This window comes from Argiope bruennichi, chromosome 8 (assembly GCF_947563725.1).
Source record: "Argiope bruennichi chromosome 8, qqArgBrue1.1, whole genome shotgun sequence".
Classification (NCBI taxonomy): Eukaryota; Metazoa; Arthropoda; class Arachnida; order Araneae; family Araneidae; genus Argiope; species Argiope bruennichi.
Window position 1 is genome coordinate 53276672 of NC_079158.1, and position 144179 is coordinate 53420850.

Consider the following 144179-nt stretch of genomic DNA (forward strand, 5'->3'; position numbering starts at 1 on the left):
AATTCAATTCTTCATCATGTAACATTAAAGAGGTTAAAAAGGGCAGAGATAGAAATCTTTATCCACTTAGTTATATTGTTTTTATTCATAAATTCAGATATTCATCATGGATGATGATGAATATCTGACACAAGTGTCAATGTTCAAAGAGGGTACAGATAGAAACGTTTATCATCTTATTTACATTTTGTTTATTCAATTTCCCATCATAAGGGTCTGTCCCAAAAAGTTATGAAACATAGAAATATTATTTTTGTACTTTATTCGTATAAATGCCTAAGCACAATTTGTGTCAATAGTGTCTCGGGTGAGTTACGTAGAAGTATTCGAATTTTACTTTTTTCTATACTGTAAATCGGAATCTCGTATACGGTATCGACGTATGTAATTGTCAAAAAAAAAAAAAATCAAACGGGAGATTTCAACGAATCTTCCTGTGTCCGAAAAATATATTTTTGGAATCATGTCTGTCTATCAGTCTTTCTATCTGTGAACACGATAACTCAACAAATTTTGGTGTCAATCGGTCGACAAAAAAGTGTCAAAAGTACATGTATTCATTATAGATTCAGTAAACATGCTAGATTCACTCCAAAAATATATTATATATCGTAACTATCAAGGTCCACAATTTCATTCGGGGCAAAGGGGATAAAAAAATTTATAGGAGAATATGCGAGAAAGTTTTTAGAAGACTATTCCCTTTTGGGTTTTTTTTTTTAAATTTTTTTTATTGTAATGGTGTATTAAAGTAAAATAATAAACAACGTTTTTAGTTCCGAAAAGGCAAAAATTTCGTCTCTTTTACAATTGAAGCATTAAAGTGTACATAACAGCAATCCCAGTTTTTATTTTATTTTATTTTTATTTTACATGATTTGACTCTATAGCAGACGTTTCGCAAAATAGAGAAAAAAAAATGTATGATAATTGTGATTCACAATTAAATGAAACAAAATATAAATAAATATTACTGATATTAAATTTTTTTTTGATTTTTTATCTAATTTAATATGTGGATGAGGGTATATATATATATATATATATATATATATATATATATATATATATATATATATATATATATATATATATATATATATATATATATATATAATATTCCATTAAAATATTTTCGCTTAAAAAGAGAAAACTCCAAGTGTGCTATCATTTATTTTCGAGATTTTTCAATACTTTCGTTTTTATGCGTTTCTTCGTAGCACTGATTGCAAAAAATGCAAGTGGATATTTTCTCACAGTTATCATAGCGGGAGATTAAAGACACAATCACGAGGAAGGTTATTTGTTCTTAGATTAATGTCTTTCATACCTGAATAATGATCCTTTCAATATCTCTAACTATCCTGTTGGCTGAATTATGTTATTCAGCTTTGCATTCTCATGGATCATTTCATCCATTGGAAAACTGTAAGTATTTGTTATGCTACTTATTTTCAATTTCATTTTCAATATTTCTAATTGGCACTACATTGCTTCATTAACAGTTAAATAGAAAAAATTTATTTCAGCATCATTTATATATCTAGTCATCACTATTTATTAAAAAAAAATTTCGTGAAAATTTCGTTCTTGAGTATTGAGAATTATCTGTATTTATATAAATGGAAGTGTGTGCGAGTGTTTATGTGCATATATGTCTGCGGTATCCAGAAAAATTTATCTCTATTGCAGTTATGAAATTTGACACACATGTAGTCATAATGGGGATTCAATGTACCTTGAAGTCTGAATTTTAAAATTTAATTTGCTAAAATTCTTACTTTATACATTGTGTTGTTCTAAAAGATTTCACAAGTGTATTTGCTGTAATATCGTTTGTACTGATTTCGGTTAAGGAAATTGAACAATTGAAAAAGAAAATAAGGAAATGTCATTTAAAAAAATAATTTAAAGATTTTTAAGAAATTTTTGAAAATAAATAATTGTTTTGAAAATTTTTAAGAATTGAAATTAAAATTCTTGAATACAATATTATAATTCCGTTATCTTTTAAAAATATTTTACGATGATTATTCAGACATTTATCTCTATTTTTAAAACAAGAATTATTAATTTAGTATATCCTTATTAATTAATTTTGTCGTTTGTATAAATAATTGTTTTCTTCATGGATTCAAACATTTTTTTTCACCAATCCGCGGATTATCTGCTAGGGAAGTTTCATTTCTTCCACATGCTAAATAAAAAAAAATAATAATAAAGAATCATAAAAATTACTTTAACATAATTTAAATTCAGAGATGGATTATCGTTTGCACGATATTTTTTAATTTCATTATTACTTGCTCTTTTTTCCGCACTTCTTCGTTTTAATTATTAGTTTTGATTTTTATCGTCTGTAGTTCAAGAGTCACTTGTAATAGCAATTATATAAATAAAAAAATAAGAATAAATAAATCCGCAAAATTAATCATAGTTTTTTTATTTCGTTCACATAGCTTTATTTTAGCCTTTTGTGATTTTGATTTCGCCGACTTCATCTTATTACATGCAAAGCTGGGCATGTTCTACTAACTTTATTATAAAGTAAATAGAGTTTATTTTGGTTTCTGCCATTGGTTTTTTTTTAATTAGAAGGATAAAAATTGATGAGAAATAATTAATAATAAATAAACAATAGCTGTTTGTACTTAATAAGTTCAGATAATCTTTAATAAGAGAAAAACGATCTTATACTGTTTTGTCCAAAAAAACAGCAAATAAATGTATATTTTATTTTATAGTTTTAAAAAAGAAACAGTTCTTTTTTTCAGATGTGTATTTAATCCATCTAGTTTTACTTAAATATTATTAGTTTAATATAAAAGGTTTTGTTTAATTTCGTTTTAAGGAATTTGTCATTAGCAATTTATGTGATAATAAGGTTTCTTTACATAATAATATAAACATTAAATAGTTGGCATCTTTTACATTTTTATTATTTCGTACAATTTTGGATGAGGAAAGAATGAATGTTTTAATAATTATTAACAAGTTTTAATATAAACATTAAGCAACGAGGTCTTTTTTTTTCATTTTTAATTACTTCATACTGTTTTGGGGAATATTAATAAACTAACAGAAGTCAAAATATAGAAATAACCATTGAAATAAATATAAAATTTAAATCTGGACAAACTAAATTAAAAACTATTTAATTTATAGATTGTTATTTTGGTATAAATGAATATTACACTGAATAAACCAATTCAATTATTTATGCATAATTTCATACTTACTGGTTTATGGTTATATTTCATAAGGTAAGGAACAGAAAAAAGGCTAATTATTTTATGTTTAAATATAAAGTAAAAAAATTTTTAAAGAGAATTTTTAAATTCTAATAAAAGTATGAATTAGTATTACAAAAGATCTGAAGATTAATATAAATCTTTCTTGGAGTCTATTCTTTTTCGAATCATAAAAGTAAAATGATGAGAAATTAATTCAGTTACCAAATAGTATATTCTTGTCTAACATAAATTAACCTCTGAATTTATTTTGTATAAGTAAAATGAATGCAGTTATTTACAAATAAACAGAGTCAAAAACAAAATAAAAGCATTTTCTTCTGTCCTATTTGTTGGTGGATACAAATAGATTCTCAGATTACATGAAATTGGTTTTAGTTTAATACAAAAATAAAAAAAAATTATTTACAGTACAAAGTATGAAAAAACATGAAACTGACTATTCTTAAGGAATAATGCAGAAATTCCAAGCGTTTTTGATTCGCACATGAATTGAAGCGGTAACTGAAACGTTGCCAGCTATGGAAAGAGGAACTCTTCTCCGCATTATAAATAGGAGAAAAAATTAAAGGGCGACAATGGATAAATGCACTGATAAAAATATGTGCAACATTTCTTTCTTACTTATTTAGCAATAAAAATTCTTTTATGCAGATAATTCAGATCTTTTTGAAGGAGACATTCTGCTACGAAATGGAACTTTCGGTAAGGTAAGACATTAAAACTTTTTTTAAAAAAAATTTGTAGTTTTTAGTTCCAAGATAAAATAGTTATTGTACCATTTTATATTTCTTGAGTTTTAGATATATAGTTTTGTTACAATGTCAGAAAATTATTATTGTAGTGAAAAATGTGAAGAACGATTTTTCGTATATTGATATTATAATTATAAAAATCATCCTTACCAAAAGGTTTATTTATTAAAAAAAAAGCTTTAAACTGTTTTTTAACAAAACAAGTAAAATTAACATTCTATTTAAATTTTATGTTTAAATTTATTCCAATTTTCATATTTTTTTATTCGTTTTATTTTATATTTTCAAAGAAAAATTATTAAATTATATAAAAAGTGTCTGAATTAAAAAAAAAATTGAAGTTAGCCCAAATATTAATGAAAATTTAGATAGTAATTTGAATTTTATTAATTTAAACATGGTCATATAGATATTTTCAAAATAAAAAAGACATTAAAGAAAGAAATGTATTTATAACTAATTCACTTGGCCAACTATTTAAAACTATTCATTTATAAAACTTATTTTTTCGAAGTTAAAGCTGAATTTTGAAATTAATAGCCGTCTTCTCTTTCTTTTAACTCTTTACAATTTATCTTCACATTCTTTTTGATTCTTATGAGTAAACATTGTTCAGCTGTTTAATATACCTATGATCATAAAGTGTATTTTTTTTTAGTATTTTGTTATTTATAATTTTTTTTACTGTTTAGCAATTTGGATTTCGCATTAGTTCCTTTGTTTACGAATATATTCACTCCTATAAAGAAAATATATTTATAATAAAGCATTTTGATATTTTAAATCTTTTGTTTTTACTTATTTTTTAAAATTTCTTAGGATAGGTATGCAACCACACACAAAGGGTTAAGATGGCCGAATGGAATTGTCCCCTACATACTGGATGAAATATATTGTAAGTAGCAGATCCTTGTATTTTATGAACAGTATATTCCATTTGAAGAACAAAATTTCCTGGTCATTTCTCATAATTGCTGAAATCAATAATACACATCATAAAAAAAAATAGATTTTACTTAAGAATAAATAACCATTCACTTGTGTAAGAGAATATTTTGATGTTAAAATTTGAGAAAATTAAAGGTGGGTTCACACACAGCCAGTTATCAGATTCAAGTCCCGCATGGGCAAAAAGACAATTGTACAGGCGGATAACAGCCAAGTTCTTGTCTTGACGGGCCAAATACTTGCTACTGTATAGTTCCTGCACATGCGTGGTCTTACTGGATAGATTGCAGCTGGGTGAATTTAAACCCTACTTAACTTTAATACCAAATTTTGCTCTCCAACTCAGATAATTATATAGTCACATTTAAATAAATAAGCAAAAACATTATGAAATAAGTACTAGAAATTCCAACTTCGAAAATGGCTAAATGCCCAACACAATTTAATATCTCGAAGGGAAATAAATAGTTTAATAAATAAAATCAAAAAAGCAGAAGCAATGTTAATAACGGCATGAGAAAAACTCATCAAAAAATTCTAGAAATTGCACGTACTCTAGTTTTTTATTTATTTATTTGTATGTGTAATCCACAGAGAAAGAGCTTTCGCGGATTTTGCTTAGTTCCAGTACAAGCAAATTAAATGAGATGGCGCTGCAGTCGTTTACCAAATATCAGAGTGAAGCCTCAGATTCTCTTTCTCTGGGATTTAATCTTTATTTTGGATGCGATGTTATAAGCGTTTCTTTTTCTTTCTTTCTTTTTTCTTTTCATTTTCTTCTCTTTTTTTCCTTTATTTATTTATTTATTATTTTATTTTTTTTGTCTTTAAAGATAAATTGAATTATTTTCGAAAACTACATTTCCTCAAATTTTATTTTATTTGCGACATTATATTAGATATGTTATAACGAATCTGCTGTGGAAACGTTGCTGATAAATAGTAATTATAAAATTGAGATCACGTAACATAAAATGGTTCTGGGTTTTAATGTTTTTAGATATAATCAAATATTTTTTTAGATTGCAGCAATACTGGAACAAAAATTAAATTTGCATGTTGATTTTGAAACTTTTACACGATAATATTCATAGTCTGTATATTATCTGTAATTGAATCATGTGTTATATATGATTTAAAAATCATACGAAAGGCAATGTATAATAGTTGAAAAAGGATTTTTCTGAATTTGAATTAGATTTTTGATTAAAATTAATCGAATTGCTAATTATTTATTACCGATTTTATTATTATTATTTATTGCTAATTATTATTTACCGATTTTATTTATATTATTTACTGATTTTATTACTACATTATTTACCGATGATTTCAAACCATATTTGTGCATAAAAATCTTTTTTACATCATTTTAAATTTAAAAAAAACAACTTTTTAGTGATAACAATTTTATAACCATAAATTTTTCTCTAATTTTAATAAATGCTTCAAAATATTTTAAAGCAATTTTAAACAATACTTTTTATCAATTCAATAATTTCGTTTGTATTTATGCGTTTTAAACTGATATTGCATTGTTTATTTGTTTTTTGCGTTTTTCTGTTGTTAATGGTAAATTTTAAAAAATAATATTAAGCTCACAGAAAGAAAATAAATAAATATACATTACTGAAGAAAGAAGTTTTAAATTTTAACAAAGTGAAATATGCTTTTTTGACATATTTTTGACAGAAATATGCTTTTTTGACATATTTTTCCTGTAAATTGCTTAATACAATCATTCATTATTTTCAAAATGCTACAGCAGATGAAGACAAGAAAAACAACCCGAAATCGGTGCATTATAAAGTTACTATGTTTCGAGCTAAACATTCGAAATCCTTTAAATTTTAACACAATTTATTGGTTTTTAACTATACTTTTTAAATATATAAATCATGTGTATAAAAAATGTTTATTATCTTGGATCTTGTCACCCACTTTGTTGAGATATGCAAGCCGTTTCATCAACAACACGATGCCAAAGAGAGAGACACAAAACTAATAGTAATTATATTGACGATGCAGCTGTTTTTCCGTACTTTTGAGCATAATGTGTACAAAATTTAACAAAAATAAATTTGCTGTAATATTTTTACTAAACTTAAATTATTTTTTGTGCCATTTTCGTAAAATTTTATTATTAGATTTAAAAAAAACGAGGGGAAATCGAAGCATAAAAGAAACCATATAAAACATTCTAAAAGGTTTTCCTCTGAAATTTTATGCTTGACATTAAAAGCTAATTATGGCAAAAATAAAATGATATGTGACAGCTTTTCTGAACTCTAATGTTTAATAATTATACTTATATAAAGATAAATTAGTAATATGCCTGTAAACATTTATGTTGTGATTAATTCCAAAAGAATTTTTTTTATTTATTACTTCAACAAACTATTATTCTAATTTTAGAAAAAAAAAGTATTTTTATATCTTTATTTTTATATCTTATCTTTATGTATGAATGATTATTTATGATGTAAAGCCATATTTAGGGCAGCTTGTTAAGAATAATATCTAGAAAAAAAAATTGAAGACTTTACTAGAAAAAAGGTGTTTTTGGTATGTTTGGTATGTTTTATTTGCGTTTTTTTATTTTGTTATAACATAAGTCAAAATAGTATTTCATAATTTATTTCTATTATTTTTGTTAATAAAATGTATGACATTAAAATAGCACTTTGTTTTTTTAAATTTATTTTAACCAATACATGCTTACTTTGAACTAATAAAAACTCTTGGCAAATATTAAAATTCTATTTCGAAACAGCAATGAGAATTTTCTGTAGCCGTTTCGTCTTCATTTTTATATTAGAAAATTAACGTAGCAGATAATAATTAGAAAATTAAAAGACATAGCAGTATTTACAATGCTTATAATTTCAAATAATTTAATTATATTTCCAATATAATAAATTATACTATTCAGTTTCATTACCAGTTACTTCTTTTAAATAATTTTATTTTATTACATTCATATACATATATAGACAAAAGAAAAATATTTACATCAATTTCTACCAATTAACAAAGATTTTCTTATCTTGAACGTGGACTCATGCTCATTTTTTTGCGTCGTAGCTTTTTTTGAATTTTCAATGGCTCGCTCCTTCCTACAAAATATCGCGATTTCTATTGTACTTTCGCATTCAAATTAATTCTTTAAAATTTAACACACCACACAATTAAAGCTTTTAAAGGAATTTATTTGAATTGTTGTAGATACACCCGATTTTATGAAGTACATATAATGCATTACTTTTTTTTTACAGCTGAGAGTGACATAGAACTGATTCGATCTACCATGGATAAGTTCGAAAAACACACTTGCATCAAATGGGTAGAAAGAACAGATGAAGACGATTACGTAGAAATATACAGTGATATGGGGTATTCGTACTGTGCTGTTGAATTTTTAAAATTACTTCGTTTTAAATAATATTCAATATCACTTATAGATTTTTATCTCTTTTAGATTTTTTAAAATAAAAATTGCAGTCTTAATTTGTCTATAAAAGATATTTTTATTTATATAATCATTGACTTCTAATTTAAACAAACTTTTTAAAAATATTAAAACTACACAAAGCAAGAAAATAAAACCATATTTTGTATTTTCAAATGAAAACAAAAATATATAATCATTTCAGTACAAAATAGTTATTATGGCTTGTTGATCACGATTTAAAATGTTGATTCTAAAGACATATGGAAGAGGGGGCAAGCGGTTTATAAATGTTGCATGTGTCACCTTCAGGCTTCTTTGTGTGTCCTTTATAAAGCCAATTAGGAAAAATAAAACAAATGCCGGGCGACATTCACACTTTCTAAGTCACTACTGATGACGACTGGGGAGAAGGGGGGATGGCTGTTATGTTCTGTGCTCTTTTTGCTTTCGCTACACACTATGATGTCTATCCAAATTTGCGGTCATGTTGCTTCAAAATCGGGCGTTCATATGACTAAACTAAATTAAAGAAGAAAATCCTGCAAAATTTTCAAAACTTTTTCTATTGATTTTACATATCGAATAAATTATACATAACGTTACAGAAAGCTACAACAGCCATTAACTTTTTTTTTTACTTACATAAGTTAAAATAATAAACTCAAAATTTGACACAATTGAAGTGGACATAAAGAGAATGAACTTTAAATTTACATTGCGTCTTTATATCAACAAAACACAAAAAAAGTACTTTTGCGAGATTTTTTTTATCTGTTTAGTTTATTATCTGTGGAAGTAATATAAAAGCGCGTGCTAGCCATAATATATCAATTTTTCATTTGTTTTTGGAATCATAAACATATTTATCTAAATATAATTTGCTAAAATTCATGGATGTTATCATGATTTGTTTTACAGATATTTTTGCAGTTGATTTTGCTTTCAGGGAGTAAAAATTTCAGATATGAATTTATTAAGGAATTCTTTATCGCTTACTTTTCGTATATGCAGACTTTCGTATATGAACTAATTAATGTGCATATAAAAATTATCTCAAGAATTTTACAAGTTTTTTAAGTAACTATTAATACTCTTATATGTGCATAGAATTAAAAATTTGATGTAATATAGAAACAAATTTAATAAATAACAAGTCCTGAGTTGAATGTACAGTTACACATTAATTTTTTTAAATATGTAAAATCACAATTCTATGTAGAATTTAAAAAATAATTAAATCAAGTCTAACAAAGATCAACATAAAATCTAAACAAAGATACTTGTGCAAATAATTCTTAAATTCCAAAGTGTGAGCTCGAGTACTTTGTTACAACAACCCTATTCTGTTATCAAAAATATTTACTTAAAAATATTAATAAAGTAAATTAATTAAGTCAAAATATAGTATAGTCTTGTTTAGGATTGAGCATTTCAAATTTTATATTCTTATGTATGGAAATGTACATATACAATTGTATAACGAAAACTGGAGTATTGCTTTTTTTATTATAAATGCTATTATTTATTATAGATGCTTTTCTGAGTTAGGGAAAGTTGGTGGAGTGCAATCTTTATCGTTGGAATCTGATACCTGCATGAAAAAGGGCGTTATCTTGCATGAAATGATGCATTCACTGGGGTTTTTGCACGAGCAAACTCGCTATGACAGAGATGACCATGTTCGTGTTTTGTGGGATAATATAGTACCTGGTATGCATATTTTTTCTCTCACTTCAACTTTTAAAATGACAATTATATTTTATATATTTTTAAAAGATAATTTAGCTTTTTCCAAATAACAGAAATTATCTAAAGCATATTTTAATTTTATCCTAGCTACTCTTCTTTCGAATGATTTGCAATTTGTTTTGTTAATTGTATGAAATGTATGTCACCGGTGCATGGTTAACTGAAGATAAAGCATTTTTTAGATTTCTTGATGGTATGCAGTTGTTTCGAAAGAGCCAAAATTTACGTCAACAAAATTTAATCATTTAAATGTTATTTATTAAGTCATTGTGTGAAATTACAGTAAATTTCAGTTGATACTCTAATAATTTGTTAAATAAAAATATTTAAAATAAAAATTCACTAAAAGGTGACGCTATTTCACATTAGTAAAAATTAAGTAAGATTATCTGTTTTGCAATATCATTATGATATTTTTATAGTATTAAAATGGCATTCAGAACATCAAACGATGTCTTGGAAATATCGATCAATATCTCTTGCTAAGAAACATATATTAAGTCACAGTAATACCAGCACATAAATATTTTATATACTTATTTGGAAAGTCTGCTCCTAGAATGAGCAAAGTTGCTTTAGTGGTAACTTCGCTCACACTTGCTTCAGTAATCTCTCTCTCTCTCACTCTTTTTTTTTTTTTTTGTTACTGAATCTGTTTAAATCCAGAACACGAAGATGAATCCTGTCTTCCGCGGTTGACTCAGATATATCTCAGGTGTCTTTCTAATAAACATTCTCCTTTGGAAATACTTGTAAACAAAAATCTCCCCGGATATTACGCAGAAAAGAAGGTTGGATTTTTGAAAAATAACGGTTCATCATCAGTGAATTTGTGAAATGCTACTAAGAGAGTTGTTATACAAAACAAGTAGTGTGGGTATGTGGGTCATTCTGCATGATAAGGATGTTCTATAAGCACTGATGTTGTTGTAGTTCTAGGAATAAGGATGTTGTTAAGGTTTTCAGAATATCATGATACTGACGTTCAGCAAATTTGAATTTCAGTTGCAGTGATTTCTTCAAAAAAAGCAGCCCAATGATGAACGTGGTTTTAACAACACAACAAACTTTTACTTTTTCAGGATTCAAAGTTGATTTCAAAAATTTCCGACGACCAAAATCGATAATCGAGAATTTTAATTTGTCCATTGAAGCAGAAAGATGATTTCTTCAATCCCTTACATCAAATATCATGCGAATAAGTAATTGAAGCTTTAAAATTTAGCAAATCTTTGAATCTACTTTAAGAAATGGATAAAAATGATTTCTTCTGTGAGATTAAACCGGCAAAATTCATTATATCGTTATTCGTATAGCTGAACATTTCATATCTCCAGCACAGGGTAAAATTGATACATTCATATTATCAAACGATCTTTTCACGATCTTTATTACAAATTTCACGATCTTTATTACAAATCTTTCTAGCAAGTAGATTTGACTCCCAGACGAATAATTTGTTCAGTCTTTTAAAATTATTTCATCATGTTGTATAAAATAGATTTGGCCCCTCGTAAATGTTTTTCTATGTCTGAATTTTTAAATAGGTACAGCAGAACTTCTTTGGTTCTTATAGAACAATTTTATTGGTAAAGAATTAAAATCATTAAATTATATTTACACAAGATCTAACTTCTTTTTTTTTATCTAACGAATAATGCCAATGCGAAGGTTGTCTATATGGTTGTTCCCCGTGATCTGGGCGTCCCGGGTTCGAATCCCGGTTCGGGCAAGGTTGTTCTTCATCTGTGTTCTATCTGTGAGGTGTGTGAATGTGCCCCCCCCCCCTGTAAAAAGCGATAGTGCAAGCGAATGTGTGTGTGTCGTCTTCATATGAGCTAGAAGTCAGATTTCTGTCCTCGGGTGGTCAGGGATCTTTACCCTCAGAAGCTACTGCATCCCCTTTCTGTGGTAACGCGGACACGACATCATCATCATCAACAACAACATTCGTGTTACAACACTATTAATGTAATTTAATAAATAATTTGATTAATTTATATTAAATAAAAGTCAAGCCCAGGTTTTGAGCTCTGTTCAAATTTTGTTTCATTTGGGGCAGTAAAATGCATTCTATAGCCCAATTGAATTTGTGAAAATTTTCTCTCTAACTCTACATCTCAAGATTCAAACTGTGATTTAATATTTTTAGGTATGGAACCAAATTTTTCAAAGATGCGTCCTTCAGAAATTGACCTCTTGGATCTTGGCTATGATTATGAATCTATAATGCATTATGGGGCCTATATGTTTGCTCTAGATCGATCTTTGCCTACATTGAAACCTTCGAATGAACATGTACCGCTGAGGCAACTTGGTTACGGGCAGGCCCAAGGTGTTTTCTCAGAATTGGATATCCAAAAAATAAACAAGTTTTATGAATGTGATTTGCAAACTAATGTTTCGTCTTAATATGATCTTAGTTATATTTTCTTGTATATTTGTATCATAAAATAAAAACCAAATTTGAATTATGGTTTTGGAATTAAATTGTTAGTGTATAGCTTGTTAAATATCAGAGATTTTTTTTTTTTTTTTTGTTGAAAAGCATCTTTGTACAAATATATAAACTGTAATATTTTGCACACGTTGTGAAATACCCTTTCCACAAAAAATTATTAAAAAAAATTGGAACATTTTCATATGTTTCCATCATAATCACTTAAAAAAACTTTACTATCTTAACTTAATTCTCTTCTCAGTTGCTCATAATTAAAATTGATTTTTAATTTCCCGTTTATATTGGTCTCAGGATAATTAAATCTTAAAAACGTTTTAAGGGATGTGTGATTTTTCATATCATTAATATTCATTATATTACATCTAAATGTATATTTTCGTAGCTATAATTAAAAAAAAACATTGGAAGTGTCTCCCCAAACTCATCTTTTTAATAAATTTGTTGTGCCAGAGAACGCTTTACATAGTATTGTCGTACAATAGTTACGAAATGTTAACTTTTGACATGAATTTAGCATTTTTACGGAATCTATCGTGTCATCCTTAGCCATTTGTTTGGCAGTTAATTTCTGGCATGCGTTTGAAGTATCTAAAAATCAAATTTTTGTTTTAGACACGTTTTGAAACAGAAATTTGATACACAACTGCAATTGTAGTCACAAACCCCCAAACCAAATTTGATATATTTAAGACCTTGCGTTTTTGAATTATCAAGTTTACATGCTTTTGAAAGTACAAATCGCCATACATGCAACGTCTTGTTGGGTTTAGCTCAAAATTTGACAGATGTTTACTCTAAAGATGTTAAATTTATTTGCTGAATCTTATCTATCTAGCTCTCTTCATTTTGTAGTTATCGTGTGAACTTATATTCGAAATGCCATACAGACGGACTTCCTTTGAATATATTTTATTCAGAATTTAAATGAAAGCTGCTGAAAAAATTTGGTGAAAAGACCGTGTTCCGAACTTCAACCATTTTGTTGAAACCGTTTTTGAGTTATCTTTGCCACAGACAAACAGACAGACGCAAGGCCCTTTTTCAAAAATGTGTTTTTCGAACTCAAGAAGGTTTAAAACATGGAGATTCGTCAAAATCTCGAATTCGAATTTTTTGACGATTTCTGTGCTTTCTCTATATTACGTATACACGAAAATAATTTAAAAATATTAGTTTTTTTTTTTTTTTTTTTTTTTTTTTAAAGAAAACTTTTTAAAAATATTTAGAATATTTTTAATGTCATTCCTGAGAAAATGCATTGAGTAATTTATCATAGTTTATATCAAAAACCTAAATGACCTCGTGAATAATTGAATTTCTGTGAAAGATACATGATTCGATTTGCAGAAAAGAGTGGCTTATTAAATCATTGATCTGTCGGACGAACATTTTTGATACAATTTTTGTTAAAGTATCTTAAAGAGTTATGATATATTGCTTAAATGAAATATTTTGTTCTTGTACTAAAATTAATAACTACAAAAGATTTAAAATAGTATAATTTATTTACAATTGATTAACATATAAACTTCATCATTTGATATTATCACATTCATATAACGCTTTTAATTTCTCTCTATCAGTATTCGTTAGTACACCTATCGCCTTGGCCTTACCCAAATCTCTCAATCGCACATTTGGCTTCTTTGGCTTCATCGTAGGCAACTTTGGCGCCTTGGAGAAGGCATATGCGTCATAGTGCATCACTGACCAATAATCGTAAGGAAATTTTACAAAGTTTTCAGCCTCAGGAAGATGCATTTCGAAGTTTGCCTTTTTTTCTGTAGAGAAAAAAAAATTATCAAACGTGAATCATTCTTTTAGCAGAAAACTTTTCAGTCTTATAAAGAATGTGCTGAAGATTGGTTTATTGTCAGAAGAAAGAAAAATATTAATAAAACAGTTTTTTTATTAATTATTTCTTCCTAATTTACCTTTTCATTTCGATTTAAAGGAAAGGACAAAGTGAGATTTGGTAAAATGTCTTCTAATGTATTTAGTAATAAAAATTTGCGATTTCAAAAATAAAATTGCGCCCCACTCTCTATTTTCTAATAAAAAAATAGCAAACTAAGCGACAATGTTTAATATTGTTTTTTTATTTTTCGAATGCGTTTGACTCTGCTAAGATATCTTTTCCTAGAAGAAGTTGGAACCTCAAATATCCGGAAAAGAAACAGAAAGAAAAGAATAGGGAGAGAAATTATTATTTGATTCGATCATCTCTCGCATTTGATTTTGTTTTCTTGTTTTTCGAACTCAGTTACAACTTCTTACTCTGAAAGAAGAGGAGGGGATGGATGCCCCATGAGTACGTGGATGAGAATTCGCCGGATAAATAATCTGTTTCTCGCTCCTAATAATGATGTGGGGTTGGATTATTTCATTCTGACAACGGAACACATCTCCAGTGGAAGAGAATGGGCAATATTAGAACTTCACCTTCAATATTTGAGTGTTTTTACAACAATAATCATTCATTTAAACCTTGGATGACTCGGCAGGACCGTTGTCGTTGTCCTGCTCAGGGAGTACTTTTTGGTCGGTTCGAAATACAACGAATAATTAGGCGACCAGAGGAATTAATTCTTTCTGGTTACAGGTATTTTTGTAATGATACTTGTATAAACAACAAGAAATATTAGAATAAATGAAGTGATGAAAATTGAAATAATACTGTTATCGATTTTATATGGCCAACGCCATTCAGGATCATTTTCCAATTTGGAAATGATGCCATAGACATATCATTGTTATTCAATTATTAAACTTGATATGTAATAAAACTCGATGAATTTGTTTTCATATGTTTCTAAAAGAATAAATAACAGGTTAGGTAATTTTTTGAAAATTTTTAATCTTTAATTTTGAAAGAAAAATTTGGGACATCTATCTTCTAAAACTGGACGAAGAGAGTAATAATTAATATATTTCATGTATATGTTCTCTGTGTTAATTATTATATTTTTTGCTCCAACCATTACTAAATTTAAACATCATATATTTGAAATAAATTTATTTACATCCAGAATATCACCTATTGAAAATTTTAAAGTTGAAATTGAAAACGATTTTTCAAATAAAGATAACCAAAGAGTATAAAATGAATCCTTTTTTTACACATAAAATAGACAAAAAATATATCTCAATTCCTTACTTCCAAAGGGCAACATATATCTTAGGAAAAGAAAACGGGCCTTAAAACGCTATTTTTTCCAGATAAAGAATTTCAAACTTACACCATTAGATCTCTCAATAAGTCCAATGCTCTATTTATTAGAATTTTAATTAATTAAAAATTAAGTTGAAATCTGATGTTTCTTCGCTGTCTTGTCAGAAAATATTAATTAGCACAAAAATGATTTTTACATGTTTCAAAATCCAAAAAGAATATCTATCTTTTTAACGATACCAATTTTATCTTGCAAATTTAATTCGCCAAATTTTCAACAGCGTGATTTTCATTCCATTGTTGGAAGCTAAAGAAGAAGAATTCGATTTAATATCTTAATACTTTACAAAATGAATAAATAAATCAAGTTACAATAGCGATACAATTATAAGAATAGCACAATTTTAATATCTAATCTGAAAGAATTATGAAATTATATCTAACTGGTTTACTGAAATTAAATATAACCAATATCCTCGTCGAAACAGCTGATCGCTAAAGCTACTGGTATTTCGTATTTATACAGTACCCGTAATAGGTATAGAAAAAACGGCAAAGAAAACAAATTTATGCAGTTCTCACCTTCATTCATGACGTTTTCCCACAAGATCTCGATATATTCATCTCTGTCGGAGCGGGAATGCTCATGCCAAAATCCTAAAGCGTGCAAAAATTCATGAAGGATAGTTCCTTTATTGATGCATTGTGGAACGGAGAGTGACAATGTCTGTTGTGCACCTTGCCGCCCAATGTAAGACCAGCATCTACGCTTTGAAGAGAAGAAGAAAAAACTTATTAGAAAACACAAACGCCATATTGAAATAATTAATAATAATAATACTTAATATTGAAGGTAAATTGAGAAAGCAAAAAATAATTATTTAAATAGAAATTGTTTTAAAATGGATTAAAAAGTATAAATTATTTCTCTTAGCCCCATACAGATTTATAATCCTGTACAGAATACTCACCCCATATATATTGTCTTGAAAATTTAGGATTGTGAATTTTTAAAATCCATATTGAGTATAAATTTGTATGAAGTTATTATCTATTATCGAAATTGTTTTAACTTTTGATCTTTTTTAAGAATGTGATATATTAATTTTTTTATTCAAATAATTCTTTTTGTTTTTTTAATCTTGCATTTATGAAATTTTGCAATTGATTTTAAACTAACTTCCCGATGAGCTAATGATTTGGCATGGCGCCATCTGTCGGCAATGAATATTGTTAATTGATTGTAAAATTTGTACCAAACAGGCAGACAAAGAAGCGAGTTAATATCGCATTGCCTCTGAGTTCTAAACTATGTTTAAAGTTTCAAGTATCTAGTTCATTTAGAAGTTAGTTTAAAATCGATTCAAAGATTTATACCGAAACAGAGAAACAGAACAGAAAGCGAATTAAGGAAAACTTGTTAAAAAAAAGTTCATTATTCCAATTAAATATAATTTATCACTGAAATCAACAGTGCAAACAAAAAAGACTAAGAAGAGAATCTTCGCGTTCTATTATTAAAGACTTCATTAAAATAAATATATTTTTCATTTAATTAAGTATATTTCAGTTCTGTTCACATTTCTTCTGATTAAAGCAGAACTGAAAGTTTTAAGTGATGTTCTGATTTTCATTTTATTCTCACATTTGACAATGCAAGTGCTGTAGTCATTTGATCGCGTTATCTATTACTTACCCGCCGAAAGGGGTAATATAAATATAATCCTTTTCATGTTTCCTCCGCACAAACTTAATGCAGGTTCCTCTTTCAATTTCCAGTATGGCTTCCCGAATTACATATAAATCCCACACACCTGAAATAAGTTAAAGAGAGTTTTCAAAAATCATTCGCGTTTGTTAATGATAATTGAAAATCTTAAAGAATATATTTTGGACAAGCGAACGAATGAAGTGAGTGAACATATATGGATGATATCATTTTTAAATTGGGAAAATTTAACTATTTTTATGGCTTCGGTTTTTCATTTTATTGAAATGTGCACTTTTTTTGTAGTTAGAATAGTTAAAATTTATTCATTAAAATTTTTGTTCAAGGATTTCGAATCAGAAAATATTTAAAGATACAATTTAAGAAAAAAGTATGCAATAGTTTATATATGGGCAAACTATGCAAAAGTATATAGTTTTTAACAAATTTTGATTTACACTTCAACATGGGGTTATACATATATATATATATATATATATATATATATATATATATATGTGTGTGTGTGTGTGTGTGTGTGTGTGTGTGTGTGTGTGTGTTTGTTTGTGTGTGTGTGTGTGTGTTTGTGTGTGTGTGTGTGTGTGTGTATGTGTGTGTGTGTGTGTGTGTGTGTGTGTGTGTGTGTGTGTGTGTGTGTGTGTGTGTGTGTGTGTGTGTGTGTGTGTGTGTGTGTGTGTGTGTGTGTGTGTGCATTGGTGTTCTATAGGGAAAAGCGTTTGGATTACAGACACCAAATTTGATACAAATATACTTTAGAGCCTCTGAATGCAACTGCTAACAATCTTTCAAAAAATTTAATTACTGATTTAAGTAATTAAAAACTGGATATTTTTTCCTCTTTAATTTCCAAAGGAATTTTTAAACAAAAATTATACTACACCATTTTATAAATCAAGAGCTCTTCTTTTCAATTATACTAATATTTCTGTACAATTTTCTCTAATTTTAATAAATTTTTAAAGATATTTTTTATGCATAATTTGCAACCATACTTTTCTGTTTAACAATGAATTTTAAATATTTTCATTGTTTTAGAAGATATTTAATCTTCTATTTTCTTTCATTGCTGAAAGTTAAGAAAGATTCAATTTTTTTTATCTGCACAATTTACATGAAGAATTAAAAAGTGAAGTTACAATACTGCAAAATAAAACATGCAATTAGAAAATAGATACCTGAGGTTTATTTTTTAATGATATTATGGAATTTATTTTGCGTAGATACACTGTATCATGTTGATACAAGTATCATCTTGATACTTTATATCATTATCACTCAATCCTAGCGGAAACTAATTGCTGATAGTGATACGAATATAATTTCAAATTGGCATTTCGCTTCTAGAGATGGACAATAATGTATCGACCTTGCTACTTTGTATCAGTCCCGCAAAAGTATCAGGTATACAAAACTGATGCAGAAGAGAAGTATCAGGTACTCGGTATCAATTTTTGGTTTCAATTGATAATCTGCTTGTATTATTTAGTTTCGATCGGATGATACCAATTCAATCTGATACAAATATTATATCAGCTTTAAACAGCTTTAAAATTTAGCTCATCGTTGTATATTACTGTTTCAGAGTGTCAAAGGTCAAAATTTCTGAAATTTCAGTATAATTTTGAACAAAAATAACACATTTTTTCTATTTTAATAATCTATCAGTTACCAGAACCAATTTTCGGAAGAAATATGTGGAGAATAGAATGGAATAAGTTTTTTTAATCATTTTTTTTTCTTCTAAAACGTAGCTTAACCCACATACTTACTATAAATAGTTTCGTTTAAGTCATAGAGAACCACAGCACGAGGCCATCTTTTCTCCCGCATATCTACAAGTGGGCCATCACGACGGTCCTGTAAATAATAGAAAAAAAAGTGAGATGATGATACAAAAAAAAAATGTTCTAAATTGAATATTCAGCTATTTTGTTGAATGATCCATAATGAAAATTTCACAGAGGTATTGCATGCAAAAAGTATACTTTTCTAAAGTTCACCCTGATAAAAAAAGATGTATACGAGGTTATATAATAAAGTAGGATTTCTAATTTTCATTAAACAAAATGTAAAAGACTCAGTAAATACTTTTAATCTCTACTAATAATGAAGAAGTACGCGAGTCTGTTAGTTTGTTCGTGTTCCACAGGGAAGACCATTTCACTTAGAGTTATTAAATTTAGTATCGATATATTTTGATGAGCGGTAATGTGATTTTTTCAAAAATTGTAAATAGCATTTTAGTTAATGAAAAATTAAACGAAAAGCTAGCGTTTTTTTTAATGATTTCCCTAAGCATGTAATTGCAGAAATCTGATTTCAACACCATTTAAAAATTTAAATTTTTTGATAAAATAGATTTAATTGAGCCAATGTTTCCTGAATTGTGGTAATTTTTTTAAAAAAATATTTTTACACATTGTTTTTTACTCAATTCTATTATAAAATTTCATATACACAATAAACAAAGCAGTTACAAGGCTAGTAAAATAACATCACTAGATATCTATTACAATTTGATGATTAAAAATATTTTAGTGAGAGAATACGTAAAAAAGTTAATTGAAATTATACAAGCCTGTTTTCCTGGCAGACAAATTGGTCACCAGGAATGAATCTCGAATTCATGTATATTATGATGTATTTTTATGCATTGCATAGTAATAAAAAAACTTTAATGTTAACTTCTAGATCATTACATGACATTACTTTGAATTAGGATATATAAATGGGCAAATAATGCTGTTTTTATTTAATTAAATTACATAGTCTTGCTTATTTGTAAGAATATTGCATATCCTCATCATTAACTTGAATTTAAATTCAAAATTTTAACTTGACGTTATTGACAAAAACTTTCTTGAATGACTATAGAATGGAAATGTAAAGTCTGAATGACTTTATCCTTAGTTCCAACTACAGCTCATTTCTTAAGGTGCAGTCCCCTTTTTCGAACTGTGCTATCTTCAAAAAAGACCATCAAATAAACCATCTGTGTAGGTAAGTCTTTAGTTCAGCAGATAATTTTTTAAGCCCTAATAATCAAATTGATCCCACATATGAGTCAAACTAATCACATGACCTTGGAAAAGTTCAGGTACATCATGCGAAAAATCAGCTATGTTTTGTTAGAATAAAACTGAAGCAATAAAGTCAAACAAGAATTATAACTGGCATGCGAGTTCCTCGTTAATTAACTAATTGCATCTGAATAATAGACATTTTTACCAAATTAAGATTTAAATTTATGTATAAAAGGGTATTTTTGCATCGCTTGTTTGTATTTTAATTAACAAATAACTTCTTATCTAATATTTTGATTCATAAAATATTGCAATCCTTTCAACATAGATGAATCACCGAGAGTGACTCAATTCACGCCAATTTCTATTGAAGTATCATTGAAGTGAAGTTTCCACTTGAGGATTATCAGCTTACGATTGAAGTTTCAATTTTTACAAGTTATTTTGTTCTGTACCTTAATATGACTCAAGATGAAACTGGCCGAAAAATGTTATCTAAATTAACATTCTACAACGCTGTGCTATATGAATGAGCCAATATTCCTCCTACAGGATGATCAATAATTTCCGAAATAAAATTTGCGGATTAAATTACGTGCATTTAACGCATTTCAATTAAATATGAATTAATCTCTTCCTCCGAAAAAACTATTATGACGAAATCTAATTATTAAATCTAATTAAAATTCTACGGCAGGACGCTAAACCGTGTTGTTGTGGTATATTTATACGTGGAATTCGGAGGGTAAGGTGAACTATCCTAATTGATGAATTTTTGAAAAATGGCCTCCGTATGTACAACATAAGCATTTTAAGTGCATGAATGGAACTAAGAATATAATTATTGGTCAAGATTTGAAATGGCAATTAAAAATTCTAAATACTACAGATATCAATAAAATAAGTTTAGATGCTTAATTTTCTAATAATTCTTAATTTTTCGAAACAAAAAATTGCGTCTTGCTTTGTTAATTTAATCTGAAAAATTGTTCATATTTTAATAAAAAGTTTTTCCCTGGCTATATGAAACATTCCAAAATATAAGACTATATAAGACATTTTTATTATAATTCCGAAAGTGTAATGACTCAAACACTGAATATATTTTTTCCTATTAGAATGATAGATATATAATAACTTTGCTTGTAATAATAATTAAAAAAAACTTCTTATATTCTTATTCCCATATTTATATCTTAATCGTGATGAAGTGATGAATTGCTAAGAATATATTCACAATATTTGTAAATTGGAGCGATTGTATAGAGAATGTAAACTACTTATCTTATGATTTCTATCTAATTTAAAGAACTTTACAGATTTATCTAATAAAAGATAAATAAATAAATCGAACTGATTGCACTTTAGAAACACTCTTTGACATTCGCGATTATTTAGTTTGCAATCTATGGCGTACTATTGAATCATTCAAATGCTCAGATAAGCTTTTTATTATCATTTGCTTACCTCAGAAGTCTCAGTGTTGTTACGATTATCAAAGCAATAACATTGATTCAAGGTTATTCAATGGCTCTTGAAAAAGTTACACAAAATGATAATTCTATTATATGCCATTATGGTATCGAAAATTGACTGCCTGTAACCGATGGAAAAATGGTCTGGATTTATTTCGAATTTTAATTTCATTTCATTTGTATAAACCTTTAAAATTTTTTAAAAGTTTACAATTACATTTAATGTAAGGAGTAAAATAAACGTGAATTCTCTCTCCATTCCAAATTTGATTATATTTACATAATGGCCAGATATCCTTGATTAGCTTGTACTGTCTTGATTTTAAAATCTTTTTGATGGATTGAAAAAAAAACAACTATCTTTCTATTTTCTCACAAAATATTATAATATAATTATTACATTTCCCATTATAATATATAACTGTAATTTGTATTTTTATTATGTAATTTTTAGAAAATAATATTAAAATAAACTAATTGTTTTTAAAAAAGTCAGTTTTGGTGAAATTCTACTTTTTCCCAACTTCTATTAAAGTTAACATACCGAGATATAATCAAAGTGAAATAATTATCCTTACGGCAAAGTAGAAAAAAGAATTATCAAATTACATTGAATATTCATGCTTCTGTATCTATTCTTGCATTCCCCCCCCTAAAAACGCTTTATTAATTACCCTATCATTTCCCCTATTTTCTGTACTTTTCCTAAATTTGTTAATTTTTCTAAATTTCCTTTTCCTAATTTTTTAAGATTTTATCCAATACCTTTACAATTCCTTCTAAACTATTTCCTGGCTTACACATCCTGGCTTTAGATCGACTCGGATTTACTTTCAGAACATTTGGCTAATATAAATTAATAAACAGCACAAATCATGAATTTACCAATTCATAAATTGTACTCACCCATGGATCTTCATTTTCACCTATCATAATATCGCCATCAATGATAGCTGAAATGAAAGGCATATTTCAATATCAGAACGAAACGTTTTTTGATTTTGTATTCAAGGTTTTACTTTAATAAAAAAATCAAAAGCTAATTTCTAAACAATTAATGGATAGCATTATTTTCTAACTGGGAAAAAGCTTTTAAATAACGTAAAGAATTAGTTAAATTCGCAAAACCCAGAGCTATAAACTAAACCAGGCATAAATAAATCACTGTGTATTTTTTATATTGATTTGATTTTTTATTAAATGCAAGTTAATGTAAACTAGTATTATAAATCGTAAACCAATGAGTGGAATTTTCGATATTTTCTATAATACATATAAGTTATGTAGTGTAATATATTATAATTTATGATTACAGAAAACATAAGTCTTGATGTATATTATATTTAGTTGCGATGAAATGTTTCCTTTTATCAAAATATAAATTAAAAAGTAGAATTTGATATCGTTCTGTATTTTATAATACGAAAAATTCTTAATGAAGAAAATAGAGCTATATGTATATTTCATATGCAGTTTCATCACGTATTCATCACGTACACGTATTCATTTACCTCATTTCTGTCAGATTCGAGACATTTTTTAAAAATTAGTTTATAGAAGTACCTGAAGAACATAGAATCCGAATATTCCTATTTAGTTGAGTAACAGATAGCTGAACGAATAAATTCTTTTTATTATATCAGATTAATGTTCTAGATCGAACGTTGTAAATTTAAACTAGAGAAAACAGGTAATTTCCAAAAACCAATTATTTACAAAAAAAAAAAAAAAAACATAAATAAAATAATTCTCAAAAAAGGTTAAAAATTAACCTCCAATAAAAATTTCTAAAATCGAACATTTTGAAAAAGAGAACAATATAACTATCACTAAATAAATCATTTTTTGGAACGAAAAAAATGAAAAAATTTAAAAATTCAGTGTAAAACAAAAAATTAATCATTGTCTCTCTTTAATAATACTTACTGCCCGGTAATAAATCATTTTCAGAAGCAAGCAATCCAGAAAACGTGATCCCAGAAAATATTATCCAAAAGAAAAAAGTGTTTATTTTCATTGTCTTCTATTTATGTTTCTTCCCTTAAACCATTCCAATTACTATGCGTTGAACTAGCTCCCAACACAATATCTGTCATTTTTCAGGCAATTTTTCTGATTTATCAGCAGCTGAAAGAAGTGTGCATGATAAACTAGTCAGGTGCAGCAACGTAAAAGAAAACCTCAATTATTCATATTGATAAATAAAAGTAATCTCAGTTTGATAAATTATTCTTGCCTTGCTTGTTGTTGCATTAGAAACTGTTTTGCCTTTGCATCCGGTATCAAAATCCTGAAATGTGTTTCGGATTTACCCAAAAAAATCGAAGATTGATTGTTTTGCTAACAACAAACAAATAAAAAAAATAAGATAATGCTGCTACTCTTTATATCAAAGGAAATCTTCAAACTTGTTTAAAAATATTCTTTATATCAGCAGAACTCATATCTTATCAATAAGCTTTGGATTTTTTAATTGTTTAATAACGTAGAATGATTTAGCTTATGGCTTATGGAAGCATTTTAAAAAACTGTTATTCAAAATAGAAAAATGTATTGAAAATATAAAAACTCAGTCTGGACAAAACGAGTGAAAACGAAACATAATTTATTGGTTGCAAAATTTATATTTAAATCCAATGACTTTTTACCACAGAAACGAGCAATGTTGCAAAAAATATTTCTCAATACAGTACAACAAAAATTCAATTTGAAGAAACAATAATTTTGTTTCTGGATAACTCAAAATTTTTTATGATGATTATCCAAGGTGAGTAACGTCATGAAAGGTTCTTAAAAAGTGCTTAAATTTGAAAAAAATTTTAAGCACCTTAGAAGTGCTTAATTTTCAGAAAAGGTCCTTAAAAAGTGCTTAAATTTGAAAACCATTTTTAAGCACCTTAAAAGTGCTTCATTTTTAGAAAAGGGTTCTTAAAACTTGCTTAATTGTCTCGTGAAGAGCGAATAAAGCTTTTTGTTTTGCTTTGTTTCTTCATAAATTGAATATGAAAATTCGAAATGATGAGACTTGTTTATCGGAAGACTTGTAAAGACATAAAGACTTGTTTACCGGATGTATCAAAAAAAAAAAAAACCACAAAAAGGAAAAATTCGAAGGAATCCAGGGGCTGCAGTACATATTAAGATAACGCTTGATTCATTTTTTTTTTCCATTTTTGCTCTATTTTTTTTCTTCAACAATGTGCATTGCCATTTATTAAAATACTGGAATAGTCATCCGGAAGGGGTAGTAAGAAGTACATACTGTGTCATACTTAATGTGAATTGAAAGGCGTTTGAACTCGAATGTTCTAGATGCTGAAAAATTTATTTAAATTATGACTGGTAAGTATATATTTAAATTTTAATATATTATTAAAGAAGAATATGCGATTGGTCTGATCAATGGAATATAAAATAGCAGGATAAATTTGGTGCGACAAAAAGATATATCGAACATAAGAAAAATTGCTCTAAAAACAGTAACATATTCGATCATCATTCTTATTAATATGTCGTAATCACTTGAACGACCTATTACAGGTATTCAACTGCATTTTATTGAATTGTAATTAATTCAATTAGTCATTACGTTATGTAATGACGTTAATTACGTTAGTCAATCGCGTAAAATCTTGCATGATGAAATTTAACTTAAAGTCTTGGATTTTCAATTGTCCTGATTTCTTTCATGGTATTTATTGAATATCCCATCCATTTGAAATTTTTTATGTCTTGGACAAATCTTGCCAAATTTGTTTTGGTTAAGGAAAAGAAAACTGCTGCGTTCGGTACTTAAAATTTTTAAACAAAAAAATAAAAAGATTTTTTTAAATTTTTATTTTTTAGATATTCTATCATTTTATACCGATTTTCTTTTCTTCAGAATTTGATGCCGGTAAAGGGTGGAGGATTTAAGACCAGACAGACGTAGATCCTTACAGCTTATGGGCTGAACGAAATCCGTAATCAGATCAATAAATGATATTACCAGACAAGTAGTCAAACAAATAAATTTGTAAAAAAATATGAATTCAACCAATTATATAATATTGAAATAATATTAATACTTTGTGAGGTATCCTATCTATTCCTATACTATCTGGGTACGTTTCTACCTGATTTCATTATGTTTATGGGGGTATAAAGTTAAATGTAAAGTTATTATAATCACATGGTTACATTGATAGCAATGTCTGTTTAAATTATATTGCATGCAAGCATTTACATAAAAATCTAAAACGGATAAAGTGAAGAATAGTGTGCCTCCGAGTTTGTCGCCAATATGGCAACCCATCGGAACTCTCTTCTAGCAATCCTAATGCTGTTTTGTTTACTACTTTTTACAATAGTTGAATTGTGCATGAACTACAACTATATTATGAAAAATGTTAAATTAAAAATATTAAAAAAAATATCGATTAAAGATTTTAATTTTGTTCTTTTATATAATTAAAAGTTTATTAAATAAAGAAAGTTAAACTTATAATTAAAAGTTATTTTCTTCTTTCTTTTTTTTAAATGTGAATACGAACAGAAAATATTTATTCTTTTTCAATTTTTAATCGTCCAGTATGCGCTTTAAAAAAATCGTCTGAATTCTTAATTTATGAAATCGTCTGCATTCTCACTTTAAAAGACAGCTGCGATGGAATTTTTCGCAGTTCTCATAATTCTTTTGGTATTCTAACGGTTGGTTCCCTTCATCATAATTTATTATGTCGGTAATTGTGCAAGAATGGATGTCTGGTAAATGGGATGAAAGACAGTATTTCGAACCTGCAGAATGGATGAAGGGTGAGTGAAATATGTATATATATATATATATATATATATATATATATATATATTTTACGAGTTGATGAAGTTAGGAAAGGATGCTTGTTTGAAATTTTGTATGGGGAATGGTTTGATATCGAACCGGCAGAATGGCTGGAGGTTGAGTGGAATATATATTTTTTTACGCGTTGAGGTTGGGAAAAGGATATTTTGTTTGAAATTTTGTATGGAGAATGCTCCGATTGCTTCTTTCTCCGTTCTCTCTTTTCTTTTGGTTATGTACTGTTCCTGTTATCCACAGGATGTCCACCTTATGTTCAATGTTCTAGCGAAGTTACTAGGTTTCCGCTCCCGCTGCTAGCGAAGTCGTAGGATGTTTTTTTTAAGTTAAAAAATTCTGCCCGGTGCCATCGGCATCTGTAGAAGGCACCGGGCAGCCTGGGAAAAAAAAACAATACTTATCAGTTAAAAGTCTTATTTATATGGCGGGAAATGGTAACCGTAACTGTTCTGGGGAAGTATTTATTTTGTCCGCCATCTTTATTGGCGACTTGGCATTGTTGGCGCAGCAAGGGGCATACTAACATTCACTTTTACCATCTAAAACTCATAATAAATAAAAATAATAAAATCTAAAATAAATAAAACTTGGAGGAAAAAATTAATCTAAAATTTGTTTTTATTATGTTGTTAGGTTAAAAATGGACTGAAATATGAAACTAAATTGACCAACTAATTAAGAAGAGAGCCCTCTTAATGGATATTTTCTGAATCCGTCCGCTTTACCAGATTCCAAATTACTTTAGTATGCCAATAATTCTACAACCTTTGCTGCATGCCATTTTACATATAGATAATTCTACGCGAAAAATGCTGATATATTGGTGAAATATCATATCTCATATATATTCGTTTGTCCCATCAAGATTCAATAAAAAAATTTTATATACAACAAACGTTTTTCTATTATTACGTTTCATAATTCGCGAAATAGCTTCTAAATATTTTGGAATATTTTATAGATTATTTTAGATGCTATAATCTAAGAAATCAAAAATCTATCTAAATTTTTTTAAACAATGTATAATTTTGTTTTAAAAATATGAACCTCGTATTTTTAAGTCTGTGGTAAAAGCCTGTGGTATGTATTTTACGTCCCAACAGAAATGAGAAACAACTGTAATAGAAATTTCCGAAATAAATCCGCACACAAAAGCAATTGCAGATAATTTTATTATTTTTCTTGAATTGCATAAACAAATGAGAAAATTTATGTTTTTTCTGCAATAATTGGAGTTTTACATTAACAGTTTTACATTTACATTAAAACATTTCTTAGCACACCAATTACGAATAGCAAGGCAGCTTTATATTTAGACCCACCAAACAAGTACCCAAAATTTGAAACAAAGATAAACGACCTGTGATCCGTTCCTCATGAAATGCTAGAAAAGGTTGGATCACGCTTTCAAAAGGTCAAGCCTCCACACACACACACACACACACACACACAAAAAAAAAAAGATGTCAGCCTTAGCGAGAAAGTTTGTTGCAGGGAAAAGGTTTTCCATTTTCATAAAGAAAAAAAAGGGTCATCATCGTCTTAATACCTTTTAAGGAGTCAGTCGGTTATGGAAACGAATCTGAACAATGAACCACATTGGTTCAGGCTAAATAACCGTAGTAAGAATATAAGCTATAAATAACAAGATTATGAAAGTTTGAATTAAAAGGAGGATTGTTATGTCGTCCTCAAACCACCTGCTGGATGGATAACTTCCTGTGGTTTCTATTTTTAGAAATATTTTGAAAATCGTTGCTTTCGAAATGGTGCATCGACACGAATAGGTAATTCGTATTAATCAATATGTTTTACATAAGCAATGATATCGGAAAAATATGCTTTAGCAGTTTTTTTTTTTTTTTTTTTGTGATTATGAATAATGCATTTTTCGATCGAGGAAAGTAATAAAAAAATAAGTTATGCCATCTACTCTTTATCTCTAGTTACATACGATAATTTTAATAATGTATTTTTGTATTTAAATTAATCGTTTTATTTATTATATTTAGATGAGTCATGTACCATAATTTGTTCTTAGAAAAGCGTGGTCAGTATTTGAATTTATGAATGAAACCAGAAATACATACATGAAATATATTTATAAAGATGCTGAATTGCTTTTCTTGGCAATATTTAAAATCGAAAAGAAAGTTAGTCATGTTATTTTCAAATATTGCATTTTTTTTTTCAAACTATAAATTGGCGTCCAACTCGAAGTTAGAAAATAAATTTGAAGAAATCTTTTCCGATAACAAGATTTTTTTTATTTACTTCAAGAAGATTAGATATTATATAGATATTATATACGGATTATCTGAATCTGATGAAGTTAACCATTTTGCAGAACTTTCAGTTATATAAATAACTTTTAGCCAACTATTACCGTGATTATATTCAAGTTGACTGAATAGTTAAATTAACTAAATGAATTTATAATAATGGCAAACCAGTGCTAAATTGAAAAGTAAGTACAAACTTTTATATTGAAGTTCTTTATTTTATATGATGTGCGTTTGTATGCTTATATATTTTAATCGTTATTTTAAGTGTAATTTTAAAATGGCTTTATCGTACTAAAAGGAAAACAAGATTTTCTAAAATTAAAGTATATTATAACTATAGGTGACGATTTCAAAATTATAGAAATAAAAAATATAATTTAAAGAAATACATGTTATGATTATTTGCGAAAAAAATATTTATAACTGTAATTAATGAAAGGAAAAAGAAGAAAGCACAGAAAATTAAAAGAATTGATGCTGAATATGAGAGAGAAAAAGTCACGAACAAAAGAAAAAAAGAATTATAGAAAAAAATGATAATAAATGCCCTGCAACAAACACTGCACAAAAGACTGGAATCCAATATCTGCGATATGTTACGACGCAGTATTTACATTTGCAACTATTCTTAATCCAGAAATGAGTCGGTTGCTGGCTTTTGGCTATTAAAATGCAAAAGTTAAAGATGATTTCGTAATAAAAAGGTTATTTAAATTTCAAAAATCTATTTTTGTGGACTATAAAAATTTAGATTCAAATCTGAGAAATGTGTCCCTTTAAGCATAAATTTTTAACACCTATAAAATAATGGATAAAAGGGAATTGATGGATGCATATATGGAAAAACGTCAATATAATGTAATATTGATACTTTCAATCATGCTGGAGAATGGATTTAAACTGAAAACGATTCTAACAAATTACCTACTAAACTGATTTCACTTTCAACCAAACAAAAAGTTTTAAAATTATATTTGAAACATTTATATATTTAGCCTAAAGTTCTTTTTATGAAAAAAATTTGAAAGTTTTCTTTGCATTATGTGCATTGCATGTCGTGTCGCACAATTTACTGAGAATTTACGGCCTATTAATATTATCATGTTCAAAAAATAAAAGCAAGAAAGTTGCATAATATAACAACGTAAAGTTTTAAGTCCTGTTCTACAAGAAAAGAACTAGAAACGAATTAAAGCATTTTGTGACCCAAGGCAATGTACATTATGAGGCCCCTCTTTTAATAAACATGTCTGTTTGATTTCCCGTTTCAGTGCACTTTAAACTTAATCAACATGTTAATGATTTATTTTAAATTCGTTTTTTTTTTTAAATTTTGTAAAAAAATATTTTTTTAAATTTTTTTTTATGATTTATTATTGCAAGGCATCAACATTCACAAATAATATTAGCTCATTGCTTACAAATACTGTAATAATAAAATAAATTTAATGATATAGATAGGAATCTAGCCAATTATAATTGAGAATGTTTTCATTTTATCTTAATATTTTGAAATTCCTATTTAAAAAGCGCAGATCTTATTCTACTATTTTACAATTCATAAAATTTGAATGTTTCGCAAATTTATCACGAATTTAGTCTAATGTTATTTTTAAACAACTTTTTATGGCCTGCTCTCAACATAGCGGCCTTAAGCAGTTTGGAAATACGACTAAGCTAGACAGTTACCTATGTCTTCAAAGTATCCTGCAACAAACCAAATATGATGCAACACTTCTCGGTAAAATGTTTTCTTCAAAATTAGTATATGTATAAAATTTTATTCTTTGTTTATACAAATATCGTACTATAAATTAACATACTATTGAATCATCAATTACCTTTATCATAACGAAATATAAAGTAACTTCCTTCACTTTTTTTTATTTTGGTTAGTGAAACTTTTCTAACTACCTAGCTGTTTAGAAGTATCTTTTCCTGGCTGATTAGAAGTAACTACATGGCCAATTAGAAATATCTTTAAAAAGTTTCATACCTCTTTTTACAACTTTTACTATATTTTAATTTGTGTTTTTAGATTAGTGCACTGTCTATAAATTGCATGATTTATAATTGTTCAAAACGCTATTAAAGAATAAAGCTCAAATTAATAGAGTTATTACTACTAACGTTAATCGATATTTTAACGTTTTATCTCAATAAATCTGAATATATAATTGCACGAAACCATTTTTGTACCATTTTAAAATTATATATATATATATATTCCTTTTATTGATTTCAAATTTTATTTCCCCACATAATTTTCTTCTATTTTAATACATTTTGAAAAATAATTTTTATTATTTTAGCTGCTGAATTTTTATTCGTAAATATTGTGATGATATTTAATACATCTGTTACATGAGTTTTATCGTAATAATAATAAAGAGTAAATTTTTAAAAATAATGAAATAATAAACGAATTAAACATGAAATATAACCATGTTACGATATTTCGGACTAGAATTGTGAATCTAGTTAGAACTTTTTATAATAGTCATCCTTTTGAATCTTTTGAATGAGAATAAATTTACCAATAAATCGATGTAGCTGATGTGAATTTAATCGATAATGAATTCAGCAGATAGTAAAATATCATAGTTTTGGCTCAATTTTTAAAATTTTTTAATATTTTTAAGAAGTTTATTTTGTCATGGCTGATGCAAAAGATTTTTTTAAAAAAAATTCACTATTCGAATGTTTAGTAGTTTGTTCACTTTTTGAGTAAATTCTTACACAATATAACTGCAAGAAATTAATAAATTTTAAATTAAATAAAATTTAAAATATTTAATTTTTAAGATTTGCTTCTGTACTTTAGTTTAAAATTTGACGGAATTATCTCGTTTTTATAAACAAGTCGACATAAGAATAAATCAATGCTTTTAAACATGATTAAACATGTTACGATGCTTTGGACAAAAGTTCTGAATATAATTTTTTTATATCAAAATAAAGACTTAGCATTTTGCTTTAAGATGTTATGTAATGTCTAGTCTATAGAAAAAAATCAAAATGCACAAAACCTGCTTTAAAGCCTAATTATATTTAATGGAAACTTATTAGGCAAATTAAAGAATTTAGGTAAAAAAACAAGTACAGAAACCAATAGTTGAAATAAGTAACTATTGAAATCAGTAACATTCTACAAATATTTTGAAATTAGAAATTTCAGAATATTTTAGAAATTTTAATTTTTCTTTTTCGATTTTAGTTCCAATCTGTATCTATCTATAATTTATGACAGCATTTCAAAATTATGAGTTTCCCTTCTGTTTCTTAGAGCATTATATTATTTTGAAAAGTAAATGATCAGATAAAATAATAATCAGATTCAACGCAATCATACAAAACTTTGAAAGTTTATTATACAATTGAATCATAAAAAAGAGAGAAGAATCATTACTGAAATTTTCAAATTTTGGTAATTTACAATTTTCGTACTTTTTGCTAAATATCATTTACAAAAATCACAAAATAGTAGAATATGAAATGATACAAAAAGAGTTGAATGGAAAAAAATACACAATCACAGAAGATTTATTTTCATAATATTTACATTTCGAAAAAAAATTTCATTTTTAATAAAAGAATTAATGAAAAACATTAATTTATTTGAGATCAACCCAAATTCAGAAATAACTTATTTACAACACAGGCCATTACTGAAATGCAAATTCAAAATTTATTCTCAAATTACTTGACATTTTCTTACAAATTTTTCTTTGTGCGTAATTATAAATATTAATCTCAGTTGTTTAAAAACTTCTACAGAGAAAGTGTTGAAACATGATTGCCTAGTTACAATTGTACAATACAATTAGTTATGTCCCAAAACCCGGTTAGTTCCATGCATTTTCACAATTCGCGTAACCACACCCGATCTTTATTCTTAAAAGGCATGAAAATGATTCGCGCTTATGGTTGAACGCAAGATTTATTTCCATTTGTCTAGAAGTCATTTATCTAGGGTATTTAGGAAGCTTTTACTTCTTCACGTGCAGAGATTGCAGCCAATAATAAGCCATTTTGACACGCCTCAAGTCAGCTTAAATATCCGATTTGGCAGGTGTTTTTGATTTATTTCATCAGCTGTCAATGCGTGTGTTTTATATCCTTTGTTTCGATATCAATTTATCTTACTGAATTTTCAATCCTTTTATCCAACATTTACTTAGATAATTTTTTACGTTTAATTTATCGCTTATTTGTAAGATGACTTAAGTAGATCTCTAAGAATTTTCTATACATCCCCCCCCAGGAAATTATTAAATGGATTGCTTTTGATGCAATTCTTTTTGTTGAATTTTGTTACAAATAGAACAATCTGTATTTAGATTTTTTTTGTGTATTTTTTAATAAATTTTGTGCAATTTCCTTTCGTACTGAATTTGTTAATAGAAAGGAATTTCTTGCTATTTCATTTAAATAAATATTAAAAATGATTAATATATTATAATAAAGTGTTAATCGACCCCCATTTGAAAAACAAATGCTTTCCAAATGGAGGTAATACTTTACAAACGTTTTTCAAGTTTTAGAGCAAATTAAAGAAATGATATGTTTCTTTTATAAATTTACTCAGAGAAAACAATAATTTTATTTCTAAATATGAATATGAATTTCCGTTTTAGAATTGTTTTCTCTTATTATCATTTACAAATTTTATACATGAGTTATGGGTAATAAAGCATTAAATTACTTTTAGAAAAACAGTTTAGAATAGAATGATTTACTTAATCTCATGCGGAATAGATACGCTGATTTGGCAAATGGAATAAAAACAACAAAAAAAAATTACATCACTTAAGAAAAACAATTAACAAAAAAACAAATTCCAGAAATAATGGAAACTTCTCTTGCATATTTACAAAGTAAGGGAACAACAATACTCTTAAAAAAAAGATGTGCATGAAATGCTTCGATTTTACAATGAAATCTCTGCATAAGGAACACAGTAAGCATCACAGGGGCTGTTTGTTCATTACCCAGAGACCTCAGATTTGGCAGATTTTGCGAAAACGTTCATTTTTATGTGTCCATTGGTCATTGAACATTGTCCACTCGACGATGCTTAAGATTTAATGACCGATCGTTTTCTGATTTTCCTCTGTTCGATGTCGTTTTTCCTGACTGGGTCCACCCTACACGAGCATCCAGCAGGGAACTTGAAGAGGGCCACCACGGGGCTGCGGTTTGGATCGTGAGGATAGACAGCGAGTAATCGGTGCAAGCTGTATCGCTGCTGGCAAGTGGAATCATAGTATGGCGAGATGAAAGAGCAAGGTTCGTTGGGACGCCTAAAATTGGATATAAAAACATTAAATAAAGCCATATACACTTTCTTACATATCATTGATAAAGTATAATTATTTCAAAAATCCGGATAATTTGATGCTTAAGGTATGCGTATATGTTTAAAATGATTTTTTTTAATATATATATATATATATACAGTGGCTCAAAAAATTGAGAATACACCTTACTTTTACTTATAAATGCGACTTTCAATATAAATAATACATTATCGGAAAGTGCAAACATGCTTTAATTTTTACACATAACAAATAGTTTAATTTAGAGTAAAAATAAAGTAAAGTCAACGAAAAACTTCTAAATAGAAAAATTTCAGAAGCATTTTAAATAAACATACGCAGAATTTTGCCTCAAAAAATTGAGAATACACCAATGAAATTTTTGCAATAGCACGCATAGAAACAAAATGTCGCTGTTAAGCTGCATGACTTTTGGCTCTTATAATGGTCTCTAAACGTCATGGTTCTGATTCGACCAATTTTCGGTGGTGTCTGAAGATATTTTACCCCATTCTTCTTCCACCACTTTTTGTAAATGGGTTTTGCTTATAATTTTGTATTTTGCAACCACTGCTTCGAGCGTGGCCCACAAATATGCAATGGCATTGATATCGGGGTACTGTGGTGGTGTGTGTAACTGCTGTTTACAATGAAAAATCCACCGTATTTTGAAGTTACGTGTATTCTGTTTGGAGTCGTTGTCCTACTGGAAAATGGAATTTCCATCTAAACCCAAATTTTTAACACTTTCCTTTAGATTGCTGCGACCATACGGTTCATCCAACTTGTTGCAGAAACTTTTCAAATCATAGGCAGAAGTGTAAGTGCTGAAAATGTGCTAAATGCCATTAGATAAGCTGGATATAAAAGTCACATTGTTAGAGAGAAACCATTCATCAGCTTGCAAATTCAGAAAAAGCATTTGAAGTTTGCAAAAATTCATCAATTGAAAACCAAAAACCTTTGGAAGAAAGCCATATTTAGTAATGAAAGAAAACTCAACATTTTTGCAGTGACACCCATCGTAATGTATGGAGAAAGCCAAATACTGCTTTGGATCCAAAAAATTTACGTCCTACAGTTAAACATGATGGTGATACCGTCATGATTTGAGGTTGGATGGCTTCATCCGTGGTAGGAAATTTGATTTTTATAGATGGCATTACAAACGATATGGTTTACTTGGATATACTTCGCAGCAATCTAAATGAAAGTGCTAAAATTTGGGCTTAGATGGAAATTCCATTTTCCAGTAGGACAACGACCCCAAACAGAATATACGTAACTTCAAAATATGGTGTCTTTTTCATTGTAAATAGCAATTACACACACCACCACAGTACCCCGACATCAATACCATTGAATATTCGTGGGCCACACTCGAAGCAGTGGTCCCAAAATACAAAATTAGATACAAAACCCGTTTAAAAAAGGGGCAAGAAGAATGAGGCAAAATATCTTCAGATACCACCAAAAATTGGTCGAATCGGAACCATGACGTTTAGAGGCCATTATAAGAGCCAAAACACATGCAATTTAATAGTGACACTTTGTTTTTATGCGTAATATTGCAAAAATTTCATTGGTGTATTCTCAATTTTTTGAGGCAAAATTCTGCGCATGTTTATTTAAAATGTTTCTAAAACTTTTCAATTTAGAAGTTTTTCTTTGATTTTTCTTTATTTTTATTCTAAATCAAACCATTTGTTATGTGTAAAAATAAAAACATGTTTGCACTTCCCGGTAATGTGTTATTTATATTGAAAGTCGGATTTATCAAGTAAAAGTAAGGTGTACTCTCAATTTTTTGAGCCACTGTATATATATTACAAAATAATATATTTATGAATTTTTTGCATTGAAATAATTAATTATAAAGGATATGAAAAAATGTAAATATAAAAGTCAAAATTGAAATAAATTAATGGCATTTTTGGAGGCTAAAAAAAGGAATAAAACAAAAATCTTCTAATTTAAATGTTTAGAAATGTTTTGTTCAAAATCCAAGAAATAATTTAAGAAATCTATTATATTGTTCCTGAACTAAGTAATAGATCGTATTTCTATCCTATCTTTAAATATTGATGTTAAAAAAAAAACAGGAATTTTTAAAAAAATTTTCCACATTAAGATGCATTAAAAGAGCTGGAAATCCATTTAAATGAATGGATTATTTAATCTTTAGCTCTGAATCTACAGAGAATATTGAATTATTATTATTTCTTATTTGAAAAAAATATGTAATTAGTTTTAATTCATAAAGTTTTTTCCATGATATTTTGAAAAATTTAGATTGTGATAAAATGGCATTTAAAGATGCCAATACTGTATTATAATGTAAGTTTTGCAAATATAAAAGTTAAAATAATTTTCCAAAGAATTAACGTAAAAACAAAATTCGAAGGCTTTTAAAAAATTATTTATTAATAAAAGAGAATATTAAATAAAAAATATCCTATCTTTTTACCAAAAATCGACTTTTCAACATGTTTGCTTATTTCAATTTTTAAAAATAGTTCAGAATGTGAATCGTTCACCAATAAGGACAGTACAAATTAGTGAGAGGTTTTTCCAGTTATTAATTATGTTGTGCTACAGTAGTTGAAAGTAAGAAATAAGTAATAGCAAGTCATTAGATCTTAACACATTGACTGCCTCAAACGCGCCTGCGCGTTACAGATAATATGTAATTGTACCAAACCATCTGTCTTATTAGATGACACCTTCTCTACTTTAGTTAAGAGATAGCAAAGTAGGGGTCATCTAATTAGATAGACGGCCCGGATTGCAGGCGTGAATCGTGGCAGTGAAAGTGTTAAAATAATTATTACTTGAATATTCAGTAAGCCATTGAGCTATTGTATGAGTGGTAAAATTCAATAATTTACATTTAATAATTAAATATAAATCTTTGAATAAATTATATTAATTTAAAATATATTATATTTTAATATTTATGTCATCTATAAAATTTTTTTTTAGAAATACTTAAATTCATACAAGTACTGTTAAAATTGCAAAAGTGTGGTTATATAGTATACAAAAAGTCGTTAAAATAAATTACATAAGTTACATATTACAAGAATGCGATAATTAAGAGGAAAAGACGAGTTCAAAAAAACCAAACGATATTCTCGCAACTCTTTGCAGCGTAATATTAATTATTTAAAAAAAAAAAAAAAAAAAAAAAAAAAAAAAGATAAACAGTAGCGTTATTTGAAGGTGACGTCACTTCACGGAAATGCCGAACACCAGTTAATTCAAAATGTGAGAAAAAATAACTTACTTGCAACTCTCTGTTCTGACTTTCTGTGGGAAGAGATCTGTGTTAATGATGACCATCCAGTCTCCGGACACACTTTCTTGCGCCCATCCTGGTCTCAGGAGATTAGCTTCCGTTTCGCAGGCGAAGCTTCCTCGTGCTGCTGGACTATCACCATATTGGTTCTTGAAAAGTTCTGGATCGCCAACGGTCTGCAGCTCCTCATACATGATGCGGACTTTAGTCATGCTTTTGTCCACCACTCGATTTACGAAGTCACTGCATGAAAGATTGATTGTATTTTATATATGATGTCTTCTAATTAGCGCAATATATTCCATGTTATTTCCACGATGTTTTTCGATATTCTGAAGGTCTTAAAATATTGTGAAGATATCATAGCAATATTTCTGGACATTTTGGGTCCAAAGACATTTCTTAACGGTTTTTTTAACAGGTAAAGATGCTATACCACAATTCAAACCCATGCATCCTTTTTAGATAAGAAAGTTTAGTATAAGAAATTAATATAGATATTAAATTGTACGAGTCATGAAAGTACTTAGATAAATATTTTTCTTTTTTGCTTTATCATCCTGGTATTTATATGATTTCATTCAAGTTAACGTCTTCTATATTTGTAATGAAATTTTACAATCTATTTTTATTCACTTCCCCATATGATTTATTAAATAATTTCCATAAAATTAATTAAGTATATATTATAAATTCACAAAAGTACGATTTAGATTAGACTAATATACGAATAATGCTGACGAATACGAATAATTTTCATTTAACTAGAAAACGGTATTAAATAAATTAAAGAAAGATTAAGAATAAAAAAATAAAGAATAAATTAAAATTTTAATAAAATAACAAATAAATGATAAAGCAGATAAATAAAAAACAAATAAATTAAAATTCTAATACAAGTACCCTAATGTATCTTAGAAAACTTAATTTTGAAAATAAGTTGCAAAAAAAAAATCGTGTCTTACGTTTCGATCGGAAAATGCAAGATGAGTAAATTAACAGTAGGTATTAAGCGTAAGTCATTCAATCATGAATTTTGCATTAATATAGTTGAATTGTATTTATTTTAAGAATTCGTTTATTTTAAATCAATACGAAATAAATTTCCCGAACACTCTATTTAAAGATAAGAATTAATTATATCTGCCGAATATAAAAGATGCAATACATGGTAAATTTTTGCATTTAGTGCATGATTTAGTACATTGGTAAAAATCCAAGCTCAATTAAGTACTAAATTAGTGCTGATAAAATTAATTGTTATTACTTGAGGAGTCCAATCGTTTTAATATTTATTTAATTAGTATGTTGTTAATCAGTAATAAAGTACACATATTTTTATATTAATATGTATATAAAGACTTCAAAATGTATATCGTTACATTCTAAAGAAACTCTTGAATATTTCTAAAGAAAAATTAAGCTAACTAATCAGAGCTGTTTAAATAATGAGGATCAAGGGGTCGAATTACGCGATATCACTTAACAAACTTAATTGCGCACGTCTTCTGACATCTAATGTCACTTTATTTTATGATATGCTGTGGCGATACTTTTTTTCCTACATTGTGGATCCCGATATTAAGTTTGTATGGTGAATTGATATATATTAACTTTGAATGAATTAGCCATTTTAAGACGATTTGGGACGTTTAAGGTACCAAAATGTTTTCCAAGTAGAGAGGAAAAAAAATCTCGATCTGTTATGACTTGGCTGGTTTAGAAAGAAGGGGAAATTTAAAGAAAGATACGATGATCTCTTATATCGGGATTGATTACTTCAGTGGGTAATATTGTATCTGGAAACGAAAGCAGATTCTGTTGTATTTATTAGAAGATCTATGCTGTGTATCACAAGACAATTACATTGATCTCTAACATTTATTGCTTCTAAAAGTGAGAAATTACAGTTCAGAAACACTGAGTTCATTTTACGTCTCATGCTTTCTTTCTCTCATCAAATAATTGAATTCGTTACATATCTTTAAATTTAATACAATAAAGAATGGCATACTTACGCAGGATAATCGTCGGTAAGAATGCAGAAATTTCTTCCACTCAGAGCACATGGGGGCATAGAACCATCCGGTTGTGGACGATCAGGTCTTGGCACTTTTACGGGTGGACCTTCAGAAACACAGTCATCTCCTGAATCTCCAATTGGAGGCCTTGATGGGGGTCGAGGTGGAGGAGGTGGTCGCACTGGTGGTCGTGTTGGTGGGGGCTGAACTGGCGGTCTTGAAGGTGGTGGTGTTGGTCTTACAGGTGGTCTGGTCGGTGGGGGCGGTCTAACAGGTGGTTGTGTGGGTGGAGGTGGTCTAACTGGTGGTCTTGTAGGTGGTGGTGGTGGTCTTGATGTAGGTGGTGGGTACGTTGGTGGTCTAGTAGGTGGTGGGGGTGGTCTTGCAGTTGGAGGTGGTCTAATTGGTGGTCTTGTAGGTGGTGGGTACGTCGGTGGTCTTGTAGGTGGTGGTGGTGGTCTTGAGGTAGGTGGTGGATACACAGGAGGTCTTGTTGGTGGAGGTGGTGGCCTTTGAGTTGGAGGTGGTCTAACAGGCGGCCTTGTTGGTGGTGGATATACTGGTGGTCTTGTTGGTGGAGGTGGTGGTCTTTGAGTTGGAGGTGGTCTAACAGGAGGCCTTGTTGGTGGTGGATATACTGGTGGTCTTGTTGGTGGAGGCGGTGGTGGTCTAACTGGGGGTCTTGGTGGAGGTGGTTGTACAGGTGGTCTTGGCGGTGGTGGAGGTGGTCTGACAGGAGGTCTTGGGGGTGGTGGGGGAGGTGGTTGAACAGGTGGTCTAGGCGGTGGTGGTGGAGGTCTAACCGGTGGCCTTGGTGGAGGTGGAGGAGGTGGTTGAACTGGAGGCCTAGGTGGAGGAGGAGGTGGTCTGACTGGAGGTCTTGGGGGTGGAGGTGGTGGGGGTTGAACAGGTGGCCTCGGAGGCGGCTGAACAGGAGGTCTTGGAGGAGGTTGAACTGGAGGCCTAGGTGGAGGTGGAGGTGGTCTAACTGGAGGTCTTGGAGGAGGGGGAGGAGGTGGCTGCACAGGAGGTCTTGGTGGGGGTGGGGGTGGCCTGACAGGAGGTCTAGGTGGAGGTGGGGGAGGTGGCTGAACGGGTGGTCTGGGTGGAGGTGGTCTGACAGGTGGTTTAGGAGGCGGTGGTGGGGGTGGCTGTACTGGAGGTCTAGGTGGTGGTTGTACAGGCGGCCTAGGCGGCGGCTGAACAGGAGGTCTTGGAGGTGGCCTTACGGGCGGCCTCGGTGGAGGCGGGGGTGGGGGTTGTACGGGGGGTCTAGGTGGAGGCTGAACTGGTGGCCTTGGTGGTGGTGGGGGTGGGGGTTGCACTGGAGGTCTGGGTGGAGGTTGGACTGGTGGCCTTGGCGGGGGTTTTACCGGAGGCCTTGGTGGTGGGGGAGGAGGAGGTTGTACAGGAGGCCTTGGTGGCGGCTGTACAGGTGGTCTTGGGGGAGGTTGTACAGGAGGCCTTGGTGGCGGCTGTACAGGAGGTCTTGGGGGAGGTTGTACAGGAGGCCTTGGAGGCGGCTGTACAGGAGGTCTTGGGGGAGGTTGTACAGGAGGCCTAGGAGGCGGCTGCACAGGAGGTCTAGGGGGTGGTTGTACAGGAGGCCTTGGAGGCGGCTGCACAGGAGGTCTTGGGGGTGGTTGTACCGGAGGCCTAGGAGGCGGCTGCACAGGTGGTCTAGGTGGAGGTGGGGGTGGGGGTTGCACTGGAGGCCTGGGGGGTGGAGGTGGGGGTCGAACAGGTGGTCTAGGTGGAGGTGGAGGTGGGGGTTGCACTGGAGGTCTCGGGGGAGGAGGTGGGGGTCGAACAGGGGGTCTAGGTGGAGGTGGAGGTGGGGGTTGTACTGGTGGCCTCGGGGGAGGAGGTGGGGGTCGAACAGGAGGCCTGGGTGGGGGAGGTGGGGGTTGAACTGGAGGTCTTGGGGGTGGGGGTGGCGGTCTCACAGGGGGTGATGTCGGCGGTGGAGGTGGCCTAGGTGGTATTTGTGTCGTTCCTGGTAAAAGACATGGACAAGGAACTCTATTTCCATATTCGTCCGTTGGGAAAATTAGTGGACGAACAGTCGGATCAGTTACTTCACCTATATACTTAAGCCACCATTCTTTCCACCATTCACTTTTATGTCCCTCATGCCCTCCTCCGAAGTGATTAGTGCCTGTGCCAATGTTAGTAGATCCGGAAGTCTTCCTTCCTCCTTTGACAGCCCTCTTGTCTCTTTCAACCTGCCTTCCTTGGATCACTTCTGTACAGCACAGAACAGAGACCAGGAAGACTAGAGTGGTCCATTTCTAAAAAATAGTATAAAAATGTCTAAGACGTAATTTATTGATTGAAATTTATTTAAGGATATATTAGAGTATTTAAAGACTTATTCCAGTTCGTTCTCTGTTAAATGCAGATGAAATATTTTATAAAATACTGGCCACTTTTAAATGACCAGCTAAATTCGTCAGGAGTATTGTTATGTTTAATAGCAGCAAATTCCCTTATATATAGCTTAATGTTCGTGATTCCCCCCCCCCAGCAAAATATTTTAAGTTTCAAATGGTGTTAGACATTTAAGTCATTTTATTTTAAAGATCTTACACTTGCTATTCTTATTGTGAAAATAAATCGTCCTAATGAAATCAATTTCCTGATATCATAGAGCCATTAAAAACAAAATTAACCAGATAATTTATCTTCCAATTTAACATTGTCTTTTACTCTACTTCAATTTCTCATGTGAACTGTATAGTTTATTTAGGAAAAAAAAATAATCGAGGAATTAAACATTTGGCGAAACGCTGAAGACGTTTTGAATTTCATTGTAATAATGAAATGTATTGTTAATAATTATTTAAAAAATATTCTTCGGAAATTGTCAAAATTCTGGAGAAAAAAAAATAATGTATGGTAACAAAAGTGCAACATCAAATAAAAATGTTCATTTTTAAAATGATGTAAAAATAACCTTTGTGCAATGAATGTATGTATGTATTTTTAATGTATTTTTGTAAATTATCTTTAAAAAAGGCTACAAAACCTACCTTAGTGTGCATTCTCACTCTCCATATATATTTGTACCAAAATCAATAGTTCAAAGTAAAAAAATTTGTTCTATAGAACGCCAACACAAATATACATTTCTTCTTTATTATAAGAAGAAATAAAAGCAAATCTTTTAAGAACCTGTTATATCTAACATATTGGTAAATATGTTTTGCTGCTTCACTTGTTTAAAAAAAATTATGTAAATATAAAAAAAATATGCATAGTAATTCAAGGTGATTCAAAATTCATTCAAAGCTGAAAAATAAATAAGAAAATACCATAGTTTGCTAAATATAACATATACCTATCAATAGAAAAGGATCTATGAGATTTATCATTCTAGCAAATATTGATTTTCATAAAAATATATGCAGACTTAAACACGAAGAAAGCTAATATTGCAATAGTAAAGTGATTAAAATGGTATAAATATTTAAGTATCTCAATAAAATTATTTTAAAATGCTCATTTAGTTTAGTAATTGTATATATAAACGTGTTTTCAAACTTTTCAGGTTTAATATCGACTCAACTTTGGTTATTTGTCAAAAAGAACAATCCCATAGTAAAATTGTGATGAATTTTATTTTTTATCATAAATAAGTAACTTTTTTTTTCACATTTCTGGTGATGCAAATCGATAGCGTTGGTTATTATAATAATTTACTCGGATCTATTTGTAAACGATAACTGGGAGTCAAAAAAAAAAAAAAAATGATGGTTTCATATCTTATATATTAAAAACACGTTGCAACTTCTGGAAAGCTTTTCTATAAAATTTCAGGTTATAGTTTTATTTAATAAATTTAAAGCGATCTTTTCAGTTGCAAAGTATTCGTCTTTAAAAATAAAATTAAAAAAATATTTACTTTTTAAAATCTAAAATTATATAGAAATAATTAAAAGATTTAAAATTCAATGACTTAGTCGAATTCTTTGTTCAGTTACGTGAATTTTAAGCATAACGTGTGAATTAATAAATAATAATTGATAATTTTTTTGATATTAAATAATAATTGATAATTTTGAACTTAATAACTGTAAATTCGATGAAAAGTATTTCTGTTTTTTTTCTGTAATTCATATATTGATTTATACAAATAAATTTTGATCTTTTGAGGAAGAAGAAAAAAACCTCCATAACTTGTGGAGGGCAAATAAAAACTATGTTTCTACATAAACAATCTGTGAACAACATTATCTGTAAGAAGAATAAGAAGGGGGGTAACGAAATAGATTTTATTTTACTTGAATATAGAACTCGAATATTTTAATAAAAATAACAGTAAATACATTAGTTGCGTTTATATTACTATTTCAATTCTTTTTTTGTGTGTGACATAAATTCGTGAATCGAATCTTTTGTCAGACAAAAATTCTTTCACTTATTATATTTTATATCTTATTATCTCTATGTTCCATTGAAAAATTTGTCTTGAAAAGTTTTGTTTGATAGCAAGCTACTCAAATATCCGAAATAATTTTTCAATTTCTTGCCATTATCTTACTATATGATATTATTGTTCTGTAGGTGGAGAACGAAAGTTCTCCGTTATGCGCATGTGCAGAATCCATCTTGCTTGTTTTGTCAAGTGTAAGGAAAGCAACTGATTATGAATTTTTTTCATTATTTAGTTCTTTATTATTGCAAGGAGAAATTGCAAATGAATTGCTTAGAATGTAGTAAGTATATATTACAAAAGAATGTATTTAATTTTTTAAAACTTATTTTGAAAAATACCAATAGAATAATTTTCATAAATCGGCTCCAGAAAGAGAATAGAAGTTATATACGCTCATTAACTCAATGAGATTTTATGCAGACAAATGAAAAAAGATACAAAATAAAGTATAAAGAATAACAAAATAAAGACATGAAAATATCTATTCTTCATAACATAATTTAAAAGCCAAATTAAAGAGTATGCCACTGAAATATGAATTCAAAAGTTAAAGTTATTTAACCCCAGAAACAAAGACAGAAAAGAAAGAAATGTTGTCAGTATATGTTAATTTAATAAATTGATTTTGAAATAGTCTTTGAAAGCTCTTGGTCTTTACGCAAAGCGAACACATTTGAGTAATTCAGGACAGTTAATTTAGTAATTAAGTAATTAATTTAGTCAATTAATTAGCCAATTTAGTTAATTAATTAGTTAATTATTTTAGTTAGTTAGTAATTTTTTGGAAAATTAGTATGTAACCAATATTTCTAAGGAATTTTAAACTATGAATACATCAAGTAAGATGTATCTGTAGACAAGATATTAATCGAACAAAAAAGTAATACAAGAATTTACTTTATAGTTATTCAAGATCTAAAATAAGGTTGCAATATTAGATATTTGAGAGAACAAAACAGAAAAACAAAATATATTTTCTTTTCTTTTTAATACTTTTATAACTTTCTCCTTAGAAAAATCATCGTTCAATTTAATTAATATCTGAGCATGCCGAGAATGCAAAGTGAAGTTTGTTTCTCCCATCATTACCGTTGCCAAGTGTTAAGTAGGATATTTAAGTCTAGTCAAGGCCAAATTATTTCATGATTGAATTTAATGATAGATTTGATTAAATAATAATGTAACAACAAGAATATCAAAAAGGTCTTTTTTAAAAAAAAAAGTGCTTCCATTTAAATAAGAATAAGAAATTAGAGTAAAAAAATAAACTTTTATAAAATTCTGGACATTAAATTACAGATCCTAAACTGAAGTACTAATATAAAGCCTAAAAATAAATTATAATTTCAATCACATTTATAATTATATTATATTTTTTAATGAGTATTACGAAATCCTCTTTTTTAGTGTTATTTCAATGAAGCTTACTATCGTTAGCATCGTTTCACGCTTTTAAAATGTTTGATTTGCTATCTAGATATTTGAAAAAAAAAATTATTTTCTATCCTTTTGTACTTTTATAAAAGAACGTTTTTTTTAAAAAACATTTTCGTTAATGTTTAAAGTTTTTTTTAAATTTTTAATGCACATCACAATTTATAAGTATAATTATTGAAAATATTATCATCAATTTTTTATAATCGCATCAGATAGCGCCACGTATATGGAACTGAATTTAAATTAAAAAATCAGTTCATAAATTATTAATTAAGTATGAAAATATTTAAATATTAAGTTGCAATTATGACAAATAATTGCAGAAAATTGCAGAAAACTAACATTTCTAGATTGAGTGCAGAAACAATTAAGAAATTGGCTTTTTTACAAAATAAAATTTTCATATTAGAAACACGCCAAATTAAATAAAAGTGCATTTTAGAAAGAACAGACATTACAATTAAACTATGTTCTCATACATTCAGAGCTTTCCTAACTTGATTTTTCAACTTTTAGAGAATTGTTGATAAGGTCTCTGCAATCCCAATTTTTCTCATGGAAGACAGGTTGTATGATCGAGATCAGATTACTTTTTCTAAAGATTAATAATCGAATAATCCTCCCCTTTTTTCATCCATAATGAAGATAAATACCAAATCTCACCAAAGATCTCGTATCTGCCTACAAAGAATGAAAAATTTCATAGAGATAGCACTCCCTTCTTTCTCACAAACAACAACTCAACAAATACTGCATAGAAAACATGAAACTTCAAGGTTAAGTTAAACAGTAAGTAATTTTTTGTTTTATCCCCTTACATCAACGGTGATTATAAAATGAACTTAAAATGGATCCGTAAATCAATGGAACTAGTTGGTAGCTTTAGAAAAGTGTGGAGATAATGATTTTGCTCGTATATCCTATCCGCCTACGTTTCCTAACGGACTGAAATATAAAAACATCACAAGGGAGAAGATAGTATGTCTCTAAGGGACGTCTCCTGATAATTATGCCAGAAAAAAACATGATTAATTGACGGATATATCACATTATCTCATTCGCCAATAACCACAAGACTTGGGGCAAGATATTTATTTACAAACCAGTAGGCCTTGGCCTATTTGCAAGGATCTGCTAACATAATATCAAGGCTCATACAGGAATGATGCCCATGTACCAATCATGTGAAAAATCGCCGAAGGACGTTCAAGGAACATTTCAATTTTAATGATAATTGGGGTTAGCAGAGTCAACGGAGATGTAGGTGGGGGGATCCTGATGAAGCAGCTGTGGCTGTGGAAGATGAGGTTTGTTGAGGATTGAGGTGTTGCACCTCGATGAAAGGAAAAGCTTTCAAAGAGGAACAGTTTTCGATGGCTCAACAAGTGTTTGAAGAAGATTTTTTCAAGTGATTAGGTGGTGTTGAAATCAATTACAAGATAATGCTTCAAAATTAACAATTTAATGAATAGAGGCAGATTATTGCTTAGAGAGGTTTAGTGGCATATGAACTTTTCAAGTTTATAATTATATTGATATAGCAGGAATAATGGAAGATTTTCCTTATGCTAAATAGCATCCGCTATTGCTGGTGTTGATGACATACTGACTTATTGAGTTCATAGTTAGGAAGGAATGAGAGTTTAAAGTTTGGGATATTAACTTCAACATTTTCGAAGAGATAATTTTTTTATAGTCTTTGAAGAAATCCATGATATCTTCATATTAGATGTTCAAACTTAAATTAGTTCAAAAAATCTTATCTTTCTTATTAAAACTTTCTTACTACAGCAAAGAGAGGCTGGTTGTTTCATAATGTACAGCGAAGCACATAATTTTCCGTTTTGCGATACAATGCATGCTTACATAGAGTTGGTGTACCTAGTTATTCGATTACATCTCTCATATACGCAGTTGATATTTGCTGGAATCAGATCTCTATCTCTAGAATCCGGAAGCCTGAATTCGGTCTCAGGTCACTTAAGTCCATTTATTTAACAAGAAGCTATCACATCAATGCAATATTGAATTCTTAAACTGAGTGATTAAATATTATTGCTTTTATTTCTATTGACAAATTAAAATGTCATAAAATATAGTACTATAGATATTTTTGATTTTTTTGTCATTTATATATTAGAGGATCTAAATAACAATTGCCAATATGAGTTCTAAATTCTGTCTTCTGTATTATCCAAACTTTTTTTCTGCATTTTTTCAATGGATGCTCCAAACTCTGTTTTTCAGGTAATCGATTCGCGTGAATTTGTAAAAATGAACATGGAAAAACTTTATTAGTAATAAAATAAGCTATATGGTGAAAATTATTAAGAAATTTTTTTTACTAATTTAAATTTCGAGTTTCTTGGTTATTTAATACTTTTTATATGAATAAAATAACAGCAACAATAACAAAAAAAAAACGTTTTGAGCTGAATAATACTTGTAATTTAACTGACAGGCTTTTTCTGGGAATAATATTCTTAAAAAAAGAACTTATTATTTTTGCTCAAAATAATTGCAGAAATGAACAAGGAGAACTCTTTTTTCGTGACAAAACAAATAATATTTAGTGGTTACACAAGACAGAGCTCAAAAATTAATTTTCATAAATTTCAATTCAAGCAGAGCCTGACTATTTCAGGGGCATACGGGGCAGTTGCTCCGGGCCTCCACATCAGAGGGGGCCCTCAAATCGAATAGAAAGTTTATTTTACGTTTCCTTCTTTAACAGAGGGGGGTCCGAAAGAACTTTTCCTCCCGGGCCTCAATTAGGTTATGTCGGCCCCTGAATTCAAGCTTACGAATTTCTCAATTATTTAATACTTTTTGATATGAATTAAAATTTAAAAATTGCATTAAGCTGCCACAATATTTGGGATTTCATAGCTAACAAGCATTTATTCTGAATAACATCAAAGATCTTTTTTTTTATTGTAAAGAGCTAATTTATTATGCTCAGTTTGTCAAAATAACACTAGCAAAAATTTTCTTATAAGTATTTTGAGTTAGTTGTACGTTTTCAAGTATTTGAGATTTATCTTTAAAAATGAAACTTTTTCTATAAAATCAATGCAGTACAAAAAATTGTTTTTTTCTAATCGCTATATTCAATTTAATTTGTCATTGCATTCTTTTATTATATATTTTAATGAGTGATATTTTTTAAATTTCAATTAATTTAATTTCCTGACACAGTTTTACTATAGTCTAATCCGATTCTTATCAGGTTAACCCCTTTTTGTGCCGATCGAAAGTATTATACCTATGCGAAGAATATCGGACGAATTTGACAAATTTTCTAGGTTTTAGGATAATTTTATAAATCAAAATAAAAATGATGTTTATACAGTTTTTAAAAAAATCATATTAAGTAATAACGAGAGAATAAAGGATAGCCAACTGTATTTCACAAGTTTTAGAAAATAATGTGCCATCGCTTACGCAACGATATATCGTCATTGGCACGTTTCTCTAGTGTTCAGAACGACAATATATCACCGTTTGATTTTGGGCCTATATTAATAATATCTTTGAGATTTTTATCGTCACTAGGCTCATAGTGTACAGTCTTAAAATACGAAACTAGCTTTCTGCAGCATTATAAATCTCATATAATTATTCATTTCTCTAGTTTGCTCCACGAATCATTTTATCAGGATAAGTTCGCGATGTACTTCATTCTTTCACATTCTTTACATTTTTCAGAGATCGTATTAATTGATCGGATCATTTATCTTAACTCTTTCAGTATCGAACGACATATATCGTTCTTATACCCGAACTGTTGGCAGAGTATTCAATGCTGTGTCTATGAGGTTCTAATCTCTACGAGTAAAAATCGTCAACTAATGCATTTTATTATATGTACTTGTTGCCTGTTATCATCCATAAATATTACTTCCAGCACGTGAATGAGAACTCGAAGATTCAATACTGAATCCTTGGCCAACAGTTGCACAGTAAGGGACATTTCATGGCTTAGTCTTAGTCATGGCTACATGAAGGAAGGTCAATAAGGCTTATTTTGAATATTGACCAGAAATATATCGAATTTATCCTGGTGATATAATCCTTGTCATACTGAGTGAAAAATAGTTTGAACAAAATCTGAATGGGATTCTAATATTTGGCTTTAATTCCTTAACCGTTTTAGGGTTTTTCTTTTTCTTCATTATCTAATTAAATGACACCTTCTGTTTCGGAACTGTAACTGTGCTCTTACTATTTCAATTACAATCCTTAAAATATTTGTAAAATAAATTTAATTTTAATTTTTTAAAATTTTTGAACGATAGTGTCTTTGAATGATTTAATTTTAATTCATAAGTTTGAGAAGCGATATTTTTATCTCCATATAACGCACTGGTAGGGGATTAAGGGATTGATGCAAAAGATGTTTCACTTTTAGATGTTTCTTTTACAGATTTAATAACTAATAATAAGACAACATCAAGCCGATATTATTTGAGGTTTAGGAATTTTCACATCAAAAAAGTTTCCAATCAAGAAAGAGAAATAAATTTTATCCTCCAGGGAAAATTAAACTTAGTTATATTTTTGACTCTCTCAGCATTGAAATGCCCCAAAAGCCTATTCAATGAAATTATAGAGGATGCCCCAATTACCTGAATATTACTTGCTTTTCTTAAGCGTTATGCTTGATTTAATACTTAAAGCGCATATTTTGTTCGTTAAAGATGCTTGCTCAGACGGATTTGGGAGATAGAAAGGGTTTTTTAGAACACTCAAAGACGTACAAGCATATATTTTAATTGACAACCATCACCATCCAAGCAGGATCCTCTTTTGAATATTCATTCTTTTAGAATTGCGATTTTTAAGGTGAAAGTAGGAAATTCTTTGTATTTTTGAACGAGAAACTCGGACATTCCAGTATTTTGCCATACCTAAACTCGAATAATCTTTGGAATGATAGGGGTAAAGAGAAAAGCTTCATAAATAAAGCGTTTCTATTCATCCTTATCAATATTTCAGGATTAAAAGCATAGTTATTTATTCATGATGCTTTTTCAGCGGATCTAAATTAAATTCATAAGCATCTTTGAAGCCTAAAGTTTATTTTTAGCTTCTAAATACTTCTTACCAACAAGACAAGTCGGCGAATTGTCGTCAAACAAACAATGTTAACAATAGAATTCACAGCTCTCCGCTTGTAATACGGAACAGACACTCTAAGATGGAGGAATGGAGGTCTCCAGGTCTTCGACACGACATTCACGGTCGAAAGAAAAGTCGGTTTGCGCTGCTAATAGCATCTTTCAGTAAAGTTCACCGACTGTTGCGAAAAGGTTACAAGGTCTTTCTTCAGCCAACATGAGTTTCGACTTTCTTCTCACAATTTCGCAAAAGCAAACATCGTATATCTATTGAAAAAAGAAAGATGCGACGTTGTGCAATCTTCATTTCCCTCGGCAGAAAAACGGTGACGTCTATATAATTTGCATTTTAATAAGTACTTAGCGACTAACTAATGGTTTGGATATAGGTGACTGAACGATAGAATCATCAATTCATCATTTAATTTCTCTTGCATGACACAATTTGACTCTTCACCCTACTGATGGGTAGCTTTCGATTTTTAATATTCCGGTTCAGAAGTTCATCAGCTTGAGTTAGTCAACAAGGTAAAATAGTTAATAATCAGTAAAAAGGACAAATTAATTATAGAATTAGTAATATATAAGGGTCATGGTCGCTGGAACGGATAGACGGATGAGTGTTTTTCTAAATTATACAATAAACCTTGGGTCGAATTTTAGATTTTATAACAAGTTGTTAAAATTTTTCTCACTTATTTAATATTATTTCCTTCACGGTATTTAGAATGTTTTGTATTTTATTCCATCTAAAGCTTTTTCTATGGAAAATATTCGAATGCCTTGTCGTTATTTGATAATTTAAAGTATAAGAAAATACCTCGAAATGAAACCTTTATTCGATTTTACCTAGTTTAGCGTATATGCTTCTGTATTGAGAAGAAACACAGACGCTTAACAAAGGAATGAAATATTGAGACGGACTCCGCACATATGAATAACGTTTAGTTGACTTGTACCCAGTGATGAATTTCCGAATAAGCAGACTGGATAGATTCTATGATCACTGCATACGGCATGCAATTTTAGTCGCCAAATTAATCAATATGCAAAAAATATTAATTTTATGAATTATAAAATATTATGATAATGTTAAAACTTTTGTATATATAATAGGCTAGGTTCCTATCTGTTTCCTTACATTCACTTAGTTATTATAGTATTTATAATAAGTAATATAGAATTTATAATAACATTTCCTTTAATATAATTGCATACAAGCATAAATGATGAGAAGTCATGAGTGAAAGTAATTAAATAAAAACATATGCATTTTCACATTATTATCCACATTAATGTTCATATTACTATTAAAATACATAGTTAAATTAAAATAAATCATCGATATATTGATTAAGTTTAAAATATGTTGTAATGGGGAATTATATTGATCAGTTTATGCATTAGTCTTATAATATGAACTGCCTAAGAGCGCAAATTCTTTAAATTTACTCACTTCTTATGGCTGAATATCAAAGAATTGTCAAGACTTATTGTGTATACATTACCCTTTACAAACTAACTTTTCTCTATACATCCCATTTTCAATTGTTAATTATAATAAAAACTCAGAATCAAATTTTAAAATGTACATGAAGATACGAACTTATTATATAATTTGAGTCATTTATCCGTTTTATTGTGGGTATCATGATTGTAATAAGTTAATACTTCAGTCCGAGGTATCTAATAATTTGAACGTTATTCATTAATTTATACTACAAGCAGCATAAGAAGATATATGCGGAAATAAAAATTAAAATAGGGAAGAACAAAACGATTGTAAAGAGCAGAAAAATGATATTAAACTAACTGTATCAATGAATTAATTTTATCATAGAATACATTAAGGACAGTTATCTGCAGTCATTTACTGAGATCCTTTATACAGTGTTTTTAAGTATACCATAGCATTTTTAGTACCTGTTGAATTTCGAATACATCATTTTTACCAGTTATATTGTCTAATAAATTATAAAAGAATTTATTTTCTTCTTGGAGATTTTAAACAATTAAAAAGTAGCTTCTACACTAATCTACTACCAGAGTGATCTGAATGACCATTCTGAGGGAGGTATGTTCCGTCAGCGGAGTAGTGGATCACGTCATAACTGTATCCATTAGAGAATCGAGAACCTACTTACTTTTATAGCAGCTTTTAATTCACGTACTTCGTAATGGGAAGAGCCTATTCCTTAATTAAACCGTATTAATTAATTACACCATGGGTCCTTTAATATTCAAGTTGAAAATTGCCATTAGTTTTTAAAGCATTGAAACTTTAAACTGATTTCTTTTAAAATAAAATCAATATTTTATCGTGACTATTTTATTTCTATCGTAAATTATTCGTTTCAATGAACAAAAATTAAGTATTTATTGGACTTTTAAGAATCAGATGAATTCCTTGGAAGATCTGGCATAAAATCACTTATTTCATTCACTTAAAAATATATTATCAAGTAATTCATTGATTTATCAAACGAATTTGGAAGTTTTTTAATAAATTATTTTAATTTATGGTTGAAGTTTGCACTGCATCCGTCCATTATATTTTTGGAATATCTATCTAAAAATATATTCGCATTTTATTGAATTTTATTTGGCTTATTAAAAATCCGTTTGAAATTCTCTCAAGAAACAAATGAAAATGTGGACATATCTTCCAGCCCTAGTATTTACGTACTTAAACTTTCAAATTAAGGGCCTTCGAGGAAAGCGCCAGGAGTACGTAGATGGAAAGTCAATATGTTGAGTGCTTCAATACCGATCAATCTGATGTTTAGTATGATTGAATTGATAAAAGAGGGTTACTTTTGATCGGGGGCTCACGTGGAATATTGGAGTGCACATTGCTTGGGATAATCTTTAATGGACCACATTATATGTACACGACATTATTTGCAATAAGCAAAGAATTAAATGCTATAGTGATCTGTTTTCTAAAAGGTATGAAATTCCCTTATGGAATAAAAACTGCATTAGTATTATTAATATTAAATTCTAAATGACTATTTATTGCAAGGGCTGAAAGCTTATGAATATATTTCCTTTACTTATCAAAAATAAGGGAAAATATAATAAAACCTCTTCTAGGGAAAAATACGTTCTTTAAAGAAACACACTTAACAATATACATCACGTTTTGCTTCCTACAGTGTTGCCATCTGATATATATATTTAGCTTATTAACAAAAACATCCGTCCGAAAGTAGTAGAAGATGATAAGATATTGCTTTTTTTTGCTACTTCTCCTCAGTAACCTCAACCGCCAAAGGGAAAATGAAGTCTCAGGTGCGAATAAATGCAAATAATGCAAGATTTAAGGAAATAATCTCCTGCTAATTCGACAACTAAAAACTGAAAACACGTGAGCTCGAATACATGCAACTTCGTGTTGACATGAATCTGAGAGTGAAGTAGGCAGGAAGGAAATGGTGAAAGCAGCTCTTTTCCTTGCCTCTGAGGAAGCATGCCGTGGAATCATTATATGGAATTTCTACACTTCGCCAGGAAAAGAAAGTACTTTTGCATTCAGTGCCTTGTTTATTTGTTGGTGGAATTAGAATATTAATGAAGGGATTTAGCTTCAAACTATAGTTCTGTAAAAGCCGGAAGGATGAGTTAATATAACAGGTGGTTGGAGATAAAATACTCCTTATACAGCAATGTAGAGAAAAAAAAACAATAGTTCTAAGAACAGTAAATTCGTGATTCACGTCTTAGAGAATGAGTTGATAAATAACATGAAAAAAGAAGACTTATTAAAATAATATACATTCAGTAAAAAATTTCTTTTTTTTCTTTTTACTTTATAATTATTTATCTAAATTAATTAGATTTATATTATGGATACGTTCGACTATTACATGCCTCATACATTGTATACCAACTATAATTCGTCATTAATGTGACTCAGGGTTAAGATTTAATTATTATGCTTTATTATTGTATATTATTATTATTATTAGAATTATAGTTGTTGGAAATTAATAATTATTCCGAAATGATTATTATTGTTATTTAAAATGAATAAAAATTTGCATAATACCAAAAAGCTGTTCGACGTTCTTCAAGATGACTTAAGTATTAAAGGACTTTAAAATAACGTGCGAAAAGAGAGCTAATTTTTAAAAATTTATTTATTCTTACTTTAAGCCTGCAATTTATGCCCAGAATTAGTTGATTGCAAGTTTGAACGTAAAGAATTTATAAAAACAATGTAAAATTCAATATCTTGTTTATTTAGAATGCAGGTTTCTTTAATTATGAAAATCAAATTTGCCTTTAAAATTTTCTCTTCCTTAAACAGATGTAATTAATTATATTATTCTGCAATTATATGGAATAGTTATTCGACTATTTTCTTTCATATCATTTATGTTTGAATAAATATTATATCATTTTTTTCTTCTCTCAATCGACAATAAAATATTGTTTGTAGAATTTTGGTAAGAAATAATTTTATTTTTAACAAGAATATTTTTTAAAAATCCTGAAAAAATTAATCGGTATTTACTGGCAACACGCGAAATAAAAAGTAGGATAAAATATCGTCTGCAAAAAAAGAATGTTTGAATGTTGTTTGCTTTTGAGTCAGACATAAAAAAATGAATTTATAATCAAGCCGTGTTTCTAACTTTACATACAAAATAGCAATGCAAAATTTGAGTTTATTTTGAGGGAAAAGGAACTTTCTTGGAATGTTGTGCAAATTAAAGGTAATTATAATGTTTTATTAAAAATATTAAAATTTCAAATGATTATTAAATATTATTCGATATTAATACCTCAATTGTTTAAAAATTTTATTGGAAATTTGTCCCTTGGAATGTTTTTCAAATGAAAGAAAATTATAAATTTCGATTAAAATATATATAAATTCAAATAGGCATGAAATGTTTTCCGATGCTTTTTAATGCCTCTGTTGTATAGAGATTTTTTTAAAATATTTAAACTGTCAAAAAATAAAAATTCCGAAATCGAATTCATTTTATTGGAAGACACTAATCACCTGATGTAACATTTGAGATGTGTTTGAGCTATTTAGACATAATTCCTTTTTTTTCATTTAAAAGTAAGCCATTGAAAAGCCAGAATAAGGTGAAATACCAAATGTTAATTGTTTACAAGACTTTTTTTTTAAGTTTCCACTTAACATTTATAATTAAATATTTTGAAAAAATTTCTATGCTTGAATGTTAATAAATACCATTCGGCCTGTTTTGCAATTTTCATCACTTTCTAGAGAAAAATATTTTATTTGATCGTAAAAATAATTTTATAATCTCATTTAATTTTATAAACTTTTATTTAATTCTAATTAACATTTATATTTAATTTTTAAGTACTGATTTTAATATATATATATAATAAATGTCATAATTTAATTTTTAAAACATTTTTGTAAAAAGAGTAATTGCTAATTCACTTTTACAACCACTTTTTAAATTCTGTATTGTGTTATACTACAAAAATATTCGATATATACAGAATCATTCGATAGCACAAAAAACATCTAAGAATAGGAAATAAAACGTATTCTCGCTTCGTAGTCATTCAACAGTTTTTTTTTTAATTTAATAATATTTATTTTATAATTCAAATAAGGTAATTATGTGAAAAATTAATTGAATATTGACAATAAATTATCATTAAAATAACCTAATAATTTCAATTTCTCCTCTTTCATTAATATGGCAGTCTGTATTTTTAATGCACAGATCAAGTATATATTAATCAAATAAAAATAATTTTTACCATTTTCATTACAAATGAACATAATATAACATAAACATTTTCATAATTCATTTAAAAAACAAATGATATATTATAAATTATAAAACAATTTTCCAAAAATAAAATAAATAATTATTATCGCTTCAATTAACCCAGCAAATGTAGTGTTTTATGATTCTGAATAAGTACATTGTTCTAATTTTAATATTAGATTTCAACAAATTTTGAGCTTTTATATCATTTCTGAAAAGTTGAGGTTGTTATAATATCTAGTCTGTGGCAACTCAACTTGATAATGTGCGAAAAGCTACGAGGCATCGAATCAGAAGTTATAGTTTTATAATAGATATATAATTATTCGATTTCATTTAAGATAAAATGTTATAGCAAAAATTCGACCAATATATTATTTCTCAATTCTGATATATAATATTGCCAGTATGCATCTAAAATTGGCTCAGACAAAAGCAAAATAAGAAACGGAATTTTTGCAGTTTTAAAATACAATTTCTTTAACAAAAAAATTGTATACATATAACGTATTATACATGCAGCATATAGTATATATTGACAGCATATCGATATATGTGATCTTTCTTATAATAGAAATGTCATTTTAAAACAAGAATTCATTTTTCTTTTTCACTTCGTCACTTTTAGTTGTACATCGATGATATCAAGAAACAGAGTTTGTTGCGCGAAAATTTTCAAAGAAAAAAATTGTAATAGAAAAGTAACTACATAAAATCATTAGCTTTGAAATTTCGTTAAAGGATTATAATAAATTTAAGGTTAAAAAATGTGTAATTATAAAAAAAATCTGTAATTTTGATATAAAATCTATAATTTCATTTAAAAAATCTTGCATTAAACCTACAACAAAAAAATAATCAGTGTTTTCTCTAGGGTGCCATATTTGGTTCAAAATACGGAATTATAATGCATTAACATTTACATATTTATTCTTTTAAAATTTGAAGCATTTTATTTGTAAGAAATAAACACAGAAAAGGAACACGGTAAGTTAAAATATTAAAAATTGTTTATCAAATTTAAATAAGCCAATTTTAAGCATTTTGCAATTTTAAGAATAATTATCAATACTAATTTTTAAGAAATTGATCAAAGGTTTCAGTACTCAAGGGTCTCATATCAAAATTTTCATATATCCACAGACATAGACAGGCAAAATTTTTATATAAAAAATATTACAAAAAATAAAAAAAGTTATAATATAAGAATACTTCTTGATGTATTCGTAGAAAAATGAAAAATATGATGACTTCTTGATGTTTTCTTCGAAAAAGAAAAACATTTTCTTTGGGCAAATAAAATATATTAAGTTAGAATACTGAATTTTTCTAGTCAAGTTTAAGTGCCTTATTCCATAAGAAAATAACCAAAAGTTTTTTTTGGAAAAAATAGAAAACAGTTTTCATAAACTGAGGCACTCTGAACAGTCTTACATTTGAGATTCCAATATACTATAACATCACTCAGCAAAATCAGACAAAATTTTTATAGATAAAATATCGAAAATAGTCCATGGGGAAATACCCAATGTATAATTTTAAGGTGCTTAAAGAAACATATCAAAACTCACATTCATATTAATTCCGTGCGTTCCACTGATACGAAAAGGGACCAGTTGATACGACCGGGGGATGAAACAGCTCAAGACTGCTCATCCATATCAAAATGTCCGTGCACTAGCAGGAAAGAAGGCGAACACGCTTGCTTGGACAATGCGACAGACAATAAGAAAGTGAAATCCCACAACAGGCCAGCAGAGAGAGACAGAGAACACGGCTCGATTCGGTGTGTATGGAAATTGTTTTAGTTCTCCGCACGCGAGGGGATGCCTTTTAATACTTAAGGTAAGGGGTCAGAGGTGAGGATGTTCGATGAGAGTAGTGGACAGGAAAGAACAGGTCATCCCCTTCTGAGGTGGCCTATCGCTGCCTTAGGAAATAGGCCACCGTGCTTTTTCCCCGTTACTTTCTTCACTTGAAATACGGCCACTTTTTCTTTCTGGCTCTTGGAGGAGGAGGGATTAAATAATGGTGAAAGAGAAGATAAAAAAAGAATAATAAAAGTTTTGGGGGGATGGATGGATGCGGGTTTCACTTTTGTTGCCAGATTCGGTCTACACTTTCTCTTTCTTTCTCATCTGGAGATAAAAATCAGATGGGCGTGATCAGAGTTGAAGATTCACCTCTATGAAATTAAAAAAGATAGAGAGAAGATAATAATTTTTTTCTGTAAGGTTGAGAAGTAAATATATCAAGCATGGTGTTTGCAAAGCGCCGCCTTTAGTAAAGGATTGAGTGAGATTTGACATCGTATCTTTTATTTTTTGATCGCTCCAGGGCTCGGATGACCGTTAGGGTTGACCTTAGGTAGAGTTTAGGGTTTGGAGAGAAATAATAATGGGCCGTGAACGGTAGGCAACAATTCATCACAAGATTTTATGAGCTGTTATCAAATACCCGGCTGGGCGATACTTGCATGATAATGAGATTAAACGGGTCCTAAAAAGCCCTTTTGCATTTTGGCGCTTGTCTTCATCGCTATTTTTCTCTCTCGTAGACAGTTAAGAAATTGAAGCAATCAGTCAGTGCTATAATAACCAAGGAGGAGTTTCTGAAAAAAGAACTCTTGATTTTATTTTATTATCTTTAGCACAATCAATAACTGGTTAGAACATTAATTATTGGTGAAGGTGAATAGTATGCAAGCATGCTTTCATATTATAGACTCAATGTTTTACGTGTATGTTAAATAAAATAAAAAAATCACTGAAAATTTATTGTAAACTTTTATTGCAGTGCCTTCTTTTTTTTTTCTTAAATTCACGTGCACAATATTTATGAATGCTAGTATTTAAAATACAACCCTCTTTATATCCTTTGAATAAAATGATGAATTAAAATCATATGCATGATAAATGCATGAGTTTGCCTGTATTCGAATAATTTTAAAGAACATTTTCTAGAATTTTTTTTACTGTAGTGGCCAAGCATTCTTAATTCATTAAAGCACATTTAATTCGTTATTGTAATATAAAAAGATTATTATTTTTCATTTACATTTCAAGCATATAATTCACGGCTCAGTTTTTTTAAAAAAAAGTGTCCTAAAATTAAATTTGATATAATTTTCTATCTGTTCATAAAAATTATTTATCATTTTATGAATAAAGATTTCATTATCAATGATCAAAATTATATAAATTAATATTCAATAGTTTAAATTTATAACCTTGTTGCACAGATCTATGTCATATTTATCAAAAAGAATATTTCAATTTTTTCTTCTTAAGAAACGGATTTTTGAACAAAATCACCAGTTTTAAAGATTAAATGCGCAAATGATATTAAATTTTAAAAAGGATCTGATTTCCTTCTGTTAGAATTATCGTTTGAGCTTATTCTAAATTGTTTGATAAAAATATTTGGTTTCCTTTATTTCTTTTGGGTATTCTTTTGAAAAAAGTAAAACCAAGCTGTAAAATTTTACTCAAAAATCTTTTACAGTAAAATAAAAGAAAGAGATTATATGATTAAAAATTTCATTTAAGTGTTTTGGAACTTACATGGCCAAACATAAAAAGATAAAAGAATTCATTTGTATGAAATGTTTCAAAGACATTTTCATTTTAATGATAATATTCTTGTCTTCTGATGAAGAAATAGGGCGGTTATATGAAATACTGAGCTATTTCTAAAATTCATATAGTTGCGCGACAAATAGCTGATTTTTCAAATATTACACAAATAATTCTAACATTGCATATTTTCGGAATCAATTAATAATAAGGAACTCGATAAGGCAATTCATAATAAGGAACTCAAAATTCAAAAAAAAAAAAAAATATTTCCAATTACATAATTAATAAAATGCAATAAATCTCATCACAATATATGACTACTTCTCTATGTGGATATTTTTATATTGGTCAGAGAAATTGCATTGACTGCTAAATTACTGCTGCAATAATGATATTTCATGACAAACTGTTATTCTAAAGTTAACAAATATTTTTTTTGCATCGTAATGCATTTTATCTTTGATTTATCTTCAAAAATTCATTAATGACATTTTGAAACATGTTACTAATCATGCCTAAAAATGTCCCTAATTTCGTTGAAACCTCTCTCTATAAAGAACTAGTTTTTTTATGTGTAAGGAAAGTTATGTCATTACAGCTTCATTAAACGTTTAAAGAATGAAGAAAATGAAGAAGAAAATTTCTATTTGAGTTATTCCAAAATGTCATTTGTACTCTTCTGGAAGTCAAAGCAATGCAATGACAAATCTGGAACGGATGCTACTATGAAGAACTGATTTGTCACCATGTTATTACCCTTATTCAGTGAGAAATGCGAAGCTCCAGTGCCACATTCTTGAAGCGTTTCTGTTAAAATGGTATATTTTTTTTGACAATGTCATATTCTTTACCTGAATGGATTTCATAAGTTTCACGCTTACTTAAATTACCGCTATAAAGAATTGTCGCCAATCCAGACAAAAAGGCGTTTTGTTGTTTTGGTTTGGGATTTTGTAGTGTCGGTTTGATACCACGTGAACTAAAAAAAAAAATAATGTCCTCACAGATAACTTGAAATTTGCGATGGCAGATTTCCATTTTTTAATTCATCAGATTTTTTTTACCGAAATTTACAATTGGATGCTATCATTGGTATTTTTTTCAAATACTTCTTTTTTTATTAAAGTGAATGTTTTATTATATAACGAACCAATAAACGTGGTTAAATATTTATTACCACATTTAATATCATTCATGGATAAATTATTTTAACCCATTAAAGGGCCATTTTTTTCTAGTCATATTATGTTAAAATATTTTTAAGCTTGAAATTAGAATAAGTAAAGGGATTCATTTAGCTTATTAGATAAATTTAATTTGATTAATTAATTAATTTGGTTAATTAATAATTAAGTAACGAATCAAGACACATCATTTTGTCTGAGATAAAGAACTGAAGCATCTAAGTTTCTGACTTACTAAAAATATTTGTCAGAACTTATGCCAACCTACATAATGTCATGCAAAGATTGATAAATTTGGTGGGAAGCATACTTCCCACGGCCCTAGAAAGGATTAAGTAATCAGATTTACTTCTGTTGAATTGAATACAGATATGCTAACTAAATAAAAGTTATTTTGATCTTCAAAGTAAAAAGTTCCAAAAACTACCAGTAAATCATAATAAAGCCAAATTTATGATATTTTTAATAAATTATTTGATACGAGAAAACGATTCGGTGAAAATATGACGTGTACAGCAAAGTAGATTTGTAGTAAGTATCTGTATTATTTCCTAGAATTCGTTATGCAACCCTCCGTTTTTCCTTGAATTTTCCACACTGCGGTGGCGTAATATCAGCTTAATGACTGGATAGCAAAGGATTGAGATTTGATTCCAATTTTAAAATGCTCATCGTCTAGGTTATAAGTAATTTAGAAAGTACGAAATGGGAATACCGATTCACGAGTCGTCCTTTCATGTGATTTACTCAGCCATTATCTCCATCTACAAAAATGGGTAATGTAATATAATTTCCGTATACTATTCTAATCGTATCCAAATAGTTAATTCGTAAATATTTTGAATTCAACATATAATTCCAGTTGGAAAATGTTTTAACTTATCTAAAGAAGTCATATTTAGTAAAATATGACTTAAAATGCTTTTATTTTAAATAATTTTTTTTCTACTCCTTGTGACTAGAATTAGCCGATTTATGAAGTTTTGAAAAGCGATGCTCGATGTGGTTTTGAAGTTCAATCTTTGGAATTCAATCAGATTTTAGTCGCAGACTTTTTTTTGTTAAAAATAGTAGTGTATATAGAATATTTTACTAAACAAAATCAGCAAGATAGGGGGATTGCATAAAATTATTGATTTCGTAGTTTTCTCGGATGTGCATTTAATGACTTAAACAATATAGAATATAATTCTTTAAGTCCTTTAAAAGATTTTTCCAACTAGAATTATATGCTCATTAACTATTTGGAAATTAGTTGCATATTGTATAAAAACTTTATGATAGATAAGTATAAAATTTTAGATCATTGATATTTGATTTTCTTAGAAGAATAGAGAAAATAAGCCTAAATTTATAAAGACTATTTAGAATTTCATCAAATGAAAATGCCATGTGCATTTTTAATTACTGCATCAATTTGCCTGCATTTTGCTATTTGCATTTAGGGAAAAATAATACATACTTTTACCGCACTTATTTATATACTCATTGCGACTCACAATGAAAATATTATGCAATTTATTTCTATATTCAATACTATGGTTATAGTTAAAATTTATTTTTTTTAAAATTCAAAAAAAGCGTAACTATGAAAATTGCTTCATAATAAATATAATTACATTGAATTTTAAATAAACCAAAATAATTTTTTCCTTTCAAATTCCTGAATTACCGCAAGGTAGCTTCAAAATTACGTAAAGAAAAATGTGAATTGCCACACCTTAACCCTTAGCACTCGGAAAAGTAATTCGATGCATAATTATTCACCTAATACATATATTTGTTTATTGTTCTGAAAAATAAATATAAATAATTGTTTTAAATCGAATTTCTTTGAAAAATTAATCTACATTTTACCATTATGTAGGCGTTTTCAAAAAGCAAAATTGAAAAATAAATAAATAAAACGTCAAAATGATGCACCGTCTTGAATGGTGAGAGCCCCCTCCTAGTGCAAAGGCTTAGTGATAAAAATATTTTTTGGATATTCTTATGAATTTATAAGCTCTTTATCGAAAAACATAACCTAAGTAAATTAATTTTGTTTGATCAAAAATTATAAATGATATCCTAATATTAAGCTGTAATACTGAGTAAAAATCGCTTTCGAGTTTTATAATTTAAAGATTTTTCAGAAACTTTTCCAAAGAATGCTTGTTAATGAATTCCATAAAATTCAAAAAGCAAAATGGCAATCTCGAACTTCATAGCAAATCAAAGTATCTTTTTTTCTTGGATTCGTTTTTAATGCATTTTCTTTATTTACCGTATATATTAGCACATACTTTCCACCCTTCTATTGAAATGCATCTTCATTTGAGTCGAGGAATTGCATCATATTAACTTGCCTGTATTTAAATCTTAACAAGCTGTTTGATGATTCAAATGCCAAAACAAAAACATAACAACCTCAAACTTAACTGTCTTAAGAGTGTTTTCATCATAAAATGAATGAATTCGTTTTATTTGAATTTGGTGATAGCTTGCTCACTGTGTTCAAAGAAAGCAATTTTAAAAGATCACATTTTACTTTGAGAAATTACATTAAGAGTATAATGAAATGCATTAATTCTAATTCTCAGGTCAACTGTTAATCATTTTTGCTAAGATGGAATAATTTGACAGCAATAATAGAAACTGCACATCAGAGACCAAAAAAGAAAATAAATAAATAAAAATCATTTTTTTTTCTTTTTTGTGAGTATTATAATGCACTTTATGATTAAAAACTACAAATTCCTTTATGCCTCTCTTCTGCTTTCGCAACATAAAAAAAGAGAAACCCGTCACACATGTTGAAGAAATGATTGAAGACCGTAACGAATTTATTAAATGAATTCTTTATCGAATTCTCTGAAGCCAATTTAATATAATTTCATTTCAAATTCCCTTTTACTTTCCCTTTGCGAAATATGCTTAACCTCTCTTATGAGGTTCAGGGCAGCAAATAAGGATTTAATATAAAAACGAAGAAAAATCTTATTGTGTTGAAGAACATTCTTTCTCCCTATTCGGACATAAAACTTTCACCAATGTAGCTATTGACCGTTTATTTATCATCTACCATTTGCAATGCCATGAGATTCTTTAAACTGCGTTTTATTAGTAGTGGATAAAAAATAGAAGAAAATGTTTCATTGTTTTAAATTAAAAAAAGGGAATCTCTTTACACAAAAAAGTAAGATCTTATATTTATTTTAAGATCTTTTAAGTTTGCAAAAACAAATCTAGCTCTATTAAAATGATCATGTTTATAAGCTGTATGCTAGCTGTAAATTTTTTTATGCGATGCAAACAGTTTCTGGGTAGACAATTATTCTGTCGATTCTAGACTATTAATTCTGTCAAATAGTCATTTTTAAGAAAGATAGATATTCAAGATTTTTAATAAAAAATTAATTGAAATTTAAATATTTTCCCTCAGTTACTTCTGAAAGTGTTATTGCGCAAAAACCATTTTACATCACTTTGAAATTCAAAAATTTAGCTTTTCAATGATATTTTGTATTTCACGTAATTTTTTATTCTGATTTTAATAAATTTATTTAAAAAAATTGCAAGTTTATTGTATCGAAATGCTTTTCATTGTTTTAGTTATTGAATTTATGCTCTAGACATAGTTACAATTTTAAGTAATTTTCTTCTGCATAGATTATCATTGTTATGGATTTGAAAGTAGATTTTTGAAAATAAAGACAGACAAATCAAACCTAAAATATTATTATGAAATGATGTTTCATGCAAGTGGTTCTAATCTTCTTTAAATATTCTTAATAGATGCATCTTAATGCCACTTAATATCCCATAAATACTATTCAGTAAACTTCAGTATTTTTTATTTCGAGGTTATTCGAGAGATATTAAAATTAAGAAAAAGATTTAATGCTACAAAAAAGCTTTTCTAGAAAATTCATGAAATGGTTTGGTTATATCTATTGCACAAATGCAATCTTCAAGTTTGGTCGTGGCACAAAGCACCACATATAAGCGATCTAATTCCTAATCATAAATTTGAAAAATCGCACTATTTAGCTGCCAATAGAAAAATAATACAATCGAAAGCACCGGAAATAAAAGCGAGAAAGATATTCTCTTTTCTTTTACGCTGTGTTTCGGTTGGTTTTGGCGAATGATGATATGGTTCCATCATTGTCATCCACGGGGATTCATTAAAATAGGCATTACATCAAAAAATATATCATATATTACTTGTTTTCTTTATGTATTGTGGACTAATCATATGTACGAAATATACAAGAGGAATTGCAATAAGTTTTGAATATTCTAGAATCGATCTTAACCACAATATTCCATTTGACACAAGTCTGTAATTTTATAGAACAAATCATATGCTAAAATTAGTACAAATATGCTAAAAATAGTACAAATCATATGCTAAAAATTCTATTCATATCTACAGTTTTGATATAACAGTAATTAACCAAATTTCATTAATTTATTCTTTTTTGTTTTAGCACGCACAGACAGACATGTTCCAAACAAAAAATATTTTTTAGGGGTAGAAAAGAAGTCTAAAATACATTATTCACTGAAATTTCGAAACGTTAGTTTTAGATGTTTGCAATATATTATCTATCTTTAATTTGTATGTGAGGAAGAATATGAATTTATTTATATATGAGCTAAACATTCCCATTTTTTCCATATATTTCGTATATGAAAAAGAAGTGAGTCAATGAGAGAAAAATTAAAAACTCTAAAATATGATATTAATCTAAGCCATTTTAAAAATCAGAAAAGAATTGGAGCAAACTTTTTAAGAAAATGATGGGAAATTAAGCCTAAATTCTATTTGCCCTTATTTATTATGATCAATTTAATGATTCATAGTTGGATGATGGAGAGTTTTGTGAAAGTATTTAAAGTGAACACCATTGCAATTTATTTATTTAGTGTGAGTCGAATAAAAGGAAAATTGCTTTCCTCGTTTTTTTTAATGTATTTTAATTTATGTGTATCTTTATAACATAATGAGGGGGGGGAAATGCATATTATATCTCCTTCGTTTCTCAAGGAACCAGTTTCACATTTGATTCAGATCTCAAGTTTCTGTATTAAGACCCAAAAACAAATTTTATTTTCTTTTTGTTTACTGTATTTCTTTAATCCATCATGCATACGAATAGGCAAACGGGCAAACTGTTGGACAGCTTAATCCCAATTTAGATACAATGTGACAATTCTGGTGATAAAGGTCATATTCTAGAATTCATTTATCAAGTTGGATGCATATTTGTGCTGTCACGTTCACTCGCAAAAAGACAGATGAAATGACAGGCAGATTTCTTTTTGAGGGGCTTAGCTTGAGATTAAATATGGATCTTCAATTTTCTGGAAAATACTACTAAATTTCATTTTCCAGGTTTGTTCCGTTTTATAGTTATCATGTTTGTTGACGATAAATAGATATTATTCTAACACGAACTCAGTGAGGTCTGAAACATGGAAATTCATCAAAATAACAATAATTATATTTTCTCTCTGTGTACAACTTATATGAAAAAGTTAAAAGCATACTTTTTACGACGGTTTAAAATCTAATGCTGGCAACCATGTAATTGCAACGTAACCACTCGCTTGAAGTACTTATAGATATTTGCTATAGCCACTATTGTTATGTGCAACCTGCTACAAATATTATGGAAGCCCTAGAGAATAGCAGTGATCTGGTTATGTTAATGACTCTGATGACGAGGAATGTCACTTTAATAATATCTGGTGCATTTCGAGGGAGAATTCTGTGCAATGGTTATGTTAATGATTCTGATGACGAGGAATGTCACTTTAATAATATCTGGTGCATTTCGAGGGCGAATTCTGTGCAATGGTTATGTTAATGATTCTGATAACGAGGAATGTCACTTTAATAATATCTGGTGCATCTCGAGGGCGAATTCTGTGCAATGTTTATGTTAATGATTCTGATGACGAGGAATGTCACTTTAATAATATCTGGTGCATTTCGAGAGCGAATTCTGTGCAATGGCTGTTCTTTTTAAGAATCAAATCTCCTCTGTCATTTGATTAAATAGTACGACATCCACTGCCATGATTATTTTTTCCTTCCTTCAAAATGTGTGGTCCATTGATATGGTATTTCATGACCGCTCAAGATTTAAACCACAATAGCATAAAACGTCTTATCACACAGTAAAACACAGACGAATAGATTTCGATGGACAAATATATTTATTGAAAGATAGAGTAATATTAAAACCAAATGTATTATAATTTAAAAGCTCTTCTTCCATTTTATGTCAGGGATACAGTTAGACTTGTTACTATTGAATTTCAAATCTTTGTACCTTTTGTGTCTAGGTTGCTGAGATCTTAAGATGGAAATTAATATTTTTAATGATAGCTTACAAATTACAGAAGCGCGCGTCTAATAAGCACTTTGTTATATTCAGTCCACTCTGCCATCTATCAAAGAATTGAAAGATGATTACTGATTACCTAGATGTCTGCTCAAAGACCTTTCTTGCCCTATCGTTAGCAAGGTTAATCGATGCTAATGATCTAAGGAATGATTGCCCGATAAAGACTTTGCTTGGTATTTTTAATCTTAGATTTCCATGTAATTATCATACTATGGAAAATTCAATCTTTTTCTTTTTTAAATGCAATCCTGAAAGTAGCAAGATTTTCGAAAATTTAATTAATACTTTATTGCATTCTTTATTAATATCCATTGAAATTGAATTCTTTTTTTTTTCGAAAACGAAACGCCATTCGAGTAATGGAATTTTATTTTATGGAAAAAAATGGAGATTTCTTTTTATCTTTCTTTTAGGTTCCTTTGCAATTGTTTTCTGGATTTTTTCCCCTCAAGTTAGAGGGAAAAGTAGTCTTTTGATGAAGGACTTCAGTTTCAGAAGGAGATATAATTAATTATAAGAGATTATATCTGGTTTGAACAGGTGGTATTTGACCCCATAAACCTGTTTTGTGGTCAGAGGTGGCTCCATTTACTAAATATTATGCATATTCATTTTCACACAGAAATAATTATTGATAGATTTTATTCCCAAATTGCTTATTACTTGTTAAGTTTGTTTTAAAAACTAAAAGAAAAATATATAAAACGTTTTTAATCTTCCTTGGACAATTTTTTAATATGTTAACTGTTAAATCAGTTTGAAGAAGTCAGGAGTTATTCCGTGTTAGATAATCCGCATTCTAATATTAATAATTTGTTTGTGGCTTCAATTTTGTGATTTTTTTTAAATAAATTTCTACATATAAATATCTTTTATAGCACTATAAAATCTTTTCGATCTCCTTAAGAAGCGAAACAAGTATATTAATTATATTCTGATTGAGAAATTTTTTATCTTTTTAAATTTTATATATAAATTTAATTTTTTCCATATGTCATTTCAATGACAATTTTGTATCAGAAGCGAAAGCAAGATGAACTTATGAAGTTTAAGTAACATCAAACATATGAAGTACAATGCAGCATAAAACAAACTTATTAATTAAATTTTATTATTCATATAAATATCATTTCAAATATTTTTTTTTCTTTATTGTCACACGAATAGTTTTTTAATGGAGTATGCTAACATGATACATGTCACAATGAACTAGTTATGTTAAAATTCGTTGATAATCTTATTCGAGGATAAAAAGACGCGATGTTACAGCTCAAAAGAATGTGCTATTCTTATTCGTTCTAATTCTTAGAAGACATGTGCCTTTATGTTAGCATGGAATCGTGTATTCCTATGAATTAATCCGATTTACACATTATACCATTGAAACATGAGCCCTGGGTTTTAAAGTCACAGGATAAATCCCCAGGAAAGTGAAATTTTTTAAACAAAAGTACAAATTCAAATTACATAATCTGGTATTCAGAATAATTCCATAATACAGTAATCGGCAATAAAATGAAAACATATTTTTTTAGTATGGGGCGAATGTTAAAACAAGGAGGAAACGTTGAAATTTTGAAATATTGGTAACGAAAAACTAAATTGATTAGAAGAAAATTTAAATGTAAATTAATATTATTGGAAAATATAAATTATTATAAATATAAATGCATATAACTTAATCAACAATTCTGGGGGAAAGAAACTTTAAATTAAGTTCACTGAAAGTCTTCATGAAATTCTGGTTTGCCTATTTAAGTATTGGAGAGAGGTGCGTATAAGAAAATTTCCATTTGACACATGCCTGATTTAGTACGTACTTTCCCATTAATGGATCTCGATAGCCACTAAGCAGAAATGTTGGCATTATTCTGTTTCGGCACCACTACTTATCACTATGAAAGTTATTGCTAGCATCTGGAAATCTGTCTTTAAGATTTGATGGGTTCTTCTTTTAGTCTGGTGTTCAGTTAATGGACTATTTAGTATTCTGTTTGGTCTTTTTAAAAAGTTTTCTTGCATTAATTGCCTTTATGCGTATAAATATTTTTTCAGATCTTATAATTATTCCGCTGGCAAAACGATAAGTACAGTCATTTTAAGAATGTATGCTTCAAGTCTATTAATACTAGTGAAAACATTTTGTATTCAGCAATATCAATAACAAAAAAATGAGCATGGATATCTTTTTTAACGATTACTTTTGAATATTCTTGAATATTTATTGAAAATTCCTTTAAATCACGTTGCTTTATTTCGAGAAGAATGAAAGTTTTTTAATATTTCAATGTAATGCCTGCATAGTGGAATACTAAGATGTATTTGATCTGATTTATACTAGCAAGTTGCTTGCAATTCTTCTGCAAGAATAAGTATTTCGTTACCTTCAATAAGATAAAGATGTGAAAAACAAAACTGATATTGAACTGTGTTTGTTTAAGAGTTTAAAAGGATAATAAAAAAAACACAGAGATTTAAAATAATTAAAATTATCAAATAATATAAGAATCTATGAAGCTACTAAAACTGAATTTTGAAATGAAACTTAGATTGGTAAAATATCTTAGGATTGCTATTAATTAACAATTTAACAAAATTATATTTCATAGAAAAATAAAGTGAAAACGTAATTTCTCACAATTTCAAAATTTCCAACTGTAATTTCAAGATATTGAAATTACGAGGAAAGAAAAAAAGAATGGAAGAGAAGGAAACGGATGAATGTATTCCAACATGAGTAGTTAAGTAAATAAGCACGCGGAGTATTACTATTTTATACAATTTTAGAATATTTTCAGGAACAAATTGAGGAAAAACACACGCAAAAATTAGCGTTAATTTCTTTCTTTAGCTGTCACTGTCATTAATTATTTCAAAACATGTCATTCTTATCTTCAAAACTTTACAGGTTATATTCTCAAATGAATAGATTTTTTTTGTATTTAAGATGATTAGTGGACCAAGAACATTTTAATAAATATAACTAATAGAACCGGAGTACGTTAAAAAAATGTTGACTTTGTAAACTGTTCATTACTATGTTTATTAGCTCAAATAAACATAGTTGTTAAAATTATTATTTAAGTTATTTAGAGAATTTTTCCAACTTGGGGGATATACCTAGTAATTTAGGAAGCAGGTATTGAGCGAGTTAGCAGGTAATGAGTCCATACAATTCTAATACCAACTAAAATTTAATGAAGTCTGAACATGAGATTGTTTATCTAATATAATATAATAAGGTAGAATGTCATTGCGTTTCTTTATGGTATATGAGAAGAGATAATGAAAAAGACTTTAGTTTTAAATTATTTTAAGTGAAAAAAGAAAAAGAGAAACAAATAAATAACAAGAACATCTAATTTTTTTTAATTTAAAAAAAATCCAAGAGAATGATGGCTGAAGTTTGAATATTTGGTCTGAATTCTAGTTTAGTTTGAGAGAAACATTCCTTAAAAGACAACTAGTTCTCAAAATTTTTTGAGATTGTTTCATCTGAAGATTTAGAATGGTTTGAAAAGAAGATGGAATTTTTTTTTATAGAATGTAAAGATTTACTCTTTTGTGTACTGAAAATGAAGAATAATTGTTTAATTATCAGATTATGAATCGATTTACGAAATTAAGAAAAAGATTCTTTGGAAGTTTTTTCATATGGTCTTCAGTTGATTCAATTTTTGAGAATTGAATCTGATTTGAGCTGAGATCTGAAATTCTTGATATGCTGAAACATGTTATTTTTCATATTCCATTTTGAATTTTCTAATTGTTTATTGCATCAAGAAATACCTAGATTGAAGATGCATAAATAAAAAGGCTCAGAGATATTTAGATGTCTGCATGTAAATGTCACATTGACTTTAATCCGAAATATATTTTAATTTGTTGGATAAGCTGAAGAAAAGACAGTTGACTATTTATGCTATTTATTCACACACTCAGTAGATTAATCAAAGACTTAAAGAGATGTAAAAGAGGCGTTGAAATATCCTTTCTTGAAGATGATAGCTTGGAAATTCTCTGTATTCATACTCCATTTTGAATATTGTAACACCCATCTAATTAATCAATTTTCAAGGATGTCAAGAATGTTTGCAGTTTTCTTGCAACATAATTGATGTTAGTTCCATGAGCTAACTACAGTGGAATAAGCTATTGCTGATTCTAAGATCTCTTGGGAAATCTGCTGTGAACATTGAATGAAGGATATGACTTTATGCACTTTCTTGCAGTGCATCATCATCTTTTTTACGTCTTTACACACGTTAGTCATTAGAATTTTTTTATTTTAAGATATTGAGGCAAATTGTATCTGATGAAATTATAAAGCAACTTAACTTTCAAAATCAGATCAAAAGCCCTCCGGAAACCAGAAAAAAATATTTCCCGTGCAGAATTTGTTACTACATCCTTTAACAGTGATGACAGCCAGACTAAATAGTTAATGAGAGGGTGAATGAGGGGTTCTGACCCCGAACTGCTCAGAAGGAACGGTATCATTATTTTCTTTTGGAGGGTTTTCTCGAATATTCTTCCCAGTGACCTAATGAGGCTGATGGGTCTTTAATTCTGAGAAAATGTTCTGTCTTTTCCTGGTTGTGGTAACATATTACTTTTTTGTCTTTCGAAATTTCAAGAAGGGGCGGTAGATGAAGCATCTATTAAAGACTTTCGTCAGTAATGTGTGTACTTTAAGATGGAAAGGAAATTAAAGACTTTGCTCGAAATAGTTTCCAGATAAGATTTTTGAAATATTTTAAGTTTGGGTAAGATGTGAAAAATATCATTTGAACAAATAAGCTAGGTGTATATGCATTTGAACAAATAAGCTAGGTGTATATGCATTTGAACAAAAGCAGCTATCATTTCTATCTTCAAGAATGCAATATAATCGCCATTTTCTTGGATTGAGATTTCTAGGTGTTTTCTTATTTTATTTTCATTTCAGACTGAATAGCACGTTATTTCGTAATCTGTTAAACAAACTTCCGTGTACTACAAACATAACACTTCTTCACACTCTGAAGTGCATCTTGAATTTCTTAATATATGCTCGAATGATACATAACGAACACGTGCTTTGTGGATTCAGGCGAAAACAGCACTTCCTTCAGAAAATAAACGTGTGTTGGGTGTCTTCTTCTCAATAGAGCAAGCAGCATTAGATATTGTAATAGATTTGTGAGCAGAATTTGTAATTTTGTTAATGAGAAGCATATTCAGTTCTTCTTTATGGAAAGGAGATGAAGAAGTTTTTTACAGAGAAAACGAAGTACCTTTTGTAAATAATTATGGTCATTAATAAAACTTGCGGAAGTGAATTTTTTATGCATATTTCAGAATATCTCATTTTTCATAACTGTTTCAAGTTTTGCATGAAAATTTTGCATGCAAATGAAAAAAATGTGTCCTAAATGAATAATAAAAGCCTTAGTGCAAAAAAATCGCAATTGATTATTGTATAATCAAAAAAATAACAATGCGTAATTGGAAATTTCTGACTATTTTGTTAATTAATGATATATAACTTTATTATTCTTCAATCCGTATTTAAAATATTTTATTCAAAATTCACTAAATGAATATTTTTAAGCTAGGTAAATATCTTTTCTTTAATTTCTTTCTTTTTAATTAATATACAGTCATATTTGATTTGATTATCTGATTTTAATTAATAATTTTTAATTTATCTTTGCAACGTTCTTTATTTAAAATGTAATGTTATGATTTTCTTCTGAAATGCCTATTCTTTTTAAAATAAATCGACAAAATTTTATTGAAATCAGCAATTTTAATTGAGATAATGTTTTTTTATTTATTCACTTGGGTATAACATGTACAACAGGCATAAATAAAGAAATTAGAGTAATTTCTTAGCAAAAATTTATTATTTCCATAGAACCACTGAAATTGCTATTAAAAGTTTTTGAAAAATATTATTTTTATTTAAAATTTATCAATGAATTTTATTAAGTATACTTTATATAAGGAGTGTAAACAAATCAATAAAAAATTATATCGAAAAAATTATATATTGTAAAAAAATTGACATAAAATGCAAAAGAGACATAAAAAAGAAATAAGGGCGTCTATTCACTTTATTTTATATATATAATGATTAAAATTAATATCAGAATTTTTTTCCAAGAAATATTTTTATTGAAAGTATATCATAGAATTTTTTTTATACAAATGTGTCCATTTTGTCAATAAAAAAATAAATAATAAACCAATGGTTTTATTTGAGAAAATTATTTTTCGTGAACAAATTTTGAAGAAACATATAAAAGGCTAATAAAAAAATGTAGAAAAACTAAACTGCCAAGCCATCATTTTTTATATGCTTTAAAAAAAACGGATGATCTTTGATTTCACAGCATGTTTTTACTTCAAAACAAAAGGAAAATAAACTCAAGCTACCTAATCCCATTTTGCAATTAACAAGCTCAAACACCATCTGTGAAAGAAAGTCACACGAAAGAAACGAAAAGTAATCAAGAAAATGACCTTTGCTTGACTGGGTTGTCGATATTTTACACGAGCCGAGTTATCAATATAATTTTGTAATTTAGAACAGAATTTTTCCTGTAATATTTCGTCCTTGCCATCTTAGGACACTTCCTTTAGAAATACTTTATATCACTAAGTTTGAGATAAGGAAAATCAAAACTTTGGGGGCCTCTTAGTGCTCTTGGAATCCTCTGGTAGGTCTTTATTTCCCCCAAAAAAGAACATTATCATCTATATTACTCTCTCAACTACCTTTTGTTGCTCAAGTGTCTCAACGTCTTATCAGAAATTGACGCCTCTAGAACTTCAGTCTTTCAAAATCCCTCTAATGGAGCTATTTCCGAAATTAATGGACAAAGCAATAATGTGGAAGCTGAAAGAAGGAATTAACGCTTTGTCTTTCCTGTAGAATAAAATTGAGTTTCCTTAATATAAGAAATGTTTCACAATTTTCTTCAAAGCAGGTGAAAGAACTTTTATATCAAATTATTGAGCTTCCAATTCTATTTTATACAATTATCCTTCATAAATAAGTATTATCTTAAATTACTAATCTAACATCTGGATTTAAATAGATAAAAGAAACCGTCTTTTTATACCATAATACTTTTTTCTTCACTGAAATAATGAAAAAATATATAATTGAAATTTGCAAGCAAGTATTAAATGCTTTAAGGAGAAAAAAAACTGTCATACGGATTATATTTCAGCATTTTACTTTATTGCTAAACTTTTTATTTATTTCCGCATTTTATTTTAGTTCCCATGAATTATTGTATTTAACTGGAGGAATGGTATTGTTAATTATTCAACTAAATTCATTTTTTAATGAAAACCAAAAGCATGAAATTTTATAATTATTTTTTCCTTAATTATTGTGTGTGCGGGGGGGAGAACTTGACATAATAATTTTTATCGTAGAAAGGCGCCGATTTCTTAGAATTGTTCAATTATATGTGCATATTTGTTTTTATAAATTAAATGTATTTCTTTTATACTTTGTAAAATTTTATAAAATCCTTATTTAAAGGAAATGTAACAATAAATTAAACTGTAATAGCATTTTAAAATATCCCCTTTGTTCATTTGATCTAAATGGGTTGAAGTTCCTTTCTTTTTTTGAAAAGTCATAAGAATTCAAGATCCTATGAAAGAATGAAAGATCATATGAATTTTTCATTCATTCAGTAGTATTCTAAGTATTACAACTATACATCGTAAAGCTTATAATTTTTCATGAAATTGATTGATTGGCATGAAATTGGTGTATAAGAGTCAGTTTACTAATGTGAACATTATCCCCTCGACTTTTAAATAAATATGAAAAATATAATGTACGCTTTCTTTAAGATTTCATATTAACTGTTTTTAAGGCGGTAGTGAATATCTTACCACCGCCTTAAAATATCTTGCAAACTTTGTAGCACCAAAACTAACCAGAAATGGACAAAAGTGTCATATTCAACATGTAATGTTCCATTATGTGCAGCTCTTGTTTTATTTGTTTCACCAGAATAATTAAGAATAATGCATTTGGTAATTTACATTGTATTTGGCTTTTCTACCACTTATTTCATGTGTAATTAATATATTTTAAATTTTGAAATAACTAAAGATAAATAGTTTTACAAAATGCATATTTGTGAAATTATTTGTATTTCATATTTTTTTCTATTGAATAAGTCAGTAAAATGTCATTGCTTTTATTGGGCGGTGGTAAATATATTACCACCCCTGTTATAAACAACTACAACAACAAAATTTAAAAAATACTTTTTTTGGGGTCAAAAATGAGCTTTTTTTTTCTCCAATTATAGCTTATAATTATTTCTCTAAATATTATCAAATAGTAATAAGTAAAATAAAATTTTTAATAACAGTCAATTTGCTATTTTGATACAGCATTTTAATTCGAGAGATAAAAGTCCTGAGAAAATTTTCTCAACTCAATCTGAGATCCTGACCCACAATTTAAAAAGCTGTTTCTTAGAGAACCTGATGTGGCAAAAGAGTTTCTAATCGTATTATGTAATCTTGTAAGCTTATAAAGGTAAAGCATTTTTGTAAAGCATAGTTTTTATTTTATCTACAATAAATTTTTTATTACAGATTGATGGGCTGACACTGATGAAGGAATCATCTCTTGTTGTTCAATTGAAGCCACTTAAAACAACTAGTAACTACGTGACACAGAAAGTCATGGCCAGTTATCCTGAAGAATCATCGCCTATAGAATATTCAGAATCATGCTGCATTTGTGACGAGAACTTTTCTTCAGACTTTGAGCTAACGTATCATTTGATAGAGCATGCAAATGAGGAAAAATACAAATCTAGTCTTAAAAAGTTCGAGCAGAAGATCTTGGCAACTGATCAACATCAGTCTGGCGTCTTTATGAATCAGTCAATGAAATCCCTCAGAAAGCGTTCAACATCTCCTGAAATGGTGGATTTACTCAGTGATGAATCGGATGATGAAAGTAGACGAAACAAAAAACAAGCTACAAACAACGAAACAAAAAACTCATCACCTGCTACCAATAACCAAGTCAAGGCTGATGCTGTTAATAATGCCATTAAACCAATTGAACGTCCTCAGAATCCAGTTCAAACTAATTCAACTCCTAAAGCTGCACAGTCGGGTGTTTATAACTGCACACCATGTATTATGGTATTCAAAAATCTTAAACTTTATAAAAAGCATTTATCAAATCATGAAAAAGCAGGACCTTATGCTTGCCCAAGTTGCGATTCAAAATTTGCTAGTAAATATTCTTTGCAACAACATTTGGATTTGCACACTGAGATGAAGAGTTATGAATGTAAAGTATGCCATAAAATATTCGCATCGAAACAGACACTGAGCCGACATGAGGAAACTCATAAACTGAAACAACGTTAAGGACTAGTGATTAAGAAAATTTAAAGGGCAGTTCATTTTTTTTAATAGATGTGTATGGGTGTGTAACAGGGTTTTTTAATAAAGGATTGCGGATCCATGTGGAATACTAAAGAAGAAATTGGGATTGCCGTAGCTTTCATATCTTTAATTTTTAAATATTTCAGTTGCAGGAAAAACTTATTAAAATTTGACATGCTTAAAGTAAATTAAAAATTCTTTTTTCCATCAAAATAATTACGATTATTAATTTTGAGATCTGTTGAGAATTTATTAAATTCTCATCGGTTTTCTGTAACTTTCGATATAAATATGGTTTCGTTGTCGATTAAATAAGATGTCACTTCTAAAATCCAAAATTTTAAAACTTTTAAGGATTTTAAGATGATAATAGTTATTTAATTTATTTTTCGTAATTAAATTATGTTTATAATTATTTTAAGACTTAAAAATTATATTATAATTCAAGTATCGTATGAATGAACCTAATTTTTGAATAAAATATTAATTAAAACTATCTGTAAGTTTTTTTTCTAACTAAATAATGCATAATTCAATATATAATATAATCAAATAATTTTTATCATTTTTTCTTAAAAGATGTATTTATATTAATAATTTAAAAAAAATTAAATTATGATTCGAGTATTAAGAGACAAATCATTCATTTTTGTACACCAAAAACAGTACTTTATTAATTGAAACCATCTTTAAATTTTTGATTTAATTTAAGAAGTTTTGAATATTTTTTAAATGTAAATTTATAAATATTTTTCTTCTAAAAATTCATTTTTATTTTGTAATAAATATAAATGAATTGCTTTTAGAAAATTGAACACTGAAATCTGTAGAGAAAAGTAATTTTTAAGTCCCTAAAAAGGTAATAGCAGGAAGAGTAATTGAAAATGGTGATTGCCGTATGCATAGGTGAAGTCTTTACAAAATTGAGAACAAGTTCATTCTCTAAGGCTCTCTAGAGAAAGGTGAAAAACCCCTATGTGGGTTTTTTTCTGTGTTATTTTTAATGTTTGCTTATTCATATATATTATAACCACATCCGAAACTTATTTTAGAATTGAAAGAAGTGAAATGAAATATTACCTAAATGCCATTATTTTTTGTCTTTATTGATTATTTTAAAGGGAAATTGTTAAGTTATATATTTCTTGGATCTATATAAGATATGAAAGTCACTAATATGATTCAATTTTCATTTTTGGAATTTCTCTTGAAACACCGAACAATTAATTTTCTCAATAATTCCTTTTTACTGCAGGTATTTAAGAGCGGGCTTTTAATGTTATATAATTTTATATTTTTTCATACATTTGGAATAAATTAGTATATGATAGGAAGTGATATTAAATCTAAAGACGCAGTAGCAATTCGTATTGTCTATAATATTCAGTATTTTATATCAAATTACTAACTGTTGTTTTAGATTCTTCAGTGTGATTAACATTTATATTCACGTGTGGAATTTTGTTATTAATAATGGTTTTATATTATTTGGAACGATACAAAAGAATCGAAGTTCCGAAAGTGGAAATAAACATAATCTAAAGGAAGGAATCGGATACTGATTATTTTGAATCTTATCAATAAGAAGCATAAAATGTGAACATAATTTAAATAACATCTTTACTCATCCATGGATGATTTTTCAATAAAAATGCAAACTTCGATTATGTTAAAGATACCAGAATGAATTATCATTATTCAACCGTCTTAGGGACTGATAGAGTTGAGGATGATCAGCGCAATGTAGCAGGTTTGAAGAGTTTGACTCAATAAAAAAAAATTTTGGTAGTTAATAATAATTTTAAATTTCCGAGATTCATAATAAAACTACAATACCATGTCTTTTCGTTGATATAGATTTTTCAAGTAGTGTTAAATGTCAGAGAAAACGAGCTGCATAGGAGACTGAACGTTCTACTTGAATGAGGAATTCACTTCTTACTTCCAAATTTGACTTCTAGTTCTTTTTCAATTTAAAGTGCATTTCTAAATCTTATATATTCCCTTCTCATGCTTCATAATAATTGGTCCTGTTTTTATAAAGTCTCATTTCCTAACTTTTGCCGATAAAATTTAAGTTAGTTGATTGTTATTAATTATTTCAAATTAAAGGTATTAAATAATTATGATAGTTTATAAGCGATATTCTATGAAATAGAATATATTTCTTTTGAAGAATAGCAACGAAAAATACAGTACTTTAGAGGAGTTAAGACAGTAAAATAAATTTGGAAGAATTAGCTGTAATTTTTCATGATTTCTGATTTATTCTCTTCAAATTAGTTCATTATTGCAATCAGAACATGAAATTAGCGTTCCCAATTACCCTGGGGTAATAGAGAACATATTAGAGTCATTATGAACATTGTTGTAACCAAGACTGGTTAATTAATAAATTCATTTGAAAGAAGGGTCATTATTTGCTGAACCCTCTAGAACATTCACATAAACTATAGGCACATTTTCCTTGATATATAATTATTTTAAATAGGAAAAATTGTAAAATCGGCGAAATAAGTTTCCATTTGCCTTAACTGACCCTATTAAAAGTAAAGAGTAAGTGCTTATTATTCTAAAACAGTTTCAAGTCTTCAAAAACATTCTAATACTTTTTAAACATATGTAAGTAGATAAATAGACACATTTTATCTGATATTTTTCTTTGATAAAAGCTATCTTATATGGATTGTTTTCAACATCCAATGAATGAATGAACTTATGAATATAGTTTGCATATCTAAATAGTTTGTATTTAAATTCGTAAGACAAGTTACATCGAAGATAAGAAGTAGTTAAGGATTCTAACAAAACACATAATGTAAAGGAATTGTTAAAGGAATACAAATGTTTTCTCCGATGAAAATTTTCTTCAATAAACCTAGAGTAAACATAACATTTTGTTCTATTTCTTCAAATGTTCTTAGAAAATCTCTTAATATCTTTCTGCTCTTCAAACTTGCATCAGGTTTTATTATTAGAGAAAACAACCTTGCTCCTCTCATGGTATATTAAAATTGCACACAATATTAACATATTATTTTCCTGTAAGAAATACTGCCATTTCATCAATTGTTTTTAAGATAAGCATTCATCTTTCAACTAAAATGACTTGGCAACATCAGAATTTTTAATCTCTGAAACGATTTTATTAATATAAATTTTTATCCTTATCATGAGTTTTCATTTTACGCAAATTTTTAAGAACATAATTTTAGAATAATTGAAAAAAAAAAGAGAGAGATTTATGTCATAATTCAAATTACTTCCTGTGCATACAAATGTTTGTTTTCTGTTAACTATTCAAAAAATAATTTGAAACATCATACATTTCAAGGCTTATTTTATATTATAACTGTATTAAAATTACCTATACAGTAAAGATAGTTCATTTTGGATATTTATTTAAGATTAATTTATAGTAAAGTATTTTAAACAATTAGTCATTTTATCATACAATTTGTTGTTGTTTAAATTATTATATTATTAATTGAATAATTGTATCTAAAATTATTTTTATTTCATTATTTTCATGGCCAGATGCAAGATCTTTGTTTAAACCCTATATCAAAGTCTTTCTCTTTTTAGTGTTGTTTTTATGAGTTATAGAATCGTTTTTTATTGTTGTAAATTAGTTTAAATTTTAATTTTATAAAAATTTTGTTAATCTTTTTTTTTATTTCGTAAAAAAATCATACATGATTGAACTTTTGTATAAGATGAAATTTTTCTTTTCATCTCAATGACCCATAATTGTTACAGGTGCAATATTTTCTATACCAATATATTCGTATATTTTTAATGTTAAGAATCTAGATATTGTATCGTTTAATAAAATACACGTGTCTAATGATGTGTGTATGAAAAATGATAAAGTTGAGATAGATGTGTTAAAAGTTAAAATTCAAAAACAAATTCTTAATTTGTAGGTTTATTTCAAGCACGTGAGAAAGATCACATGCAAAACATTCACGTTGAAAAACACGTTAAACAAATTCTAAACCAGGAAGAATTTGTAAAAGCCATCCAAGATTTATAAACGTGATATCTCAGAAAAGAGCACAATATTATCCAGGTGTAAAATCCATGCAAGATTTATAAACGTGATAACGCAGAAAAGAGCACAATATTATCCAGGTGTAACTTCTGAAAGTATTTATATAAAAAATTTTTGGAAAAAAAAATAATTTGCATGCGCTTTCTTGATAACACAAACATTTACATTCATTTTTTCATTCAATTCTAAATTAAAGCATTTCTGAAATCAAATCAGAGAATATGGGCAAATTTCAAAATTAAAGAAAAAAGTGTGCTGATCTTTAAAAGAAGTAAATAGAGATAACCTTAAGAGTTCCTTTCTATTACATAATCGTTAAGAATGATTTTGAAAAAAAAAAAAAAAACATTTCTATTTCTAGCCATTTTTCTTTCCTTAACCTCCTGACCTGCAATTTATTTTCAGTCAGCATTACTCAGAAAGATTTTCTTAAGTTCAATTTTCTTAGTTTTAAGAGGAGGGATTGATATAAAAACTAACGGGCTTTTTTCGTAAAAAAAAAAAAAAAAAAAAAAAAAAAAAAAAAAAAAAAAAAATCCTTTTTAATAAAATTTTTAATGAAAAAAAATTATACGTTCTCAATAATTTCTGAGGAATGCCTTGATATTATCAGCACATTGATATTATCAGCTTGCTCAAAAGGAGACTGGATTCGTCATTTCAGTTTAAATGATTAAATAAATTATGAAGCCTATCCCTTTTTTTTTTCAGAAGAAAAATTCTTGTTGTTTAATCCTACAATTGCGTAACTTTTGATATACGGAACATAGAATTTTGTCTGTTTTCTGCTTATTCTGTAATTTTTGTTGACATATAGCTCAGCTTATGCTATCATAAAATCTAATTATATTGACTATCAAATAATATAATTAAATAGCAATTTCGAAATTGTCACGAGTCTCCATGTTTTGGTTCATCCTGAATCCGAAAGAAGCATTTTTGGTTATATCTCCTTTCTGTTCTTAAATAAGTGAAGAATGACTGTGTCTTCTCCACGAGTAAGTGAATAAGTCAATGGACAAGTAAGATAGTTTTCACTTTCTACAGAGTACAGAAATAGGGAATTGCTAACTCCATTCGAATGAAGAGACGTGCCTCCTGAAGAAGGAACTGGGCAGTGGGTGATGATACATGCTGTCTTGAGTTCTTTATGGCTATGAATATGTCCATCTGCCGGTTTGTCTGTTAATATCATAACTCAAAACCCGGACGAGCTAAAAAGATGAAATATGGGATGTGGTCTTAGCTCCAAAAATGTAGAGTGTTACCCAATTTTAGCGCAATCCGTCTAATACCGGTCATGCAGGATCACCTCAAGCCAAACTGTGGCATGCCATGCCGCTTTAAAAGTTGCGATTCAATGGAATGAGGAAAAGTTGAATATTCGATGGCCGGCCATTCCACTTGTATGATGCATGTTGGCTTGGATATCATGAATTATCAGCTTAAAGAAACTATTTATCCATCCTTGTGTGCAATAATTCCTCTACCAAGTCAAAGAGCGTGGTAGAGGAAGCTTGGCACGTCTTTTAATTTTATAAGTGTAAATACATAAGAAGTTTTGGTCAAATTCCCTGTTGAGTGATTTTCGATTTACCTGGTAGTGTGTATGTGAACGCGATAATTTAAAGTAACAGTAAACTACGTGGATAAATTTTTTTTTCTTTGCATTCGAATTGGTTTAATTTATGACTAAATCTTTCAAAAATCAGACTTTCCATTTGTTTCCCCGCTCGTGCATTTGTGAATATAATAACTCAAAAATACTAATTTTAAATTAATAAAAAGTAGCATGTAGTCTTAAAACAAACCTGAATGTTTATAACAAATTTTGACTAGAATGGATTTAAAATATATACTAAATTCTTCACTGTAATATAAAGCTAAACAGAAAACCTTATTGTGTGAATAAGAAAGACAATAAAAAAACACCTATTGTTTTGGTTATTTCTTCTTTGGATTTGTCTGTCTTTATTTCATGTCTCTGTGCCTTCTCTCTCTCTCTCTCTCTCTAACTAAAATTGAAATGTACAGATTGAAATTCCCGGCAATAATCATCTATTTAAGAATCTTGTTCTTTAATTTTTTATGAAAATCAATTCTTTTGAGAAATTAATGACCTATTCGCTAGGAATATTAGTTAGTGCTTAATTTCACTTAATCTCTTATGCATAACTGGATTTTCAGCATCATATCATGACAAACATTAAAGTGGTTTTATTTTAATAGCCTTGCACTTATTCTATTCAGTGTGTACATGAAACCTTTTTAATGGAATCGAGGTGCATGGAATCATAGTAGCATTACAAATTCATATGCTCACATTTATCCTAACTGCATCGTTAATCTTGATGTCTTATTTCTAACGGTTCAGACTGCACATTGTCTTTCATTTTCATTTTCTGGTAAATGACGCAGATGACAAGTAGAATCTCCTTCCTTGGATTTCAGCTATGGAAAAAATCACGTGATTTAGCATTTGAAAAAACGTTGAAAACGATCCGACTTTCACTGCGACAGTGAAATCTATGTGAAAAATCACGGGAAAAGTATTTTTACAAAGCTATCATCATTTGGCAAAAACGGTACCGCAGTTAAATTAGTATCATTAAAAATGTAATTTTTTAAAATTTGTTATTATTGCTATGTAATTATACTTTTTAGAGTTATCGTCTGATTACCACAAAAATACAATTGCGTTATAAATTTATAAAATAAAAATTAAAAAATGATAACATTTCTTTTGATTTTTAGTTAATTTAAATTCTTATATAAAATTTCAAAAAAAAAACTCTTCTAATTATGCATTAGCACCATATAAAGTTGTCTGTACCAAATTTAGTAGCACAAATGCTTATACCGTAGTGCGCCAACATATATATTTTTTTCTTTTATTAGAAGATATGGCATTATTTAAAATCCTTATATTTTAAAACCATTGACGAAATTCTGACTTATAAGGAATGCATATATTTGAGCAATTAAAATTAAAACATATTCTTTATATCCTCCAGAATATGAAGATCGCTCTTAGCAACAAACTCGATAGGAATTATCTTGAATTTCTGGAAAAACCAAAATTTCGAATCAATCGCGAAATTTCTTTCCCCGAATGTTGAGAAAAAAATCATGTGATTAGTGCGACAATGGAAAAATGGCAACAGATCTTTGATCTAAAAAAAACAAAAAAAAAAAAAAAACAATGAATTTCAGTTATAGATGCAATTGCGTAAAAATATTTTGAAGTTTGCTTACAAGATAAACTTGGTTTAATTTTGTAACAAATATGACTCATATTTTTTTTAATGTTTTATATAAGAAACCTTGGCAATTCATTTATGCATTTTTAGTCATCTGCTTCGTTTATCATAAGTATAATTCAAGAATCAAGAAAGATGTTACTTAAAAAATCTGTAATAAAAAAAATCTATGTTTTACTCTTATATGAGTATATTTGAAATGGGAGTTCTAAGAAGAGTTATCAGCTATAAGACAAACCTTATTAAATTTTTACCTAACAATTTTCTAACATTTTTTTAATTATTGAAGATTCCGAATTACTGAAGATAAAAATATTATATTTTTGATATAATAATTAATTTTTTATAAAATATTATCATAAGCAAAATCTTTTTATAATCTGCATTTTTTTTAAAAATTGAAATGAGATTATCAGTGGCACTAAATAATTTTAAAGTTTCAGTTGATTTATAAGTTTTAATTTTTTTATTGAATTTAATGAAGCATTTCATGATGAAACCCGGAGGCGAATATGCACAATAAGTTGAAATATAAATGATTTATTTATTCCATAGAATAGGCAAAACAATATAAAATAATATTTTATATACATGAAAGCTTAGATTTTAATTAATGAAAAGTAAATCATTTAATGAATTATTACTAAATTTTCCTTTCAGTTTCTTAGTACTTGTATATAAAACTTGAAGAAAATCTATTTAAATTTTGAAGTTCTGAAAGATTTATTTTGTAAAGAATCTATTTTGTAAAAATGCTTCACCAGTATTTTTCCATCTCTAGGTAAATACTGATCATTTTAGTAAAAAGGAGGAAATAATTTTTTTTTTCAAAAATTAAATGATAGTTTATTATTATATAAAAACTAATATCATTGTTCTATCAAATCATCCAGTCGCGTGTTTTTGCTAATATTGAAATTAAGATTAAAATTGTTTTTCACGCATTAAGTCCGATGTACGATTTTTATTCCGATTTTATTTTGTACTAGAATTTTTTAAAAATTTGTACGCGTAATAATTTGTCATAAACTGACACCCTTATTTTGATATTTTAGCTTTACCTATTAACTAAATGAAATTTCAAATGAATACATTCTATATTAATTGGAATAATTAGTTATATTCCGGGCTAATATTCCGGACAAATAAGCTGATCGTCAACGGTGGCTAGTTTTTACTCATACATTTCATAATTTTTGACAGTAGTATTTTTCTTACGTTAAGCTGGCATTTCAAGTAGTGAGGTGGCAAATAAATTCTGAGAAAAAAAAGAAATGGATTTCAAAGTTGAATGCACATTTAGTTGTTTCAATAATTAAACGAAGTTTTCTCAGACATCCTGAGGTATTGTAACACCATTAGAAATGGGCCGTCGTCTTACATCGGTGCTTAATCTCATTGTTCACCAATCAAGAGTGTTCGCGTGTGGGCCACGGCAAATGACAAGTCTAAAGAATTGCCCGCTTTCGTTCACCACAGAATTTCTCGGCTTATCTTTGGATTGGTGCTTTTTTAATCAATTGTTTTTTGTTGTGAAATGAAAGATCCCCCTGTGTCTTTGCTTTTTAGAATACAATGTAATTTATATTTGTAGAAACACAAAAGGCTGCCCCTGAGCGATGATGGCAGACATAAATCGAAACCCTTTTGTGATCAGATTATCCTCTTTCAATTATGTTCACGTAAGACCATAAGTGATGAGAAAAATGCTCCTTAAGCACATATCAGAAACAAAAGAGAAGTGACTTTAAGATTTGTAGTATTTGGAATAGAAATTCTATGCCGAAAATAATTCTGAATCAAGCAAAGATTTCTTTGTTAAATTTAATAACTTTATTATTTGACTTAATTATTAAAGTAACTTTATTATTTGAGAAAAATTTTATTATTTTTTTTGTTCATAAAGTAAAGAAATTTGATTAATGAAGTAAAGAATTCTTCATTAAACTTTTAACAGTAATTTATTTCAGAAAATTATTATTTTTTTAATTAAGTAAAGAATTTTGATTAATGAAGTAAAGAATTCTTCATTAAACTTTATAACAATAATTTTATTATTTGAGAAAATTTTTATTGTTTTTTTATTAATAAAGTAAAGAATTTGATTAATGAAGTAAAGAATTCAACATTAAACTTATAACAATAATTTGTGAAATTCTAAACTTCTGTTAAGGACGTGAAAAAATGCATGTTGAGAAACTTGAACATTAAGAAACACAGTATACTTTCGAAAAAGATTAATCTTCAAACTGTAATGAAATCAGACTAATGAAATTAATGGGACAAAAAAAAGTGAGAGTGTTTTTGTTTTTTCTCCAAAATTTAAAATAAGAAAATTGGGTCCAAAAAGTATACAGCAAAATAAACGATAGTTTTAAAATTAAAAAAGCAGGTTCAGATGCAATTTCAATATTTATTAGTTCAAATAAATAATTCATAGGTGATAAATAAGTATAAAAAAATTTTAATTAATAAAATAAAAGTAATTTTGAATAAAATTTTTAAATAATTTTAAAAATAATCTTTTTTATAAATAAAAAATTAATATTCGTTTCAAATAATATGCAGCGTTTTCAATCCACAAACTCTATGATAGAATTTTAAAATAAATAGTAAAATTCTCATTTAATAGGTTTAAAGTCTTTTTTAAGAAGAAGGGCTTTTTAAATAATTTTTTATTTTTATATATTATATAGTAAAAAAAATTCGAGTAAATTAAAATTCTTTAAAAAAATTGTTAGTTTATTATCATTTATGGTAAAAAGTACTGATGTATTTAAAAAACCAAGATAGTTTAAATAAAAAATATATTTTGATACTTTTTAGTTTTGACTTTGAATTAACTAAAATATATTCAAATTATACACGATTTTTTTCGTATATTGTTACTAGGAAAAACAAAGCAACTAAGAAAAAATTCTTATTGCCGCTGATTTTGAATTTTAAAAAAATTAAAATTAGTCAAGTCTCATAGTGTATTTAAAAATTGTATTTTAAAGAAAAGGAGTTGGCTTCTATCTAATAATAAGCTCATCTTTAAATAGATTTTCGAATACTAGAATTTAATATTGCTCTATATATTATATAAACTTAAGCAATAAAAACATTTAGTGCGATAATTTATATAATATAATAGAACCTGTCGGTGAAAAGTTAGCTTGCAGGGATTAATGCTCACTAAAATTTTCAATTCAATGTTTTATGTAATTTGGTTTCTTAGTAGCTTCTTAAGCAAAATATTTTTAAGCTTTATATTTTTATAGACGTATAACTCACATTATTATAGAAAACTTACGACGTCCATTTCTTTGTATCAGCATATCTTCCATTTTCAGTCAACTTTCGTAAAATGTGAACTTTAAATTAAACCGTAAGTGATTAAACTTCAATTTATAAAAGAAACTTTTTTGATTAAACCAAAATATGTGTAAATATGATAAAACCAAACATTTTTTTAATTGCTCAGCACTGACGTTTTATGTGCTCTACAGAATAGTTTTTTATAATTTATTTAGTATTTCAAAGAATTATTGAAAATATTTCTAATTCATTATAAAATAAAGTATTTAGTTTTGCATTCAAAAGGACATAAATAATAATTTTTTATTTTGTTTCAGTCAATGGATAAATTTCTGAAAAAATTATGAAGTGTAAATTTGATACAGTCATCTTGTCCTAAGGAATCATATTCAAAGAAATATTACGGACGTAGCAATTTTTAAATCAAAAACCATTTCTATCTTCTACTACCCAGTTTGATCGTGATGGGAAATTTTTAAAATCGCTATTTTAGAACATTCAACAATTTCATAATTTTACGCTTATAAGCATTGAGGAAACTCCCGGGGCCGATTGCTTTCAGATTGCCGATGGAGTGGCCGAAAGAGCGTTTATTAAGATAATAATATTCGAATTTTCATAGTTCACTCAGTTTTAATTGGAATACAATGGATATTTCTTTTTATTTAAAATGTTAGTATCTCAAGAATAATTTACTAAATAGAATTCGTAGAACCGAGAGCCTGCCTGTATGAAAATATAAAATTCGTAATTTGTAATTCAAAACATTTATTGATCAAGCTGCATAAAATAATATTCTTTACTTCATTTCTATCATATTTTTAATAATTCTCAGAAAATAATTTTTGCATTTATCTTTCTAGAAATTATCATTTCATTCCTCCTTACAAATAATGGTAAAATTACACGTTTCTAGATTTAGTGCTCAGTAAGTATTTTAATTCCAATTTTCCGCCTCATAATGGCAACATGCTAATAAAAAGTATTTTTTTCCTTACACTCTTAACGTGCTGGTTGAGCTTAAATTTTATTTTTATTTTTTGTGAAATAAATTGTTGGAAAAATATGTTTAAAATATTTCTTTAATTGAAAATAGTTATAAAATATTGGAAAAATAGTTATATAGCAAACATATTGTTACCGAAGAAAACAATTGTTTTTAGTTTTTGTTTTTATTGAATTTTAAGACAATGTAAAAATCATTTTTGTATTGTCATATTTCCGGAAGTTATCGTAGTAAAGACCAAAGTTTTTATTTAATTTTTTAATTAAAATTTCAACATATCTTTAAGGTTCAAAATTACAAAGTGCATGTGCCAAATTTGGTAGTTCTAAATCAAACAGTCCGTTTTTTTAATCGCAACATACACAGAGACATACATACATTCATCTTTTCTGTAAGTAAATATTATAAAATATTGTACCTATAAATAAATATAGCTGCAATTAAAAAATCGTCTAAAACCAACAAATTTATTTTTTAATTAAATAAAGAAATAAAAATCATTTCCTATCTCAAATTAATTTTCAAAACTCTTCTCATGGTTTACGTAATATGAAGTAATGATTGAGTATTCAATAATATTGAAATAAGAAATCTTCTATTTGAATAACAACAAGATGAAGAACAGAAAAATAAAAATAATAATAATCAATTCTTCTTACAATACCACAAACAATTGAATATGATGATAAATCAACTTCTAACGATTATTGATATGCAGTCGCATTATGCATTCAGTGTCAAAGATGTCCACGGCTGAAGTGCTGATATCTTTTCCTGTAATAAAAAAATATTGATTGCTATCGAAAGTAGACATGAATATGAATATAAATATGCTCATGAATGCTGATAGTGGCTCGGGTGTTCGTTTTTTATTTTTAAGTGATTATTGACCTCATTTTATAAAAATTCAATTGCTTGCTGATCAGTTCATTCAATAGGATTGAGTATGAGAAAATTCAATTATTATAGTATCTGCACTGTTTTTTTATGATTTTTTCAAATGATTATTATTCTCATTTTAAAGTAATTGAACTATTTGCTTTTTAAATTAATGCATTTTAGCTTTTAAGATATACTCTTTTTAAAAGTATATTTGTATGTCCTTCTTTAAGTGAATTTTGCACCAAAATATTGAAGGAAAATATCGAAATATGGACAGAATATATCGATGATTTTAAATGTCATCAAAATAAAAAAATGCTCATTCTCTTTATTTTGAAACTGCACATAAATATGCAATATTTATAAATATGATTTTACAATATGCACTATCCTTTCAACTGAATTAAAATATTAGAAATATTTTGATTTTTTTTTTTTTTTTGTATTTATCTACGTTTTCTATTCTCATCTGAGAAAAGAAATTTCTACCGCATACATCAACCGTTCTCACTGATATTTTCAGATAAGTTGTCATTCCTTTTCAAATTATTATATAAAATGAATAATAATTACTATATTATATAATATTAAATGCATTTAGAATTAAGAATATTTTTTTAAAAAAACTGTAAAAATTTGTTATAAATTTCCAAACGATTTTCCCTGAAATCGTGTTTTTAGAAATCAATCAAGGACAAAAATTTAAGAAAAAAATTCCATGATAAAACTTAAAAAAAAAAAAAGGGTTACTTTGAATTCGTTTATCTGCTTCGTATTGGAATAATCTAGAACGTTTGGTTTCATAGCACCTGAGTAAGATTATTTTTGATAACAACCCATAAGTGTAAAAATATACCAGAAAATTCGAGGAAAGTACATTTCTGATTATTTGATTATGGTTTTCCAGCGGCGGAAAAACTTAAAATTATCAAATAAAAATATTAGTATTCTTTTTTTTTAGCCAAATTAGGCTTAGAACTAAATTAATTTTGATTTTCATAAAAGAGAAAGAAAGATAAAATGTCTGTGTTAGCAAGAACTTCTGTAGTTGGGTTCTTTTTTTACACTAAAAATGCTGTTATTTAAAAATTAAATATCATACAAAAATAAAAAATAAGAATAATAATTAAAATGTATTGTTTAATAGGTATGAAGAACAGAATTTCTTCAAAATTATTCGAAATAATCAAGTTTTAAGTAAGTTTCGTTTCAAGTTTAGCATATATATATAGTTCTTTTATGTTCATTCAAATTAAAAATATGCCAAAAACAATAAAAGAATGTTGGCATAGTATTGCTATTAAAATCAGTTTAAATTTACATTTATGGAACTGATTTTAAAAAAGGATTTTTCTTTTTTACATTATTTTTCTTGCGATTTATCTTTTCGTTCTATTAATAATTCATTGTTATAATATTTAAGTAAACTACTTAAATTGTTATAATTATTATTAATTTGAAATATGTAGTAAATCTTAGATAAAAAAATTGAAATATTTATATTATTGAAAATATAAATTTTGTCAAACAGAAATATTGAATGTATTTTTACCCAAATGTAACTCATGTAAACTGTCAAAATATAATAATAATTCCTTGAAATCTTCACTAATAATGAAGGATAGTGCGCTTGTGTGTGTTGGTGTTCCACGGGATCGTTTGACCTAGAGCTACCAAATTTATCAGAGATGGAGGATGGAATTGTGCCTTTGAATGCCTTCGAATTTTAATTAATTAAAAATTAAGTGAAATTTTAGTTCTTTTCCGCGATGATTTACGACAACACTATTGCACAAAATTTTTTTTACACTATTTAGAAATTAAACAATATTCTTTTAATGTTATATTATTTTAACTACAACGGGTTTTTTTTTCCTTGAATAACGACAATTATTTGCAAAAAATACTATTATAATGAAATTCTGACCGTTTTCATTGTTTCGTTAAATACTTTATTATCCGAAGCTGCATTAAATAAAGATTCTACAATTTTTTGCTAAGTTTACATGAATTAATTCCATTACTACAAAGAACAACCTTTATTTTGAAATAGATATCACAAATACTTCAGCATTTAATGGCACTATAATGACATAGGACTCGACACCATTAGGAATGTCCATGCGTATAATAAGCAGATTAAATGTAAAGCTATTACAATAACATTGCTTTAATATCTGTCGCAATTCGATGCTTAAAAATACTATGCACTTAAAAATACTAATACGGAGACATGAATTTCATGAATTCGATTTATGCAAAAGACATTTAAATGAAATTAAGCAAATTCAATATTTCTGGCAACTAATGAGTCGCCAAATGAAACTAATAAAAAATGAAATTTGTTGAGGAAATCAACGCATTTATTGGAATTTTTAAATGAACTTAGCACAGCCAATATTTCTGGCGAATAATTAGTTGCCAAATGAAATTAATATGAAATGGAATTTATTGAGGAAACCAACGCATTTATTGGAATTTTAATCATGTAGTTGTTTAAACTGATTATTTTTCTTTGTTCAGTAAGAAGTAAAAGTAAACGTAGATTCGGTTGTTTCCGAATCTCTTGGTAATGCGCTTATGATAGATATCCTTTGGCGCTTGCCAACCCCACTTATTGCATCTATCCGAATCCTATAACTTTAAACAATGCAGCGTTTCCAGCTGTCGATAAGATATCATCTCCGGCGTGTTCATGAAACTTCCTTTGCACAATAGGATAAAAAATGAATTCGACAATTACTCTGATCTTTATTCTCGCTTCTAAAGAGCAATATTCCGGTTATTTTTAACCTCGAACTGTATCTGATTCCATATACGAGTCGATATAAGAGTGAACAAAAAGAACATAACTCCATTGATACGGTCGTTTGACATTTTGGTCTGATAACGGTCTCGAAAATTGGATTTATTTTTTTGTGAAAGGATGATAAGAACTGCTTTATGATGCTTAAAAATACTATCTATTGAGATATATAATATATATATATATATATAACTGGGGGGGGGGGAATGGGATTTATAAAATTGGATTTATGAATTGCCTTTTATTAAGAATGCTATTATTCAATTTTATAGTTATATTTTATGATCTATTCGTTTCGAATTACAATGTGTTTCAGAACTTGAAATATATTTTTCCTTCATATAAGCAAGATCAGTCGCTAGTATATCTATTATTTCGAAATCTCGCTTCTAAAGAGCAATTTTCCGGTTATTTTTTTCGACCGGCAGGTATTATGATTTTACTTTGAACCGAAAGTATTTTATTAAGGAAATTTTAATTTTTATGGGTTTTTATTTTATTAATTTCCCGATTTATGATGAATTCACACATTAATTGACATTATACTAAGGTGTATAAATTATGTTAAGATATAAAGTGAAATCCATTTCTTCATAAGATCGTATTTCATAATTTCGATTTGGGAAATAGAAATTTAAGCTAATTAATATTTAGCAAGAAATTTCTGATTTTATTGTGCTATCAAATGCTTGAAATGCATATTTTTTTTATTATTTAATACTTTAAAAATCTTTACATGGTACACAGATCGTGTAGTCCATATCCAATTTTATAAATCCCATTCCCCCCCCCCCAGTTATATATATATATATATTATATATCTCAATAGATAAATAGCTCAGAGTAGTTTATATCTAATTTTAATTATCTATTCTAAGAATACATTTGAGAAAATCTCTTAATTTTAAAAAGGGATTAGGATGATACCTAAATTAGCAATCCTATCTTCCAACACTGCACATCTCACCAATGAATAAGGGTTTTGTCCTGAAAGATATATTATACAGCATGCCTACAAACAAGGTACTTCCCTAAAAAATAGTATTTTACCATCTGGACTCTGGGTTTCTTTTTAACAGAAATTGTCATATTTTGAAAATATCATCCTACATTTATAAAAAAATTTAAAAATAAATTTTTAACAGGAATAGTCATATTTTAAAATATAATATTTCTTATATTGGCTGATAGAATATTACATTGGTGTTTTTCAAATTTATTTTGGATTTCCAATATATATATACATATATATATGTATATATATATATACAATATATATATATATGTAACCAATCTAAAGTAAGAAAAAGTTTGAAAACGAAACAAAACAGTTTCGAAATCGCAACTAAAATTTATTACCTATTTAAACTAAAACCAAAAAGGAACTTCATAGTATTTAGAGAGCGCAATTGCAGCTACTTCTAAAACACAGATGAATTGATACAAAAGTATTAGAATCAAGTTAATAGGAAAAAACAAAAATCAAATAAAAATTAAACCAAAAAAATTATTAAAAAATATTAAAAAAGAATCCGGCCTGAAGACTTTTTCAAGGGTCACCCTCAGGCAGGGATTCAAATAAAGGGATTTTTTCTGTGAGGACATACAGACATTAAGTCTAATAATGATTCCTCGTGACCCGAAAATCCCCCGAAATTATGCTCAAGAGATATACCATTTTAACAGAAAGGAAATACAAAATAACAAATTAGAAAAAACCACAAAGTAAAAATACAATAAAAACAAAAACAGCATTAAAATTAAAATTAAAAACGAAAAGGCCGGAACATACCATCCAACAGTGAAGGAAACTTTAAACAATCGATTGTGATTTCCTGTTTTTGAAAGTTAACGGTAAATTATGTAAACAGAGGTAGGCACCCAGCGCCATCTATTGAGTGAACCAATATGCAAGTAAATTTCTATTTTTATTTAAGCCAAAAGATTAATCCCAAACCATACCTTGTTTAATTAAAAAATTGACATTACAGTAATTTCTAGGAAAATCATTTTTAATTAAATTTTTAAGGAGGATATTTGATGCTTCAATATAAGAATTTTTATTATTGCAAACCCTTTTGATCCTGTTAACTTGTGAGAAAATTAGATTTTTGAAAATTTTAGAGTTTAGATTGGAATGGTAGTTACATAGTTTTGTTATTTTAAAGTTGAAATCATCCCTTTTATCGTATATACCAACTATTGTTTTATCATTAGCAATTTCGATTTTTAAATCCAGAAAGGTAGCCTCAAGTTGATTTATATTTGTATCTTTTAGAATTAAATCTTTTGGATAGCAATTAGTAATAATAGTAGTATTGTCGAAGTTAATCAAAAGTAGGTCATCAATATATCTCCACCCGTTTATTAAATTATATTTAATTATTTTTTTCTCATAGTAATGCAGGAAAATATTAGCTAAAGCACTTAAGAAAGCTGTCCCCATTGGAATGCCCTTGACTTGTTTATAAAAATTAATACCATTAAACACGTAATTTTCAGTAATATTAAAATTACATAACTCAAGCCAGTTATTATTAGGAATGATATTTTCATTTAAATATTCGTCATATATTAAAGTGCAGACCTTTATTAATTTTTCATGAGGTAGATTAGTGTATAAATTTTCGAAATCAAAAGTATTAAGTTTATTAATGTTGTTATCTTTAAGAAAATCCAATACTTCTTTGTTACTAGAAATAATAAAGTTGTCTTCATTTTTTATTTTGTCCAGGATAATTTTTAAGTATTTAAAGAAATGTTTACCCGTATAGTAATTATAACTACCAGTGCTACAGGTTACGAATCTGAATTTTAATGGATTTTTATGAAATTTAACTGTTGGGAATAAATAAGGATAGTTAAGAGAGCAAGTCTTAGTTTCGGTTTTTTTTGCGAAAGCTAGCATTCTTTTATCTAATTCCTTTTTCCCGGTGTTCTTTAACATATAAGTTGCATTAGAGTTATATTCATTAATTAAAAGTTCTTTATAATAATATTTACAAATTAAACAGAAATTATTTGCTGATTTATCTATTACTGTAATAACAAATTTTTCTTTTAAATTTTTTATTTCATTTTTTAATGTTTTACTAAAATAAATCCCACGTTCTTTAGATCTGTCAAAATCAGTATTCAATTTTATTTTAATTTCCTTTAAAATTCTCACTTTCCATTCCCCGAAACCTTCCGCAGGCCAGTGGTATTTTCTAGATAATTTGGCAATAAAAACATCCAAATCATTACTAATAGAAATCAAAATTTTGTTATGGTTTATTTTTTCTCTTAATCTAAATTTTGTTCCTCTTCCCATCAAATCTCTTAAAGAGTTGGATTCAATAATTTTTAAATTACCTGTAATAATATGACCTTTATCAATATCTATAAAATCTTTATATTTTTCCTTGTTACAGTAACAATCTGTTTTATTTATTTTATCTAAATTTTTGCTATAGTAATTATAATTACAAATTTTTTTCTTTAAAGTTGAAGTGTAACTAAACGCTATTGATACATTAGTTTTATCTGCAAGAGGAAAAAATATATTATTATTATGTATAATTTTGGGTAATTTTAGATATTCGAAGTAAATATCCAAGAATTTAATCACACAGTATTCTTTGTAAACATTATTTTTATTATTAAAAAGTAAATCGTTTTTTCCAATGTTAAGTTTACATTTAATAAGATCTAGAATAATACATTTAGTGTACGAATTTTTAAACTCTAATTCCCCGAATTTATTATTTAAAAACCATTTCATTTTATTATTTCTAAGACCAAAAATGTATTTCCTAATTCTGTGAATGTTTTCACTATTTTGTTCCAGATTACAGTAATTTTGAAATTCCTCAAATATAATTTGAAAATTGCCTCCTTTCCCTTTACCTCTTTTAAATCTTTTAGAAAAGTTATCTTTATTTAGAAAATTTTTAAAAATGTTAAATTTGTTATAAATGCAATTATTGTTTAAATCTGCATAACCTTCCCCATTTAATTTACTATTGAGACCATAAGGAAATAAAGTTTTCAGGTTGCAAATATAAATGTTTTCCAGATCTAATCTTTTGTTTAATTCGTTAATATTGTCTTCTAGAATGTAGATATTAATATTGTTAAAGTTATGGTTTTGAAAATGCTCCAGTTCGAAGTCAGTGGTCCTATTTTTTATGAAGTTTTTTATATCGAATCTGTGATTGTTAATTCTTAAATTAAGCTCGGTGCTAGTTTGGCCAATATATTTTAAATTACATTCTGAACAATTAAGGAGATAAATCAAATTTTTGTTTTTACAGAATGTTTGTAATTTTGAGTTTTCATTTTTGATCTGTTCCTTATCTGCCAAAGGACATGTCCTACACTTTCCGTTTCCACAAATTTTATATTTTTTTGTATTTTTAAGATTTTTTAAACAAAACAATTGTGTCAGTAATTTTTTCTCCGTGAATGCTCCTGACACAAAGCTATCCACAGTGCCCCTTGGTAGAGCGCGCGACGGGCCATGCGCTATGATAAATTCGTTATTAACTTTTTGCATAGTTTAATTTATTTATTAAAATGAAAATATATCTCCTAAACGCCCAAAACAAGGAATTCTCGAAAAAGTAAAATCAGGAAAAATGATCTGAAAATTCTTAAATTTTTTTAGGCAATACACCAAAAAACCTATTGAACCCCCCACCACCACCAAAAAAAACTATTAAAAATATTTTATTTAAAAAATTGTCATATATATATATATATATATATATATATATATATATATATATATATATATATATATATATATATATATATATATATATATATATATATATATATGACAATTAAATTGTATGGTTCAATTATTTCAAAGAGCGTTTAATATTTTATGAAGAGTAAATAGAGTTAAAGTGAGAAGTAAAAAATTAATAATTTCATACATTAACAATTTATTTTATTCATTAAATAATGATAAACAATTAAATTATAAAGTAGTACATTTATTTCCCATATGTGAGCTAAGAATTAGTATTTTTCTTATATATATATATATATATATATATATATATATATATATATATATATATATATATATATATATATATATATATATATATTCTTGTCAATTCTAAGGGAATATTGATTAAAATAAAAGTTTTTTCAAAGGATAGACTGCAAATTATTTGAATTGGAAATATCTGGTGGAATTCTCAATTAATGATAATGTTATTTTTTCTTCTCTAAATAGGCAATAGACTGTAGCTGATTAAAACTTTCTCTCTGGATAAAGAAATATAAAGTTAGAAATGCCGGAAATGAAAACGATTTTATATAAGAAAAAGAATGCCTGATTGTCCTGTTGATAAATAACTCGTCGTTAATTGTAGTTCATAGAGAACAAAAAGATTTAATTTCAATATGTAAATCTGATTAATTATTTAGCTTTGAGATCATAGTACATATAGAAAAAAAGTACAAAAAATAGAAAAACTCTTTTTAGTTCAAAATTATTATTAACTAATAATGATGGCAATCTAGTAAGTAATTTTTCAATGATTTATTTTCCATATTCTCCTTAATTTTTTGAACAAATGTTTGACGTTTAAAGATGACTGTTTCTTGAACACAGTTGTTATTCTACGTGTTATTTTCAAAAATGATATGAAAACTTTGCGTTCCTACTTTTATTTGCAAATATATATCCTATTTCATGAGATTTTACAATTAAAAAGTGAATATTCCAAAAATCGTGTTTTTTTTTTTAAATATAAATCTTTATTTTTAATTGTCGGATGGCAAATCTGAAACCAAATGAGAACTACATTAAGAAAACTGGAAAATTTGAATAAGAATTTTGTTCTGAAATTAAAACTGTGAAACTATTCAGAAAAATAATTCCTTATTCTGAATTTTCTAACGACTAAATGTATGATGAAACATTTCATATTGATATAATATTCTTTCTCTTACATACTTTTTATTGATCAAACAGGAACTTAATTTTAATTCATTAACAGAAAACTTATATTTCATTATTATTATTTAAGAATTTTAATTACTATTATTTAACAATATTCATTAAATTTATTTGATAAAATTAATTTTAGAAGAAAATGCTATACTAGCGTTTCTGTCTCTCTCATTTTTCATTTTAAATAATGAGATATATTTTTAAATAAAATGCTAATTTGATAAACAGTATATGATTTATACTACTTTCGCACGTTTTGGTATAGTCTCAAAATGACAATACTTTCTTAATAGCTTTCGTGAAAATCTATTCATTTCAGTTGACTTTGTACAATTATTTATAACGATTCCATTTTTTAAAAAATTTGGATAGCATCCTGTTCACTTTCCTTTATTTGCTTATTTGATTAAACTTAAATTTTTTTATTCATTTCCACTTAGCATTCATTAACCTCATTTCACCAATTTTTTTAATAATCACGGTGGATAATCGTTTAGTAATCAAAATATCACCAGAATTATATATTTAAAAAATCTGAAAATATTAAGCTTTAAAATAAATATCATAAAACAATAAAATATTACAAAAGGCAACATTTCAAAATTATTCACCAATCCTTGTTTACATTTTCATATATGTAAGAATTTTTTTTTTAATTTCATACAAAAAATATACTTTTAAAATTTTTAATCAATTTACTCTTTTTTGAATGTCATGATAAACGATTATAAATACAATGATAGTTTGAAAATACTAAATATAAGTAAGGTATAATATACAAACATATGCAAACAGAATTTTTAAAAATTTCTTGCGATCCTGGAAAATATTGTAATAATGATATCGACAAAGTAAAAGAGAGTAAAAGAAAAATTAACATACTCTAAACAGATAACATTACTTCAAGAAATTCAACCATTAATCAATGCGTCAAGTAGAAATGCTCCACCGTCGATTTTTTCGTTTACTTCCACAATATGCAAATATTGGAAATATTCCGATTTTTTTTCCAAACTTTCACATCTATTTATGCACTTAGCAGTGAAGGATTTCCAACTAGACAGAGCATTTCCATATCGTTGCACTAGGGTGAGAAAAACAGTAATAAAATCGTTTACAAACATTATTCTTATTTTCCTTATTTTGTAGCCATAAATTAGTAAAAAAGACAAATTTTATTAATGTTAAAATATTAGAAAGAGTTACACTTTATCAATAACTGGCCAGCTTCCTTAAGCTTCTTTTCACTTAACCATTTGAATTTTAATAAAATCGAACGTTTGCTTCAATATTTTTATAGAACGTTGTACCCAAACGTGGATGCTGGATAATCTGGTGTCATAATGATGGAATAAAAACAAATACATACTCTCAAAGTTATTAAAAGAAAAAATAATAATCTAAAATAAATCCTTAACATATTAACAATGTTCTGAAATGTAAAAATAAATTAACTAGCTTTATAAAAAAGAAGCCTCTTAATGTACCTAGGACAGCGAAATTTCTAAATTCACCACTGGAACCGAATAACATAAAGCCTTCGGATTGACAGAGGGCTGTACACATGAGAATTAAAAAGTGCTTATAGCTAATTGTTTTACGAATGAATACATAAAAATTACAAATTTTCTATGATATAAAATATTGGGATAATATTAATATTTTATCATGTATTATAACTGTTAGATTAGATTCACTTTATTAAAACAGTAGTTATAAACATCGAGCTGTTTTTAAATATTATTGTAAATAAATGTGGATGCAGTCATGAGTTATAATAAATTAAAAAAGATAATGAAACTTTCACTAAGTTAGTAAAATAAAAAAATAACCTAAAATAAATCATTAGGATGCTTACTAAGCTAAATCTGCTTCGTCTTCTGGAAATAAACAATGATTAATTTATTAAAAAGAAGTATTTCCTAATTTGTATTGGCTGGGAAGGCAAGCATCCGTCTCTAACATTTCGTATAGCGATCACAGTCTAAAGTTCATGCATCGAACGTCTTTTAACTTATTAATATGTTCACCAATACATTGACAGATAGACAGCCGGATGTTGGATTCGTTTCGAATGCACATCTGCGTCCTTGATGATTAAATCATGTGCCGAATTCCATTCTCTTAACTTGCTGTGTTTTTCTGCAATAGTGTTCACATGCTCAAAGAGGTAACATTCGTGACGGATTTTGTCCAAAACTCGAAAGAATTACACAGTTTGAATGTAAAGAACGCCTGCGAAATTACTTGCTCCCAGATTTTTGTTTGCGTTTTTGATTTATCGTATTCACACATAGAAAAGAGCATTCTGTAAATCTTCTGTAAGATTCATCAGAGGTCATATCAAGGTCAAATTTTTTCACGGTGAGAGTCCTTTGAATACTTAGTATACGGGATAGGTAAAAATAATCATTTATCAAATCAATGTATCACTCATTCAGTATTAATATGTCTTACAGAAAAATGAAGCATAGACTTTTTTTTTCAATCTACAGTATGACTGCATTATCTGTATAGTATTATCTCAAACATGAAATATTTTCTTTTCTTAAACCGACAAATTGTTCCACTCATTTCAGCAACATAGAAATACAAACAGTTACACTAGTGATATTCTTTGAATGCAGCATTTCTTTGCCAGTTCATTGCTTTAATTGGTTACAACAAGTCCTTGAATTTTATGTTTGACAATTAGTTAGCTTTCTTACCGCTGTTTCAAATCATTCTTTTGCCAACTACTCATATTCTTGAGATCACTATCATTCAAATCAATCGAGTGGTTCACCTTCAATTCTTTACAATTTCTTCTTCAAAACGGAATTTTCTCATTAAGCGCATGAGCTTATTTCTCTATCTAACGAATGATGGACACTTTGTTTCTATTAATTGAAACTTATTTCTTTCTTATGGTATTTGTTTAAATATGATTCATCTAACAATGAATCATTGTTTTAGTAACTTCGAGCTTTTATTCATTAGGAGAACAACATTTAATCTAATATTTAAATGGATGTAGTTCTACTCATTTCTTTTTCCACTGATGAATTTCGGCAGAGGTATTCTGTTCGAGAAATAAAAGATTTTATTGGTCAATTAATTACCTTTATGATAAAAATGTTTCAATTTTATTTTTAAACCGAATTTAGGATAGCCTCCTTTAAAATAACATATGAACATTCGTATGAAATATAAATCAATATTTGTATATATTGTTACAAAATTTTCTTCTACAAATATCGTCAATCAATCGTAATAACGCAGCACATTTAATCCCTAGTTCAGAAGTTTGCTTGCTGTCTCATCCTCTAATTTCTTTTACTTGTCGGCGACTCCGATTACTCTCTCACACGACTTCAGAGTGCCTGTCTTTTATAGTTCCGGGAAGCAGGGCTAGAATCTTCTAGACCAATCAGGGCGTATCTGAGTGTATCTTTGTTCCTACTGGATGGATCTTGAAACTTCTCGAACTTTCCAGTATAATCCATTTTGTCGCCAAATTCATCGCCAAGCCGCCAAATGGTCGCCAAGCTCAGCACGACAGGACAGATCTTACAAAGGTTCTAATGGTTTTTCCAGAATGACACTATTCGTGCCGGGTAGCAAAATTACAGATTTGTAACATTATGGTACTTTCTTACGCAAAAGCGTAGTATTACAAAATAAATATAAATGCATTTAGGAGAAGAATTTATTGATTTGGAATATCGTCTAAAATGGTATATTCGACTATAATCCCATTATAAATGCCATATGGAAAGTTTCAACCATATACATCTCTATTAACTAATCTTATTTACATATATATATGAATCAACAAACATGCAGGTAAGATTTTTAAAAAAAATGTCTACTTAGACTACTAAATGTCTACTACAACAAATTGGAAAGTTGAATTTCAGTTTATAATCTTTTAGCCAAAATTTTATACTTATCTCAAGTTCTGGATTAAATCTTTCAAAAGATTGATTGTCTACGAGTGTCTATGTGAACAGGATCATTCAAAAACGTAGTGAGATTGATAAAAAAATAAATTCAGTATAGCGCCGGAATTGTGCGTCAAATTTTCGAAGCAATCGATCAAAGGATAAAAGTCAAAATGCTTAATCAATTTCTTCAGCATTTGTTTTGACTAAACACAAAAAGCACCGTACTGCGGAAATCAGCAAGAAGATCGATGGGGAAATATCGCTGTTGGTTCTTTTTCTGTTGAAGGGATTTGTTTAAGCCTTATTAAAAAAGAAATTAAGATGTCAAGATTTAAACAAAGTTGCGCAATTTTCAAAAACTCTTTTTTTTTTTGTCCCTCATCAACCTTCCTATTGCTAAGATTGACAGTGTTGACAGCTTACATCTGTTCGGCTAGGATTAGCTAGTTAATAAAATAATAAAACAACGTTTTTAATAATCCTCTTAAGTTAACAATAAACATAAATTGTTGATATAAGTTTTTTATTTTGAAAAAGGGATTAAAAATTGGATAATCAAAACATACATATTTAAATGAGAAAAATTTATCTTAAAAGGTTTTATAACACAAATATGGCATTTCAATATAAACAAATTTGTCATTTATTTTTAGTCATCATGTCTGGGAAGAATTTCCTGAATTTCTTATCGACTTTTTTGTAGGTTATGAGGAAGCATCCAACTACCGTTCTGTTATTTAATGAGAATTATTTTCAGCACATTTTTATTGTACTTGGAAGATGATGCCTTGATGATGAGTTGATAACGGCTGTTGTGCAGATTCGCTAAAGAAGACGCTAAAGGTCAAGAAACCGGCATTTGTTATTTGCATGTCAATTACACGAAGTCTGTTTATAACTCGACAACGAAAGTAGGATGCAGTAATTTAAGCAATTTTAGAAAGCTAATTTTTAAAGAAACGTGAGAGATATGCGCGGTTTTGCGATAATATTGTTTTTGCAATTTTCTTAGGCAAATCATAAATATCATTTAGAGTTTCACAGTAAGCTGAGTTTCTTACATTTTGTTGTTTTTAATAAAGATAATGACTTTAGAGCCTTTTGTTTTTACTTTCATGTATACGAAGTGTAGAGAAAGTATTGTCATCTTCAAAAAATCGAAACTCGATATTTTGACGAATCTCCACATTTTAAACTTCCCTGGGTTCGAAAAATACATTTTTGGAAAATGTTCGCCTGTCTGTCTCTGACAAAGATAATTCAAAAACGTTTTGGGACGGAAACGTTACAACGGATGAAATTTTGCATATTGTCTTTACATCAAATTTGTAGATTTCTATCAAATTTTGAGCAAAATATTGTTAGCGTATGTCTGTGTGTCCGGCTTGCGAATACAAGTAACACTATAATTAAAAAACGAAGCGAACTAGATAAATAAAATTTGGTAAAAAGATTAAACACCTATAGTCTAGATAGCTATCAATTTTTTGCCAAATTCAACGAGGCATTTCCAGAAACATGTAAACCAGTGATAACTCAAAAATGCAATGATTTAATTATATCAAATTTGCTGTGGGTTTTAATGACTAGAAGGGAAGTTTTGTGTCAAATTTTTGTTTAAATTGGTTGGGAGTAATATTTCCAAAACATATTGCTAGAGATGCCAGCATGCTCGAGATAAATCCCAAAAAACTCGCCGAGGATGACACAATTGAATCATTAAAAATGCTAAATTCTCGCCAAAAGTTAATATTTTGTAAATATTGTACGCCAGTGCCATTTAAGATATTATCTGCGATAACATCTTTATTAAAAAGTATGCGAGAAAGTTTTGGGGTGACCACTTCCGCTGGTTTTTATTAATGCTTTTGTGCAGATATCAATAGTTCATAACTGTTACAGTTAAATTCCAAATTTCACTTACACATGTTATGAATCACTGGAGATAATTCTTGTAAACATGATTAGTATTGCGAAAAACTGATATTTAGTTACTATAAAATATCGGTTACGATTATTTAACGTTTTATAGACAATTATTTCAGCTAATGATTTTAACAGTTTGTAGATTCTTCATTTAAAAATTAGGTTTCTTGAAGAAAAAAATTACCAAATGTTATATACTTTTTTTAGTTTTCATTAATACCGCTAACCGATTTTGATGTATGCAGCCAGTAAGACATTAGACGATTTAATGGTTCATTAGCTAAAATCGCCGGCGTCTGGCATAGGGGTAGCGCGTCTTCCCTGTGATGTGGGCGCCCTGGGTTCGAATCCCGGTTCGGGCATAGTTGTCATCTGTTCTATTTTATCTGTGAGATGTGTGACTGGGCATCCCTGTAAAAAGGGGCTGTGCAAGCGAATATGATGCGTGGGTAGCTACGACGTACTCTTGGCCCTAGTTGGCGCTACTGAAAACAAGAGGCGCACCCTCGGCTTAAAATCACTGACTTCATCAGCGAGCTTGTCCATGGCAAGTGCCATTAGAAACAACAACATTAGCTAAAATCGATTTAAAGTTTGGAAGAAATAAGCGAAGAATTTTAATTTGCAACATTTCTTTAGTTTTTAAAGATGTATTTAAGAAATCATGTGCAGACTGTCTGCAAATTTTAACATTTTTTAATATATTGATTGTTCCACAGCCATAAACTGTTTTGTGCATGATTTTTCAAACCACAAGAAATATCAAAATTTCAGACAACATGACTGAAATATATATATATATGTTTTAGGCTAACTGAAAACCTGTCTTAGTAGTCTGAAGCTGTCTTTCAGTTAGCTCTATTTTTGTGCAATAAATAAAGTTAAATGAAAAAATGATTTTAAAATTTCAAATCAGCCTTATATATTTTGAAATTATTATGGTAAGATCTCAATCTCTAGGTTAATTAGAAATGGTATTGACATTTTAATTGTATAAAATTTTATTTATGAGATTTTTAAATGTATCTTTAAAACCAAATTTAAAAGGGCAATTTGGGATAGAAACAGAAATAATATCTTTGGCAAAAATCAGAAAATTAGAATCTAAATAAATCGAAAATAAAGTTATCTATGCACTAAAAAAAGTTGGTTAATGATTAAATAAGGTTTATTCACTTCTTGCATTCAGCCGTTTGAAAAAAAAATTCTTAACAATTTTAAACTAATATATTATTCCCACGTCTATTTGTATGAACTGAGTATAAATCCGCTGAAAAGAAAGAAAAAAACACAATATTGTTATAATTCCCACTAATAGTCACGCTTATAAAATCAAAAATCAAAGTCAAGACGTTATATACACCCACACAAAATCAGGAAGCCGCTCCTTTACTAAATGCCTCTAAGCTCATTTTAATGCTGTGGGAACTATTCAGTGGTGCAATAATATGCTGGATATCCAGCCTTGACTCTGAGGATCAACTGGTACGTGTGATATATTCCCAAACGAGTTTCTCGGTAGATGTTATATATTAAGTAAAACTATACGTCTTTTTTAGAAGAAAATGCAGCCATAAAGTAATAAAGGTTAATTTATCTAGTGTATCCTTCATACATATTTGGCAACTGTTAACGATAAATTCAAGGCAAAGGTTATAAATAATAAAAATTTTCAATCTATTTATCAGAAAACAGTGAGAATTCAAAATACGGGCACGAAATGGATATTAACCAAATAGACTGTTTTACGGTAAACAAGAATAATAGAGATTTTACGAAGTAATAAATATACGATCCACAAAACGGGAATCAATTCCGATTATCAGAAATACTCCACGGAAAAGAATAATTATTTTCAATTAAATATGGCAATTATTAAATAACCATAAAGTGATGATAATATTGCTTTTAAAAAATAACTTACTAAGCGCTTTTTATTTTACTAGAACTATATAAAAAAAGAAAATATTGCAATCGTCAAATTATTATATTTCCAGCTTTTAACGAATTTAATTCTCTTTCAGTCTATAAAAACCATCTTGATCATATTTGTATTTGAATTTGATAACTACAAAGCGCGTCGATCTAAATAAATGAAATCTGGCATACGATCTACCTATCGAAATGATAGATTTCTGTGAAATTTAAGGCGAAATAAATGTAATGCAAATTTGCCTTTATACTTTCCGTATTCAAGTGAACACTATAATTCAATAAATCAGTAAATAAGGTGCAATTTTGGCACAATTTTTTATCACTTGAATTGTTGATGTTTATCAAATTCGAATCGAAACAAAAAAGATAAACTACCTGCTTGTTTATCTCTTCGAATACAGGCCGCGGTGGCCTGGCGGCAAGATCTCGGCTTGTGAGCTATAGGGTTTCAGGTTCGAGATTCCACCGAAGAACCGTCGTGTAAGGGGGTCTGTTGTACGTTAAATCCGTCATGCCAAATGTCCTCCCGCTGGTGTGGTGTGACGTGGAGAGGTGGGTGCCAGCACAGGTGTCGTCCTCGTCATCTGACCGCGGTTCAAAATTACGAGGTCCGTCCCAGAATAGCCCTAGTGTTGCTTTACAACGGGATGTTAATGTAAGTAAAACTAAAAAAGACAAAAAACTATCTCTTCGAATACGTATTAACATATAATTTTAATATATATATATATATATATATATATATATATATATACGTTAGATGAATTAATTTTGATGTATATGAGTTTTACATAAAAATTGTAGATATGTGTCTTACTTTGAACCAAATCTATCAGCGGATAAACTGTTTGTTGATGCAATTTTTAGTAAATAAAGACTTATAATTAGTCACTAACAGTTTAATAATCTTAAAAATAAGTAAAATTCTTTTTTTTTTTCAATTCATGAGCACAATTTCTAAATCTAAATATTAAAATAAAATAAACTACTTAAAGCTCAAGCTATATTAATTATACCTATACAATTTCTTTGAGGGTTTTCGGGTTTCCCATCAATCCACAAGGCCCTGACCCTAGTTAAGTAATTAGAATTGTGACAATACCTTCATAACAAGTAATCAAGAGATAAGGTATAATTCAGGTCCATATTTATTTGAGGATCTGACGGAAGAACATTGGGAACAAAGTTATTATCTTCACAAACGACGTGACTTCTTTTTGCGTTCTTTCCTGACTACTACTTAAGAGCTGTCTAACGTAGAATTAAAGACTATTTTTTTCCTCGCCCGGGTTTTTCCCTTTATATCTTACTAATGAGTCGGCTTACTGTGATTTTCATTCACACTTTTTTTCATTTAGCTTTTGGGGAACTTAATTGCTACAACTGTGCTCCGGGCAAGAAAAATAAATATGCGAAAAACAAGTTTTAGTATAAATGAGTATAAAACTTAACAATGAATCTTTGTTTGTAGTTTTATTTCAAACGTTATACAGCGAATTGGAGATTTACTAGTAGTTAATATGTTCGGTGTTATCTTACTATAAAATGCAGTAGGTCGAAGATATACAAAAGTAATAGTTTATGCTGAAAGTACCGCTTTAATGATGGATTTCAATAGCATTAAAAAAAAGGCAATTTCCCCAGATTTTATGCATATTAATATTCATTGTGAGTACCATTAATGGCTCTGTACAATTCCAGCTCATAATTGGTCTATTGCCTTTAGCAGCATTAATTAACTTTTTACGCTTTTTCAAGTTGTTCAAAATGGGAACTTTTTGCTTGTACACAGTCATTTTAATGATGCTTCAAACTAAAAAAGTCAAAAGTTTAATGTTCAGACATCTGAGAGGTCAGCTATTCAGACCTTCTCTTCCGGTTCAACGGCCATTAACGAATGTTTCTAAATACTTTTTTGTAATAAACCCCATGTGATTCTCTCAATATAAAGTATTAATTTGGGTATCTTTACATTCGACAACCTATACATACTTTTTTTAATTTTTATACAATTATAAATTGCAACGACTTCAAGAAATTATATTGAGAATAATTCAAGAATTAAAGCTTATCTGTTGCAATGCCATTTTTCATATTTCATGGGAATAACCATACATTGTTAAAATAATATTCCATCAACTACCCTTCCATCTTCACACGGGTTCACAAAAAGTACGAAAGTTTGTTACAAAACTAATCCTAAATGCTATCATATGCATAATGTGTAATTTTTTTTTCTAAATAAACAGTTTCCATCGTCTATTATAAGTATAAGCATCATCTCCTATAAGTATTTTCCAAATATTTAGCACACCCTGCAAATTAAAGCACATACAGTTCATACTCCTTTTTAGCCCTTAGAATTCCACTGTCTAATACCATTAGACATCACAATTTTAATTGAACACATCCACTACCCATCACTACGGGACATAAAATTTCTCATTTAGTTTCATTAAAATTAATTTCCATTTATTAAAATTGACTTTTCCATTTATTAGAATTGACTTATTTCCTTCTAATAACTAACTTGGATCTGGCTGTCCGTACTCTTATAAAATCAGTGGACCACAAAGGTTTAAAAATACAAAACAAGACGGAATATTCTAAATTGGTTAAGTATGCTTGCAGAAACGCGAAATAAATTAGTGAAATCCGTCCATTTGTTGAGGCCGAGAGCTCTGTTAAAGTATTATTTAGTGATGTTTCTTCAAATGGGAGTGCGGTTGGATGGATACAGGGTCATCGATTTGAAAAAGAAATATCAATATATTAATATTAGCAAAATCAAAATAATTCTAAAATTGCAACTGATTGGCACTGTCATTTTACACTCTTAGTAATTGTTTGTTACAGTATCATTTTTGTGATTTCTGTCAAAAATGTGAAGTGGTAGGAGGCAGTCGACTATTGACCGTATTTAAAGCTCGTAAACTTTTTATAAGAGTACGAAATTGGCGGATTTAATCCAATGATTGGGACTTTCAGACTAGTTATTTGGTTTTGTTAATTATATATATTACTGCTTTAGACAAGTTTTAATAAGGCATATGTAATTAAAATTAAATGTATGATTAAAGTTGTTATAATTATTTGATAAGAATATTTCTAAGTTAAAAAAAAACAGATCGCCAAAGAAAAAAAACTTAGCACCTAAATCGTTTTTTCATTATAAAGAACATCAACAGTCTTTTTTTTTACATATCGGCGCCATTATAAGTCCTGAAATAAGAAACATATTGTTCCCACACAGACACTTTTGATATATATTTCAATTCACGAGCCACACCTTTTACTGGGCATCTTTAAAATAAATTGAAGCGACTCTATCATAAGTTGTATTCCTGTAACTTCCTCCAAAGCTGTTCACAAAACGCCTTCAATCATCTTCTAAATCAATTGCAAAAAAAGATAATCGTAACCAGGAAAGTCACCTTAGGTGTGTCTTCTGCTCCGGGGAGAAGAAAGAAAAAGTTGTTGAGCAGAAAACAAAAGTGGCACTTATCCGGCTAAAAATACGTGCACTTATTCGCTGCTCATCTTCTCCACAAAACGATGCGATGCCCAGCGGAACGGCACGACGGCTGACCTCTTTAGCTGCGGACCATCCAGGAAGACTGACCCTCTGTCTGACCCCTGGAGCGTCCTTCTTCGGAACTAGTAATTTAGAATATCCCTTCTTCTGCTTCTTCCTACGCTGACGGAAACGATGTCCAAAAAAAGGAAAGAGCCGCTTTGTTTTTGCTTTTTTGTTATTGGATCCTTTTGGGAATTTAATGGCAAATAAAATGCGAGTTTTCCTTTCAAAAGTTTATTTAAAACAGAAGGCATGTGGTAGAGAATGAAAGTTATATGATTAAGTGCGGAGTGTATTTTTCTTTCTTTCTTTCTTTCTTTTTAGTTCTCGTAGAGATGAGAATGAAAGGATAGTTTTCCTGTTTATCTTTTCATGTGATTAAAGACTACCTGTTTTGTGATTTTTCTTTTTTTAGGTATTTCTTTTCATCGATGCAGTAACGAAAAACCATCGATAACAAAAAGTTGCTTCTAATGTATTAATGCAATACAAATTTTATAGGATGTTCGAGTTTTGAAGGTCGATCTATGTATGATGTCCAATTATTATGATCAGTTAAACGAGCGGAAATTATCTATGCTCGAGTTTCTGATTTATTTACTTAACGTGGAACATTTTATTTTAAAATTCGTAGTATAGCGAGAATTGAGTATGCATTTTGGGCTTCTTTCTTTTCATTAATTGCACAGATCTGCAATTTAGTATTAACAGCATATATCCGAATTTCTTTTTCTAGGTAGTAGTTTGCGGCTATCATATTTATAAATGCAAGAATAGGAATATCAAATGACTTCAACAAATATCAAATATATGCTGTCAAATCTCATTTGATGAACACTTCACATAACGAGCAAAAGAAAATGTAAAAAAGAGACTGCTTAACGAACATCGTTTCGCAGAACGTCCAGCGAGGAGACGCCGCAAATCATATGCTCGATTGGCTTGTATTGTTGGGCAATTGCTTAAAGAGAGCCCTTTATTTGCAGATAAGAAATTTTGACCAGATAGCGTTGTCGAACGTGACCCCGGGGAGTTTGAGCTAGAGCCTGAAAATATTTAGTTTCTGGCAAGATTGTGGGGTTAGCAATGGATGGAGGATAGCAATGACATCTATGAGCTGGAGGAAGAATGTAGCCAGGATAGCTTATGGCGTAACATTGTAAGTCACAGCAAAGAATTTTGCAGAAGGAAAAGAGATAATAGACGTAATAATAGATAGAGCATAACAATCTTCAGTGAAATAAGGGAGAGGCAGGAAGCATGAGAAATTATCACGTCGTATATTGAGAAGAATACTCTGATAAGGCAGTAGCTATGCGTTCTACAAATTCATTTAATGATATTGATGAGTTTCATTTTCGCCGAATTTTGAAGCTTAGCCAAAGACAAATACCTTTAGACAATTTTATTGTAAAAAAAGGCATGTATTGTAAATAATAAATGACATTGTTATAAATTTGTTTATTTTTTCGCAATACATTATTGCATACGACTATGAATGGAATGCATAGTCGTATTTTATATGGATTCTTATGGAAGCAAAAAATTGTTTCGTTTGAGGAGTGTCTCACGTTAGGAGTAAGATTTGGGAACGAACTATGCTTGTTAAGTGAGGTTCCGCTGTATTTCATTTAACAAATTTGTTACTTTTCCGTTCTATTTTGTTTACAGACTGACAAATATACTTCTATTTTAAAAATAATTTTAATAAGCATATTTTTATCAGTTTAATTAAAAAATCAAATTTAGATAGATTTTAATTATTTCCTACTTTTTAATTTCAATTTATAATTCATGATTAAAAACATCATGAAATTCAAAAATCATTTCTTTTGATATTATTTACCAAGATGCGCCATTAGCTTGGAAACAAAATTTAATCATATTAAACTATTAGATAATTAAGCTCTGAAAAATTAAAATAGACAAAAATATCAAAATAAAAAAGTGTACGAAATATCAAAACTCTGGCTCAGTGGGATAGGAATGAATAATATATTATAAGATTCCATCATACAAACAGAAAATACATAAAGTTAAAAAAAAATGTTTAAAAAATGGGGAACCGGATTTGCTTAGGCCTAAAATTTTTCAGATTCATCAAAATCTAGAGATAAAAACTTTTATTGTATTATTTGTAGGCGAGAAAGCAAAAATTACCCAGGTAGCCGGACCAATCGCCTTATTATTTATCTATACATCGAAAGTTATTAATATTTTACTATTTTAGACTATGTTCCAATATTGTCAATCTTATACAAAATAAACCCTGAGCAAAAGTTTCTTAACAAGAAAATGATTTTAGAAAATAAACTTAATAATAAGGTTTTGATAAAAATAAGATAGATAAATAAATTTCTATACGTTAATTTTTATCAAATAGAGCACAGTCTTCCATTATCTATAGTATATAAGAATGATATATTGTTACGAATCTGTAACGCTCTTTTCTTATTGCTTAGTGTCATCGCTGCAAAAAGAAATTTACAGGAATTGATAATTAATTCTAAATAGATACCAGATCAATAAACATTTAGCCTTAACGCCAAATAGGTGACCATTGACTAACTTGATGAATCTAGAGATCTTGGCGACAAAAGTGAAGGTTCTGGAAAATCCAAGAATTTCGGCTCTATCTCTATATGAACCTGAAATCTGAGGATTCAAATAAGTTTATAATTGTTTTAACATCACATTTAAAAAATGTAATTATATTTAAATATAAATAAATACATTTTGTTAAATGTGATAGAATTTGATATTGAGAATAGTAAATATCATTTTAATCTCTTCTAATAATAAGAAATGTGTGCGTGTGCGTCTCCAGAGGTGACTAGTCAATATTAAAGAAAATCTCGAATAGGAAACATAAGAACAATTGTAAGTCTCATAAGGAAAACTTTGCTCTTAAGTTTTATAGGGAATAGTGAAAAAGAAATGCTTTCTAAAACTGACTCTCTTCCTGCTCTCTCTGGAGATATTTAATCTAATATAAAAAATAACCTGACAATTTTTAAAAAAATTAAGCTTTTCTAAATTATTGCGGTTAGAAATGACTAAAGGTATCATCAATTCACGAAATTTATTTAAAACTATATTAAACTAACTTGTTAAATTAATAATTGGTCAAGAGTTCGTTGAATTAGAGCATCAGCCCAGATAGCTGCCAAGTTGTAATACATATAATGGTGCTCCATTTTTCTACTTTTAAAATCTTCATTTCGTACAAATAAACTTTCTTTTCTAAACAATAAAATGAAAGGCAAAATCCAGAACCAATCACCCAACTTCAATCACTAATCCGATTTTGTTGACTTTAATTTCTATGGGAATTTATAAATGTAAATATGATATTAGTGGTCGTTCGTCCCCTATTACCCTTCTATTTTTGATAGAAATCTCAAAAGCACTATATCACTCTACATTCTCTATAACAATAAAAACACAATAGCCGCAATTAATATTTTACTTTCACAAATTCGATTTATTTTATTTGAAACCTCATAACATGTAAGTCAGCCATCTAACTCTCCGACCCGCCACGAAGACACACGGATTTAAACCATAAAAACTGAATGACCGGACCATCTCAACAGCAACATTGGCGGGAACTGTGGTTGAGTCCTAAGGGGCTTCACCGGCCACGGTACAACCCTCCCCGAAGGAATTACGTCCCGATGGGAGGAGTCAGATCCCCCACCTATCTGTGTACCCTCCAGGGTGGCGAGATCCAATCACCATGCCGGAAGCATCTCATCCTCATTTCGAGGTGCCCCCCGGGAGGATTCATAACATGTAAGTATGTCATCAATGGTCACCTGCCTCTTTCCACACTCAACTTTTTATTTTTATGAAACATTGCAAAATAAGAGCTTACAATCATAACAATTTAACGGATTACTTCAAATTTACCTGTCAATTAATTTTGCTATTTTGAAAATCAGAATATTATATGTTTACAGCGAAAGTATAATTTAAAATAATTCTTGTGATAAAATATGGTTCATCAAAGGTGATTAGCATTACTAAATTACAGGTATTACTATGATCGATTACCAAATGGTTATCGAGGGCAATTATTTCGAGTTTAAATATTGATCTTTTTAAAAGAATTGCAACTTTTTTTTTGGTTGTCTAAATTTCCTCCATTAGATTTATACATGAAACCAGCGGGAGTGGTCTCTCCAGAACTTTCTCGCAAACTCTCTACTCAAGGTGTAATCCCAGAGAATGTCTCGCATGGCATTGACTTAAAATGGCTACGAAATATTAACTATTGGCGTGAATTTAGCATTTTTACTGAAACTATCGTGTCATCCTTGGCGAGTTATTTGGCGATTCACCCCTGACCAGCTGTTAATAGTATCCAAAAATCGAATTTGTGTTTTAGACAAGTTTTTCCTAACCGATTGACAGCAAATATTACTCAGAATTACACTTATAGTCACAAAATCACATTTCAAATTTGATATATTTATGTCATTGCCTTTTTGAATTATCGCGTTTACATCTTTCTGAAAGTACAGACTGACAAATGGTCCAGAATTTGACAGGTGTCTACGCAATAGATGTTAAATCAATTTACTGAATTTTATCTATCTAGCTCTCTTCGTTTTGTATTTATCATGTAACTTATATTCGGACCTCTCTGAACGGATTTTGCTCAAAATTCGATAGAAATCTATAAATATGATGTAAAGACCGTATACCAAATTTCAATCATGTAGCTCAAAGCGTATTTGAGTTATTATTGTCACAGACAGACAGACGAACATTTCCCAAAAATGTGTTTTCCCAACTCATAGATGTCTAAAACATGAGAATTCGACAAAATCTCGAGTTTGAATGTCTTGACGATTACTACTCTTTCTCTGTGCTACATATACGAGAAAATAAAAAATAATAATGTAATGTTTAGAGGAATAAAAAGAATCTTCAAACCGTTTGCTATTGATAATGTTACGTTAAATGAATAATCAGTGAGAGCTTTCGGAGGCAATCTATCATCTTCAGTTTCTTCACGTGCACATGATTTCATGCTTGATATGTACGACATGGAGAACAATGTCTTCGTGATCAGCTACTTACCACAACTAAGTTCTAATTATGAAGCAGAAAGAATTGATTAGGCAATTATTACCTGGTTATCTCTGACTTTCTTTCCATTCGCATGCTAACTGTTTTGTTATCCAAATTATGAGTTGATATTTTTATTTCCTCATAGATAATGTTACGAATTTTCCCGGGGATCGTTTGGATAGTGGAAGTTATATGGTGTGGATAACGCTCAATCAGCAGGCGACAGTAGAAAAGAAACAACGACGTTTATTTACACGAAGACACACAGGACAGCACAAAAACGACAACTATATACAGCATAGAAGACGATTATTTTCAGCCGAGACGTGCAGCAACAACAGCATACACAGCAGCATATAACCAGACTCTACTGCAGACAGTAGCGCACAGCTTAGTTCAGCACTAGCTTCACTCCGTCGCTGCTCCGCTTATCTCTGGAAGGCCAGTTCTTTACCGTCGATTCCGACTACGACGACCCTGGCAGCCGCGGCCGCCTCCTTTTATAGGTCTCAGGGGGCGGAGGTAGAAGCCTCTCAACCAATCAGGAACGTTCGAGGCGTATCTCGGTTCCTACTGGACTGATCGGGAAAATTCTCGATGTTTCGGGTATAATCTATTTTGGCGCCAAAGTCGCCAAATTCGTCGCCAAGTCGCCAAATGATCGCCAAGCTCCGGGACCTCCGACGCTACACACGGACTCCGTCCAATACAGATGACTGTAAAACATTCTTTCCGATGGTGGAACCAACGATGCTGGGAAGCAGCAGTACAGATTCGTAACAATAAATTCATGAGCATGCAAATTAATTTCAGTTTCTCATTTTTCATCTAACTGGAAGCTGCTAACAATACTTGTATATATTAATAGAATGAGATCATTGGCGGCCATTCGGTTGGTGTGATTAATGAATGCTAAATATTTCAAAAAATATTTTTTTATAATTGTCGTAATGTCTTCCCCAGAAAATTATTTTTCTGGGAAAGAAAAATAAGTTTTAATAGATAGATGTATAAGTTATTCTATTTCAGAAGCCCTCGCACCTAAAATTTCCCTCATTTCTTTTTATCTATATTATTATACACCCAATTATATCAGAGAAAAGAGCAGCAATGTATGAAAATAGATAAATGGATGGCCTGTAATAACTTTTCGCCATTGTTTGATTTTTAATTTAAATCCTCATTGTAAGAACTATAGAATTTCAAAAAATTTTATTAAAGGCATGCCTTATACTTAAAACTATTCAATATAGAAAAATAAAACGAATTTTTATGTGCTGATCATCAACAATGGAAAGAAGTCAGGATAAAATATTATTAGCAACAGTGAAAAAGCTTTGAGTTTTATTTCAACAATGAAATATGTTGTTGTAAATGTATTTCGTTGTTGAAATGAAACTCAAATAATAATTTAACTTTAAAAAGTATTTTAATTATTTTTTAAAAATAGAAAAGTATAATGGAATAATACTTATCACTATAAGGCCACAAAAAAAAACTGATATCATCGAAAAGTTTTTTTTTTTTTTTTTTTTTTTTTTTTTTTTAAGATTTTAAGATGATGTAAAAATCATTTTTGTGCTGTAATATTTTCGGAAATTATCGAGAAAAAATGAGAAAATTTCACTTCATTTTTATTTAACTATATTCTAATACAAATATCAAAGAAATATTCACGCCTAGGTGCACATTTCCACCTTCCAAAGCATATACGAGCTATATTTGATAGCTCCAGTTCAAAAGGGGCGGTCTGTAGAACGTCAACAGACACACACATTCAGATTTATTATTAACTGAGCTAGAGATATGCCAACGATTCTTACTGTTGCACTTGAAAACTCTTCCATTAAAATAAAATAATTGTTAATCTATGAGAATAGTTGATAATAACTCTAATCTTTCCTAGTCTATCTCGTATCAACCCGAATTCGTGATTCAAAGATATATAATAAAAAATAATTATGTTGAATGTTTTTAGTGACCGAGTAATGAAGGACAAAGCATAAAAGATGAGATAAAAGTGGAAATATCTTGGATAGAAATCCAACTTTAAGGTCCACCATTCTCTCTTGCGGAGGGCTTTCAATAGAATATGGTCCACATTTGTGTTTCGCTTGGAAAAGGACTTCAGGAGAAAATCCAAAAATTAACCGAAATGCAGCAGTCAATGTGTGCAGAATATCGGTGTTTGAAAGGATCGGTTTTGAACGAGTTTTTCTCCCTATTCCTTTTTTTCTGACATACCCACTAGACTCCTAACAGGGACTGGGGCAAAAGCCTTTTCATTTTTTTAGAAATTATAGTAAAATATTTTCAGCAACTAATAGTAAACACTAAGAAATAATATTTAATCCCTTTTCTGGTATTTGCTCATACCACGTTGCTTAAATTCTAACAGGTATACAAGAAAGTGCAAAACTTTTTATGCAGTTTGTTCCGTAGTAGCATCAATAATATTTACTTTCGGCATCTTAAGTTTACATTTTACCAGATATGATTTTTGGTGCAACTGAAAAATAAAATAATAATAAATTTTCAATTCTTTATTTTTATTTTAAAAATTTGGGAATTTAGCTGAATTTTCAGAGCTAATATTTGAAAATAAACACTTTGTAAAAAAAAAAATCTAGATTATTTTTTTTATTTCTAATTTGAGAACTATTGAGATCTAAATGTTAGTGGACCTTAATGATTCTCAATATAAGAGAATTTTGGCATAAAGCTTCTGAAATATAGTTGATTTCTTGAGTTTTCATTCTCTTTTCAAAATTTATCTTTCGTGTGACACAACTAGCCTAGCAAAAAAAGTAGAAAACAGAAGTAGCTTAGCAAAAAAATTTATAACGATTCTAATGTTTGCTAAGATCTTACATTATCCATATTAGCATATGCCTTTTCAACGTAAATAAGTTAAGGCCGTAAGTTTGATGTCGAAATCTTCATGGAAAAAAAACACCACTCTTTTAGGACCTACATGACGCAATCATGCCACATGCAGCCAACCTTTCTCATGTTTACCACGTGTATCAAGAAATGTAGAACAATCAAACCGCTCTCATCTCCCACATCTGCCAACTTTCTAATGGACGATGATATAACGCATTTGGCGAACTTTCACTTTTACCATGTCACGGGGTCGTATCCTCATAATCGAATCCAGGTTCTTTTTTATTTTTCAAGTCTGGAAACCTCAACTCTGCACTTCCCTTTCGAAGTTGATTAACATTTCTGCCACCCACTCCCTAAGGGATGGATCCACAGGTTGCTGCTGCCGCTCAGACTTCTGAAAGAGAATTAGGTTGTGGTCTCAGCGAAGCGTCTAGAATTTATTGATTCCAGACATGCGCGGCCTTTATAGTGGGAAGAAACATACAAGAATCTTATTCATTCCGGTTCATTGATGATTTTATTTAAGTTGATGCATTTGTGGTTTAAAATCTGTTACTATATGTTAATAGAGTAGTTATTTGGTATCCGCTATTTGTCACTGGGTATCTGATATGACATCAGGCCAGTTATTTGACTAGATAACCTTTTTACTGCCATTAATAAGTAAACTAGTAGGGTATTATTTTCGTTTTTGACAGGTGTTTTAACCTGTGTCAATGGAGGATGCGGTTTGGCATCAATGATTTATGTCCGTAAAAGGAAATGAATTCGTCAAAACATTGCATAAGCTTTAACAGAATTTATATGTTTTTTCTTGAAAATTTATAGCATGCAATACATCAAAAGATTTAGAAATGACTGTAATAGATATGACTCTTTTAAAGTTTTAAAGATCAATTAACTTCAATTGAAAATAATGTTTTGTATTACCAATTATTTATTCTCTCCGAACTTTTATCTAAGGATGCAAAAGTAATAGAATTTTCCCATCTATTTAGCAATTGATATATCTATTAATTTGCAATTATGGTTTGCTTTTTTTCATCAATGAAATTTCTGAAAATATTTGAATGGATGATTATGAAATTTTAAAGATTTTCTTGCTTTTGATTTTTTTTTTTTTTGTATGATTTAATTTGTGTGTGTGTGTGTGTGTGTGTGTGTGTGTGTGTGTGTGTGTGTGTGTGTGTGTGTGTGTGTGTGTGTGTGTGTGTGTGTGTGTGTGTGTGTGTGTGTGTGTGTGTGTGTGTGTGTGTGTGTGTGTGTGAAATCTTCAGCTGTCAGAAACAAATTAAAACTATGATAAATTGATTTTCTTACCCGCTGACTGTCTTTCTAATTTATCAAATTAATTTCAAAAATTCTAAAGTTCAAATTATTTGAATGAAATTTTTCTTCGGAGAATCGTAACAAATTTTCTAGTTTTCGTCTGCTAACTTGGTATTTTTTTTATCAAATTTAATAATTTCTGAAATCCACTCTTCATAAATTTTTCATATTTATGTTGACTTCCCCAATATATATAATTTATTTTACCTTAAAAAGAAGTTCAGAAATCACATTCTTGTGATTACTGTTTCGCCATTTTATTTTTTCAGTATTCTAAAGGATGTCTCAAAATTAACGCAAGATTTGAATTTGCCACCATTTGTGCAATAAAGTGTTGGCAACCCTATTACAAAACATTTGACAAATGATAGTTTAGGTTAGTAAAAATAGAGAGTTACACGATAAAACGACGTGTTAATGCAAAATTTGAATTAAATAAAAGTTTTTCTTTAAATTGTTATATTTTTATTGGATCATAAAGTACACAGGATAGGGTTATATATGGAATAACACATAGATCAAATGGCCTCCACGGCTTTGCTGTGGCATATACGCACACTTTTGTCGAAATTTTCCATGACCATTTCAAATAAATGTGGCTGAATTTCGTTGATGCAGCGTTGAATTTCCGCCTTCAATGCACGCGTGCTTATGGGCTTGTTGGCATAAACTTTTGACTCCAAATAGCCGCATAAAAGGAATGGGGTTAAATCGCATGATCTAGGGGACCAATTCTCAAATTTTCGAACTGTGGCCGTCAGACATTCATTATTTTTTAAATATACTCAACAATGAAAACACGTTGTTCTAACATGCAACGCTCCATTTTTATTAACCCTAAATTATCAGCTGTCAGATGGTTTTTTTATACGGTTGCCAGTAGTTTAGTGTAAGTAATGGCGGGAAATACAAATCTTGCTTTAATTTTGGGACGCCCTTTATAAATATTCTTTTTCCCAAAATTGAATATGAATTCTTTATCTACAGAAGAAACTTTCTAATTTTTAAATTATTAAACCGCATAAAAAACATAAATATGTGAAACATAATAAAACCATCTTTCTATTAAAAATCAGTGCATCCTAAAAGGAGTGCTTATAATCAAGGAATAAAATTTTTAATTTTATATCCTCTCAATATATTCGGTAATGAAAACTTTACACTATAATAGAACACAAATATACCATATATTGCAGTAAATAGTTGATTATAATGCATAATGGCGAATATTAAAATTTATTATTGGTGAAGATTAAAACGCCAAATGAGCCTTTTCATAGTAACCAATTTTAATATTTCGAATATTATTTACGCTAATATTAAGCATTACACAAATTAATTAATTAATCTATGTCCTCCTATAAGTATTTTTAAGATCTAAAAATCCGGTTTATGAAATATGGACGGACAAATAAGTGTGGTAAAAAGAAAAACATATACATTTATTGAAACAAGAAAGGTTAAAATAAAATATTAACACAGTATACTATGAGCCAATCATTAGTTGAACGTGTATCGTAGTTTGAGAAACTTTAATCCATAATTTTTTAAAATCCTGAAATGGTTATAATTATTAACATTTAATCAATAAATTAATATTTAAAATCCCTATCTGCTATATTAGCCATCTATGCAAAGCTTCATTAGGCTTTGAAATTCTTCAATAAAAACGATGCAGCATGGTTATTTATTTTCAAAAAGTTTACAGTTTTATAAGAATATTTAAGTTGCATCAAAACAATTATGTAATTAATCATCATAACATTTTTGGGGTTAATTCAGTTAGCAAAATGATATTTTTATAACCTGGTAAATTCAGTTAAAAATAATACGAGTTGACCCAGAAAAATAACAAAGCGCTTGAAACAGTCAAAATTGCCGTTTACTTCCTCCCGAAAATGTGGTATTGAAATCTTCTTAAAACAATAAAAGAAAAGAGCTAAGTATATTTTTAACGGATTTCACTTAACAAAGGCCAAGACCTTACCGGAAACCGATCATTAATTAATTAACAACAACCACTACGCATCTTCTCAATAATAATAAACTTTCACGCAAAATTTCCGGCATTTAAACCCATCCACTTCCTCATTTTCCAAAAAGCAATTAATAACACATAAAGGGGGAAAAACAGACGAACCAGCAACAAAGGATTCAGACTCGTGTGAGTTCGTTTCTCTGACATTCAGAGTTGTTAACCCCCTGGGCAGACGATCCTTTTCAATGAATATGAAGCAGGAACTTTTCAACCTAGGTCAAGAAGGTCGTCAAAAAATTGGTCAATGTGTTACTGCTGTTCGATTGGCTGTCAGAGTGTTCGGTACCGATGGCATATTAATTAAGCCTAACGGTATACAGTAGCCGCGCATATTGAGAAATTGCTTTTATTGTTTCCTTGACTCATTTGATGTGGAACAAAGGCGGTTGTAAGGCCGAAGCGTCAGATACATGCGATAATTACGGGTTCCTTCAGAACTGTTAATGTGAACATGACAAGCTTAAAGGTTTGCAGAATATTGCGTTGCTTACCATGAAGTAGCTAATTTACAATGATACATTTCTAACGAAAAATTGAATTATTTTGTGATTGAAAGCATAATTGCAACAAAGTAAAAGTAAACAACACTATAGTTGTTTTTCATAAGTGGTTTGTTCCCTTATTAATTGCAGAATGTTCTAGATAATGTTTGAAGCGGTATAAGAATTTCATAATTTGTGAGCTGCTGTGTAATCAATGGTACCAAAATAACTTTTAAATAAAACTGATATTCAAAGCTTATTCATAGAATTCATTACTTTATAAGCAATTGCGCCAAAATACCTTATAATAAAAAGTTTTAAATGTCATAAAGGAATTGTATATGTGTTTGTGTGTGTGTGTAATGATATTTTAAAATTTTTTTTAAACTTGATTAATTTCCTAATTTTTAGCTTAATGTAGTCCATATTAACTTCATTCTAAAATATTCTCTTATTTCCTGATCCAATTCTACCTTTTTTATTTAAATAATGCAACAGAAGCTCTGTAAAATTACTGAGATCGAAAAGTTCCTAGAGTGAAGGGATAAAAAATCGTCAAGCCAAGCACATTCTTTTAAAAGATCCCTTACCTGGGTCGACACGTGTAGAAAACTTCCTATCAAAATCTCACCGTATATATATATATATATATATATATATATATATATACTCCAAGAAATATGTTGAAAGATGTTTGGTGTCAGAACCGGATTATTAAACAGGAAAAAGTAGGCAATTTCTTAGGGGCCCGCAAATGTACGAAAGCCATACGCGTGAACTTATTCAAATTAAAATAGAGGATAGTTTATATTTCAGAATGTTATTCTAATAACATTTTTAATTAATTATCTTTTATAAATTGTCTATTATGTGATTTTGTAATCCTAAAAATTTTTCTATAATTTAAAAAAATATCCAACCATATAATTAAAAAACAATTTAGATAATATTGGAAAAGTTTATTATAATCTGTATAAAATCGCTTTTAAATTTTAATTTTGCACTTTTATATGCGACACATTGAAGTGAAATCTCTTAAAATTATTCTGCAATTGAATGTTTTACTATTTCAGTTTGTCAAAATATCCTGCTTAAAACTTGTTCATATAATGATTAAATTAAAATCAATAGGAAAATATCTGACTTTAAGAGATATGGAGTAAGAAAAGGGGCTTCGAGACTTCTATTGTCTAAGAGATCCTAGAAAGCTTAATTCAGCACAATTTAGTACGATTCGCTAATCACAATTTCGATACTTATTCTTAAAATTTTAGTAGTCATTATACAAGCAGTTAAATTAAAATGCCCTTTAAGGGAAAGTTCTTAACTGAAAACATAAGCCATTTACAAACTATATATAAATTAAATTAAAGGAAATCTACGATTGAAAATTTCAAGTTATCATGTGAGAACATTATTATTTTTAATTCATTATTTGTCTTAATTAATTTAAGTCATTAACCAGTTTAAATCGGTTTTAAACAATCACGAGACTTCTCTAACGGTCTCTGTCCCTCTCCCTCTCTCTCTCGCTCTCTCTCTCTCTCTCTCTCTCTATATATATATATATATATATATATATATATATATATATATATATAATTTTTTTAAACTTTCATTTTCAATTTTTCCTGCTGGAAAACAAAATTTTAGACCTCGACCTATTTTGAAATGAAATAGCAGCTATGATGTAATAGTTCTATATCAACCTTTTAAAAACGCATCTGCTTTCAAAGTAGCTTACAATATAATAATGCAATACTGGCAAAAGCAGATAAAAAAAAATATATGCGATTTAAATATGATGATAAAAATTGCCATTTATGTTTTATTCATTGCTTGATTTCGAGCTTCAATATTCATTGACTACGCGATTTCGAGCTTCAAAATCCCCTGACCAAAACAACTTCATCTTCTCACATGATAAAAAAAATAATTCAATACTGGTAAAAGCAGGTGAAGCAGATGAAGATGAAAATTGCCATTTATGCTGTATTCATTGCCTACGTGATTTCGAGCTTCAATTATTCGTTGCCTTCAATTATTCAAAACTCCATATCGAAAACAATATCATGTTCCCACATGATGATAATTATCAAGAGCTTCGACATCTAATGCCAATCGTGTTGCATGTGTGTTTTACAATTAATACTGAATAACTAACTTAAGGGTTATCAATCTTGCAATTGAATCCTCATTCAAATATGCCAATCCAAACTATTTTACTAGTTTTATGAATTTATTTATTTCATTGCTTATTTTTGGAACCTTTATAATTGTTTCTTTATATTGTTTTTATATTTTTCTCGAGTTATAGTAAAATTCATTAATTTTTTTACAAATCGAAAAAAACACATTATTCTCTAATTGTGGAAACTTAATTAATGCAAGACTCAGTGAAAAATTATGATATACCATTTTATTAAAAAAAATGGTAAAAAGACGATTTTAATTATTTTCAATTAAAATTCGCAATTTATTCGAAAATTTAAAATTTAGAGACTAAAAACACTTTTTTATTAATGTCTCCTGTTTTATCAAGGATATTAAAATTCAGAGTGTTAGTAAATATGGTTGATTATCTTTACAAAAGAAAAAAAAAACTACATTTGCTTAAATAACTCTCAGATAGATCTGAGTGTTATTATTCATGCTTCGTGATCTTTTACAATTGGAATATTATTACTATTTAATTACAGTAAAAAAAATAACAAATTCGATTTTTAGATATGCTATTTCAACCCAACACTCATAATGTTCACTATACCTATTTATTATACAGCAACGGTATTATACATGTTCCTAATGTTCATAATACTAGTTATTATATATTCTACCATTGAAATGGTAGAATAGTAGTCATTTTAACTGCAAATGCTGCCTATAGATTGCAATAACCCAAAAGTATTGCATGCAAAACAAATATTCTAACAAAATTATAATTATAATCTATGGTAATTTCTGTGAAAACATGCATAGTCTCAAAGTTCAAGCTCTGTTCTTACTGTAAAATGCCCCCATTATGGAGCACCGAAGAAAGAGGCCCATTCACCACCAATAGTGAGATTCCATTTATCAAAACCTTCATCACTATTGGGGACACCTGTTAATGAAGTCTCACTTATTTTCCCACTTTCTGAATGGCAATTCAAGTTATGAGTATTGTAATTTGTTATCCAAATTTTTCTGATAAATCTTCAGAATTTTGAAAAATGTTATCAGGCTGTATCGTTCATCCGAACAACACAGCTATTGATGGTGCCCTGACAGATGGAATCTCTATTGTGAAAGAAATGAAGATTATGCAAATTCAAAGCACTGAAAGTATAATTGTTTTTTTTTTTCATAAAAATAAATTATATATATGCAGGTCTTATATAAAGCAAAATTAGATTTTTTTTAAAATAATGCTGCATTATTCATGACAAAAAAAACTTGTACAAAAATAGCGTTTGGATTCCAAAATTTTAAAAATATATATTAAAATTATATTCTTACAAATAAACGAGAATACCTTAAAAGCAATTTTAAAATTATCATATATTGATTAACTATCTTTTTCTACATGAAACTTCTAAGCACCATAAACGAAGGAAGTTTTCATTCTGTTAAAAACTGTTTTCTCTTAAAATTTCTTCAACACTTTCTTGAGTTATATTCTGTACTCTTTTAACAATATCTGTTAGGCAAGATAGTTCGTTTTCAATGGAGAGCGATTTTTCTGAATTTTTTCTATATGAAGTTAAAAATCTATAATTTTTTCTCTGTGGTTATTTCAATGGAAATACCTTTGTTTAGGAAATATAATTCCAAATATAGAACTAAGTCCGAACCTCTCAGTGCGCTATTACATTAATAACTTTTACCATGTAGTTATCGAAAGAATTATTTTGTACAAATAGTATTACTTGAGTTTTTAATTAATGCCTTAAGATAACTTGTTTCTTTTTACTTTTTCGTGCACAATAAAGTAATACGAAATAAGTTTTGTTATTGTAATTGTAATCGTCAAAATAATATTGTAATATTCTAACACTAAAAAGAATCGACTTCGAAATTTTGTTCGAATGTCCAAGTTCCAGAATTCCTTGAGTCCGAAAATCACATTTTTGATATTATGATTGTCTGTCTGGGAATACAATAACTCAAAAGAGACAGTAATCCTGAGCAAAGAGATGTGGTATGCAGCCTTAATAACAAGTGTTTAGATTTCTAACAAAATTTGGATGAAATTCTTCAAAGAGAAGTATATTTGTATATCAGTTCAAATGCATGTGAACATGATAGCTCAAAAACGAAAAGAGTTATATAAACGAAACTTTTTATACATATTTATTAATAAAATTGTAGATGCACATTAAATTTTCGAACAAATCTTTAAAACAGGAAGAACATTTGTCGATACTCGAGCGTATGTGAATGCGATAACACAGAAACGCAATAATTTACATAAATAAAATTTTTCTTATGACCAAAATTACGCATTTGTGTCGAATCTTGGATCCAATCGGAGGAAAAAAAGGCCCCAAAATGCATATTTAATTATTTTTATCATGCTGCAAAGCACAAAACGCGTCATACTGCATTAATGCACTCTAAAGTCGGGTGGAAGAGCATTCAACCTTTTAAACAGTCGTAGAGGTGACTTCTTCCCTATGCTACTCCATCATTCCCACTATTATGTTCAGGGGGTGCAGAAGAGGATTGAGTGAAAACAGAAAGAAGACATTGTCCAAGAATATGAGAATGCCTAGGGTAAAGCATTGTTGCTAATTGAAAAAAAAAATGTTCTTTGGGGAATTTTTCGAAATAAATTATTGATTTCGTGGGTGTTTCGAAATAAAATATCTTTTGATTTTAAAATATTCTATTACGCCATATTTAATATACATATTTACACCATATTATAAATTCCTGGACTATGTCACAGAATGTGTGAATGTGAACAGGACCTTGCTAAAAGGAATGGCTTACATGGTACAAAGCATATCTCTAGAAAGCAGCTGCTTTTTATTCTTTTTTATGACAGCAGTCATACACGTTCCTGAGCCCTCAACAACCAATTCTAGTATTCAGAAAACATCTATCCTTCTCTGTTTAAGGACCCAGGAAAAACTGCAATAACAGACTGTTAAATTAGTTCTTCGTAAAATACACTTTTTCATCTCTCAATTAGAAATTTATCATAATTTTAAAAGGGTCTTTAGAAAGTAGAAAATACCTAGAGTTCTCGATTCCACGAACACTTATCTCACACCTATTTGCAATCTTCAAACGCTCAGCAAGAATTGAGGCCATCTTACCGCGGAACATTCATTATTTCTACCTCGCGTGTCTTAAGCAAGAAGTTAATCATCCTATAATTATATATTTAGGAAAAGTAATCGTGTTGCACTCGATAATTATTTCGGCATTAAAGCCTGAGCAATTACGCAATGTTTACAAATAATTTTCACACAAACATTGGTTACATGTTCGGCTATTGTATGCAAATCGCTATTCTTTTTAACTATAATTAAAATTGGCTGAAGAAGATTCATCGAGTCATGTTTTACTCATAAGAAATGGGAATAACGGCAAATAAAAAATTTAAAAATGAAAATTTAAATTTCTTGATCTATGATGAGAAAGCTAAAATCTTTTAAAATGGGGTTTCTAACGAAATCAGCTTGCATGACATCTCAGTTTCATGAGATGTGTAATTACGTATATAGTTTAGCGGAAATTGTCAAGAGGTATGCCGTCAAATTATAGATTTCTTATTCCGCGAAAAGAACAATGGCTTCAAAAATTAATTCCCGCGATACACTTGACATGTATCGCGTGATCATATTTCATCCTATTCTTCTGGCTATTTCTTTACATATTCTCTTATTTTTTTTTATATATATATATTTGATATTCATTTATTATGGATAGAGAGGTAATTATATAATTAAAAAGCTAAACACGCTACTCAAAATTTAACTTTTTTAACATTTGATATTATTCTGCAAAATTCTGACGAAAGTTGCTAATATACATTAAGCACCTTTATATAGAATAAATTCTAAAAATTTTACTATTTCAAATGATTTTTCATTTTTTTTTTCTATTTTTTTACATTAGCAATCTGGTGAAATACGGCTTTAAAGCTGAAATTGAGCTTTTCTAATTGAGGAATATTGGATTGTTCAGAAATTGCTAATTTATTAATGTTTTTGAAATGAAAATGTTGTTGTAAGAATTTAAAAAATTAAATTTTGTTTTAATTATAAGTAAACCTTCATTTATTTAATTTAATTTTAAATGCTGCTGGAAAGAATCATGCAATTAGAAACCAATACTTTTTTTGTATTTTAGTTACTTTCTGATTGCATTCAGATTACTATTTTATAATCTGGACGAAAAATAAGTATCTGTGAAGGAAAACTAAGAACATTAGTTGCACGATAGATTATTTATGATGATTCAATTGATTTTCGAATAATGCATCGTTGCATATTTTTCTAAACATTTTACTAAAATATTGAATGTATGTCTTTGTTTGTAAAGTGTAGAATGTCCATCTCTGTAAAGCTTAAGAAAATCTCGAAATTCAAAAGTCAGGAATATTTCATAATGGCGTAACTGAGTCCATTTATTTTTTAAAATTATTTATCTTTCATAAACTTTAAATTGTTTCTCTTTGTATAGAAAAATGTTGACTACATTCTTTAAATAGTATGACCGTTATGTAATTTTTTAAATGTATGCGGAAAATCATTACAAAATTGAGATATTCACCTATGATTAAAGCCAAAATGAGGCTGCGCATATTTAGGATATTCAACAAAATTCGATGGTTTTTTCTTAGTTTTTCAACAGCATAGATTTATGTAAAACCGTTATCAAGATTCTTGATTTTCCATGCAATCATAGTAAAGAATGAATTTTTCCCCCTTCCTTTGAAAGAGATTTATTCTAAATCTTTTATTCAGTTTAAGAATACTGTCAAATAAGCAATTATGATTAGCGCACTTGAACTTATATGGAAAGAAAGGCAATGTTTTGAATTTTTTTGTGTGTGTGTGTGTAAGATTTGTTTATTTACATAATGATAGTATTTGTGAAGTTTGCAATTCCATTTGACTTTGTTATCTTATTTTATAAATGAATTTATTTCTAAGATTTATAAACCAGCCTCTTGATTTATACGTGTTCGTGTCGCTTCGAGTAAGCGAATTTAAAAAAGTATTTCATTCTTCTTCAGCTTTGGCCCTTTCTACAATCTGTATCATCAATAACCAAATTTAAAGTGCCAATTGCCCACTTTTGCCAAATTAAACATCAACATCCTGTTATTCGTTGCCTATACCTTTCGCCATCCTTTTTTTCCAGCTTAAAAATCTATTTTTCAACGCTTGTCAATACATTTCCTTGAAGAGATACATAGTGCAAAACTTAACGAGGAATACAGTGATTAGAATCTCCCAAAAAGTAATTCCATTCTGAAGAAAAACCGCAAACAGATAGGTATTTAATTTAATCAGCGATGTCAGAAGCCTTGGCCGGAGATGGCAAAAACTTTCAAGGTAGCAATCGTTCATCGTCTACTTACTAAAATCGAAAATCGTTATTCAGAATCAATTATAATAAGGCGAATTTTCGAAGCTTTTAGTAAGAAATGCATTTTTAATTGCAACTGTCCCGAAATTCTTGTTATTATTTAAATCCACTAATGTTAAAAAAAATTAAGAATAGGAATTTGATTGAAAAGCTGTCGGGTCATTGTAACTTAATGTTATAATTGTAATATCTATTGTCATGATGCTGTAGATCTATGATGCACCATTTAGATTATTTCGTAATGACGACGTCAACTGCATGAAATTAATTTAATATATTAATTTAACCAATAAATTTATAAGTGTTTATAGTTTTGTAGTTGGAAGAAAATTAATAATTAATTGCATTTTTACAAATTATTTATTAATAATTAATTAATAAATAAGCTAGGAGCTCAGTAATTCTCACAATAATAATAATGATGAAAGAAATATTAAGCATCTGTCTTTGATAGATTGTTGAAAATAAATCATTTTTGTAAACTAGAATTCATAAATTTATATCTATTTTAAGATTTTGCAATTAAAAATAAATATAATTTCTTCCAAAAAATTTCAATAACTTTGAGTTATTAGTTAATGCTTGATTTGAAAAACACGAATTTTTCATCCACGATGAAATGCCAGATTCTGCAATATAGAATATGCATTTCAGGAAGAAACTGAAACTTTTCCATTCTAATATATTTATACAAAAATTGTACTTAAATTTTATCTTTGACTCAAATCCTTGATTCTTTGAATTTTCTGTGGCATTCCTTGAAATCTAAATAATGTTCCTTTAAATACAAATTATCTTTTTAACTTTTTCAACTTCTGAAATTCTCCCAAGTAAAGCTACAACTTTAATGTAAGAAAATTATTGAGTTTATATATTTAAAACGTAACACATATTTTAGCAGTTATGCAACCGAATTGGAGAAACTTTTGAAAATTTTAAAAATTTGATTTATTTTATCACGGGAGGCATATTATAAATACAAGAAGTGATGATAAAACTGACATCCGTTTGCAACGCGATACAAATACAGAAGTAACAGAAATCTTTCCCTTCTATCATTTTACTATGAAATTTTTATAGGGATTTCTTTGCAAGATATAAACTTAGGAAAGGGAAATTTAGGTATCTTTAAAAGAATGTTGGGAATGTTTTTATCCCTTCGATTTTCAGTTTCGTTTTTACAGTTTTGGTTTTTTTGTAAGTAATTATAATAAGGCCAACAATCTGTACAGTCTCACATATGGTAAACTCCCTGAAGAATTAAAATTTTATATTGTTCAGATGCTAAAGCTGTGTATCAAACTTTATTTCTCTTACTCCTTACTTTGTTTTCATAATGGTACTTTGCGCTTGGACATGTGGATAAACGTCCACTTACTAAATAGATATCACACGAACTTTGACACAAATCTACGGATTCGACATAAAGGCCACATGATGAATTTCACCAGTCTAGCTCAAAACTTTTTCGAGTTATTTTTTGTTCACAGACTAACAGGTATAATTCCAAAAATGAGTTTTTCGAACTCAGTGAGGTCTGAAATGGGGAGAGCCGTCACAATCTCGAGTTCAATTTTTTTTTTTTTTTTTTTTTTTTTGACGATTACAATAACGATACTTTCTCTTTATATACTTAATAAACTTCAAAATAACGCGATACGGATAAATAGTTACATGCACATTTCTTACTAAGTCAGTGTAAAACTTCTGGATTTTCAAAATCTAAGCTGGAATATCTCGATAGCATTCCCTTTTTCCAACTCCTTTACTTCATACACTAAGAGATAGTAGAAATTGGTGTTATATCTCATCAACTCAAAAAAAAAAATAATTATCACTCGGTGTTTGCGTGACAGTCGAGTGTCAAGAAAATTCATTGTTGCGAGAGTCTTGTTCATCCATTTCCCGCCCTGCCCTGCATCCTTCCACTCTGTGCATGTCGTGACATCCGTGACCTCCCTTAAGGACACGCTTTCCCAGATGGATGGTTCACCTTCAGGCACAGATGACGCGACCTCTGACCCACCTGTCTGAAGGTCTCTAATGGGTGCTCATTATGAAAACGAGCTTCTGGAAATAAAAAAAAGAAATATTGACTGGAAGGTGGAGAAAATAAATTCCTCAGGTGACTTCGAGATCCTTTGTTTGAATTCCAAAATCAAGATTTGCATACTTATCTTTGTGTTTAGGTGAAGAATGTTTCGCCTTTTTCTCTGTTGGAGAGCAGAAATGCGATTGTTTTAAGACCGCAGTTCTCAACCCATTAGTATTTATGACCCTGAACTTATAAATCAATTCCGCTTGTGACCCATTTTACAATGATTTTCGTTTAGATTCCACATCTTTTGTCATGATTCTGCGTGAAGGTTTTAATTTAGTTAAATTAATATCTTGTTTTGATGCAGAGCCGTAGTGGCATGATAATAATTCCTCGGGACCAAAAAGCTCCATTTCGAGATTTGATTTAATGAAGAACTGGTCAGTTATACCTGATAAACGTTAAATTTGGCGTTGATGATCAAGCATCCATCTCTTGCTATGCTGCCAGGAAAACATTTCAGTCCAATTGTCTTTCTCATCATCTGACCATATTTTGAAAATATAAGATCCGTCCAAAAATAGCCCTGTTTCAAACTTAATGTAACTAAACTAGCCATTTTGGGACGTACCTTGTAATTATTAACTGTGTTTAAATAACATAGATAACAAATAAGCCTTCAAATTCTCTGGATACTTCAATAAATTTTAAACTAATAAAAGATGATACCCTTTCCCTTTATCATTGATCGTTGATTCATGAACCTAATATGCTAGACTAAATGAGATTATCCCTATCACCAGCAATTCAGAAAGAAGACATTAGTGAACGAAGTATTGCGGACATTACAAATCATTTTAGAGTTCCGCTGTGAGTATCAACTCTAAATGGGTTTCTCTGTTTCTATGATACTGTCAATGGCGTCTATTAACTTAATTTAATCAAATGAAATGAGGATTTTCAATTATGACCTTAACTTATAATCAAGATTATTTTATAGATCAAATTTTTGTTATAATAAAAAAAATTATCTCACTATCCTTGTGAATTTTGAGATAGATTTACGTTTATTATAAATATTTTTGCCTTTAAATTGCCACTGAATTTCTACTGCAAAAAGAGTTCCAACACCCCCGTGGGTGTATATCAGACATAACTTGATATTCAATATAAAGACTTGTGAAACCTTTTTCTATGAACCTTCATTTCACGAAATACACAGCCTGTCATTTCATTCTTATTCTATTCACCCAGGTTTGCATAGATATCATCCTTCCAAGTCTATGCATATTTATAAACAAGCCTTTTTATCGTTCTAGACAAGCCCGTTCCATGAAACATTTCTTAGAAGTCTGATTACCATAAACGCGGCGACCGCTGAACAAAAGATGCCGAGATTAATTGCTCTTATTCCGAAGGCTGCAACTACACCCTTTCACCTTTTGAAATCAAAAGTTTACAACTGAGTTGGAAAGCGGAACATGAGATTTCTAAATGGAGTAAGTTCTTCTCTTGATTTCAAAAGTATATTTTTTTTTTAATATTTTCTTTACATTTGCCCTTCATCTTTGAATTCAAATGAATCACAAACTTGATAATACAAATGAGCGCCCTCAAGTTCCAATTCATGCCAGTGCTGGACCATCATTTACAAAGAAAAGATAAGCACTTTTATCTAAATAAGTGATGGGCCGTGCGGATTTTCCTTTACTGCTATCGGACATTAAAGAAAGGAAAACAAATCTTTTCGCCGCAGCATTATCAAAGAAGAAAATAAATCGTCTCTAGCTTATTTGAATAATTTCTTGTTTTCCTTTTTTTTAATTAAATAGATGACAATAAAATACCACAGATTATTCAATTAGAAGGAAGAAAAATTTTTAACGATGACTAGTAGGAGGGGATGGCTATTAGCAATGTTAAGGTGATGGTCATTTCTTTCTTAGTTCCTTAAACTGACAAGAAAGATATAAACACTTTCAATTCTTTTTAATCATTTCAAGTTTTACTCGAAGCACATTCTTGTAAGGAATCCGCTTAACATGAAAGGAGTTCACTGATTTTTTTTTTCTTCCTCTTATTTTGAGTGCAATTGTAAAAATGCAAAGATGGTAGAGAATGATCTTTCATTTTAATACAATCTGATTCATTTAACACATTCATCTCTTATTTTTGGAGCATTTATCATGACATTGAAAGTTTCTAAATGGCCAATGAACAACTTTTTTGCTATTTGGACAAAAATGACAGAAGTGAACAGTCTAGTATACAATGTTAAAAATTGTTGAACATTTTTTGATCATCCACAAAAAAGAAAATGAAACACCCACATTTGCAAAGATAGGAATGGATTTTTCTACACTTTGAAAATAATATGGATATTTTTTATGTAGGAAACGTGCCTTTTTAAGTCTGGTTCGATAAAAAATGTCGTATAATTAACCACTAAAAATGTTAAATAGTCCTCTCTTGCTTTCTGTCCATTCTTACAGTAAATAATATATACCTAAAAAAAAGGAGATTTACTATCTCATTTTGGTTGCTAATTCGCCAAGTGTAAATAAATAGTTGACATCTTGTTGGTTACAAATACTTTTTAACAATTTTGAATATTCTTTTTGCCTTTTATCATTCAATAATTTAAAAAAATCCATTTTATTAATAGACTAGTCATTAAAATAGATAAAAAATTTATCAAACCTAAATTTTCTGTAAAATTGGGAGTCTCATAAAATATTTTCGGCTGTGGAAGATCATGCCAAATATTTTATTTAAATCTCCTCGGCTTTTTTTCTCACTCTGAAATCGAATGTGAAAATCAATGCGCCGTTTGCAAAGATATGTTGAATGTTTTCTCACACATTAGGCTGTACAAATAAGACATTCAGACAAACAAAATAGTTTTAATTTATCGAGCAACGACACATTAGAGTATTTCTTGTCTCACATAACTTTTCGGTAATCTTGATAACTAGAAACAATTCTCTGGACAAATGTGATAGTGCTTTATAAAAGCTATACGAATTATAATCTTCCACAAGACTATTTCAGCTTTCTGTTTAAGCATTGTGAATTAATATTACCGTTAGCTCTGTTTCCTTGGTAGTTAAGGTAATTCAGCTTGTCCATTTCTCAGTCTTATAAAAAGATACGTGATTGATAGCGTTCTCATATCAACACTTCTTCCCGTTGAATTTCTCCTATTTTTCATAAGCTTTTCAAGGGCACATCCAAAATACAAATTCCTTTTAGGGGCCCGAGTTCATCAAATCAAACTTTTAATGACCTTTCAAGCATTTTCAAGGACTGCAGAAATCTTGCATAACACGATTTATGACAAAGAGCGATTCAATGGCATGTGCTTTGGCATTTATTAAGTGACTGCGTGCAACGTTCAACATTACCATTAAAATCCAAGAAAATTAAATTTAATAATAAGTTTGGGAAATACAAGAACGGAATTTAATTAAATATTGCAAACTGAGACTGAAATAAATAGTCTCTTCCCATTTTGTACATTTTTATTTCGATTAAATTTTTTAATTTGTCTTCGTTACTTTCATTTGATGACAAACTTATTTCTATATTTTAAGCAATAGAATTGAGCTGAGAAATACAATTTTATACTATGTTTTGAAAAAAAAAATATTTTTGTAATGTAAAAAATTTGTATTTAATATCAAAATCCTTTGTTTTACTTGAATTGATAGCTATGCTTCTTATTCAGCTTTTCCTGTCAATCGTTTTTGTGATGAATAAATTTGCCCTAGTTTTTGCTATATGCAAACTTCTCTACTGGAATTTAAATGACTTGCGCACAACTGTTTTATGGGCCACGGTTGTCAGACCACCTCTGGCGATTTATCCTCCATCGAAAATTTAGAATATCTTTTTGCAGACTTTTAATGTTGTGTTTAAAATTTTATTGCTATTTTATTCTTTTCAAAACAGATGATATGAATACAAAACATTACGCACACGTAAATTGTTATTCTTTTTTCAAACTTATCATAACTATTTCCGAACAACTATAATAAATCAACAGTATATATCAATGAGAATATTCTAGTTAGAGAATGTAAGCTTATTCTAAGCTCTAAAAAGTTCTAGGCATCTTTAAGTCACAGACAAGCTCATAAAAACTCTTGGATTGCCTTTTTATCCTTTTAAATGGTAATATTAATAGGCCAACCTGCTATTTGTGAATTACAATATGCGAAGTATACAAAGAAAAAAAATCACTCTACAGAGCAGATTATTGAATCCATCACTACAAAATTTTGCCTGAAATTACTTCTTTGGTAGGCTCATAAGGAAAGAGTTTCTCAAGGTTTTAATTAAAAACAATTGAAGTTTTTAATTTTTTTTCACAGTAGTTTCGAAGCATATTATTGCGCAAAAACCAGTTTTATGTCACCAATAAAGAATTTTAAAAAATGAGCTTTTTAATGATATGAATTTTATAAATTTCATGTCATAAATTTATATTCAATTTTAATTCACATTTATACAATATTTTAAGCGTATTTTATTACAAAACTTTTCCTTTTCTTGATAACTAAATTTATACTTATACCCATACTCATTGAGATGATTATTAAATGATTTTTTTTTTTTTGTTCTTATAGTTTTTTTTCTTCTTCTAATTTTTTTTCTTTTAAGTTACAGATATTATATAATCGCGGCCAAATTTTAAAAATAAGACCAAGACAAACGAATCAAGCCTAAACATTGCAGCATGAACATATAATCACGCTACAGTGTTTCGAATTCGAGTTGCGATTTGTTCCAGAATCGAATCGTATTGTTTTCAGGTATCTTTCAATTAATAATCACAAAAATCCTTCCATCGCCCTTTTTTTTCTTTTGCTATTTTATCAGAATAATCCTGGATAAAAGTAAGTGAAATACAAACACAATGTTCAACGAATTGTTATCTCAAGATAATTCGAAGAAGAATTTTCAGCCTGAACAAGGACAGTAGTGAGACTTCACTACTATCCTTAAACATTATTTCTAATTTAAATATTGCTATAAAAGCAGTAAACATTGCTTAAATGGATATGGAACTTATTGAACGTGCGTAAAGAATTGAACTCTGTTGTGCTTTTGGATTAATTAAAAACTTTGAGTTATGAAATTTTGTATATTCTTACATTGTAGATTTAAATAAATTTAAATGAAACACATTTAAAACATAATAAAAATCAAATTTTGGAAAATTTATGTTTTATGCATTTTTTTCACTTAATTTTTATCGCCATTAAAAATTATTTTGTAGAAATCTCGGTATTATTAGTTTGTTTCATTCAAAAATTAATTTTTATGAAATATTTTTATGCACATTTTCTGAATTTTTCTTAGATTTCCGTGTTTTTTTAAACTAAAACTGAAATTTTCACTATCTGAACGTATTCAAAACTTAAAATAAGAACATAGATTTGTTTAAGAGTGTAGATGGAATCCTTATTATAAATTTCTGAAATTTCAGCATAAAGCATAAGATCTTTCTTTTCCAAAATAAGCTATTTTTATCATAAGGAATATACAAATTCTCTAAGGAATATACAAATAAAGAATTCTGTTTAATGATAATATAAGAAAACGAGTTTAAACGAAAAATTTTGAATTAATTTAAAATAGGATCGAAAATCTAAAATCCGGAAAACTACCCATAAAATGCAACTAATCCAGAATAACAATGCAATACACAGAATACTTATTTTAATTCATAGCATAGGATTTAATTTCTTAGGTTAATCAACAACTATTTTATTTTTTCAGCGCGTCTCATTAGTTAAATAAATAGCAGGAAAAATTTAATGTGAAAGTTAATAATGGGGAAGAGGAATGTTCTGATGATTGTCCGTTTAAATTATCCGTTAGTAGTAATTTCAAAATTCAAATGATTGGATAAGTAATTTATGATATAGGTACTTAAAGATTTTTGGATTGCACTTTATTGTTTTGAAAGCTTTTGCACTTATATTTTCAAATATTTCATTATAAACTGAAAAAAAAAACATGTGTAATTTTCTGAATGGACCATGAAATGTGAAGATGAGGCCAAGCAAAAAGGGAGTAAGTAGATCGTGTATGAGAAAGCTGTTTAATCAAACATCCTGAAAGTCTTTGTCATTACGGTTGACTGTAAATGGAATGGAATTGGAATAAACAGAATTTTTTATGTCTGAAAGCTTCATGCATTTTTCCTTATTGAGAATAAGTAATATTTCAAATCTGTGCAGCATTGACATTAATAACATTCAAAGACGTTATACATTCTTTCCTTAATGCCAAATGATATAAAGTGCCTAAATGATATAAAAATTGGCAATTTGACCTGTCATTACAAATTTCCAAATTTCTGCAAACAGTCCTGAAGAATGCCGATATTCGAAATACAACAATTCGCAAAAAAGTGATATATTGTAAATAAATGCTAAATTGAAGCTATCCTAATTACGAAAATTCTAATTTAGTCTAATTCTAATCAATGTTGTGAAAAAATTTTGATCAATAATTAAACAATAAAATTTTTAAGAAAACGAAAAAAAATTAGTTTAGTAAATAATACAGTACATTGCTCAAAATAGAAAAACATACAAAAACAGTTACAATTAGTATACAGGGATGAGTTTTACAATAACTACAAAAAATGTAAGAAAAAATAGTGTTAAATAAATAATATAAGAAATAAATATATGTTTTTTCTACAAGAAGATTTGAGAAATATAAAAATTCCAAATCTAAAAAAGTAGGAGAAAAAATGCCAACTATATCTGACTATATCACAATTCACCCTATTAAAAGCTCGGTGAAATATGAATAGTTTAAAAACCTCAGGGATCGTTTTGATTTAACGGGAGATTAAGGAAGGTGAAGCGGGTTAGATGGGAACATATACATAATGTGCATTTATTTCTAAAGAAGAATTTCATTTGAAATAGACATATATTTCTCTCTCTCAAAAGGCTTTAAGGCTCTTTTCATTCTTTGACACGGACTATCAAAAGAACGATTTGTTTAAAAGCCCAAGTTTTGAAAGAGTTGTTTCACAAAGAAGCATCTTGATAACAGTGACCTACATGATGTTTAGGACTTGAAATACATGGCTTTACATTTGCATAAGACATTCCTTTTGCTATGAATTCCAGCAAAGGAAGTTCATTGTGGATATTTCTCTAACAATTAGCGATTCTTTTCAAAGGGCCTAAAACATCCGGAGAAATAAATATAAACCTTTCGTGCAGAACACGAGTTCTTTTGTTTTGATTTGCATTCTTCGGCGCTTCTCTTTTGTCCAAGCTGTTAAGAATTATGTCTCCCTGAGTAATTACGGCGAAATTCTAATTGTTGTGTTTTTCTAGGTTAGATATTTATGATAATGAATGAATTGTAAGGCAATTAGAGGATCGAGAAACAAAACGTAGTGCCGTCTGAAATAAGAAAATGTTTATTACTACATGCTTTTCTATATATTTATTTCTAAGAGTAGCTGCATTCTTGTTCGACTGCAACGAAGAAAGTTAAGAGTTGAGCAAGCGAAATCCCGACACTTTTCCATCTTTTGTAAACAAACTAAGGTTTAAAGCTGATTATAGTAAACTAATATTGCGAAGCTGCGAAAAGTCGTCATTACAAAAATATAGAGATTGACAGGTTAGATAACTTTCTACAAACGAATATGTAACTTATAGCTCAAAACTTATAGCTTTTATAGCTCGCTTAGAAAGCTCAAATATGTAATGTCGCATTACCCGATCACTTTTCATTATCACAAAATGTGGAATAAATATAATTCGGCATATTATCTTACAAATATCCATTTTATGCAGTTTGTTTTCGAAAAGAGAATATAATTGAAAAAAAGACCTTGGAAGATAATTTTTCAGAATAATCTTTCTGATCACAAAATATACTGTCCTCCCGCTGGTGTGGTGTGGTGTGGATGAGGGGGTGGGGGGCCAGCTCAGGTGTCATCTTCGTCATCTGACAGCGGTTCAAAATTACGATGTCCGTCCCGAAATAGCTCTAGTGTTGCTTCACAAAGGGACGTTAATATAATTAAACTAAACTAAACCCAAAATATACCCTCGTTATATATACCATACTCATACCCATCAGTTATATATACCACAGTAGCTGCCATAGTACTAATCAACTGCATTACAAACACGTTATATGTGAACTTTTGATAAACATCAAACGTGTTTTCGAATCATTAGAATCTTTAGCAGTCAATAGATTTGAAACGAAATCTACTTAGGTCATCTGATAAAATTAATGTACAAAAGAATTATTTTGACGGGTACAAAAAGAGAATCATGGAAGACTCCCGTAATGATATTGAGAATTAAAGAGAATAAATTGGGCGTTCGAATTGTCGGAAAATAGATATATCTTCAGTTAACAACTGGGTGGAAGAAGTAAATACTCAGGAACGTAAATGCGGATGAAATTGAGATGTTTAGATGCTGATAATTATCTTGAATTGGAAGTTATCTTAGTGAATAGATTATTAGCAAAATAATTGATTGTTCATAGATCTGATATTCAAACATTACCACACATCATTAGATGCATCTCTGCCTGTGGACTTTAATTAATTGATATTCTTTCACATGAATAAATGTAAATTACACATGATAATAAAAATATTTCCTATAATTAAGTACTAATGTAATTTTTGGATCAAACATTAATATAAGGCTGGATCTTATTTTCGGTAAAAGAGAGCAAGTTTTTTTATGTATATATTTGGTAATATTTAGAATTACTTCAGAAAAATTATTTGGTCTTACTTCAAACATTTAATAGCAAAAATAATAATAGTTTTAGTAAAGATGACTGAAAGTTAATTATGAATGACAACAGTGACACGTTAATGCTATGATTCAAATATTTTAGTATACAAATTTTGTACAATTCTTTTTGAATTTCTTCTGCTTTCAGATTCTAATTAAAGTTTGTAAGATAGTTTTACAATATAAAAACAACTTTTTTTAAAAACTTTTTTATTTAATTTAATAAGCTAGATATTTGTCATATAATAATATTTGTTAATAACTATATTCAGTGAATTTCGTAAAAACCCACCATAGCAATTATTATAAATTAAATATTAATTATTAAACCCACTATATCAATTAAGTTAAATTAAAGCTTACCTTTTTTATCAGAATAAAAAATACAATAATTGTATTTTATGAAAGTAGAATACTGAGCTCTAAAACAAGTATCATGTAACCAATACTTAAGAAATGAAACGTATTATTGTTTGGGAGCGTGGGTAAAATAAAAAAAATCAAACGATTAAAAAGATTGCAAATTTGCGAAACTGTCTTTGAATAGTTTTGCAAAGTAATCATCTATATGTGACTAAGCAGAACTTCCTTATCTTGTTTTCAGTCTTTAAAATGAGACTAAAAATTTTTAAGGTGGAAAATTAAAATAAATAGATCTCAAGACATTCTGTCGAAATTTTTGAAAGTTGTTGAAATGAAATTTGAAAGATACAGAGCTTATCTCAAAATAAGTACTTGGAGAAACAAAGGTGCATCGATATCCATTTGAGCAAAACTGTATTTCAGGGAGATCTTGATGGTAAAAAAAATACATAAACATTAAACTAAGAATCTTCTTTTGGCTTTTGCCTATGCCCTTCTATTTGTTTCACTAATTGCCCACTCTTCTTATGGTCCAAACAGTATCATATTTCATTCTCAACCAAAAAAAGTGACTCCACACAGAAGGATGCGGTTTTGTTCTCCAATCATATTAATCCCTGCTTTGAATACGATGCCCTCTGGTGAATTTGCATAAGAATCGTGGTGTGCTTGTTGTTTCACTCCGCAACGCTTCAACGAATCTAGTAAACAATGTTTGTGTAAAGTGAAAACAAACAAAATAAAAAAAAGAAGAGGAATGAATCCGCGATGCTACACTAAACATTTTGCAACTTGTGGTTATATTGAGAATAACTACTACTTCGCGAGGCAGAAAGTAAAAGTATCTGCTGAGATAATAACCCGGAAGTAGAAGGAACAAAAGCTTTCGCCCATTTATCACCTTTGGTTTCCTAACCTACCACCAGGAAGAGCTGCATGATTTGAACATCAGTCTGAGTCTGACAGTGCAATTGAGAGACTGGTTTTCTTCAACTAATGCTCACGTTTCATACGTAACTTTTTTCAAAAAATAATCCAAGGGAACAGCTGGAAAAAACTTAATTACTTTCGATCATCGTTGCTGTGGGGAGACCACTTACTGTGATAGATCAAAGTTGTAAAACCCTGTCACTCGTTGTGTTAAGTAAAATGATGACAGCTCACTGTTTTAATGTTCTTTACATAATTTCTCATACTATATTTAAATTTTAAAACAGATATTTCATGGGAATATACGTCTTATTTAACTGTTTTCTTAATTAAATCGAATTCCTTACCTTTTCTTAATAGGCGGTTTAAATGCCATCCCAGTAGTTTTTTGTTCAACACATGGGCTAATTCAGACTCTGTAAAATTATCCTTATTAAGTACCAACTATTTTGATCAAATAACATTCAGCTCTTAGTAATATAATTCTGAAAGTTTAATAACTGCATATATTTTATGTAAATATGTATGTGTGTGTGTAATGATAATTTAAAATCTTATGTCAAATCTAATTAATTTCCTAATTTTTATCTTAATTTAGCCCATATTAACCTCATTCTAAAATATTCTCTTATTTCATGAGGCCTTTCCAGTTTTACTATTTAATTAATTCAACTGAAGCTTTGTAAAAATGCTTTCGTCAGCGGTTCCCATGCTGTGAGTGAAGGAATAAAAAATTGCTGACCTAAACAAATTATTTTAAAAGATCCCTATAATTCCTTACCTAAATTCGACACGTGTAGGAAATCCCTACCAAAATCTCACAGTATATATTCACAGGGATAAAGCATATATTCACAGTATATATTCACAGGGATTTTTTCTCTTTCAATCCGCTCTTTTATCGCGCTGCGAACGAACTGCTTTATCTGCGACTCTTATACATAAATCATGCCTCCCAGGATGAAATAAAACGAAGTTAAAAATTCAAAGTGTCTTCGACCACGATTCTGCTTTAAAAATTATGTTTATATTTAAGATTAAGTTAATCTGTTCTTGTATCACTGGTACACGGACGCTAATTCACCCGCGCTTCTTACACATACCGGAATGGATAAAAGCAAGTTTAAAAATTGAAAGTGCCTTTTCTGTTTCCAAACCCCACAAAAAAATTATCTTTTCGGACTGTACGATACTAATATTAAAATATTTTGTGATTTCTCAATGAACCAGTTGGATTGGTCTTTCCAAAACTTTCACAAACCCTCTTTTAAACTAGTCATGCCAGAGAAAGCCATATATTGCATTGGCGTACAATGCAAAATATTGACTTTTGGCGAGAATTTAACATTTTTACTGAATCTATCATGTCATCCTTGACGATTAATCCCTGGATTCAAAAATCAATATTGTGCTTTAGACACCTTTTTCTCAATCAATCGAAACAAAAATGTGACACAAAACTGCACTTACAGTAACAAATTCCCATACCAAATTCGATATATTTCAGTCATTGGGTTTTTGATTTATCGCGTTCACTTATTTCTGAAAATAGAAATTGACAGACAGTCAACCCGTAATTGGATTTGACTCAAAATTTCATAGATGTCTACACTATAGATTTTAAGTCTGTGCATCGATAGAAATCTGCAAATTTGATGTAAAATCTATATGCAAAATTTCAACCGTCTGGCTGAAATCGTTTCTGAGTTATCTTTGTCACAGACAGACAGACAGACGAAATTTTCCAAAAATGTGTTTTTCGACTCAGGAAGATTTATCAAAATCTCGAGCCCAGTTACGAAAGCGATTACTATATTTTCTCTATACTGCGTGTAAGAGAAAGTTAAAAAAGTAAACTATAACATTGCAATCTTCCTTTTACTGTGTCATAATATTTGATCGAAACGTATTCAAATTATATGATTTCAACTTAAAATGTTAATTAAAATGGAAAAGATTTTATTTACTACAAGCTTTATTTTCGGTTTAAACAATCTAACAAAATCAGTCATTAATATTAATGTTTTTCAAAAATCTGTTTTCAAATTATAATGTTTATAAAACCTAGTTACGTGCACTCTTGCATTCTTACGTGGAATTATTGATCTTTGTAGAAACACATGTCGTGCTTTTGAAAAATGTTAAAAAAAAAAAAAAAAAAAAAAAAAACTTTTTGGTGTTAATTTATTAGGCTTGATATAAAAACAATAACGAAAAAAAATTGATTAATCATGTTATTAACAGTCAAAGAAAAAGCAGAATAAAAATTTATTTTTATTTTTAATTTAGTATTTTTTTAGTATTCCTTGAACAAATTTATACTTACGTAATAAAACTCTTTATTTTTTTAGAATTGCGTAATGATGTTTCATACACATTTGTTAAATTGTTAATTATTGCTCCATACACATTTGTTAATTACATTTATAAATAAATTCGAAGTGCGACTCTAAATTGCATAGTTTTAAAGTGAATGAAAATTTGAAACCATTCTACTGAGTAAATCAAGACATAAACGTATATTTGTTTAAAATAGGGGTGGATACTTTCTTTTTTTTCCTTACGGGAAAGATAATGGATGGATAAGCCATCTGATGAACTGTGATTTTAAAACTGCCAAATTTCTAAGTTTCAAAAATATTTCAAGTTGCAAAATATTGAAAATAATGATATCGAACATAAATTTGTAGAATTCAAAATAACAGTATTATGTGTTTTTAACAATCTGAAATATGTATTTATATAAACAATAATGTTTTATATAAATATATATTTTTTCTAAGAATTAAACTTGCAATTTTAAACATTTGAAAAAGCAAAAGAATTAGATTCGATATGAGTGAATAGTTAGAATTAGATTGAGTATTTATATAAAAAAAAG

General features: G+C 28.8%; 4 protein-coding genes across 6 annotated transcripts; 2 read left to right on the forward strand and 2 right to left on the reverse strand.

Moving 5' to 3' along the window:
• Window positions 1–1288: 1288 nt before the first annotated feature.
• On the forward strand, window positions 1289–12628 carry LOC129981545 (zinc metalloproteinase nas-15-like). The gene is made up of 6 exons (XM_056092418.1): window positions 1289–1428; window positions 3906–3961; window positions 4826–4901; window positions 8230–8347; window positions 9937–10115; window positions 12307–12628. Exons 1-6 carry the CDS (start codon window positions 1338–1340, stop codon window positions 12564–12566), a joined length of 780 nt encoding a protein of 259 aa, XP_055948393.1. The 5' UTR covers window positions 1289–1337; the 3' UTR covers window positions 12567–12628.
• A 1472-nt stretch (window positions 12629–14100) lies between these two features.
• On the reverse strand, window positions 14101–24290 carry LOC129981969 (astacin-like metalloprotease toxin 5). The gene is made up of 6 exons (XM_056093044.1): window positions 23941–24290; window positions 22921–22967; window positions 19286–19373; window positions 17484–17601; window positions 16370–16551; window positions 14101–14396 (listed from the first exon to the last, which is right to left on the reverse strand). Exons 1-6 carry the CDS (start codon window positions 24029–24031, stop codon window positions 14149–14151), a joined length of 774 nt encoding a protein of 257 aa, XP_055949019.1. The 5' UTR covers window positions 24032–24290; the 3' UTR covers window positions 14101–14148.
• Window positions 24291–25275: 985 nt separating this feature from the next.
• On the forward strand, window positions 25276–77573 carry LOC129981500 (putative zinc finger protein 840). Of its 3 annotated transcripts, none has more exons than XM_056092356.1 (2): window positions 25276–25356; window positions 76322–77573. In XM_056092356.1, exon 2 carries the CDS (start codon window positions 76340–76342, stop codon window positions 77111–77113), a length of 774 nt encoding a protein of 257 aa, XP_055948331.1. In that variant the 5' UTR covers window positions 25276–25356; window positions 76322–76339; the 3' UTR covers window positions 77114–77573. The 3 variants fall into 3 exon arrangements, with proteins under 3 accessions (XP_055948331.1, XP_055948330.1, XP_055948329.1); XM_056092355.1 differs by lacking the exon at window positions 25276–25356 and adding an exon at window positions 61674–61832; XM_056092354.1 differs by lacking the exon at window positions 25276–25356 and adding an exon at window positions 61873–62077.
• On the reverse strand, window positions 32602–58527 carry LOC129981499 (basic proline-rich protein-like). Its single transcript, XM_056092353.1, has 4 exons — window positions 58111–58527; window positions 39771–42064; window positions 37741–37995; window positions 32602–34439 (listed from the first exon to the last, which is right to left on the reverse strand). Exons 1-4 carry the CDS (start codon window positions 58114–58116, stop codon window positions 34214–34216), a joined length of 2781 nt encoding a protein of 926 aa, XP_055948328.1. The 5' UTR covers window positions 58117–58527; the 3' UTR covers window positions 32602–34213.
• Window positions 77574–144179: the final 66606 nt, after the last annotated feature.

Coding starts and splice junctions, on each gene's coding strand:
- LOC129981545 (XM_056092418.1), top strand. CDS start 1,338: ATGATCCTTTCAATATCTCTAACTATCCTGTTGGCTGAATTATGTTAT. Junction 3,962..4,825: donor GAAATGGAACTTTCGGTAAG/GTAAGACATTAA, acceptor AAAATTTCTTAG/GATAGGTATGCAACCACACA. Junction 10,116..12,306: donor GTGGGATAATATAGTACCTG/GTATGCATATTT, acceptor TAATATTTTTAG/GTATGGAACCAAATTTTTCA.
- LOC129981500 (XM_056092356.1), top strand. CDS start 76,340: ATGAAGGAATCATCTCTTGTTGTTCAATTGAAGCCACTTAAAACAACT.
- LOC129981499 (XM_056092353.1), bottom strand. Junction 37,996..39,770: donor CTTACCGACGATTATCCTGC/GTAAGTATGCCA, acceptor TCTTTCATGCAG/TGACTTCGTAAATCGAGTGG. Junction 34,440..37,740: donor GTCAGAACAGAGAGTTGCAA/GTAAGTTATTTT, acceptor ATCCAATTTTAG/GCGTCCCAACGAACCTTGCT.
- LOC129981969 (XM_056093044.1), bottom strand. CDS start 24,031: ATGAAAATAAACACTTTTTTCTTTTGGATAATATTTTCTGGGATCACG. Junction 19,374..22,920: donor GTGAAAATGAAGATCCATGG/GTGAGTACAATT, acceptor TATTATTTACAG/GACCGTCGTGATGGCCCACT. Junction 17,602..19,285: donor CTTAAACGAAACTATTTATA/GTAAGTATGTGG, acceptor AACTTATTTCAG/GTGTGTGGGATTTATATGTA.